General features: G+C 33.5%; 1 protein-coding gene across 1 annotated transcript; it reads right to left on the reverse strand.

Annotated features, from left to right (window-relative positions):
• Nucleotides 1–18,039: 18,039 nt before the first annotated feature.
• On the reverse strand, nucleotides 18,040–99,844 carry LOC126882826 (alpha-tocopherol transfer protein-like). The gene is made up of 6 exons (XM_050647920.1): nucleotides 99,679–99,844; nucleotides 47,130–47,277; nucleotides 44,046–44,205; nucleotides 38,177–38,432; nucleotides 33,517–33,730; nucleotides 18,040–19,352 (listed from the first exon to the last, which is right to left on the reverse strand). Exons 2-6 carry the CDS (start codon nucleotides 47,266–47,268, stop codon nucleotides 19,201–19,203), a joined length of 921 nt encoding a protein of 306 aa, XP_050503877.1. The 5' UTR covers nucleotides 47,269–47,277; nucleotides 99,679–99,844; the 3' UTR covers nucleotides 18,040–19,200.
• Nucleotides 99,845–137,843: the final 37,999 nt, after the last annotated feature.

A 137,843-nucleotide genomic window follows, 5' to 3' on the forward strand; every position in this document is an offset into this window, starting at 1 on the left:
TTCACAAAAAATAGTATACGCCTGTCAGAATCACTGGAGAGCAATGGAAACTCGCAAAGTTTATTATAACTCTAAACACCAAGAATACAAAATAATAGGCACACGAGTTGCAAGCTAGACTGGGCAGCACTGACCAACAATGGCATCTGAGTCACGCATTGCCACACATGCGTGTTGCCACTATTGACTATTGTCAGACTATTTATTGCACTTCCATAAAATGTAACAAGGGAGCCAAATGTAAACAAATCTATTAGTATATGATACAGCTCAATTATATACACTTCCTCTAAAACATTTAATTTTACTAGGTGGCTCTAATAATATGATTACCCACTGTAAATGCCCTGCCCGTTTACAGTTAAGAGTCGTAGTCGTTAAGAATCTTTCGATGATGTCTTAAACTCTTGATCTTTGCCCGATTTTTTGGTTTGCTATGTGGCTTCGAAGGCTCACGTTCGGCATTGCACGTTCCATGGCTGGTTGTGTAACTCCGAGATTATTCATGGATTTTTGCGTCAGTGTTAAAGTCTCGGCTCCATAAGTTTGTACCATGGTACAAAGACGCCAGGTACGATAGCCGGAATATCCGACATTCGGATGAGTTCGCGCATGACGTCACAATGAGAGTGATTTTAAATATTCCCCATTTAAAACATTAGCGCTCGGAGCACAATTAGTTTTAAATTGGTCATAAAGAGTCATTTTAATAGATTAATATAATTTATGTTTAACTATTTCGGATTTATTGAAATGTAGGTGTTTCATTATTTTGATTTAAAAAATTAAGTAACAATACAATGAACAAAAATAAATTTCTAAAATAAATTTGTGAGTTATATTTAAAAAATTTTTTGTGTTCGTCCCTTTTTAAATAAATTTTACGAACTTGTTTTTGATTGGCTTGTCTTATTTGGCTCCAGTGTTAAGGAGGGGATCGAGCCATGGGCGTGCATATAAAAATTTGTAGGGGGGCTAGACGTGAAGATGTTGCACATTACATTTTGTATACTTTAGATGACAATATATAGTTTAAAGCACTCAAAAGACCATGGGGGCATGCCCCCTTACCCATACGTATGGGCGCCTATGAATCGAGCCTTCAGTTAGTTGCACGTAAACAGATGAAAATAATTGATGTCTGAAACAAAATCACAAAACAAATAAAACAAGACTTTAAGTTACAATTTTCTTTAATTTTCTCTTATTTCTCATATTTTCGTTAAGTGTTAAGTCTAATTTCTTAATCCTAAAATACATGCGCGACCGAAAGAAGAGGTGTTTGGCTTTGTAATCACATTCAATCTTTTCAAACAAATCAATCAGTCTTTGCAAATATTTTTTCCCTGATTTTAACTGAAGTCCAGACCCATTGAAATTATTAAATATAGTATCCAGTTGATGCATTTTTACCACCAATTCTTCTGGAGGTTTCTTTGGGCCCCCTTCGGAGACTTGGTCAATCCACGTGTAAGTGGAAGTATCCGTACTTTCAGGCAAATCTAACTTCTTGCAGATATACCCACTGACATATTCCAATGCATCATTTTGTAATTGGTTTAATTCTTCGACATCTGCATCCACTTCTTCTTTTTCTGCATCGTCAGATAAATCTGAGAAAGTATTCTTATTAATCCTAAAAATTTTCAAGCACTTGCGAAGAAGGTCTAGAAACGTATAATATAAATACCTAAATGGCTGTAAATATATACATGTGGCAGTATCTAAATAATAGGTAATACCTTTTTTTATTGCCCAATGCCCAGCCGGGGTTGAGTCACTGTAAGATGATATTAATTTTTTTCTAATAACGTTCAGTCGGAACTATTGATAACTGATACAAATTTATGTCAGAATTTTGTTTTGCGATAGGGCAAAATTTGATGAATAATTAGGAATTACTTTGGTCTTCAATATAAAATACTATACACAGCAATTTTGAAATTTGAACTACATATTTAGCATAGGAAAAATATTGAGTAGGTATATACCGACATATATAGTGTAAATTGTAATTAAGAACATTGGATATAATTTATATAATATTTTAAACCATCAAATCACCAATGTTATACATAAGTATAATATAGTTATCCATCTTTAAATTTCAATCATTTCTGTAAAATTGAATAATTTGTTGACCAAATGAAATTTCAAAAAATTATGTTGTACATTATTTATTTATTAACGGTATCCATTTATAAAAGTTTTAAGAAAGCTATACTTTATAAACAATAAATTTTAAACTATCAAACATTTTAGAATATTAAACTACAACAAACTTATTTTAAGATACCCTTCAGTTGTTTTTTAAATAAACTAATTTTGGAGACAACATATTAAGGGCTAAATAATAATTTTTTCACACTAACAAGCCTATTGATCAACTTAAATCTCACAAAAATCTCCACAAAAGCTAAAAAATCGGTAAAACTTCCATATAAACGTATGTATTCCAGCAGCGGCTACTCTCATTGTGACGTCGACAGAACGCGGTCAGCTGATAGTCGCATGCGCAATATCGTACCTGGCGTCTTTGTACCATGAGTTTGTACAGGCAAAACACATTGGTTATAAATCTTTCGCTTAAGACACATGGGAATTGAACTTTTGAGAATATGACGTAATTTCCTAAATACTGCCCATGTAAGGCCTCTTTGCCTCTGAATTTCATGTGTTTAATTGCCTCTGCTTACTTTGATCTCGTGTTTCAGATATTTGTAAATGTGTGTTGGTTGTATGGTATTATTGTCAATAGCTATATTTCTACTCATTACCAGATTTGTCATAAGTTTAGTTTTCTCAAAGTTTATTTTTAATCCTGTTCTCGCTCAGACTGAGTTTTAAGTGAATGTATCATAGAAGCTATATCCTGTAAGTTATCTGCGATTAATACGACATCATCCGCAAACTTCAGATGATTTAATCTCTCTCCATCTATATTGATGCCCATATTTTGCTACTGTACTGATGCCCATATCTTGCCATACCCGACGAATGGTACGAAAGTCTTACAATCCTGCTATTTAAAAAAGGCGACAGAAAGGACATAAAATATTACAGACCCATCTCACTGCTGTCGCAAATGTAAGTATAAACTATTTATGAGGATTATCAACAACAGGCTAATACACAAATTGGACTCATATCAACCAGTAGAGCATTCAGGATTCCGAAAGGGATATAGCACCACTGACCATTTTCTAACAATTAGGACACTAATACAGAAAGGTAACGAATACCATATAGATCTGCACTTAGCGTTCGTTGACTACGAAAAAGCATTTGACAGCGTGGAAATTTGGGCAATAGAAAAAGCTATAAACAACTCTAGAATAGATTCCAGATACAGAATGGTAATACATAATAATATATAAGAAAGCAACAATGACAATACAATTAGAAGAAACCACAAAACCCATACCAATTAACAGAGGAGTGCGACAGGGAGTTGTTATTTCTCCTAAACTATTTACATTAGCACTGGAAGGTAACATAAATAGAAAGAAACTAAACCACCTAAGATATGCAGACGTGTAACGTTTCAAACGTCACATCGTTGTTTTTTATATACTTTTAAACACTTTCAGTTATTTTCGGCCTTTATTTACAGTTATCGTATTTAATTTTCGTTTACAATAATTTTCTTTCTTAATTTTCACGTTTATTCCTTTGTTTCTATATTTTCCTATTTCTATCTCCTATAAATGCTCTGATTAGTTTTTAAAGTCCCCTCGTATTCTACTCAGTGACTATATCTGCTTCGGCGCTGTCACATGGCGTTGAAAGCCCCACCAAAAAGAGAGGCTTTTTCTTTTCCAATTCTTTCTCCAAAGAGAAAATATCTAATATATTAAGGTAGAATTATTTCGTGGCCAGGTCCTCTTGCCAACCTGGCCATTTGGAATCACTAAGAACCGTTCTCACTTCCCTTTATGGCAACCTCCGAAACCAAGGCGTGACACCAGCCAAAGACCACCCTAGGGTGCTGCAGCAGTCAAGGAAAAGCCGGCCGAGATCAAGACCATCACCTAAGAACAGACCAGGAGAAGTCGGCCGAATAACAGTCGACTAGAGTCCACAACAACGGGAACTTCTGGGAAAGTTCAGTTAAGTCCATAGTTTCTCTCTGATTCGCTGATTGTAATTTATAAGCTGTCAATTATTAATTTGGATACATGATGAATTATATAAGCAATAAGATGTAATTAAATACATAATAGTTGAATAAAGAATATGTGTTGAAAACTTTTTGTTCCGTCAATAATTCCTAATTTCTTCATATTAATTAGTTTATGCCGAACAACACCCCTGGGGGGTTTCAGCTGAAGAAAGGTGAGCTAGCCGTTTCAGACGATGTAGTAGTAATAGCATCAAGTTTTGAAGAACTACAAACCATGCTAACCGAACTAGCAAATGAATCTGAACAAATAGGTCTAAAAATGAATTTTTCCAAAGCAAAAACAATGACAAACACACAAGATAATAGAAACGTAATACTAAACGACACCACAATAGAAGCGGTTAATGATTATATATATTTGGGGCAGATAATAAAAATAAATAAGGAAAACCAAACAGCGGACGTAAAGAGAAGGGTCAGATTAGCCTGGGCAGGATTTGGGAAAAAATGGGTCCTAAATAATAAAAAAAATACAACAATACTTAAAAGCAAGAGATTTTGACCAGTGCATACTCCCAATTCTCACATACGCATGCCAAACATGGACCTTGACCAAGGCAAGCATGGATAAAATAATGAAGACACAAAGAGCCATGGAGAGAGCAATGTTAGGAGTAAAATTAGCAGACAAAAAGCAAAACAACAAACAACTAAAACAAAAGTCAAAGACGCAGGACAACATATAGCCAGGCTAAAATGGAGCTTCGCAGGTATAACGCTAGACAAACGGACAATAGGTGGAATACCACGATACAACAATGGAGACCATGGACAGGAAAGAGAGCAAGAGGACGACCCCAGATGAGATGGGGAGACGACTTTAAAAAATAGAAGGAACGCACTGGAAACAGAAAGCACTAAACAGAAGCGAATGGAGCAAACTGGGGGAAGACTATGTTCAAAATTGGACTAATTAAAGAGCAGAAGAAGAATATTGCTACTGAGTGTTCTTAAATATTGACTCTAGAGCTGCCGTGAACAATTTAGGTGAAAAATTGTCTCCTTGCTTTACTCGTCGACCTAAGCTGAATTTGTCTGTGTCTTCGTCTAGTCGTATACTTAATATAGAATTTGCAGAGATATTTTTGTGACGTGTACCTGTAGTAGGGCCGGATTTAAGGGAGGGCAGGCTGGGCAGCTGCCCGGGGCCCCCACATTTCGGGGGCCCCCACAAAGTCCCAAACATAAGAGATTCATTTAAACAGATATTGGCAAGAGATACAGGAACAATGTATGACAAGTATAAAATGAAGGAGCGAAGGAGTGATAATATTGCATTGTTCATGGTTATGTTTTTGACCTTCCACCGGGTGGGTGTATTGCTTCGTTTGTAGATTCTTATGAAGTGATGAGAAGAGAATTTTGTGATGGGAAACATGTAGATGCAGATAGTAGGCTTATGGATAACGAAATGTCTAAAGCACACGAAAGAATGGGGCGTATTGATACTGAAGTAGCAAAACAGACCGAAGAAATAAAGAATTATTGGAAAATGGTAACTCAAAGACTAATTTTAGAGTTATAAAGTTTATTTGTGAACGAGATTTAGCATTTCGCAGCGAAAAGGAGTTGTCGAGTTCATCACAAAATGAAAATTATTTGAAAATACTCCAGTTATTAGCTGAATATGATCAATTTTTGAAGCACCATATTTTAATAAATATTCAAATCCTGGAAGCGGACATGTCAACTATCTTTCATCAAACATATGTGAGGAAATTTTACATCTGATAAGTCAAACCTATTAAATGAAGTAGTTTCGAGGATTAAGAAGTCAAAATATTATTCAGTTCATACAAATCAATTAACTGTGACATTTCGTTACATAGAAGGTTTCACTCCTGTTGAAAGGTTTACCATATTTTTGCCAAATCACCGTCATAAAGCAGAAGATATATTTAATTATCTAATGACATTTTTGCAAGAACATGATATCGATCTGAAAAACTGCAGGAGACCGTTCTACGTTAATGCGTCAGATATCAATGGAAAATACAACGGTGTTCAGGCTGAAATTATAGAACAGAAAGGTACATATCCATACGTGGGTACGCCGTGCTCGGTGCAGCTGCTTAAATGGATACGGCATGCGTTCCCCTACGTATAAACAGCAAACCGGTTAAATCACTGGTTGGCGATCACCAACGTATCTACTATGTGGAGCTGCTACACCGAGCACGGAGTGTTGGAGAAATAAATTCCCAACATTAATATTTAGTAAAACTATATTTTGTTTCAATATTTTATTTAGTGGTTTGCGCCTTGTGTACACTTCACAAAGATGTTTCTATGTTTTTATGTTCTATAATTCAAAGTGTACACAAAGGCGCAATATTCAAAAAAAAAGTTCGTTGCCAAGGTGTTGTTATATAGAATAATAAGATAATAAAAAACGGGAAAGTAGGGCGTGTGTCCGATCCCACACAAAAATTACTTTAATACCAAAAGTTTGTGTTATTGTAATAAAATATTAGTTGTGAAAAGTGTCTTTAGTTATTCCTAGCTTCAGAAGTGTAAAACCAGTGTAAAATTATTTCCTTGGTGTTGCAAAAAACCAACATCAAGTTTGATCCAGTCGAGCCGGAAATAAAAAGAAGCTAGGAATTACTCAATTTCCAGAAGGTAAGAAACACACCTAATAAAAAAAAAGAAGAAATTATTGAACAAAAAAGAAATTATTAGAAAAGAAATTACAAAAAAGAAAAATCATTAAAAAATTAATTTTGTAAAACGTCAAGCTCATACAATAGCGCCATCTATGTAAAAGAGGGCGAACGACCGACGTCGAATGGTTATCAAGCGATCGAGAGAAATAATCGATGTTTTATGAAATCGATCATATATGAAGTGACAGAAAACTGACATTGACAGTGAATACAAAATTAAATAAATTGACTGTTTGTGTTTTGGTTTGTAAATAATCGTCAACATTTTTGTTATTTTGATATTTAAAATAGTTTTTTTTACCTTTTAAGTTTTAGGTAGATTCATATAAAAAAAAAATGCCCGCTAAAAAGGATATTGAAATGCTAAAAACTAAAAAATCTCAAGAAATTCAGTCTATTAAAACTATTACAAGGTTTGTTGAAAAACATTTGGACAAAGAAATTTCTGAATTAATAATTAATCAATTACAAACTAGGAAAGACTTACTAATAGAAAATTTTAATAAACTTCAAGATCTTCATTGTGAAATTTTATGTTGTGAACAGGGGTATGCAGATTCCATTGATAATATTAGAGAGGAATACTTTGACACATTAGCTAAAATTAATAGTCAACTCTCAAAAACAGTAATACAGAGCGTAAGTACTAATCCACAAGATGTAAATAATTCTTTTTATTCTTCAAATATTCCACGAATAGAAATTCCTTGTTATGACGGCAAAGATTTAACAAGTTATAGACCTTTTATAGATTTATTTCTAGCTGTTTTTGATAGAAATAAGTCACTGCAAAATGTTGAAAAACTTTTTCATTTAAAGAATCATTTGGAAGGACAGGCAAGAAGCCTAATAAATGATCTACCTCTAACAAATGACTCTTATAATGATGCATTGAGAATGTTAGATAACCGTTATAACAATGAAACAATATTAATAAATTCTCACATTTATTCACTACTTGACATTCCCTCCATTCAAAAAGGAACTTCCACCGCCTTACGTGAGTTCATTAGTAAAGTGAGACAGCAGTTAGGTGCACTAAAAAACTTAAAGCAACCCGTAGAAAGTTGGGATATGATCCTTATTTGCATTTTAACTAAAAAACTAGATCACTATACTAATAGATCATTTCAAATTGATAGGGACAACTCAAAATTGCCAAATTTAAAAGATTTCTTATCTTATATTGAAAACAGGGCTACAGCTTTAGAAACTGTAACCACTCCAGATAAAAAATGTAGCACTAACAAAGAAAGGTATCAAAAAACTCACTTGGCTACAAGTAAAGTCAAATTAGAAACCAGGTGTAGCTTTTGTTCATCCTCAGGCCATAAAATTTATAATTGTTCCAGTTTCAAATCTGTTTCAGTAAATGATAGAGTGTCTTTTATAGACAGTCATAAGGCTTGTCGAATTTGTTTGAATAATCATCCTGGTAGGTGTAAAATGAGTTTCAGGTGTTCAGTTTGTCGAAAAGAACATAATTCTCTTCTGCATGTGGACAGACAAACTCCATTAGACAGCACTGGACAGGGTAACAGTGGTAATGCAGACGATAGGGTGACTACATTTGGTTCAATAAATGAAAACATTAATAATGTTCTGTTACCAACAGTGAAGGTAAAAATTAGAACAAAAAGGGGTGATTATATCACTGCCAGAGGTCTCCTGGATACAGGATCTCAAATATCATTAGTAACAAGTAGATTGGTAAGTAAATTAAACTTAAAAACATTTAATAATAATGTCAATATCTTAGGTATTTCTGAGAATATTACCAATGTGCAAAAGGCTGTAAATTTAAAAATTGAGTCATGTGTGTTTGATTATAGCACAAATATAAAATGTTCTGTGGTTGATAAAATTACTAGTGATATACCACAAACAAATTTCAATGTTTCAAATTTAAATATTCCTAAAAATATTAAATTGTCTGATGATGACTTCAATAAATCTGGCACAATTGATATATTGTTTGGGGCAAATATTTCATTTCATATTTTGCTCTCCGATAAAATACAAGTAGACCAGATTATATTACAAAATACTCTATTTGGGTTCATAGTTAGTGGTTCTGCTCCATCACTACAAATTTGTAATTTTTCTGCTTTTCATTTAAGCATGAAAAATAATTTAGAAAATATTGTTTCTCAATTTTGGGAAACCGAGAAGGTTCCAGAAATTTTTCCGGAATATTCGACAGAGCAGGAAGCTTGTGAGATTAATTTTGAAAATTCTTTGCAAGTAATAAATAATAAATACCAAGTTAAATTACCATTAAAACAAAATCTACCTGATTTGGATTTAGGAGATTCATTTTCTGTAGCATTAAAACGCTTTGAAAATCTAGAAAAAAGATTTAAAGTCAATCCTGAGCTGTACTCTCAATACAAAAGTTTTATTGATGAATATTTAGCTCTAAAGCATGCAAAAATAGTAAGTCTTAGTACATATGACTTAAATAGTGGTTCTTTATACTTCATGGCTCACCGTCCAGTGATACGTGAAGACAAAAAAACAACAAAATTAAGAGTAGTCTTTGATGGCAGCATGAAATCAAAAAAGAAAAAATGCATCAATGATTATCTCTATAATGGTGCTGTAGTTCAAAATGAGCTCTTCGATATTCTTGTTCTTTTTAGAAAATATAATTACGTCCTTTTGACAGATATTAAACAAATGTATAGAATGGTTTTGGTACATCCAGACCATTGCCAGTTACAAAATATTTTGTGGCGAGAGAAAAATGGCAGTTTACAATGTATTCAACTTCAAACTGTAACATATGGTTTAAGAAGTTCTTCCTTTTTAGCTACCAGATGTTTGGTAGAATTAGCCCGAACTGAAGGTAAACGCTATCCTTTGGCTTCTAAAGCTCTTCTTAATAACACCTACGTTGATGATATTTTGTGTGGGTGTGACACAATCGAAGAAACGATAAAACTAAAAAATGAACTTATCTCGCTGCTCAAATTAAGGTCCTTCGAGTTGCACAAATGGTGCTCAAATAATTTACAAATTTTAAATGATATTCCTAAAAATAAACAAAATTTTGATGAAATTAACATCAGCAAAAACGATTTAACGGTAAAGACTCTGGGATTGACTTATGATACAAAAACAGATAATTTTAAATTTAGTTGTCCAAAAGTTGATATAAATGAATGTGTAACTAAAAGACAGATTCTCAGTTTTGTTTCCAAATTTTATGATCCTTTGGGATTAGTGGGCCCAGTTTTAGTAGCTGCTAAGGTAATTATGCAAAAACTTTGGTTAAGTAAGGTCAAATGGGATGCTATAATTTCCAGTGAGTTACTTGACACTTGGAAAAATTTTGTTGAAAGCTTAATGAGCATGCCCACAGTGACTGTCCAAAGAAATTTAAACTTTACTGGTGCTCTTCATATTGAAATAGTTGGCTTTTGTGACTCCTCCTTGATTGCATATGGAGCTGTTATTTATGCGAGGACTATTTTTGAAAATAAAGTACATGTAAATTTGATTTGTTCCAAATCTAGGATTGTTCCTATAAACAAAAAACTAACTATGCCAAGACTTGAACTGAACAGTGCTTTGTTGCTTTCAAAACTATCTCACAAGGTTTTTGAACTGTTAAAAGATAAAGTCAGTAAGGTATTTTTATATTCAGATTCAAACATTGTCTTAGCTTGGATAAAATCCGAACCTTTGAAATTGAATCCCTATGTTGCCAATAGAATTATTAAAATTCAAGAAATGACATCCGAATTTAAATGGTTGTATATAAACACTAAGGAAAATCCAGCAGATTGTCTTTCTCGTGGACTTGAACCTCATGAAATTAATTCAAACAATATTTGGTTTAATGGTCCTGAAATTCTTTCAAATATTGAATTCTTGCACTTTGAAATTCCATTTTCTACTCCAGGCCATTTGCCTGAATATAAAGTTGTCACTTTAGCTAAGGTCAAACCAGAATCTTTCTTCATAAAATTCTCTAGCTTAACAAAACTTCAAAAAATAGTGTCTTATTGCCTACGATTTGTAAATAATATAAAAAATAAAAATAAAAAGATTACTGGAAGTTTAACAGTTGTAGAACTAGAAAATAGCCTTAAAACCATTATTAAGTATGAACAAAGTTTTCATTTTTCTGAGGAAATAAAATGTCTAACCAACAACACAGCAATTAAGTCTAATTTAAATTCTTTATATCCTTTCTTGGACTCTCAGGGACTGTTAAGAGTTGGTGGTAGACTGGAGAACTCAGATATTTCTTTTAATAAAAAACATCCTTTGATCGTTCCCAAAAACAATCATATCACTGATCTTTTGATTCACAGAGAGCACTTAAGACTTTTACATGCAGGTCCGAAACAAGTTTTAAGTTCATTAAATCAAAATTTTTGGATTATTAGTGCCACTAAAGAAATTAAAAGGATTTTGCACAAATGCGTAACCTGTTTTAAATGTAAGGCCAAGTGCAGTGAACAGTTAATGGGATCTCTTCCTGAACAAAGGGTACGTTCATCGAGGGTCTTTCAGAATGTTGGTATAGACTTCTGTGGTCCCTTCCAAATTAAACAGTCACGGATTAGAAAGTCTATAACGACAAAGGCATATATAGCATTGTTTGTTTGCTTTTCTGTGAAGGCAATTCATATGGAGTTACTCTCTGATCTAACAACAGATACTTTTTTAGCTTCATTAAAAAGATTCATTTCTAGAAGGGGTAAACCATCCAAGATCTTTTGTGACAATGGTGCCACATTCAAGGGAGCAAATAATCAACTTCAAAAACTTCTAAACGACAACATTAAGTTAAACAACTTTTGCCTTGATGATAAAATTGAATTTTGCTTCATCCCAAGTTATTCTCCAGTATTTGGGGGTCTATGGGAGGCCGGGGTGAAGAGTGCTAAATATCATATAAAAAGGGTGATGGGAAATAATATTTTAACATATGAGGAGTTTAATACTTTGATTACTCAAGTTGAAGGAATATTAAATTCAAGGCCTCTTATGGCAATTAATAATGATTCCTCTGACTTAGAATATTTGACCCCAGGTCATTTTCTAATAGGTGCTCCTTTGACAACTTTCCCTGAAACTAATTTAACTGAGATTCCTGAAAATAGATTAAAATTTTGGAGGTTGTGTGTTCAAATGCAGCAGCATTTTTGGCAAAGGTGGTACCAAGATTATCTAACACAACTTCAAAACAGACCTAAATGGAGAAAATCGTTGCCAAATTTACAAGAAGGCATGCTTGTGCTTGTAAAGGAGGACAATGTTTCTTCTTTTGGGTGGCCTATAGCAAGGATTAATAAAGTTATTCCTGGTAAAGACGGAAAGGTAAGAGTGGTGGAAGTAAAAACTAAAAAGGGAACATACTTACGTTCTGTCACAAAAATTGCTGTTCTTCCAATTAACGATGAACAAATTTAAATTATTTTTTTTTTTTTTTTTTTTTTTTTTCAATTTATAATAATAAATAAAATTTAACTTTATAACTATTTCTATTTAAATTTAAAACTTTGTAAAAGTTTTATACTTATATAAGCAATAAATTCTTTAAAAAATGTGTAAAAAAAAGGGGTGGAATATATTGTTTTGGTATCAAAACCAAGGCCCCCCAGCATGTTGGAGAAATAAATTCCCAACATTAATATTTAGTAAAACTATATTTTGTTTCAATATTTTATTTAGTGGTTTGCGCCTTGTGTACACTTCACAAAGATGTTTCTATGTTTTTATGTTCTATAATTCAAAGTGTACACAAAGGCGCAATATTCAAAAAAAAAGTTCGTTGCCAAGGTGTTGTTATATAGAATAATAAGATAATAAAAAACGGGAAAGTAGGGCGTGTGTCCGATCCCACACAAAAATTACTTTAATACCAAAAGTTTGTGTTATTGTAATAAAATATTAGTTGTGAAAAGTGTCTTTAGTTATTCCTAGCTTCAGAAGTGTAAAACCAGTGTAAAATTATTTCCTTGGTGTTGCAAAAATCCAACATCAAGCACCCACGTATGGATACGTACCTTAATATCTTGGAGTTGTGGATTCCTTGTGTCGCCCACTCTCTAAATTTAGTTTCAAAAGCTGCAACTGAGTTTTATCATGCATTAGCATAGCACCGCATTCTTTAATTTCTTAGAAGAACTAGCTTATATATATTTTTCACTTCCTCTACATATAGATACAACTTAACAGAATGTTTCAAAAGCTGCGTCTTAAAGCGACAGCAATACAGACCGTGCCAAAAATATTATTGTTCCTAAAAGAGCAAATACTACTAGATGATCATCGAGGTAATGCCGCAAAAGAACTAGTTAAAGGTTATATTCAGATTAAAGGAGCAATATCCAAAATTTCGGAAGACTATGAGCAACAATCTAAAACTCATTGCAAATGGTTTGTTGCACCTATAATCGAATGTGTTTACTGGAAACAGAGAGGATATCAGGGAGGACAAACAGCACAAGTCGTATTCTTCAAGATCCAAATATTGACCTTTTACTTTTATCTTACACCTTAATTCAGGAGTGGCAGCACTTAGATCACTTATACAAATTTTACAGTCAATAAGTGACAATTTCGAAAGATATTAGAACATCGGGGAAGTTTAGAACTCAAAATTTTATCGTTATTAGAGATTACGTCTAAGTCAGAGGCTTTCTGCATAGGATTCCATCCATTCCAATTTTGGATTTTTACATCATTTTGAAAAATTGGAAAATTTAACTCTGAATGAAATTGAAGCTTACTCACTAAAGCTTACCAACATTTATAGCAATGATTTAGATGAAAACTTATGTGTCCATCTGGTACAGTTTGTAAGATTCTTTAATTCATTTAAAGAGGAAATCATCTCATCAAATATAAGCAAAGAATTTCAAATGTACCAACTGCTAAAAAAAAGAATATGAATGATGCTTTTCCAAATGTTAAGGTGACACTTTGTTAATATTTAGGTCTGATGCTAACTAACTGCAGTGGTTAGAGATCATTCTTAAAATTTAAGTTAATTAAAAATCGACTTCGGTTTATGATGGGCCAAGAGTGTTAGACTCATCTCTCTGCAATGAGCATTGGCCACGATGTCTAAATGCAACTTATGTCCCACATAATCAAGAAACTTTTAATTAAAATATCTCGAAAAGTTCCCGGACTTTAACCATACATCTTACTATTATTTTTAGTATTTTACTGTAACAAGTTACAGCTCTTGTACTTTTTATTATTTAAAATTATATTTATAAAAGTAGATCAATATTTTTTTAATGATAGGAGGTAGGGCCTCCACACCAATTCTGCCCAGGGGCCCCCACAGGCTTAAATCCGGCTCTGACCTGTAGCTTATTCTACTTTGGTTTAGGGCTTCCAGTAGGTGCTGTCTCAGATTCAAAATCAAAAAGCCTTCTCGTAATCTGCAAATGCAAGAACCAGTGGTATATTGTACAGGTTATTGTGTTGTATAATATATCTAAAATTAATTCAAACTAACTATGTTCTGGAACCTACCTATGTCGCATCATTTACATTACACTTTCAAACACTTATGTGCCCCCTCTATAGCTTAGTGGTAAGAAAGCCTACCTTTGGACCCAAGCGTCGTGAGTTAGAATTTCTATTCTTTCGGGATCTGTACTCACCTAAGGGATCACACACGTTAAAATACAATAAGGGTCTGTTTGTAAAGACTTTACTAAGTAACAAGACATTTACTCAACAGACGCACACTACACTATAATCTTTGTATAATTGCGACTGGCTGAACGATTAATATCTATGCTAATTTAAATAAGACCTTTATAATGTGAGCTAAATGACAAACGTCATAACTAGTAGAACCACATTTTCTTTCAAAAATTATTCTTTATTCTTTAAAACAATCTTCTATAGCGGCAATTCACTCATTTCAACGCTTTTCTAATTTATCTTGTGCGCCCTTTTCCAAACGACTTTGTCTTCAGACTAGACGTCAGTTTTTATCTCTTACCACGGATCAATTTGTCTGACAGACAGATTTACGAATTATCATAAATCTGTATTGGAATCAAAAGGCCAATATAAAGATAGAACAACAAGAATCCGAGAATATTGATTTAAAGAGAGGGGTAAGACAGGGTTGTGTTCTGTCGCCGCTACTGTTTAACCTATATGGTGAAGCCATATTTCAGGAAGCGATAGCGGAGCTAAGTGATGGAATCTCTATAAACAGAAGAATAGTAAATAACATAAGATTCGCTGATGACACCGTTATAATGGCAGACACCCTGGAATTGCTACAAGAATTGCAAATAGAATTAACGAGTATTGCATTCGATACGGACTAAAAATAAACAAGAAAAAAATTAAATTTATGATCGTCTCAAAAACAGAACATGGAAATAAAAGGTTAATGATAGAGCAAACCCAAATAGAAAAAGTAAAGACATACAAATATCTGGGAACCTGGGTCGATGACAAAAATGACCAAAGCAGAGAAATTAAATTCCAAATTGAAACTACAAGGCAAGCATTTATAAAATTGAAGACACTGCTTACAAACAAAGACATTCAGTTGCCTCTCAGGTTGATTTGCCATCTAAGATGCTACATATTTTCTATATTGCTATACGGAATGGAAGCTTGGACATTGTAGAGAAAACACATAAGAAGAATGGAAGCGTTCGAAATGTGGGTTTACAGAAGAATATTGAAAATTTAGTGGGTTCAAAGGATTACCAATGTTGAAGTGCTACGACTTTAAATAAAGAGTTAGAAATTATGAAGAGTATAAAAACTAGAAAACTGGAATATTTGGGTCACATTACCAGAGGAGAAAAATACGAGTTGCTGAGAATTATTATGCAAGGAAGGATCCAATGAAGAAGAATCATAGGAAGAAGATGCATCTCCTGGCTGAGAAACCTTAGAGAATGGTTTAACTGTAGTTCATTACAACTGTTCAGAGCAGCAGCCAACAAAGTGACCATAGCCATTATGATATCCAACCTCCGATAGAAGAGAGAACTTTAAGAAGAAGGAGAAGAAAGAACGGATAAATTTTTTGATCTGAAAAAAGGTGTATCGCTGGGGACCAGATATGGACTACTGCAATCGCCAGTTAACTTGGCGACAGCGAATACGCACAACGTCATAGAGACTGATGATCATCCCCTAAGCCACTCTGCAATTTTGAGTTTGTGCGTCTCGCCAAGTTAACTGGCGATGACAGTTTTCGGTGAGTTTATGGACTTAAGTATACCATATGTACACTATAATATACAGTGTACTATATTGGTGAAGCACTAATATTTTCCAGGAGAAAAAATTTTTCCTGTAATTGGCTGTATACCATTTATTACATAAAACCATAAAATCCTTCATAAAAGGTATATTTGTTCCGTCTCTATGTTCCTATGACGGATTAATTGTAAAGGGTTTTTACCCAAATATTTTTTACTTTGGTTGTTAGCATGTTAGATTCACTCAAACACTGATGATCGGTTAACCGATTGAAAACTAGTTCTGTTCTGTGATGTAGCCCTGTATACGAATTTTAACAAATATACCTTTTATAAAGGATCTTATGGTTTTTTTTTTCACTAATGTTTTCTTCAACAAATCAGGCTTTTTCTTTACGATTTCGGTCTTTGGATGCTCCAATAAACGAATATAGTAGTCGCTGTTGATGATTTCTCCATGATTCACATATTAAATACACATATTTCATTGTGAATTCCAAAATACTTAGATCGTTACTTTTTGGCGGTGTTTTGCGTCTTTGGTTACTTTGGACGGTTTTCTTCTGGAGCTTCTGCTCAGATTACTGCAGATTTGATTCAGGAATGAAGTGAAGAATCCATCTTTCATCTATTGTGACCTATCGAAGCGAAAATTCCGACTTATGATAAACAAACATGTCTAATACAGTAATACAGCATCGAAACTCATCAATTCGTTGTTGTTTTTGCCCTGGTGTGAGGAAACGCGATATTTATTTGGAAAACAGCTTTCTCATATCCAAATGTTGGTGTATAATAGCCAAAATGCTACTCTTTGATACCATTAGAGTGTGATATACACATCTTGTAACTACACTTAACGAATTTTCATAATAATTTTTGAAGTTTTTCTATTCAGTTATGTGTTTGAAAATAACTGCCTCATTTGGCATTCAAGAGCACTTAGCATTATTGTTGTCAGTTCGACCGCGATTGAAATCAGTGAACCATCGTTTAATGGTTTTAATCGATGAAGCAAGTCCTGGTAACAATTTTTTATTCATTGGTCAGATTGAACAGTATTTTTCACATCAATAACATTAATAAAGCAAAACACGAAATTGATTTGATCCCAGTATTTATAAAAATCACAATAGTAGCATCACCTTAAGCACTGTAACTGGCTAAATTTTGAAAAAATGTGAAAACTTTGAATTATCTACGTCCGTCTCTCCGCATGTAAACGCAACTCCTCCGTCATCATTATACTAGGTAGAATGACAAATTAGGTGTCAAGTGAAAGCCTATAATCCAAGGATGATACTAAAGGTGAAAAATTTGACATAGGCTATCTGCCCGTCTGTTCGTCCGACCTTGAATATAACTACTTCGTTATTACACCAGGTAGAATGACAAATTATGTGTCAAATGAAAGCTTATAATCCAAGGATGGTAGTAAAGGTGAGAAATTTGACCTAGGCTGTCTGTCCGTCTGTCCGTCCGACCGCGAATATAACTCCTTCGTCACTATATCAGGTAGAACGACAAATGAGGTGTCGAATGAAAGCTTATAATCCAAGGATGGTATTAAAGATGAGAAATTCGACATCGGACTTTCGGTTTTAGTTGCAAAATGACTCAAAATTAGTAAAATCGTATATCAGTACACAAAGTAGTACGAAGAGTTCAAATATCGACTTCCAGATCTCCTTTCGGTTACTTTGGGTGAAAACCTAGGACTTACAAATTCCAATTACTTGTTTTAATGAGCTGAAGGTCAACAAACCGCTCTCCAGCAAAGTCCCAATACATACCTTATCCCAAAAGATCTATTCATAAATTAAAAAAATGAACAGAGACGAAAGAGTTCTTTGGAGACGGACAATACACGACACACGACATGACCGTCATGACCACTATACTCCCTCCGGGGGGCACGACTGAGAAAAGAGATTTCTCTCATTTCTTAATTTCTTATGAAATAGTAGAAACCAAATTCTAGATATTACTTTATTTTTATTTTATACAAAAGAACTAATCCGATGAATACAAAAATAGTGTAATACTTATAATATAATTATTCAATACACTTTTTATTTTATAACAATTTTGGTTTATATTATAAGAAGTTATCTAGGCATTTTATATTCTTTGGGTTTTATAATGAATATTTCAAATATTATGTGGATATTGTAAACTTGACCAGAAATGTTTCATCTTTGTTTAATAACATTCGTTCTTTAGGATTTCGATATTATGTATTTATCAATTAAAAAATTATTAACTAAATCAGCTAAAAAAAGTTAGGTAGAAGTAGATAAAAACAATATGTCACCATCAATTAATTAGTACTTTTAAAGTAATACTGATAGTGCTAACAAAAATATTTAAGTGCATTAGGTTTTCTTAAGCAAGAAATAAAGAAACATACTAGGTATATTATATCCATATATTTCTTTATTCTGACTTGCGCTGATAGTTATTTTATAATAAAATACACCAAGTACGCAAAGGAGTAGGGCTAGATCTACCTAGATTCATTAGCCCCAATTTTTTATTGATTATTTGATTCGCTCATCATTTTTGGAACCATCACCTTATATTTTTTACTGGGTATAAATCTGTTTTTTGAGTTTACTCCTCCTAGTTTAAAAACAGGATATAGTCAAGAATATCAAGGTGAAACACAATTTAGTGCAATGATAACAATTTTTTCTTTAGCAATGCTTTCACTTTAGTCCGATGATATAACTTGAATTTTTATATACTTCTATTACTCATATCTTTGATATTTTATACAGACAAGACACAATTATACTCTTTTTTCTTATTTTAATTATATTGGGTCATTTACTTGTAAATTATAGAAAAGAAACTACTATTTAATAAACGTTTTGATTATAAGGTCTATCATCTGACTATCATTATTGGGCTGTTATTTTAGTTACTTTAAGATTTAATATTCAACATTGCTTGTCATTATCTTTACCTACACTGTAGTCTATTAAATCTATTTGTTTTGAACTCTTTCCTACAGCTTTGAAATTTTAATATTTGGAATAAGCTTATCCAACGACCCAGATAAAAAGATAATTACAATAACCAATAACATTTCCTATACTTATTAAAACTTTGCAGCAAGTTATATTGATTGGAGTTAGTCAATAGTTAATTGCTTAAAGCTGCCATCTACTCCAAAGAGATCATCATAGTTGGTAGGTTTGCCTGGTCGCTTTGATTCGTCGGCTTTGATGTTTTCTTGTTCTTTGAACCAAGGTGTGTATTCCTTTAGTTTTTCCATCCATTGATCTAAAAATAAAATTAAATATTTAAATATACTTACTTAACTACTGTGAATGTAATTGTTACAAACAGTTAACCTATAAGTCTGGTAAAATCTATCGATATAGGAAATATTTAGTTGTCGAGACATGTTCAATTGTATTGTTAGATCCTCTTTTCATACTTTCTCTTATATTATGATTCATAATCTGTCACGCATCAGTTACAGTACCTAAATTTGGTTGAAGATATAAAAATTGTTTAACCTAAATTGAGGCAGTTGATACATTTTGCTTAAGCTACAATAGTTATCTATAATATTGTAACAAAAGAGAAATCTTGGCCGACCGCCGTATAACAGTAAACACCTCGAGAATGACGTCATCGAATGATCTAGGCCTCGGCGGAAAGGAGGAGGAACTTCTCGAACGTACGACCCGTAGGCGGAACACGCTGATAGCTAGAGATGGGCGTCGATTGTTCCAGAATAACAACTGGGTATAAATACGGGCATATTTGTAAATAAAGTTTAGTCTTAAGCTAAAGTTTGTAAAGTAAACTTGTATAAATAAATAATAAAGTCGTATATAAATACCCGAACGCTTGTTTATTACAGTTGGTGTCGGTGTTCGGTAAACTTAGTGCGATATAAATAAGTGAATTACAGAGAGACTTTAAAAGACTTTTGAATTTTATTCGTCGGGAATAACCGGAGTGCGTTAATTGTTCGATATTCGGAAAGACTTTAAAAGACTTTTGGACTTTATTCGTCGGGAATAGTTAAAGTGCGTTGATTGTTCGGTATTCGGAAAGACTGTTAAAAGACATTTTGGAAAGTACGTGTGTGTCGACCAAAGATGTTGCTACAAGAACTTACAGTAAAACAGCTCCGTGAACAGCTAGAGGAACGGGATCTGGACAGCAGTGGGCTCAAGATAGTCCTACAAGCACGACTCGAGGACGTCCTCACGAAGAACGGAGAAGACCCAAAGACGTTCCACTTCCAGTCAGCAGAACAAGCAATCTTATCGAAATTAAAAACTGTTTCTGAAACGATCGATGAAACTTCTAGAAAAAGCGACGAGAAATTCGAAAACGTTGCTAAAAGATTCGACGAGACTTCTCAAAAGATTGATGAAACTTTTAAAGAGGTCTGTAGACAAAACAACGAATATCTTGAAGAAGTTTGTAAACAGAACGAGAAATTTGAAGAAGTTTCTAGAACATTCGATAAGATACAGAAAAGTGTAGACGACAATAAAGAAATGTTAGAAGAGAAGATCAAACAACTAGAGACTATGGTAACCAATACGAAAGTTCTACCTTCAGTTAATGCAGTAGTTTTGGCCGTAGAAGAGAAGATCAAAGAACTAGAAAGCACGATAACCGATACAAAAGTGCAACCGTCAGTTAATGCAGTAGCTTTAGATCCTGTAGTGAAAGATGAACTACCGAGAGACGAAATGTCGCATAATATGAGATTCAAATTACCACCATTTGATGGAAAGTCCTCTTGGTCCATATACCTTAGACAATTCGAAGCTATTGCGACCGCCAATCATTGGACCGAACAGGAAAAGGCTGTTTCCTTGACTGCTGCTTTGCGAGGTGATGCTGCAGATATATTAAGATCAATTCCTAAGGGTCAAGAAAATTGTTACCAGACCTTGTTCACTCGTCTAGAAAAACGCTATGGAGATGCCCATCTACAACAAGTATACAAAGCACAACTGCGAAGTAGAAGTCAACGAGCAAGTGAGAATCTGCAAGAATTTGAAGCAGATGTGGCTCGTGTGGTGCGGTTGGCTTATCCAGAGGTGCCAGACAGCGTTTTAGAAGAAATTGCAGTAGATACCTTCGTCAATGGGCTGAAAGATAGTGAACTACAGAAAACTTTACGACTAGCAAGACCGAAAGTTTTAGATGAAGCACTTGCTATTGCCTTGGAACACGAAGCAGCTAGCCAAGCTTCACGAAACAATCGAGTAATAGCCGTGGAAAAAGGCGATAAGAGAAAAGATAAACGTTTGGTGGAAATGGTACGGAGGGTGATTCGTGACACGATGCCGAAGAGACGCGTGAAGAGGGCTGGAAGAGTTCGTTTAAATACAGATGCTTTCTCGATACGGCCATGCGGTGAAAGTTGTAATATCCAGCTTAAAGTAGAGGAACAGCGTTGCCCTGTGAGACGAACTACCGTAGTTAATGAACAATGGCAGCCCCAACAGCTACAACACGCCCAAGAAGATGATCCATGTATAAAAAGAGTATTGGATTGGATGCAGCAAGGTGAGAGACCTAGTTGGCAGAACATTAGTGCATGTAGTCCAGAAGTCAAGGCCTACTGGAGCCAATGGAATTGCCTGGTACTAAAAGATGATCTTCTGTACAGAACCTTTGAGAACGAGGATGGTACAGAATCTAAGCTGCAGTTGATTGTACCTAAAAGTAAAGTGTCAGAAGTATTGCGTCAGTTGCATGACGGTACATCAGGTGGACACTTTGGTATTACGAAGACTCTGCAAAAGGTTCGAGAACGGTTCTATTGGGTGAACTGTAAAGATGATGTAAGAAGATGGTGCCGGAAATGTGAACTGTGTGCATCCGGTAATGGTCCAGTTGGTAAAAAGAGAGCACCCATGAGACAGTACAATGTTGGAAGTCCTATGGAAAGAGTAGCAATCGACATTGCAGGTCCATTTCCAGAAACCGATGCTGGAAATAAATACATTCTGGTAGCCATAGACTATTTTACGAAATGGACCGAGACCTATGCATTACCGAATCAAGAAGCTGCTACCGTTGCAGAGGTACTTGTTAAAGAATTCTTCAGCCTATTTGGTGTTCCCTTGGAGATCCACTCCGACCAAGGGCGAAACTTTGAGTCAGCTCTTTTCCAGAACGTTTGTAAATTGATTGGTGCCAATAAGACCAGAACAACACCCTGCATCCTCAATCAGATGGAATGGTCGAGAGGATGAACCGAACGATGGGTAAACACTTGTCCAAAGTTGTATCTGAACATCAGCGAGATTGGGACCAACACATTCATTTATTGCTGATGGCCTACCGCTCGGCCGTGAATGAAACTACAGGTCAAACACCAACCTGCCTGATGTTGGGTCGTGAAGTTCGTTTGCCCTGTGACCTAGAGTTTGGCTGCAGACCTTCCGAGGAATATGTTGCAGGCAAAGAATACGTAGACCGCCTGAAGTTACGAATGAACAACATTAATGAACTTGCCCGACAACACATCCAGATAACCAGTGACAGAATGAAAGATCAATATGATTCTCGCTGCAAGAATGAAAGCTTCGAAGTAGGTGATCTTGTCTGGCTTTATAATCCACAACGTCGTCGAGGCCTGTGTCCTAAACTGCAAAGACAATGGGAAGGTCCGTATGAAGTTAAGAAGAAAATAAATGACGTAATATACTGTTGTGATCTTGATTATTGATATGAGATAATATTCTTATTTGTCATTTAATTTAATCAATGCATTAATAATAATTTAATTAATTAACCAGATCACATATCAATACGTTTTCAATCTCAGGGCGAATTATAAAATTAATTACTTACTTACGTGGCTTATAAGTATTTCTCAATGGTTCCTAATCGGGATAGGAAAGAAAAGAGTAAAATAATACACACATATGGGTTACAATTATAATAAAAATATTGTTTATTTTATTTAAATGGCAATCACTGCTTAATATTTGCTATATCTTATTATTCTTAAACATAACATTTACACATGGGAATCTTATTTCCTTTTGGTTTCCAATTGAAAGTTTTTATTAACATTTAACTATTAGGATTTATTAGCAACAATTCTATTTAAGTTTGATGAAGCTTTTCTGATATTATTGATTATGTTCTTCAATTTTAAATGTGGTATTTAATACGAAAAACCCATACATTCATGTCCAAACAAATGAGACTGACCTTTTTCCGGTGAACTGAGAATGTCTTCACACAAGACCCGTTTCCTGCTATCCTTGGCTGCGATCAAAACCTCGTCCTGGCTTTCAGTAATGTTTTCCTTTGAAAACTAGCTCGTATAGCTATCGTTCCTGCTTCTGTCGTGATGCTGTATTCTACCTTTTTCGAAACTGCCATCAGCTACCGGGAACTCTTGGCTCAAGGAGGTTCTTTTACTCTCAACCTGGCCTACCTCTCGTTCCACGATAGATACTCCACACTCACGGAACTACACCGGCTTTCTCACTCTCCGTACACTACCGTCTACCACTGGACTTCACTTCTCGACAGCTCAAAACATTCTGATCTCTATTTTCAGTCATTCACCTACTTTCTAAATATCCCTTCCAGATTCACAAATCAACCTTCCACCACCAACTCTCATTCGCAGTCTTCCTCAAAACCAATTTTTAATCTTTCTAAATATGCTTAATGGATTTCCAAAAAAAATAGTTAATTCCCATTCTAAAATTACTTTCTACTATTTACAAAATTTAATGACCTATTATCTACTTCAACTGAGTGTTATTTAGCATAGGCTAATGATCGAACCTTCCGCGAACAACGATAATGACCTATTATCGATTTCACTTGAGTCTTATTTAGCATAGGCTAATGATCGAACCTTCCGCGAACAACGATAATGGTACGCGCCATTCACTTTGTTTATTCTAAGCGCATTGTCCCGAGTTTCGTATGCTTCTTCTAATCACTTCTTAAAATTAAATATAACAATTTGTTGTATACAGGTTGTTCTAAATTTATATGCCCGTGGTTGAGAAAATTGAAAATATTTTATATTAAATTTAATTTTGTTTATAATTATCAAAATTTAATTTTCATATCAAATAGAAATATAACAATACAGAATTAAGAAGTTATCAAACGGTAAACCAAAAGTTATTCACATAAATCGTCTTGCACCATATGCTGGCTCAAATGAAGCAGAGGAAGCCCGAGTCCTCCAACAGGAGATGAAAGATGCACCACAGCCAAGTTTTAAGGAATTTATGTCAAATTACGCAGAAAGAAAGAGTGCTAGATTCGGCGTGACCACAGAAGTTCAGCAAGATCTGTTTGGTGTTCCAGAAAACGTCTCTCTAGCCCACTGGGTTGCCCAAGACCTCGAGATGACTAAAGGAATCTCGTCCGTATTCAATAGAAAGTTCGGCCGCCTGGACGAGTTAAGGAATCAACAACCTAAAATTGGAAGAGTATTGCGATTGGAAGATGGTCCTCGATCTTTGCTGTATATAGTGACCAGGAAGTCTTATACGGACACGCCAAGCTACGAGAACATATGGCGTGCTCTAACTAATTTGAAGAAAATCGTGTGTAATGACATCAAAGATTTGGCTATGCCAAAAATAGGCCATGTAGTAGAAAATCTGGATTGGAAGATTGTGAGAAGCATGCTTGAAGTGATCTTCAGAGAAACTGGCGTACGAATTACTGTGTGTTGTATGAACCCGAAGATGTCATACCCTTCAAAGACAGTAGACTGCTATTTCTTCTTGAAGGGTGTATGCAGAGCTGGAGAGTCGTGTAGATTCCGCCATCCTGGGCCTTCATATAGAGTTGCTGATCGGGACGCTCAGATCTTAAGAGGGGAGCAGTGTAACAAAAGAGAAATCTTGGCCGACCGCCGTATAACAGTAAACACCTCGAGAATGACGTCATCGAATGATCTAGGCCTCGGCGGAGAGGAGGAGGAACTTCTCGAACGTACGACCCGTAGGCGGAACACGCTGATAGCTAGAGATGGGCGTCGATTGTTCCAAAATAACAACTGGGTATAAATACGGGCATATTTGTAAATAAAATTTAGTCTTAAGCTAAAGTTTGTAAAGTAAACTTGTATAAATAAATAATAAAGTCGTATATAAATACCCGAACGCTTGTTTATTACAATATGATTTCAGCAAATCCGAATTTATTACTTTTTGGGCATAGCTACGTTTGGACGTACCAGAAATATATAGAATACTACTGGGCCAGAATAAAAACGAGATATTGAAGAGATTAAGGATACATAAAAAAGAAACGAAACCACTTAAATAAGGACTTTAAATATATAGAAAACCATAACACAGCGAAATAATTCAGAGCATTCTATGTATAAGAAGTTAACATCAACAGAAAAGAATTCAAGGCAACTACAAACCAATGCAAAAGTCTGAATGGTCACCTGCTTACTACAATGAAAGGTGTGTTGAATCAATGGGCGGAATACTTTGACCGGGTACTTATAGAGGAAGAAGAAAACAACCTGGAAGTCAAAAGATATGAGGTAAGCGGAACAACGAGAGGGAAGAGAAACAACCAGCGATTCTTAGAGGTAAGGACACAGTTCAAAAACTAGCCAGAAACAAATCACACGAAGTAGACAATGTCTTAGCCGAAATATATAAAGAGGGTGGCTATGATACCATAACGGCGCTACAGCAGCTAATAAAAGAATTATGGACACAGAAATCCCTCCCCAGTAATTGGAATATTGGAGCACTTTGCACGATAAACAAAAAAAAAAAGATATCTTTTAGTGCTATAACCACATAGGAATTACGCTTCTAAATGCAGGATATAAAATATTTTGCACTATAATATACCTTTTTATGGCACCATACGAAGAACGTATAATACTAGAATATCAGGCTGACTTCAGAGATAGTAAATCGGCAATTCATCAGAATGCAACCCTGAGATCAATTTTAGAAGAAAAAAAGGAATATGCCATAAGTACTTACTTACCACAGATTTATAGACTACAAGGCAGCCTACGACTCTGTGTTAATGTTCAAAACAATGAAAGAGATAAGACTACCAAATCAGTTGGTAAATCTTGAAAACCAACCCTTGAAAAAGTTGAATGTAGATTAGGAAACCAGCGGAAAGGTCTGAAGATTTTAAAACAACTAACAGGCTGCTCCAGCGAGACCCTCTCTCCGGTGTACTGTTCAATATGGCTCTGGAAAAAGTAATAGTAGGGGAGGCAAGTATGGTAAAGGACCCCGCAAAAACCTTATAGGAAATGGCCCTCTGTCAAATGCACTGAAACTTTGGGTTCTGGTAGTCCTTGATGTGTAGAACAAAAAGCTCAATGAGCTCGTAGCTCCAAAAAATCATGGTTTTAAGATATAAGCCTCTGAAATTATAGGTACAGTGAGGACGTTTGAGTTGGAATAAATTCATTTTCTCGAGAATCGGAGACTCTGGAGATAAATTACGAATCAGGTCGATTTTTATTTTTAAATTATAATTTTTTGGCATATACACTGTGTCCGTAAAGTATGGAACAAATTCTTTTTTAGCTAAACAGAGCATTTTTAGAAATAATCCTGAAACACTTCGATTTTTGATTTTAATTTACCGTATTTTAAAATAATATTCTAATATACAGGGTGAATTACTTTCGAGTAATGCCGTCACCGTCATTTTTTTAAATGGAACACCCCCATTTTGTCTCAATTTTTGGATTACTCTAGCTGAGCTGATTCCAAAAATGTATCACATGTTGATTCAAATTGGTACAGGGCGGACAAAAATACAATAGTTTTGTGTGTGCTCATAATATTAAATTTTAATTAATTTTTGATATTAAATTAAAATATTAAATTAAACAATATCAAAAATTAATTAAAATCAAAAACTAATTAAAATATCAAAAATACAGTAAGTATTTTTGTTAATATTGTTAATTTAACTAACGCGTTACTTTATGAACACACACAAAGCTATTGTATTTTTGTCCACCCTGTACCAATTTGAATCAACATGTGATACATTTTTGGAATCAGCTCAGCTAGAGTAATCCGAAAATTGAGACAAAATGGGGGTGTTCCATTTAAAAAAAATGACGGTGACGTCATTACTCGAAAGTAATTCACCCTGTATATTAGAATATTATTTTAAAATACGGTAAATTAAAATCAAAAATCGACGTGTTTCAGGATTATTTCTTAAAATGCTCTGTTTAGCTAAAAAAGAATTTGTTCCACACTTTACGGACACAGTGTATATCATAATAGTGACCTCATCCATCTGGGCGTGATGACGCAATCGATAATTTTTTTAAATAAGAGTCGGTGTCCTGTGATATCTGATTTAAAAGGTTATTCAATTCTCTATTCACTAATATAAACATTGACATAATTATTTATACAGGGTGTCCAAAATTTTTTTTTTAATTAAATTAATTGAGACAAAAGAAGAAGGTATGTAGTTTATCTAATTCTAAATGCATGTTACTGTTGTCCAAAAACAGGAAATTTTTTTATTTGTTAAATAAATGTTGTTTTTCGCTTAAATTCAATAAAAAAGCTGCCACCCACCTGCCCCTTAGCAGTTTGAACATTTAATTTAAGCGAAAAGCAATGTTTATTATTCAAACAAATATTTTTTTCTGTTTTCTGACAGCAGTAAAATGTATTTCGAAATAAATAAATTATATAAATTCTTCTTTTTTTCTCAATTAATGTAATTCAAAAAAATTTTTGGGCACCCTGTACAAATAATTATGTTGATGTTTATATGTATTAGTCAATAGAGAATTGAATAACCTTTCAAATGAACTATCAAACGACCCCTGTTCTTATTTTAAAAAAATCATCGTTTGCATCATCACGCCCAGATGGATGACGTCACTAGTATGATACATCATCATTCTCTCTTTGCCTTATCCCTATGCGGGGTCGGCTTCCCTAATTGCATTTCTCCACACAATTCTGTCTTGGGTCATATCAATGTTAATCCCCTTTACCAACATGTCCTGCCTTATCGCCTCCCCCCAGGTCTTCTTTGGTCTTCCTCTCCTACTCCTTCCAGGAATCTGCACTTCAGCTATTCTTCGTATTGGGTGATTAACGTCTCGACGTTGAACATGACCGAACCATCTTAACCTATGCTCTCTCATTTTGGCATCAATTGGTGCCACACCTAGACTTCCCCTAATATACTCATTTCTAATTTTATCCTTCTTTGTCACTCCACTCATCCATCTAAGCATTCTCATTTCCGCCACATGCATTCGTTGTTCCTCTTTCTTTTTCACTGCCCAACATTCAGTTCCGTACATCATAGCCGGTCTTATGGCTGTTTTATAGAATTTTCCCTTCAGCTTCATTGGAATTTTTCTGTCACACAACACACCACTCGCTTCTTTCCACTTCATCCACCCAGCCCTAATTCTACTGCATGCATCTCCATCTATTTCTCCATTACTCTGTAATACCGATCCTAGGTACTTAAAACTATTGCTTTTCACAATCATTTCACCATCCAAAGATACCATTTTATTTGTAGTAGCTCCATCTTTAAATGAACATTCCAAATACTCTGTTTTTGTCCTACTAAGTTTTAAACCTTTTTCCTCCAGAGCTTGTCTCCACTGTTCCAGTTTTTGTTCTAAGTCTCTTTCACTATTTCCTACTAACACGACATCATCAGCATACATTAAGCACCATGGAATGTTACCCTGTAGTTTCGCTGTTATCTGGTCCAAAACTAATGAGAATAAATACGGACTAAGCACAGAGCCTTGGTGCAATCCTACTTTCACATGAAATTTATCAGTCTCTCCCACACCTGTCCTAACACTAGTCGTTACTCCCTCATACATATCCCTCACAATCTTTACATATTCACCAGGGACTCCTTTCTTATTGAGTGCCCACCACAGAATCTCTCGAGGAACTCTATCATATGCTTTCTCAAGATCAATGAATACCATATGAGCGTTTGTTTCTTTACTCCTGTATTTTTCCATCAGCTGCCTTATAATGAAAATTGCATCTGTTGTTGATCTACCCTGCATAAAGCCAAATTGATTCTCGGATATTTCGGTCTCTTCACGTATCCGTCTGTCAATTACTCTTTCCCATATTTTCATGGTGTGGCTAAGCAGTTTTATAGCCCTGTAGTTTGTACATTGTTGTATATCTCCCTTGTTTTTGTAAACAGGTACCAGTATACTGCTTCTCCATTGGTCTGGCATTTGTCCGACTTCCATAATTCTATTAAATAGACCTGCTAGCCACCTTGTTCCTGTCTCTCCCAATGCTCTCCATACTTCCCCAGGAATATCATCTGGTCCTACCGCTTTTCCTTTCTTTATTTTTTGAAGCGCTTGAGCCACTTCTTCGTTGGTTATTTTGGTGACCATTGCTGCTACTGTCTCCGTTGACTCTACAGGCTGTCTGTCAAATTCTTCATTTAATAAGCTGTCAAAGTACTTTCTCCATCTCTTTTTGACTTCCCTTTCGTGAACTAGTATTTTATTATTTTCATCTCGGATACATCTAATCTGATTAAAATCTTTTGCTTTCCTTGCTCTCTGTTTGGCTATTTTATATATCTTCGTTTCGCCTTCCCTGGTATCAAGTTGATCATATAGGTTTGAATACGCTTCTGCTTTGGCTTTTGCTACTGCTACTTTCGCTTCCTTTTTCGCCACCATATAGTTTTGAAGATCTGTGTCGGATCTGGTTTCTTGCCACTTTTTATATAATTTTCTCTTCTCTTTTATTTTTCCTTGTACTTCGTTTGACCACCACCAAGTCTCTTTATCGTCAAACTTTTTTCCTGACGTTTTCCCAAGTATTTCAATAGCAGTCTCTCTAATGCTACTGGCCATTTTTCTCCAAATTGTATTAGGGCTTCCTTTCATGTTCCAACATATTTTTTCTACTATTCTTCTCCTGAATAGACCTTCTTTCTCATCTTTCAGCAGCCACCATTTGATTTTTTGTGGTCCTCTCCGATATTTTTGTTTAGTTTCGCTTTTTACTTCGATGTCCAGAACAAGCAGCTTATGTTGTTGGCTTACTGTCTCACTCACTATTACCTTGCAGTCCTTGCATTCACGTATGTCTTCTTTCCTTATCATGAAGTAGTCTATTTGGGATTGATGTTGTCCACTTTTGTAGGTAATAAGTTGAGTTTCTCTCTTTTTAAAGAATGTGTTAACAATCGCCATATCCAATGCTGTTGCTAATTCAAGCATGTCATCTCCAGCTTCATTTCTAGTTCCAAAGCCTAATCCCCCATGTATTGTTTCATATCCTGTCTTGGTTTGGCCCACATGTGCATTGAAATCACCTCCTATTATAACTTTCTCCTCTGCTGGAATATCACTCAGTACGTCTCCTAATTGATCATAGAAAGCTCTTCTTTCATTCTCACCCAGACCTGTTTGGGGAGCATACACACAAACAACATTCAATACCTCTTTATCAATTACAAATTTCACTGACATCATTCTATCACTCGTTCTTACAACTTCTACTACGTTACCTTTCATTTCACTATCAGCAATTATACCAACTCCATTTCTAGTGTTACTACTCCCTACATACCACAATTTGTATCCTTCACCTAGTTCTTTCGCCCTTTGTCCTTTCCACCTAGTTTCTTGAATACAAGCAATTTGAACTCTTCTTCGTTTGAGCGCATCCACTAACTCCAGACTCTTACCTGTAAGACTACCAAGATTCCAAGACCCTATCCTGATTTTTCTAACCTGCAATGGTGTTCCCCCTGAGATAGTCCTCACCCGGAGATCCGAACGGAGGCTCATTTTACTTCCGGAACATTTTACCTCAGGAGATGCCATCATTTCAGTATAAGTTTTTACTGCGTTTGGAGAAGGTATTTTCATTATTATGGCCTGAAAAGATTTTTGGATATTTGATGCCTGAATGCCTTTTCTATCAGCACCATACCCTGCCCTGCACGTTTAGCCAATACACCACCAATGCAACCAAAGTGCAGTATTACCCCACACCCGCCTGCATTTTTCTGTATAGGCCAGGATCCCTACTGTAAGGACTGCCCTATAAGCCAATGTATTGTTGCCCGTATCCCGCCGCTAGGAGGCACGTACTTTGGTTATTTCGGGATACACTAGTATGATACATATGCCAAAAAAAAAAAAAAAAAAAAAAAAAATAGTATGATACAAAAAAAACTAGTATGATACATATGCCAAAAAATTGTAATTTAAAAATAAAAATCGATCTCATTCGTAATTTATCTCCAGAGTCATCCATTCTCGAGAAAGTGAATTTATTCCAACTCAAACATCCTCACTGTACCTATAACTTCAGAGGCTTATATCTTAAAACCACGATTTTTTGGAGCTATGAGCCCATTGTCTTTTCTGCTACACATCAAGGACTACCAGAACCCAAAGTTTCAGAGCATTTGACAGAGAGCCATTTCCCATAAGGTTTCTGCGGGGTCCTTTGCAGTTACTCGAGCGTTATGGGGACCTATTGGGGTGAATATTAGGTCCTAAAACCAAAAAGAGTTAAGTCAAGTTTTTCATTTTATTAAGAACTCTCCATTTTTTAATTTAATTTTTCATTTCCAACAACCGTTTTTGCTGATTATAGCTCCATCTATCCATAAGTCTAAAAATAAGTCGAATAAAAGTTACTTATTTTTACGTAAGGAATCTAAATCTGCAATAAAAAAGGGGGCTTCTATTTAAGATTTTAAAGTAACCTTTCACCCTACCTCCGTGGGGGATCTTGGTGCCATTCGATAGATTTTTCAAAAATATCGTCAATACGTTTGTTACAAACCACAATTACCGGTTTAATATATAAAAAATCAGTGCAAATACTTGCCTATGCTGATTATATCATTATTTGTGGGAGAATGGAAAACGCTGTATGATGATAGGCATATGTATATAGGAATAAAAGAAGCGGGAACCAGAATTTGTTTAGTAATAAACACCCACAAAACAAAGTACCTGAAACTAAGTATGCAACCACAAAGCCTACGGTCACTTTTTGTAGAAGAGGACGTTATTTAAGGGGTTAACGAATTTGTTGCAAATAACACTACTGCAGAGATAAACAAAATGTTCACGGCCAACAGGTGCTGTTTTGGGCTCAACTTCCATTTTAAACCCTCAATTATATGGAAATACAAAGGTAAAACTCTATAAAATAATAATAAGTTAAACATTATATTATGGTTCAGCAACCTGGACTGTAACTAAAAGTAACACGTTAGGATGTTTCGAAAAAAAGTACTAAGGGAGAGTGACAACGTAATGTGAAGATATAATTTCAACCTTTATAGAATAGACCAAAACCAGAACCAGATATCGTCAGAAGAGAAGAGGAAGACCCAGATCAAGGTTGCTTGATAACATTGATGAAGACATGCGAAATATGGGAATACGTGGTTGGCGGAGGAAGGCGATTGATATAAACTCACTGGTGAGGAATTCTTAAGGATGCTAGGAAGCACGCAGGGTTGTAAAGCGAGATTGATATCTTTGGGTGTAGTGAAACATATCCTTCTTCGCAGATTTGATTTTGAGGTCGTGTTATACGAAATGCTATTAGGCACACGCAAAAGGGTCTTAGTTATCAAGATTACGATTTTAGACCGCAATATTTCTAATAAGTCACTACTAAACCTTGCCAAATTCTAAAAAGAATACAGAACAGCAGGGAGATACTGGATTCCATCAAAATGGTGACAGATATGAACTCCTAAAATTAATTATGCAGGGAAAGATTCAAGGAAGGCGCAGCATAGGTAGGAGAAAAATGTCCTTACCTGGCTGAGAAATTTCAGAAAATGGTTTGGATGCAGCTTAACGAAACTATTTCGGGCTGTAGTGTCCAAAGTTAGAATAGCAATGATGATTGCCAACTTTCGTCGCGGAGATGGCACGTAAAGAAGAAGAAACCCTGTCAAGGTAGGTTTTCGGAAGGTTTTGTATACTTTATGTTCTAATAAGTGTTTGTATCTTCCCCTTATATTCCAATATATTAAGAGTTGAAGTAAGGAAATTGAGAGTGTTTTGAAGCCAAAGGCAAATGGTTCTACAACAGATTATCTAATTTTTGGAGAACAGATGTTATGTGACATTACGGCAAATTCATATATTTTTATGACAAATATTTAAGTCTTCTTAGAATAATTCCGTATTAGAGATTTGAAAACAAATATTACTGCTACTTCTTTAAGGCAAATAAGCGTACGTGATAGTATTTTGAAAAATATCTATTTATATTTTAATTAGCTGTAAAATTTGTTTGGAATTATGTTCTTTTTTTATAACCTAACTGAATTTGCCGTTCAATAATTACAAATTGCTTTGCTCGATTTACAACCATGCAATTTTAAAGAAATCTAATATAATGTGACATATTCGAATTCATATACCTATTAACAAATTTCTTACCATGGAATACTTGTAGTGGACCAGCAGTTCCATCAAACTCTTCGGGAAGTACATCTTTTGGTATAAATTTATGTAGAGATTCGAAGTTGGAATGGACGTGGATTCGTTCCCGAATCTTCTCCTTTAAGAAAGGTTTTACCCAAGTTATAATTTTATCTACCAACGGTGAAACGTTAACTACATGGACTTCTTTTAGCTTCACTGGGTATGCTTCCTAAAAACAATACAAGCCAATCAATATATATCATTTTGGTGGCTCAGGCATGCTATTTTTTGGCTTTTAGAACACTGATGATGGGTTTCTTAATTCGAAAACGGTTTGACTTAATGTGACACTTATTTAGGGTATATGAAAATATACCTTTTACAACAAATCCAGTATTTTTGTGATTTATAGTATACAGCCAGCTACAGGAAGTTTATTTTCCTCGTCGATTTCAATATATAGGGTGTCCCAAAAGTAGCGGAACGGTCGAATATTTCGCGAACTAAACACCGGTCGAAAAACTGAAAAATACTTTAAAAAACTTTAAAATCTCAAATGGAAACCCCAGTTTTTCTTGAAAATTTGGATTCTTTACGTAAAAGTAGGCAACTTTTATTCAAGACATTTTTTCGAAGTGTGTATAGATGGCGCCATAATTGGGAAAAACGATTTATCCTGATACCATAGGTAAATTATAGAAACGGTCTAATATCTCACGAAATACACTTCCAAATGAGAAACCAAAATACAGATTCTAATCTTTTTCGAAAACCTATCGAATAACACCAAACATGACCCCCCAACCTACCCCCTGGAGGTGGGATGGGGGTAACTATAAAATCATAAATAGCAACCCCCACTTTTTATTTCAGATTCGGATTTGTCATAAAAAATTAAGCAACATTTATTCGATACATTTTTTAAAATTTCTGATAGATGGCGCTAATAAATCGTATTTTTCCAATTAAAGCGGCATCTATTAACAATTCTAAAAAAATGTTTCGAATAAATATTGCTTAAATTTTCATGACGGATCCGAATCTGTAATAAAAAGCGGGGGTTGATATTTAAGATTTTAAAGTCCAGGGGGTGGGTTGGAAGCTCTCGTTTGGAGTTATTCGAAAGATTTTCGAAAAAGATTAAAAATCTGTTATTTAGTTTCTCATTTGGAGGTGTATTTCGTGAGATATTAGACCGTTTTTATAATTTACCTATGGTATCAGGATAAATGGTTTTTCCCAATTATAGCGCCATCTATCCACAGTTCGAAAAAATGTCTTGAATATAAGTTGCTTACTTTTACGTAACGAATTAAAATCTGCAAGAAAAGCTGGGGTTTCCATTTGAGATTTTAAAGTTACCCCCACCCCACTTCCAGGGGGTGTAGTGGGGGTTGGTGTTTGGTGTCATTGGATAGATTTTTAAAAATGATTGAACACGTATTTTTCAGTTTTTCGATCCGATGTTTAGTTCGCGAAATATTCGGCCGTTCCACTACTTTTGGGACACCTTGTATATCAGTCTAATGGTAACATAATATCTAGAAAGATAAAAGATATTGGCATATCCGATACGGTGCCGCCAAGCTAGAAAAAGACAACGTTAATTAATTTGAGAAAACCATCACTATGCTATAGAAGCAATGCGAGCAATTTGTGATAATAGTGTTAGAAAACCCTGATGGTTTCCAGAAAAACAACTAACAATACAGCTCACAACTTGCTTTCATGAGGTAGCTGTAGCTCAGGTAGCTTTGCAAAGAAGCAACCCGCAACCTAATAAATAAAGAAATATGTGTCGCAAACTCATCAAGAAAATGTTTTATCTCCAAATCTGTAATCTCCCAATTTCATGGATGGATTTCATGATAATGATCCTAGATTTGATCTGAATAAGGAAATGATTTTGATTAACGAAGGAGCTATGGACTTCCGAAAAATAGGGGGTTGAGACGCCCGGCTTGCTACCCGGCATTCGGAAAAAATAATTAATAAAAAAAAAACAATCCAACGCAGCCTTGGAATTTGAACGGAAACAAGGATATATGGCGCAGAAATAGGATTATGAGAATGAGAACCTGGAACATACAAGGAATCGCAACTAAACAAAATTAAATACTCCTAGAAATCGAAAGATTATGCACAGATAAAATAGATAAAGACTGTATGACTTGCACACACTTCTACTGCTTCTACATATGTAAATCAAAACGGCAACAGGTGTAGGTTTTAAAAAAACTGATAGTGTGTAAAAACTTTATTAAAATGACATCATCAGAGCTTTTGTCTCATAGTTATAAATACCTCAAAAGAAGAGTAATTGTTGAACAATATATTACAATATTCAAAATTGACCCAGGGCTAAACCTCTGGTCATGGGTAAAAAACCCTTAAAATATATGAACTATCACATTAATGTGAGTACTACACAATGACTACCAGACTACCATTTTACATTATTACACAATATCAGTTTTTTGAAAACAGAAAATAAACTTAAGTGAAACAATAAAAAAGGTAAAGGAGAAAAAATTCTAGGGAAATATACACACATATGGAGTGGGGTTGGCAAAGAAGAAAGAGCAACAAAAGGAGTATCAATATTAATAAAAAATTAATGGAGAAAACACAAGATTACCAGCAAAAAAAAATGAACGAACAATCGAAATTAGGATGAACATATTTGGACAACAAACAATAATACTTGTTCAATTATATGCCACGAATAACAATGCCACTATAAGGGAAAAGGAAGATTTGTTCAACGCATTAAAAAATGTATTAAAAAAGGCGAGACACAGTAGATGAATATATAATGGGACGATTTCGTCCCAAACCAGGTCATGTCTAGACAATATATTCATCATCACACAAGTGATAGAAAAGAGCAAAGAGAAAAATATTGAAACAGATAACGGGCCATCTCGAAACGAACTCATAATGGTAAAAAGTCGCACAAAAAGAATAGAAACGTTAAAAAAGTAAAAGATACTATCACCCACTAGCAAAAAACTAAAAATTCGCCGGTTATATTATTACACAAAAATATGAAAGATGAACTAAGATTACTACAGATTGGAGACCATAAACGTATAAACGAAAACGAGGGCGACCTCAGATGAAGTGGATGGATAACCTAACACTATATACTGGTTCGAGGTGCATGCACATGTCTCGAGACGAAAACTCAAAAAAAATATGGACAAGCCACGGGAAGGGCTATCTCCTATATATAATGTCTCGAAGATAATAGATAGATAGATAGTTTCTGTATATGAAGGATGTATGTGAAATCTAACAATTCATTTACAGTATGCCCCAAAATAAAGTATACCGAAAATGACATATATAATTGAACAATTAAATAATTTATAATTTATGTCTCTAGAGTGCTAACATTACTTATAAGTAGAGATTATGTGTTAAGTATGTCCTCCTTGGATTACAATATATTTTTCATATCGCTCTTGAAGATTCTTAATCATTGCCTTACAAACATCACTTCAAATTTCATCTATAGCTCGACGAATGTTATCTTTCAATGTGTTAAGATCATGCGGGATTGGATCCCTATAAAACTTTTTTTTAAGAATCCCCCACAAATACGCATCAGGTGGTGTAAGATCGGGTGAATTAGATAGATAGGGGTAATCACTTTCTCTTGATATAAAACGCCCTGGAAAGTAGCGTCGCAGCAAAGCTAAAGTTTCTGCCGCAGTATGCGCTGTGGCCCCGTCTTGTTGAAACCATTGTGAGCGGAATGGTAAATTTCTAGAACGGCAAAACCAGCGAAGATCTTGGTAAAAGGTGTTACAATGAGTTCTCTGTATCACTGCTGATTAACAGTTAAACGTCTGCCATTTTCCTCTAAATAGTATGGATCAATTTTCCCATGACTTGATATGGCGCACCACACTGTCACCTTTTCACTATAATGAGGTTTTTTAATAAACTCTTGTGGCTTTTCAAATCCCAAAAATCGTGTTGTTTGTTTATTAATCTATCCATTCAATATTATATGGCTTTCATCTGAGAACCAAATATTCATGAGAAAGCTTTCGTTATCGTAAACCATACTCAATGTTCTCCCGCAGTATTCAACTCTTTTGCGTTTATCAGCCACCCTTAGCTTATTAACCACTTGAATGTGATCAGAAAAAGCTCCCAACTCCATTGCAGCTCGGTGGAGAGTAGACTTACTTAAACCAAGCTCTTTTGAAATTCGCCGTTGACTTTTCTCAGGAGAAGCCAAGATTTTATCAAGAATCCTTCCCATATTGTTGTTGTCCCTAGAGGTTCTCCTCCTTCCAGATCTTTCTTTTCGTTGGGTAAGTATGGAACCAGTACGTCTAAATTTCATCACAAGCAACTATTTGCTGCGCTTTGTAGGAGATCGTTTGTTGAATCGTTCTTCAAACCTCGTGGAAACAAATTTTAAAGTAGGCCGATCATTTCGCCCTACTCCGTATGAGCTAAAATAGGTCTCAAAAATAAATGATTTTCTTGAGCACTTAAAACCATCATCAATATAATTGTTACACCACTTTTGTGAGCAAATATCAAATATTGTTTTGACTTATACAAAATATTTCAATCTCTCCATGGCAACTGTGATCAATAGCTTTCAGTTCTGTAAACTTTATTTTGGGGCATATTGTATATTAAACCTACTCACTTGAACAATAACCAAAAATTTACGTATCATCGCTGGATTAATTCTGGAAAAATGAGCGGCTGTGGCTACTGTGGCGTCTAATATATAAACATCTCCAGCTACACCCACTTCTTCGGCAGCTAATCTTACGTCACCGATCATAAGAACAACCTTCATAATATCAGCTATATCGTAAGTATCGACGTCTACCTTTTTGGATCTAAGGACTACTACTCGGCGACCGTTTGCAGTCAAACCTGGTAGAGGAGGAATGTGCCTGAAACATAGAAAAAGGTTTATTAACATTGCTGCAAAATATGACACTGGCAACTATATTAAATAAAATGGTAATCAGAATTAACACAACCAAATTAATGATCCAACCTGGATAATTCAAGACATTAATACGAAGAATAAAACCAGAATAAATGTCGAGAATGAACTAATATCGGAAGTAGAAATCAACTCAGGAATATGACAAGTGAATAGCTTAAGCCCATTGTTTTTAATTTAGTAATGGACAAAATCATAGAAGACATTAAAAGTACAGACAAAGGATATAAAATGGCAGAAAAACAAATAAAAATTCTCCGATAACGAAGAAAACCTACAGCGAATGGCACAGACTTTCAATACAGTGGCGGAGAACTACATTATGAAAATATCAACAGCTAAGACCAACTACCTGGTAGTGTCAAGGGAACCCATAAGACGCAAAATAGTACAAACAGCGAACTAATTGAACTATTTGAACTCAAGATTCGAATATCTGGGAGTCAAAATATGTAGTTATGGAGATATTAAATAGAGCTTCCGAAAGCAAGCAAATAAAGCCAATTGCATGACAAGATGTCTAATGGATGTCATCTGGAGAAATAAAGATATAAGGCTAGGAGGGAAAGTACGCATATACAAATCATGTCCAAGATTGATCATAACGTACGTGATAGAAACAAGATGTGACACATCAGAAAGCAAGAGGATCCTGAGAACATCAAAAATGAGAACGTTGAGGTCACTAACGGGGAAAACACTGAAAGACAGAATACCGAATGACAGAAAAAGAGATCTCTGTAATATACAAGACATGGTACGCTGGGGAAGACAGAGAAAACGAGAGTGGAATCAGCATGTGATGAGAATGGACAGCGAGAGAATAGTCCGTATCCGTAGGGCCAGTGATTCAAAGCCAACATGCAAGAGACAAATATAAAGGCCCTTTAATAGGTGGCGAGATAACTGGCAGTGAACATCACAGCTACGAATACATGATCAAAGTCGTTTAAGAACAGGTCAAGAAGAAGAAAAAGAAAAAGCTCTGATCTCGAGAATTTGTTTTGGTATTATTTCTCTTTTTTATTAATGCACATAATATAAAATGACAAAATGTCTACAGACTGATCGGAATAAGAACTACCAGAATATTTATTGAAGTATGTCAATCCTCTCTTTTCCTGTTTTTTTTAATAACTCGACAAAAGAATGGTCTGATTTTCGAATTACTGTAAGTACTTAATAATTAATTAATAATAAAAAATATAGTGAGTGATAAGTGTGCTCACTCATTACATTAGTAATGTCAATGTTAAAATAATACAATGAAATTAAATGGCAACCAAAATTAATTATTTTTAGTTCTATTATATATTATTATTAACTAATATATTACAAGACTTTTCTGACATAATATTTGAAGTATAGAACATTTTTATTAACTGTTTAAACAATATTGGTTGGTGCCACCACGAAATTAATGCGGCGTTCAACGAAAAATTAAAAAATTTATGATAATTTATTATTAAAGATTTGAAGAGTAAACCTATTTCATTCTGAAAAGGTGTAATTACTAGTAAAATGTATATTATGAAAATAAATACAGATTTGTAGGAGAAGGGAGGTTCAAATGTTATCAGAAATCTATAATAATTTTAGTTGCTTTGTTTGTGTCAGATTTTTCATATACACGTGTAAACCATACTGGTAGGTACACGTCAACTTGTTTTACACTGGCATAAAAAACTAGGTTTCTGAAATATTCGTAGATGAACCAGGTGCGGGAGCACGCCAAATAGAATTCTATTTTAGTGACGTCACGTTGCCTAGCAACCGTCGATTCTCCCAATATGAAATTCTAGTTTGTGACGTCAGTAAAATAGAATTATATTTGGCGTGCTCTGGGTCCTGTATTACAATTAAATATTTTGTATCTATTATGATTTGATTGTTAGTTTTTGACCCTACAATCGATGTTATTAGTGTCTCTTTTTTCACATCATAACCATTCAGTCACCATCATGATTGTTGTTACAGCCCTATGATAGAGCCTGGACTTTCCAAATCCCTATCCATTGCCAACCGTTGCCAGTTTGCTACACCTATTTTTCTGGCATCCTTCCATTTAAGTGTTTGGCATATTTCTTAGTCTACTTTCCACTTGCTGTAACATAAGGATTGTCCTGGAGGGTTGTTCTGCTGCGTTATTTCTAGATGTCCTGCCTATCTTAGTTTCTTATTTTTATGAAAAATATTACGTCTTTATTGCCAGATATTTATTTGATGATATAACTTTCTTGTCTCTCCGTGACACATATGGTTTTCGAGCCGTTCTAATATGCCATTTGCCGAGTCTCGTTTCTTTTTTTTTCGGTGTATACGTTATATTAGCCTTATACCGAAAGGTTTCTAGGAGAATATCAGGCAGGATTCAGGCGTGGATGTTCAACCATTAACCAGATCTTTACACTACGACAGATCCTCGAAAAAGCGCAAGAGTTTAACATGGATATGTACCACACCTTTTTCGATTTTAAAGCGGCATATGATAGAGTCTTAAGGCCAAGTCTTTACAACGCTAAGAATGAGTTAGGAATTCCAAAAAACCTCATATATATGTTTAATAAAAGTGACAATGGCGAAGATGCTATCAGCAGTAAAAGTTCAAAACGACTCATCAACCCCATTTAAAATATATAGGGGATTAAGGCAGGGAGATGCGCTGGCGTGTCAGCTTTTTATTGTAGCCTTAGAAAAAGTTGTACAAGACGCTAATTTAGATAGCAGGGGAACAATATTTAATAGATCAGTCCAAATTCTAGCATACGCAGATGACAATCAATTAAGTCGTTTAAGTCGTTCACAATCAATTATTTAAAAAATTAGGGAAAATCTATTAAAAACAGTAACATTAATACAAAAAAACATCACTAAACATATTACCAAAAAATTAGAAGGTAATTTTTTAAATGGTGGTAAAGATAGTTGATGCAATTGAATTTGCAGCGAACGGTGAAAAAAAAAAGAAAGCATTAAAACTATATTACCGTTGTCCTTGTAAGCCTTCAGTCGATGAAGATAAAAAGTCAATCAATATAATTTTCTGATGACTAATATCATTAGGTTCTAAATAATTGAAAAGTAAATTAATTTCATTGACTATATTACGATATTTGTACCATGGTTATTGTATTATCCTTGAAAGTATTACTTTCTATGTTTTTAGCCTACGTGATTTACTTTTTATTAAAAATAATTATATAGGAAATAAACGTTTTTTAAAAATTCGTTGCACTATTGTAACCTTATTAGATGTACTCTCATTATTAATATCTCTAATTTTTACTCCGTTTTTTTTATTTTAATCAAGCATTTTTATTTTTAGAGAATAGAAACTCATAAAAACAAATAATAGTTAGTAAATATTATAGTTAATATTATATCGAGTAACAAGGAATAAAAATATTACATTCACTGCGGTTACTAACACTAGGGCATACCAGAAAGAAATAGATAAGAACCTTCAGAATAACGGGTCCCGGTGAATTCGTAACTATTTTAATCCCCCATCCTAATTACAGGCCTACTGGTAACTCTGGCGCGCAGGTAATTATTCGGTAACCCACCAAGTACCGGTGAATTTGTAACATTCTTTTCGAAGTAATTACTAACGATGTTGATAATCTAATACCGGTATTCCAGGTATGCACTTGTATAAATTACCCTCTTTGAAGGTGGTGTAAAAGTTATTCATCATGTAGGTATTTTCTCTTGGACGAGTTACATGAGAAAGTCGAAATAAATTTTGTTAAAATGGCTGAAATACCTGTAACAGATTTCGTAATAAGTGAACGTGGATGCCAAAGAATTGTTTATAACTTTGAAACAGTGCTGAGGCCGCTTAGATAATCCGATTTTAATTATGTAAAGTGTATTGGATAGGTAGAGTGCCTCTTTATATGTAAAAAAATTAGCAAACTTCTAAATGGTCTACTTTTTGTTCAGAAAGTTTTTAAAAAATTTGAACTTTTTAAAAAAATTTAGATTGCAAAATTATTATGCAAAATCTATCAGGTCGATTTTAATGAAATTTGGTGGACGATTTAAGTACATGATAAGGATTTTCTATGCGAATTACGAAGGTTCTAAGTGCAACCAAAGTTGTTGAAAAACACTGAAGAGGCTAATTTTGCCCACTTATTTTGTATTTATTGCCATTTTACAGAAAGGGTAATAATTTGTAGACAATTAAGGTAGACATGTTTAACTAGTCGTATATCATACAAAATTCAATTATCTTTATTTTATTTCCCTACAACTTTGCTCCAAAATGAATCGTTTTAAAGTTATAAGCAAAGAAAATAGAAAAAAATCAACGTTTTTCGATATTTTTTATATATTTTAATTTTTTTATTAATGTTCCGGGTATATTTGAGAAGGAGCATAAGTCAATTATTATTATTGAAGTTGCCACCTAACTTTATCTTAAAAAATCCGAATGCCACCTCACACATCAGCAAATAGACGTTTTTTTACAGATCCGCCCTGGTCTATCTATACATATCATATTGTTTCAATTATTTCATTAAGACATTTCAATTTTTGTTATTTTTTTATAGGTACATATAACACACAACATGTTTTTGAGCAAACCAAGAACCATTCGCTTACATAATATGCTATATGCCCCGTGTTGGCTTAATCCGTTACTCTTCAAATTTATTTCTTACCTTTTAACCTATCTACTTGGGGTATTAGAAGTAAACAATGGTTTCGAATTCACCTGTATAAAGTTGCGAGTTGGGAGGGTCAGGTAGTAGAAAAGTTACGAATTGGCCGGTGTACATTTTGATTTGAAAAAATTTGTCATTAAAATTTACGAGTTGGCGCGTGTCCAGAATAACATGCAAAATGAAACAATATTGAACAGCTTAACGAAAGGTTGATGGACGCTCTAAGGAAGGCACAGAAGAAGTGTCAAATCAAAAAATACGAAAAATGAAAAACTCAGAGAAGGCACAAGGAATCTAATGCAAAAAAGAAGGGCAAATGAAAGATAAGCACACAATGAACATTTCAGAGCTAAGAAACTTAAAAACAAAACCATTTCAAAAAGACATATGAAACTATTGTTAGGAAAGACATATGAAACTTTAATAATAAAAAAAAACAACGAATACCATAGAATAAAATAAAAGGCTTAAAGTTCTAAAACGAGAGTTGAAGACAGGAACCAAGAACATTTATAAGCTAAAAATTAGGTTAGGCCATGTTGTATATGAACAACAAAAAATTCTGAAAATTATCGAAGAGTACTATAAAACATTATATCGTTGACATGCACACATTCCAAAGGTAGAAATCCCACCTATACAAAATCAAGAATCAGAGGGACTTCCAGATATAATCGAAGAGGAAATTGAATCAGTGTTAAAAGGTATGAATGGCGTTGTAAGTGAAGTGATAAAACTAGTAGGTAAATGTGTCCTAATAGCTTTGAAAACTCTTTATAATGCCTGCCTCTTCAAAGAAATTACACCAGAAAAATGGAATAGTGCCATTATGATAATGATATTATTGCATAAAAAGGAGATGTTACCCCAAGTTACATACTTACCCCAATTCACGTATGAGCTTCAGTTCTGGGTTCGTTATGTCCCTGTTTGAAAATAATTCTGGGCAGGCGGTTCTCATTGTGAAATACATATCTAATTTACTTTTGCATTTTTCCAATGAAAACTTGCAACCTCTCAAAAAAGTCATTAAACGGTTCTCATCTAAAAACAAGAAAATAAATTATTACTTTGATAACATAGTAAAATATTTCTTCTAACATGCCCCCGTTCCCCACTCCCTCCCTTTGTATAAAAGTTAAAGAAAATTTCTGGTTTTGAGTTTGTTATTCCGTGGAGAGATATTATGCAGACCAAATTTTTCCATTGTTATACTGCAGTTACAAGAAATTTCAGGCTTTTGAAATGTGGCTTTATCGTCGAATCCTGAAGATATCGTATACCGACCACATTACTACTCAGGGTGTTTTGCGGAGAATGCAAAAAGAAAAAGAGCTGTTAATCACAATTACTCCATTAAAATGTTACATTTTTTAAGCCGTACCTTGCATTTGTTAAAGGAGTCAATTTTATTTCTTTGATGTGGATCAGTAGAAGCTTAAGTTCAAGTTTTTGGGGTCGCCACCCTTGTGTCCCCCGGCCGCCATCTTCGAAATGGGGTGCAAAGGGGTTTCGCGCTATATCTCGTAAACTACCAACTCTACGGAAAATCTAATTAAACATAAAATGTAGCATATTAAATTTTATACAATTTTGTTTCTATTACTTTTTATCGTCAAGTGACCAACAAAAAAAATTTATAAACAAAAATATGTAAAATTTTTTAACAAATTTCTTTTTGGAGGTTATAATTTTTTTGCAGTTCATTTTAAAATAAAATAATATTATAGCAATTTTGTAGAGGGTTTTTAAGCAAACAATTTCCACTATAAAGTTGTTTAATTCTATTTATTTACATAGGTTTTACAGCGCTCCAAACTTGACAAGATTCTCGAATGCTCATAGGGATACAATAAAAACAAAAGTTAGGCTTACTTTTCTATTTATATATATTTTTTATTCATACAATTTATTATGATTTTAACATTCCTATGCTATTATTAATCTGTTTTTGACCTTTTTCCTCACTATAAAACTTATAACCATATATATAAGCATATAGAAAACGCCCAAGAAGTTGTTTGAAGACAAATTAGCCGGTTCAGAAGAAGAATGACGCAACCACAAAATGCAAAATTCTTAAGAAAAGCAAAAAAAGATTTTTGATATCAAAATCATAAATTATGATCAAAATTAGCCATTCACCACACCGTGGTCAGGATCTCGAGATATAAGCGTTTATTGGGGTGTGCCGCTTGTCTATGAAGTAACATAACTTTGTTCCTTTTGTATATGTATATACACCGTTCTTAGGCGTCAACGCCCTTCGGTAGGGATCTATGGGGGAGTATCACCGAGCCGCAAGCCCTTATCCCTTGCCGTACTGCTCCCTCATAGGTCGATCAGATGCCCGCATATTCCAGTCTAAGCTCCAGATTCATATTTAGAATTTTATACTGACGCGTTAGCCTTTTTGTTTTTCCGATGGCATGGCTTGGGCTTGAACTCTCGTACCTCACAGCGAAGTGAAGTGCGGGTCAGCCGCTAGTCGCACTGAGCTATCCTTTTGTATATTTTGACTTAAAATTTTCCAAAAAACTTCCTCATGAATTATGTTTTATTGTTGTGTTGGTTAAAATTATAAACTAAGAAGTTTGTCACTCAACTTTTTTAAGTAAATATGAAACTAACGAAATATGATGACAAAATGTTTAAAAATTAACAACTCCTTTTTTATTGTGTTTAAGCATTTGGACAAATTTGATTGTTATCAACATACTTCAAAAATGACACAGTAAAATTTTCAAAAGGAAATATTTACAGCGACCAAAGATACAGCGAGGTAAAATTGAAAAATCATCAAAATTGATTTTTGACGTTTTTGTATAAAATTTTAATTTTGAACATGTTCGACCAACTCTAGATAAAAATAAATTTCATATTCGGATTCAGCGACCTCGAAAACATAAAAATATACTAGAATTGGTCATTCACCTTAAATTTGATTTTCGTGGTCGGCATAACGGTTGATGCCGCTCGCCTAATATTATATAGGTAGAAAAGTATTTTATTCCTATGAGAATTCGAGAATCTGGTTAAGTTTGGAGCGCTGTAAAATCTAGATAATAAATAAAATTAAACAACTGTATAGTGAAAACTGTTCATTGAAAAATCCTCTACAAAATCGCTTTGATACTATTTTATTGTGAAATGAACGGAAAAAAAGTTATAACCTCCAAAAAGAAACTTCTTACAAAATTTTCTCTTATTTTTGTTTATAACTTTTTTGTTGGTCACTTGACGATAAAAAGTAATAGATATAAAATTGTAGAAAATTTAATTTGCTACATTTTATGTGTGAACAAATTTTCTGTAGGATTGCTAGTTTAGGAGACACAGCCCGAAAGCCCTTTACACCGCTTTTTAAAATATGGCGGCCGGGGGACAAGGGTTACGACCCCAAAAACTTGAACTTAAGCTTCTACTGAACCTCCCTACACATTAAAAAAATAAAATTAACTCCTCTAAGAAATGCAACCCTAAATGTAACATTTCAATGGACTAAATAAAAACAGCAAAAATCGAATACCTCGGTCACATTACGAGAAACAGTGAAAGATATGGACTGCTGCAACTAATCTTGCAAGGAAAAGTAGAAGGAAAGCGATGACCAGGAAGGCCAAGGATTTCCTGGCTGAAAAATCTACGTATGTGGTTCAACACAACAACCACAAATCTTTTTAAAGCAGCACTGTGCAAAGTACAGATTGCCATGATGGTCGCCAACATCCGAAACAGATAGGCACTACAAGAAGAAGAAGTACTGCAATATTGGTATTTCCAGCGATAAATCCAGATGTCCAATCCATTAAGTTTCTGGGCGTAGATCCCTTCATGGATTTCTTTAATTCAGTTGATCATTTAAATTAAGCTGTTAAGTGTTTTATCTGATTTTAAAAAGACAGATACAGGATATTATTTAAATTATTAGCAATAAATATGTCTCTAAATTTACAATAAATACTTACCCCAGGTATCTGGTAAATGCGGTTGCTTCCTTAACCATTCTTTGATATGCTCTAAATCTGATTCTCGTGTGTTAACATCCTCATTGAGTTCATGTCTGATATGGATTTGAAGTTCAGGGCTTGGTTGAACAAGAGTCATTTTGCTTTACTAAAAGAAATAAAAATGTAACTTAAAACAATACATTTAAAAATGTAGATATTTTGTCTTGAATATTTTCTTAAAATATAAATTTAAGATTTGCCGTAAGACCCAATCTCTACAACGTAGGTAATTTAATCTATACAGTGAGCACGTAAAGGTTGGAATAAATTCATTTTCTTGAGAATGGAGAATTTATGAAAAAAATCCCGAAACAGGTCGGTTTTTATTTTTAAATTACCGCTTTTTGGCATATATATCATACTAGTGACGTCACCCATTTGGGCGTGATGACGTCATCGATGATTTTTTTTTAATGAGAATAGGGGTCGTGTCATAGCTTATTTGAAAGGTAATTCAATTCTCTATTCAGCAATATAAACATTAACATAATTATTTATACAAGGTGTCCAAAAAATTTTTTTTGGATTAAATTTATTGACATAAAAAGAAGAATCTGTGTAATATATTTAATTCAAAATACATTTTACTGCTATCAGAAAACAGGAAAAAATGATTATTTGACAAATAAAAAATATTATTTTTGCAAATTCAATATTAAAGCAGACACCCACCTGCCTCTTGGCAATTTGAGCATTAATTTAAGCTAAAAAAACTAATTCTTTTTCAAAAAAACATATTTTTCTGTTTTCTGAGAGCAGTAAAATGTATTTTGAATTAAATAAATTACACATATTCTTCTTTTTATGTCAATAAATTTAATTAAAAAAAAGTTTTTTTGACACCCTGGATAAATAATCATGTTAATGTTTATACTACTGAATAGAGAATTGAATTACCTTTCAAATGAGCTATCACACGACCCCTATTCTTGTTTAAAAAAATCATCGATGACGTCATCACGCCCAGATGGGTGACGCCACTAGTATGATATATATGCCAAAAAGTCGTAATTTAAAAATAAAAATTGACCTGTTTCGGGATTTTTTTCCAAAATTGTCCATTCTCGAGAAAATGAATTTATTCCAACCTTTACGTGCTCACTGTATATTAAAATTAAAGGACGTTTAGCAAACTTTTTTTATTCACCCAGAAACAATTGTACCGGTTTGGCTAATTTTTATTTTGAAATATTTCTATAAAAGTCCAAGAAAAGTTTAAGAGGTTAGAAATTCCTATCCCTAAATAAATTTAACATGTTTAAGTATATTTTCAGTTACTACTACTATCGGTTTACTGCGTTCTCCGACGCCTTCCGACTCCTAACCGCCATCGTTCTTTCTGTAACCAGAGACCTGGAAGAATTTCTCTTTCCTTTAGTTCTTTCTCAATTCCCTCCCTCCAACTTCTTCTTGGCATTCCTCTTTTCCTTGTGGTGTCCACGCCAAAATCAGTTTAGGGATGTTGTCATCTGGAATTCTCTGTATACGGCCGTATCATATTAGTTGTTTTGTTTGATGTCTTCAATTATTGTATGTGTGACTATCATTTCTCGTATTGTCTTATTTGATCCGATCTCTTCTTGATTTGCCTGCTGCTCTTCTCGAGAAGTCCATTTTTGTTACTAGTAACATTTTCTCTGTTCTTTGTTTCAATGGCCAAATTTCAATGCCATAATGTGATTACACTTTTAAGAATGATATTGTTTGGTCTAACAGAATGCCAATGGAAATGGCTTTCTTAACCTGTATGTTTCTGTCTTTTATATGGTCTAAGAGCTAGCAACATTTTCGAGAAACTATTTTAAGACAGCTGATTCTTTCATATATTGTTCCCTATGCTTCCTCGAACACCGTACCGGCCATCTGGCTGCTGAGACAGGTTGCGTTCATTACTGCGCAGCACATCTGTACAGGTAAATACAAAATCAGGGTTATTGATTAGTGTGATAAAGCTTACTAGATGCGCTATAGTAATAGATAGCAATAAAAGTTAATAACAAAACTTGTAGCCAACTTTGAGCTTCACATTACAAAATTAGTTAGAATGTTACAGGTTGTTCGATATCATAGTGGCAGACCAAACTTATGTTTTTTTTAAATGGAACACCTATATTTTATTTTATATTCGAAATCTTGTTAACTTCTCCATCATAAAAATATAAAGGTTTGTTATGTTATACATAGTATTTACAAAGTTTTAACCAATGTTCTACGAAAATCGTAATAAGTTCAGCTCCCTGTATAAATAAATGGTCCAAGAGCTGTGAGACATTTTTGAGTAGGTATTTTAGGCAACCTGAAAATTTTTCAGCTGACTATTCCATGATAGCCTAATACAAAAATGCCGATCTGGCTGGAGGGTAGCGGTTATTTTCCCCAAAAATCCCCCCCAAAATTAAACAAAAGGGTAAAAATTGTTATTACAAAAAATATCATTGACGTGACTTTAAAGTAAATTTATATATTCAAATATAAAGAAAATAAACAGGCCATGCGATTTAAGGGCGATTTTAACTCTGCAAGATACTTGCATGGGCGCCCCAGGATTATTTTCAGGGGATGCATCTGCTTCAGAAGATTTCATCTGAATCTGTACATACTATTAAGAAGTATATAATATACAACTATACATGCATAGCTATGTATGTACATTCCTTCCGGACAGGGAGGTGCAATTGTTATTTGACAGGGTATTTTTTAATAATAAAAATAAATATTCTAAAAAAGACAGGTTTTTTTTTGGTGAAATTTTCCAATTGTCAGGTGATCAAAAAAATTACGCGTGAATATAAATGAAAAGCGCTATAGGTCAGCAGCAGTGTGAGAAAGATCGTATACCGATAGCTGTTTGCGTCCTCTGTTGTAGCTGAGCGAGTCCGTTCGCAGGAGAAAAATCACATAACCTGGCCATATCCATGTTGTTGTTTCTCGAAACGTTAGAGTAATTATTATATATTATAGTTTTTTAAGTAACTTTTTCTTAATTAAAGAAAAATAATACGTATTTTACAATAGACTTTTCAAATATGATAGAAAAAGACAAATTTATTATTATAAATATATAGGTAGAAAAGTATAAAACTATAAACTAAATTATTTCTGTGGCCGAGTCTTGTACTTCTTCTTCAAACTCCTCATCTGAGCCTTAATATTCATTCTCTTCCTCTTCGTCAGACTCCCCTCGAGACTCAGATTCCTCTTCTACATGATCTGTAAATAGTTGTATCATTAATTAGTTTAGTTGCTACGTATTCTCCGTCCTTTTATACGGAGTCGAAGCCTGGACAATCACATGCTCATCTGAAGAAAGACTTACCGTTGTTGAGATGTGGAGTTATCGAATACGTAACAAACACGGAAACATTAAGAAAGATGAAAAAGGCAAAAGAAATACTCAACACTATGAAGGAAAGAAACATGAGCTACTTTGGTCATATACTAAGAAATAAAAAACGTGATGTGATTGGTTATATAAGGAAAAGTATTAAGCATTGGTTATATAAGTAAGAATACGTAGCAACTCAATCAATTAACCACTAATTAATTTTTCATTAATTCTAAATACATATTACAACTATTTACAGATCAGGTAGAAGAATCTAAGTATCGAGGGGAGTCTGATGAAGAAGAAGAGAATGTATATTTATTTTAGCTCATTTTTCTTTCCTTCATAGTGTTGAGTATTTCTTATTTTGCCTTTTTCATCTTTCTTAATGTTTCCCTGTGTGTTAAGTGTTGTGTGCATGATATTTTTTACATTATTCGATAACACCACATCTCAACAATGGCAAGTCTTTCTTCAGATGCGCCCGTGATTGTCCAGGCTTCGACTCTGTATAAAAGGACAGAGAATACGTAGCAACTTAATTAATTAATCACAGATTATTTTTAATTAATTCTAAATACATATTACAAGTATTTACAGATCATGTAGAAGAGGAATCTGAGTCTCGAGGAGAGTCTGACGAAGAAGACGAGAATGAACATTTAAGCTCCAATTAGAAATTTGAAGAAGAAGTACAAGATTCGGACACAGAATTAATTTAGTTTATAGTTTTATACTTTTCTACCTATATATTTATAATAATAAATTTGTCTTTTTCTATCATATTTGCAAAATCTATTGTATAGTACGTATTATTTTTCTTTAATTAAGAAAAAGTTACTTGAAAAACTATAATATATAATAATTACTCTAACGTTTCGAGAAACAACAACATGGATATCGCCAGGTTATGTGATTTTTCTCGAGCGAACGGACTCGCTCAGCTACAACAGAGGACGCAAACAGCTATCGGTATAAGCTCTTTCTCACACTGCTGCTTACCTATAGTGGTTTCATTTATATGCACGCGTAATTTGTTTGATCACATGGCAATTGGATAATGTCACCAAAAAAAACGTGTCTTTTTTAGAATATTTATATTTAAAATTAAAAAATACCCTGCCAAAATAACAATTGCACCTCCCTGTCCGGAAGGAATGTACATAGGTATGCATGTATAATTGTATATTTTATACTCATTAATAGTATGTACAGATTCAGATGAAATCTTCTGAAGTTCAGATGCACCCCCTGAAAATAATCCTGGGGCGCCCATGCAAGTATCTTGCAGAGTTAAAATTGCCCTCAAATCGCCTTGTCTGTTTATTTTCTTTATATTTGAATATTTAAATTTACTTTCAAGTCATATCAATGATATTTTTTTGTAAAAAAATTTTTACTCTTTTTTTAAATTTGGGGGGGATTTTTGGGGAAAAAAACCGCTACCCTCCAGCCAGACCGGCATTTTTGTATTAGGCTATCATAGAAGAGTCACCTGAAAAATTTTCAGGTTGCCTAAAATACCTACTCAAAAATGTCTCACAGCTCTTATACTAAAAAATAAGCAGAGCAGCAATGGTTTATCGGTGCTATATTTTTTTGTTGACTGTCAAAATTTATAAAAATGGTTGACATTGCAAATTTTCTTTATATCGAATACAGGATGAGTCAAAACGCAAGTACATTATTTTCTCAGTAATTTTAAATAGAACACCTTAAAATTAATAACTTGCTCTGATAAATGAAAATATCTCGAAAACTAACAAATTTATGCATAGGGAATATTATACGAAAATTAAAGTAAGGTAATGATACTTTTCGATGGTGATTTAAAATATAGGGTGTTCCACTTAAAATTTCTGAGAAAACAGTATACTTGCGTTTTGATTCACCCTGTATTCGATATAAGGAAAATTAGCAATGTCAACCATTTTTATAAGTTTTGACAATCAACAAAAAAATATAGCACCAATAAACCGTTGCTGTTGTGCTTATTTTTATTTTTAAAGGGAGCTGAACTTATTACGATTTTCATAGAATATTGGTTATAACTTTGTAAAAGCCTTATAATATCACATAACAAACCTTTATATTTTTGTGATGGGCAAGTTAAGAAAATTTCGAATAAAAAATAAAATATAGGGTGTTCCATTTAAAAGAACATAAGTTTGGTTTGCCACTATATTATCGAACACCCTGTAACATTCTAACTAATTTCGTAATGTAAAGCTAAAAGTTGGCTACAATTTTTGTTATCAACTTTTATCGTTATCTATTACTATAGCGGATCTACTGAGCTTTATCACACTCATCAATTACCCTGTATATTGAATTTAAATTATTTTAGGACGAAACATTTTTTTTTTCATTACTTTTTAAACGACAAAAATATCTGGCAATTATAGTTCATATTTCTAATGATGTTTAAAAAGTAATAACAAAATAATTTTTCATCTTACAATAATTTTAAATTCGATATGTTTACCTGTACAAATGTGCTGCGCAGTAATGAACGCAACCTGTATCAGCAGCCAGATGGCCGGTACGGTGTTCGAGGAAGCTTAGGGAATAATATATTAAAGAACCAGTTGTCTTAAAATATTTTTTTTTCCGACGTTGCTAGCTCTTGGTCCAATAGCAACATCGAGTGTTCCATCTTGAGTTATCTTCATGCTGAGGTACTTGCATTCATATACATAGTTTTTTTAATTTTTTAATTATTGTTACTATTTTCTATTTAATAAGAACAATATAATATGATAAATTAGCATACATTGCTTTTGATTCGATGCCGTCAACAATGTTATACTTTTACTTTTACCTTTACTTGAATATTAAACACTCTTTTTGTGTAACAATTAGCAAGTAGGACAGGACATTAGAAAATAATTTCAATATGACTCAACGCCAGAAAAAAACTTAACAGTCGTATGAACACAATAAGAAATCAATACGGTATTCACTGAAAAAACAAAGTGTCATATTATGTGCAAATATACCAATTAAAGTATATTTCACAGGCTGTATGCTTGTCCCCGTTAGGTAAATTATTCCGATTAGTTTTTTTGCACAGCCTATCCAAAAAGAGGTCCTTACAACAAAGAAATTCAAAAAATCATTTTTTTACTTCGAATAATTTCTTTTGAATTTTTGGGTCATTATGAGTAAAAAAGGTCTCTTGTGATTTTTCTCTAAAATTGATTGTTGTCGAGTTATAGGCGATTTAAACTATGAAAAACGCGAAAATGGCCATTTTCAAGGCTAAATAACTCGGTTAAAAATTATTATTATGAAAGTCAGAAAGCAACCATATCAAAGTTTAAAGCCTCCTCTACAAGGTCCTGAAGAAATCTTTGTCATTATTTTATTACTAAGCTGTTATTTTTAATTATTAACAATCAGCGCTAAGCGCGTAATAGGCGGCCGTTTATGGTGAGTGCGAAAGAGATGCACCATTCCGGCCGTCCAATGGTGGATCTCACTAGCACTCAACTTGACAGTTGCTTCAATACGCGCTTAGCCCTCATTGTTAATAATTAAAAATAACAGCTTAGTAATAAACAAAATGACAAAAATTTCTTCAGGATCTTTTAGGACAGGCTTAAACTTTGATTTGGTCACTTTCAGACTTTCATAATAATAATTTTTAAGCGAGTTAATAAGCCTTGAAAATGGCTATTTTCGCGTTTTTCAAATTTTAAATCGCATATAACTCGACAACAATCAATTTTAGAGAAAAATCACAAGATGCCTTTTTTGCTTAGAATGACCCAAAGAATTAAAAAAAAATGTCCGAAGTAAAAAGATTGATTGTTTGTGCAAAGAAAGCGAATCAGAATAATTTACCTAACGGAGGCGAGCATACAGCTGGACTATTTGCATTATGAACCAAATGTAGATGGTTTGGAAAACTAAGACTAAAGATTTTCCTGGGGATTGTAAGTTTGGAATTCAAGACATTATACATAAAATTCGTGATAGTAAGGGTATTTCCATGGTGGTTTAAGGTAATCTAAAGACAGTAGATTAGGCACTATAGGTGACAGCTTTCGAAATGTAAAAGGTAGCCGATAATGGGCCTGTTGCTATAATATCTAAAATATATTCTATCTCTATATATAAGCGAGGTTCCTACAGCCTCTGTCCCTTCTCGTATTGCGATCGTCCATCATTTATCTTCTTTGATGGCTTTATCTCTCATATGTGCCGAAAATTTTTTCCCAGGCAACTGAAGGCTTTTCCATTCTTCTTCTTTGTTGTTGTTTGTAATTTAAAGATTTATTTTATCATATACCTTCATTCATTCGTTTTACCTGACCATACCACACTAGTTGTCTCGTTTCAGTTCTATCTACACTAGAATATACAGTATTTGTCCAACACAGGATCCAAATCCAAATGCTTGTACAGTATTTTCTAGTATCTTCATTCCTGATCTGATCTTTTTTGGAAATACCACACGCTCTCCTTAGATAATCCATTTCTACTACTTCTATTCGTTTTCTATCTTTTTTCGGGATCTGCTAAATTTCTGCTCCATAGGTCATAATAGACTCTACCAAGGTTTGATAGATTGTCAACTTCGTTGTTTGTCTAATATCTTTAGACCATAATGGAGAGATTAGAATGTCTACCGCTTTTTTCTTTGTTGCGTTCTGTTTCCGATGTCTCCCTTGGCAGTGCCTTCCCTAGATATTATAAGTCCGAAATATTTATATTGTGTACATGTTTTTGTGGTTCTAATTTCTAACTTTGGATCATATTTATCACCCTCTATTTTAAGATATACTACTACTACTCTCGGTTTACAGCGTTCTCCGACGCCTTCCGACTCCTAATCGTCATTCTTCTCTGTTTAACCATAGACCTGGAGGGATTTATCTTTCCTCTAGTCCTTTTTCAATTCCCTCCCTCCAGCATCTTCTCGGCCTTCTTTTTTTCTTCTTTCTTGTGGTGTACATGCCAAAATCGGTTTAGAGATCCTGTCATCTGGCATTCTCTGTACATGGCCGTACCATACCAGTTGTTTTGTTTTTATGTCATCAATTATTGTATGTGTTACTCCCATCATTTCTCGTATTCTCTCGTTCGGTATCCGATCTCTTCTTGAGTTGCCTGCTGCTCTTCTCCAGAAGTCCATTTCTGTTACTAGTAACATTTTCTGCGCTCTTTGTTTCAGTGGCCAAACTTCACTGCCATATGTACTTTTAAGTATGCTATTGTATATGAGCTGTTTGTTCGCTTTAGATATTGTCTAGTCCCACAGAATGCCGTTCATCATGGATATGGCTTTTCTAACCTGCATGTTTCTGATATTCTGATATTTTAAGATATTCTGTCTTTAATATATCCATATTGATATTGATATTGAGGCCGATTTAAAATATCTAAAACTTAAATTTTACACGTTTTTTAAAGCAGGATTAGTGTTGCATTACTAGACCTTGTACAATAATTGAATCGCTTATTTATGGAAGGATATGTCACTACTTTATGTAAATTGAGATTATGACGAAAATCTGTTTTCAATACTTATATCTAACGTTTAGTCATAAAAGAATATAAGTCTTCAGTACTGTTGATAGGTAAGCAGTCAACAGAATATCCCATTTATTTATAAAACGGTAAGTCATTGACTTATATCGTTTCATAAATTTTCTGTATACGTCGGATAGGCTGTATACACCAATAAAAGTTTTTGAAGCAATCTGTAGTTCTGCAAATGGGCAGAAATTTACTATACAAATGGCCAGAGCTAATGACATATTGGAATTTAAAAATTGTTTGTCCAAATATTACAAAACAACGTGCCACTCTGTTGAAACTTCCGCTACATCTATTCAACGTTCACAAAAGGGGCCATTCGCAGTTTCCAGCTTTATGGAGCTCCAATAAAATCATATAAAAAGGATTTGTGGAAGCATTGAAGTTTATCAATGGAGCAGTAACCAGTTCCTTTGTTCTGCATAAAGTCATAAAAACGAAAATGTTCAACTTCCAAAGGAACGAGCTGATCCTATGGAAAAAATTCCAATTAACGTTAAAAAAAGCAATGATATTCAAAAGATTACTAGGTATGTATCTTCCTGAAAATTATCAAGAATTTTATGAGGAAATAACTAATTCGCCAACCACTGAAGTGGAAATTGCTGACGTATGAGTATCTTATAAAAAACTGCTTTTACTTTTTATTTTTTTAATTTAAAATATTTCATTTGTTAATAAGTGGTAATAAAGTTGGTCAATAAACGTTTTTGTCTGTTAATTTGAAAAAATACGGCCAAAAATAATAGTTTAGATATTTTTTCAATTAATTCGTGAAAAGATATGTCAGACGAATAGAATATTAAATAAAATATATAGGGTGTAACGAAAATACAGGTCATAAATTAAATCACATATTCGGAGACCAAAAATAGTTCGATTGAACCTAATTTACCTTAGTACAAATATGCACATAAAAAAAGTTACAGCCCTTTGAATTTACAAAATGAAAATCGATTTTTTCGAATATATCGAAAACTATTAGAGATTTCTTATTGAAAATGGACATGGGGCATTCTTATAACAGGAACATCTTAAAAAAGAATTATAGTGAAATTTGTGCAGCCAATAAAAATTTTATGGGGGTTTTGTTCCCTTAACCCCCCAAACTTTTGTGTACATTCCAATTAAATTATTATTGTGGTACCGTTAGTTAAATTCAATATTTCTAAAACTTTTTTGCCTCTAAGCATTTTTTCGATAAGGCAGTTTTTATCGAGTTGCGGCTTCTTTTTTAATATGTTTACTTAAAAATTTTATGGGGGTTTTGTTCCTTTAAACCCCCCAACTGTTTGTGTATGTTCCAATTAAACTTTTACTGCGGTACCATTAGTTAAACACAGTGTTTTTAAAACTTTTTTGCCTCTTTGTATTTTCTCGAGAAGGCACTTTTTATCGAGATATTACTTCTTTTTTAATATGGTTCAAAATATACCTAAAAATGTAAATTATAAATAAATTTTCATATTATTACCAAGTCTCCATAATCGTACTTAGCCATATACAAATATGTGGTGGATTTGACAAATATTCAAAATATATCGATAAAAACTGACTTTTCGAAAAAGTACTGAGAAGCAAAAAAGTTTTTAAAATATTGTGTTTAACTAATGGTACTACAATAATAATTAAATTGGAACGTACACAAAAGTTTGGGGGGGTTTAAAGGAACAAAACCCCCATAAAATATTTATGGGGTGTCCAAATTTCACTATAATTTTTTCTTAAGATACTACTACCATAAGAATCCCACATGTCTATTTTCAATAAAAGATCTCTAACAGTTTTCAATATATTGGTAAAAATTGATTTTAATTTTGTAACTTCAAAGGGCTGTAACTTTTTTTATGTGCACATTTGTACTAAGGTAAGTTAGGTTCAGTCGAACTATTTTTGGTCCTAGAATATGTGATTAAATTTATGACCTATATTTTTGTTACACCCTGTATATTAACAAAAATCAATATACATACAATATTGTGATCAAACTTGTAATAAAGTAATTTGTATTCCAGGAAAAATAACAAATTTTTTATTTGTTTCAAATACAAACACTCTTTTTTAATTTTCTCAAAATTTGATTATTGTGACTTATGTCCTTTCATAAATAGCGATTCAATTGTAGAAGATAATTTTTGATATGATTATAATCACTAGGCTATTTGCAAATCTATAATATGCTTCTTTGTTTACCTATAATATTTAAGTTTTCCTTTTTGTTTTGGTAATATTGCGTGAAACAAAGAAATAAAGTAGCACAATGTTTATCCGCAAATCTTTTAAATTTTGAAATAATAGAAAGTAAGTTAGCATTAAAATATATTTTTATTATACTTATAATTGACCTTCGAGGTTAAATAGTATATTATTTGCGATAATGTTTAACTCTTAAATTATTAAACTTTCATTTAGTTAAGTGTCTATTAATGGACAAGTAACGTTAAAAGCCATTACCGGTGTTAGAATTTATTTCTTCTATATACAATAAGTTCTTAAACCTTACTTGACTACAACGGAAATTGTTTCTGTATATTTTATTATATTTTCAAAATAAATTTACCATTGTTTTTAAACTATATAGATGCAACAAAGATATGTAAAAAAAGTACCAAAGTAAGAAACGACATTATATTATTTAAATGGAAAAGAAATTTCAAGAAATGGAGTCAGTTAGAATCTGTCATATTTTAAAAGTTGCAAAGAACAAAATTCAACCAATGCCTTTATTAATTTACAAACAATCTCGTGCTATACCTATAATACAATATTTTATTCGTATTAAATATTATTTGGTACATACGTCTGTCCTTTTTAGCCTTAAAATATAACGCTTTAATATTGTTGTTAATTAATCCTTAAACGCCCAACCTTTTTAGGTTCCATGAATGCCCAAGAGTGGGTAAAAAATGTCCACCTCGAAAATAGCTAATATATTAATTGAGAGTTGTTGGAAATGGATTAAACTTAAGAATCTTATGCTTAATAAACACAACATTTTCTAAAATATTATTATAAACAATTTACAAACCCTACAACCAAATTACAATGTACATCAATATTAATATACCAGTAAAAGCCAGTAATTCAGATTTGTCGATTTTCTCCACATTCTTCCTTTCAGCCTCCTCATTGGCGGATAATTATGTCGATTATGTAATTATACGTCGATAATTATATCGATTATGTTCCTACCAACGAGAAATAATATAGAAACCTTTAGTAACAAGTTTTACCAAGGGTGTACTTTTTGTGCCCACCCATATTTAACTCAAGATATTACTTTTATTTTCAAAAATATCAGTAGAACCAAATTAAAATTCGATAAAGGGCTGTCTTTTTAACAATAAATAATTTTTGAAAAATTTTTAAACACGTAATAAATATGTTACAAGGGAATACGCATTAGGTGGACATTTTTTACCCACCCTTGGGCGTTTAAGGGTTAATATATTTCGGCATATTGGCATCATTAATTTTTTATAAATTTTTTTAGGTTAATGCCTCGGCAACTAATGCCTCTGACAACTAGTGTCATGTGTAGTGTATGTGTTGAGTAAGTGTCTTGTTACTTTGCAAAGTCGACGTCATTGCCATTGCAAAGAGACGCTAATCATTATTAATTATTAGAATAAAGAAAAAATAAAAGCATCATTAATTATTATTAAAATAAAAAGTTATAGATATTACATATTTGAAGGGTCAGAGGAACATGATGAATGTAAATTTTTTGTCATTTTCCGATTTTTGTTCACTCTGTTAGCTTGATTACTATCAACCTGTGAATGGCCAAGGGGAAATAACGATGAGAATCATCTTAAAAACACGTCACAAGATTAGACGCAAGGGCAAAAAACCATAGATATAATAACCTGTAGATTAGCTATAGATAAAACCTATAGATAAAACCTATGGATTGCTCTGTGCATCGAGGTATAACGCCGATATCAAGAACGCCATTGGTCAATATTCATTTTGAGTGGTCTAGCCATCTTTGTCCGTCATATGAGCGGTATCGCTTTGTAAAAAGAGATAGATAGATCACCGATCTACTGCCCGCACTTTACGCTTTTTTGCTCAGTATGCCTTGTCTACGGTTAACATGACTCTGGAAAAAACAATAAATATAATATGTAACTTTGTTTCTCATTTTACCAAAAATGCTACCAGATAAACATTCATCGTTCTTTCCCCTGATTCTTCATTTGTACAGTAAACAAGATCAAAGACAAATGTCTCTGACAACTAATGATGCCTAACTTCACACTGTTCGAGGAACGTGCCCATGATGAAAAATCCTAATGTTTTGGCAACACTCTGACGTCGGAAATCTTGAATGACGTAAGCATATTTTGGAGTAAATAAGCTATACCAAATTTGCCAGTTAGCCAGAGAAGTATAGGTTTATCAAAATCCTAAGAAACTTTTGGGGGTTTGCTACTCGCCCTTAATGTAAATAAACATATCGTCTAAAGTTTTTCGAAATAACTCCAGAGAATAATAAGTTCTAGAAAATTAATCAATGTTTTATAAGAAACAAAAATTAAAAACTTTGTGTTCTCATTATTACTTTTTTTATGGCGAATCAATATTACGTATTTCAATGAATCATTTAATATATTTTCGTTAATGAACATAAAGAGCTAGTTTTCATTATAATTAACTAGTACAGCTATTACTTTTTTTGTAACTTGTTATTGAAATTATGTGTTTCTAAGTAGAAGTATATTAATTATATTACATATCACGATCAAAAAATATTGTATATGATTAGTTAGCTATAATGAAAATTTATTATCGGTACTCAAAGCAATATTCATAACATACGTTTTAGTGTGATTAAATAATGAGAATTTTTTTTATCCAAGGGAAAAGATACCTAAAAAAACACATGGCCTTCTATTTTCATAATTGAAGTGATTGACCAGAAATCTACCGCTCATAATTGTAGATTTGGTATTATTCCCCTTTTAGCTCAATACCACGATGACAAAAATATTCCAACTTCTTTGTGCCAAATTATAAAAACTCTACAGATCTCTTCAGATTTGGGAACACATCATAATCGGAGGGGGCCAAATCAGGAAAATAAACGGGATTGGAAATCAATTAGAAGCCCATCTCACGAATTTTTGCTGCTGTCATAACGCTCTTGTGAGTTGGTGTATTCTCTTGGAGAAATAACACTTATTTCTTCTTCATATGGGGACATTTCGCACTGAATTCCTGCTTCGGTTTGTACAATAAAATTGGCTATTGATAGTATTAGCTTTATGAAGATAGTCAATTGAAATTATGTATTTGCAATCCCAAAATCCCGCATAACACAAAAACTTGATTTATATCAACCGGTTGAACAGGCGGGATTTCGAAAAGGGTTTGGTACTAACGATCACTTACAAACGATCAGAACACTGGTAGAAAAAACCACAGAATATAATGTACCCTTACATATGGCATTTATTGACTTTCACAAGGCTTTCGATAGTATTGAAACCTGGTCCTTTTTGTCAGCCCTAAGGGAAGCTCGAATAGACTCACGGTACACTACACTCATTAAAAACATTTATGAACAGGCCACATTCCACATCAAAATCAATGAAGACCAAAAAACCGAAAAAATACGCCTTGGTAAAGGTATTAGACAAGGTGATACTATTTCACCAAAACTTTTTACTTTAGCATTGGAAAATGTATTCAAACAGCTCGACTGAGAGGAAAAAGGTCTAAACATTGATGGTGTACGTTTGAGTCATTTGAGGTTTGCGGACAACATAGTATTATTCAGTACAGATATCAAGGAACTGGAGCAAATGATGAAGGATCTAAACCAGCAGTCAAATAAAATAGGTCTCAAAATGAATCTTCAGAAAACAAAAATAATGAGTAATGTACAAACTAATCTTGTTATTGGCAACGTCAGTCTTGAAAATGTAGACCACTATATATATCTTAGACATACCATTAAAATCGGCAAAGAAAACCAAATAGCCGAAATAAAAAGACGTATACAATTGTCTTGGGTAGCTTTCGGCAAGTTAAGCTTTATCTTGAAGAATAGAGATATACCAATGTGTCTAAAACGTAGAGTTTATGACAAATGTATCTTGCCTGTAACTACATATGGACTGGAGACCATGGCCTTTACAAAGAAAACCTTAGAGCAGCTCAGTACAACTCAAAGAGCGATGGAGAGGGCCATGCTAGGGATTAGTTTGGGAGACAAAATTCGAAATATCGACATTCGTGAAAGAACAAAGATTACTGATGTCGGAGAACGTATAGCAAGGCTCAAGTGGCAATGGGTCGGACATGTTGCCCGAGATAATCCCGAAAAATGGACACAGAGACTAACAAACTGGAGACCAAGAGAGAACAGGCGAGGAGTAGGCAGACCGCAGAAGAGGTGGGCAGATGATATCAAACAAGTCGCGGGCAAACAGTGGATGAGAATTGCCAAGAGTAGAAATCGATGGAAGCAAATGGAAGAGGCCTATGTCCAGCAGTGGACGAACACAGGCTGAAGAAGAAGAAGAAGAAGAATCCCAAAATACGATTTTGGACGCCAAAGTCTGACGGATTCCGGTTCATAACCTCCAAACACTGCTGAGACGTAGTAACATGATCATGTTTTTGGTCAATGGCCAGCATACGCAGCACTTATCGGCAGGATAGAACCATTTTGTAGATATTATTCACATTTTCTGGTGTAACTGCACTGGTGGGCTGTCCAGTGCGTGGTTTATCCAATATAGATATAGGGCCATTATGAAATTCACGGAACCCAAATTTGACAGTGCATTCTGAAAGAGCATTAGACCCATAATATGTATCCAGTTTTTTTGTTCCCTTCGCCTTATTTCTCGCTTTATTTCACAAATAATAATGTTTACTGAAAAATAGAAAATCGGTTTTCGCCATATGCGCCATTTTTAAAAACACGTCAAGTTTATGCAGCTGTCAAGCATATACTAACTAAATATACTACTATCGGCAAACGTTACTTATTGGACCACCAGATATTTAAGAAATTTCAACCAGAATTTTATTGACCACAAGGAGAGTATTATGTTACTTAACCATCAAAGCTTAAAATTTATATTCATTTATGTTACATTTTGTTGCTTTATTTATTTTTATTTTTCTTAATTATGCAGTGGTCGATTAATGGTAGGGGAGCAAAGTATGCTAAATTTGCGTTACTCGAGTCACTCAAGCGTTATGGGGACCTATTGGGTTGTGAATATTAAGAACTAAATCCAAAAAAACGTAAGTAAAATTTTCCATTTTAGTGGGGACTTTTTACTTTTTAATTAAATTTGCCATTTCCAGCAATCGTTTTTTTTTTCGTTTATAGCGCCATCTATCCATAATTCGAAAAAATATCTCTAAAAAAGTTGCTTATTTTTACGTAAAGAATCCAAATCTGCAATAAAAATTTGGGGTCCCATTTAAGATTTTAAAGTAACCCCCTACCGTAAAAGAGTTTGAATTCAGATAGATGTGTAATTTGTAAAAACAACGGAGCCAACTATACTCAGAAAGAAATCATTTACTTAACAAAAACACACACACGTTAACTAATACGTTTATCCGGCTAAAAACTTTATAGGCCTGGATTTCGCATACCAAAAAGTTTATTAATAGCAAGCTGAAAATTTTTTATAGCTTAACGGTGTCTAGTCGGACAAACTTTGATGTACGGGAACACTGGAGCAGGAGAAGGTTTAATTGTGGAACAGGTTAAAAGTTTCGAACGTCAGACTACGACGTCCCATGTATTTTATCGGACAGAACTTCCCATTGATTTGTTACCCTGCATTAAACTATCTTGCAAAAATCAGACTCATATTTCGTCGTCTTAGAAACAAACTATTCTATGTCCACTTTTTTTCTAAGTTAAGGTTGTACTTCTAATTTAGTCTATGTCCAAAGACCTTTCGGTCAATAATATTCCAAGTGCGATTATCCCATATAATTTTGTAAATATGACGTGGCTATTTTATTCTATGTCCACTAAACCTTGGAAATATGCGGACCAAAATATACTATGTCCTCTGGTCCAATAAGAATTGAGGAATTCGTATCACGTGAGGACATAGAATAAGTTGGCTCAAATATTATTTCGGTTACATTTTTAGTATTAGTACGTCTCCGAAGTTTGTTTTGATCGCAACCGCCGGTTTGTTTAGTAGTTTATCGCGTAGAAATAGAGTAATAAACATGAGTGATTCAGAAGAGGAACCTTTTCAAGACTCTGGATCAGAATATCAGCCGTCAATATCAAGTGGAAGGCAAAGTTTGTAAGTTGCATTAAATTATTTTGAGGTTAGGTTTACTTTTACATTTTAATATTTTCTTAGATCGGATGTGGATGATGGTTTAACCTTAACCGATTTGGAATATATTCCAGTGAGTTTAAATGGATCTAATAGTCCGGCAAATTTAGATGTTCAAGCGAACAGGTATTTTTAAAACTTTACTTAGGATGACTTGAAAAATAAAACTTACTTTTTTTTCTAGCACTAGTATTGTTTCTGATAAAAAAACAAGGAAACGAAAACGGAGCTCAAAAAATGAATGGAAAAAGAATATAAGAAAAAGATTGCGACAATCAGGTCAGGAATATAAAAGCTGCAAGGGTGGTACTGTTTCCGAAAAAAGACCTAAACGAAACTGTGTTAACTGTCGTTTCAAATGCCTTGATAATTTTACTGAAAATGAAGTAGTGTTAATCCATAAAGAGTTTTGGAGCAACACTGATAGCGAAAAAGGATTTTTTATGATAAAACTACCGAAAGAATTTTAGTACAGCGGAAAAGAAATCGAAATGAGCAGCGGAAGGGAACAAAAACCTATTTCATTTAGATATTATTTTGTGAAGAACGACCAGAAAATACGAGTCTCTAAGGCCTTTTATTTAGGCGTTTTGAGTATCAGCCAGATCAGAATAGCATATTTTTATTATTAGAAACGTACGGGCATCACAACAACACCTAATCGAGATTTGAGGGGCTCACGAACAAGCATAAGAATTAAAGATGATAAGAGAAAAGTAATTAGAGATCACATAAACATGTTTCCCCGCGTTCCTTCTCATTACTACAGGAGCAGTTCCTCAAAAGGATATTTAGACAGATCACTATCTTTAAGTAAAATGTATGACCTGTACATAGAATATTGTAACGAAAAGGATTTAACTCCAGAAAAAAAATGGTTGTATTATAAAGTTTTCAATGGGGAATTTAATATAGGCTTCCATAAGCCAAAAAAAGATCTTTGTGAGATTTGTTCACAGTATGATTTAAAAAAGGAAGAAAAAAGTTTAAGTGATGAACTAGAGGAGAAATACAGAATCCACACAGAAGCCAAACTTTCAGCCCGAGAAGAGAAGTTAAAAGATGCGAATTCCACTAAAGCAGATGAATCTGCTGCCATTATTTGCTTTGATATGCAAAGCGTTTTAACCTGCCCCCAAACACAGATTTCTAAAGCGTATTACAAAAAAAAAATTGCTGTTTATAATTTGACAGGTTGTAATGTAATACAAAAGCAAGGATATTGTGTGTTATGGCATGAACTACTTGGTGGAAGAAAAGGTGTAGACATTGCAAGTGCATTGTATCTTTTACTCAAAAAACTTATAGACACAAGACCTAATGTTAGAACCTTAACTTTGTGGTCAGATTCATGTGTGCCACAAAATAAAAATTCCCACATGTCTGCAGCCTTATTACATTTTCTTAAGAATCATCCTACTGTAAAATGCATTACGCAGAAATTTCAAGTACCTGGTCACAGCTGTGTTCAGGAAGTGGATGCTATGCATAGTGTTTTGGACCGACATCTGAGTAAACTGGAATTGCATAGTCCTCTCGCTATTCTTAAAGCTATTAAGAATGCAAGAACCAAGAAGCCATATAAACTTATTCAGGTACAAAAACATAATTTTTTGGATCTTAAAACTTTATCAAATTGTTTAAGTCTCTCTAAGGTCCCATATAAACACGTTGTCCAGATTTCTTACGAAAATAACGCAAATAGCGTAAAATATAAACTAAAGTTTAATGAACCAGAAATGCACTCAGTGGCGTTTTTAAAAGGCAGTTGCAGGCTAAATTCTTCCAAGGCGTTTCTAGAAGGTGTTCCAGATCCTAAAATTCAGTCCACCCCTGCAGACCTTCCAGAAGACAAAGTTGCACATATTAGGTGCCTAGCAAATCATTTCTCAGCAATTGATTTACAATTCTGGAAATGTATTATTAAAGACTTTTAAATTGTTTAACTTTTATGTTGTCAACGTTGTTTATTTGCGAGTGTACCTAATACAATAAAAAACTATTAGTATTATTAAAAAATTTAACTACTTTTCATTAATAAATTTAAGTTTAAGTTGTTTTGGTATATTAACATAAGCATATTATACTATTAAACTTGCTTCGTTCTTTCTTTAATTATTATAGATGTTGATAAAGTAATATTCCATATTAATTACTACCTCAGTTACGGGTCCAAATTATTCTATGTAAAAAACATTGTTGTTTATAATAATTTTTTTCTCAAAAACTGTTAGTAATATCTAATGTAAACTGCAGTTGTTCTAAAGTACATATCATTATGGTTACTAAAAAAAATAAATTTATTCTCATTTAGTTTACTATTAAGATACTTAAACTTCAAAACTTTAAAAATCCTCTCCTGTAAAATGTTCAAAAGTGGACTTAGAATAGTTTGATTCTAAGGCGACGATTTATCACCAACATAATTCCTATCATTTGACATGTTCCACATGTCCTACTTATTAAAATGCCCAACATTTTTGCCGGACAAACTTTTTTTTATATATTATATAAAGTTTGCTATTGAATAAACTTAAAAACAACTTGCTAGTTTTTACAATCATAAGTGTCAGGATAACACGTTCCACAATTAAAATCACCTTCCACAATTAAAAGTTCCCTGTTCCAGGGTTCCAATAAATCAAAGTTTGTCCGACTAGACACCGTTAAGCTATTAACAAATTTTCAGCGTGCTATTAATCAACTTTTTTTTGTACGCGAGATCCAGGCCTATTAATAGTTAAAGCGGTTAATAGAAAATATAATATTTATCCATACAATGCACACTTACATAATTTAAAATAACATATGAACTCACTTCTTCTAAATTTTGTTGTTCAAACAGAACTGACGCTCTAAGTTAAACCGAACTATTGGTAGATTTAAATTATGACATAACTTACAAATAAAGGCTGATTGTTTGCACAACTAATTTTAATTCATTCCACCAAAATACGTGAGCATAGGTATATATATTTAATATTTATAATATTGTATGTTTAATAATGTAGTTCTTTCATCACCTTAATTTGGTGACATTGACATAGATTTTATAATATTTTTTTAACTACTTGGTTTTGTTTTGAGAAATTTGAACTTACTTAATTTAAGGATACACCCTACTTTTGTTCATTCTACTTTGTTATTATAATAAATGTTTATTTAATGTTTACAAGAGGTACACGCCTGCTTTATAGACTTTGAAAAGGCCTTTGACAAAGTGCGCCACAGTAAACTCAAAGAAATCCTGGAAAGTAAGAACATTGAGACCAGAGACATACAAATAATATTAAATCTCTACTGGAATCAGCGAGCTACTATAAAAATAGAAACCAAACATGTGACGAAATAGAAATACGTAGAGGGGTACGACAGGGTTGTATATTGTCACCGCTCTTGTTTAATATCTACAGCGAACAAATATGCCAAGAAGCTCTCTCATATGCAAACGAAGGGATAATAGTCAATGGAGAAGTTATCAATAACATTCGATATGCTGACGATACTGTGATATTGGCAAGAACAGCGGAAGATCTACAACATCTAGTTGAAAGTATGAATGAGATATGTAATAACTACGGCATAAGGATGAACGTCAAAATAACCAAATATATGACCTTCAGTAAGAATCCAATAAATGACACTAGTATCACAATAAACGGTACCGAACTTGAAAAAGTAAACGAATACAAATACTTGGGAACCCTTATCAATGAAACAGGGGACCAAAATCACGAGATAAAAAGAGGTATTTAAATTGCCAGGTCGACTTTTATAAAAATGAAAAAATTATTTTGTAATCGTGATATTAGTATTCATTTATGAACTAGAATGTTAAAATGCTATGTATTCAGTACTTTGCTCTACGGTGTTGAGTCATGGACTCTTAAACAGAGGAATATTAAAAATGTTGAAAGCTTTGAGATGTGGTGCTACCGCCGTATACTAAGAATAAGTTGGCTGGATAAAATTACAAATGAAGAAGTAATACGCAGAATAAATAACGAGCCAGAAGCTCTACTGAATATAAAAAAGAGAAAACTTGAATACTTGGGCCTCCTGATGAGGGAACAAAAGTACACATTCCTACAAACTATAATGCAAGGAAAAATCCAAGGACGAAGAAATCCAGGCCGTAGAAGTATGTCCTGGATGAGAAATTTGAGAGAGTCTTTTGGCTGTACCACTAACGAATTGTTCAAAACAGCAGTAAATAAAATTAAAATCGCCCTAATGATATCCAATCTCCGACAGGAGAGGCAATCAAAGAAGAAGAAGAATGTTTATAGTTTGGTTATAGACCTGCATCCCGCGTACCAAAAAAAAGTTGATTAATAGAAAGCTGAAAATTTGTTAGTAGCTTAACGGTGTCTAGTCGTACAAACTTTGATGTATGGAAGCACTGGAACAGGGGAAGTTTTAATTGTGAAACAGGTTAAAAATTTGGAAAGTCAGACTACGAAAACCAATGGCCATGTAGGCCATATAGGCGAAGAAATAAAGCACTAAAATCGGCCTTACATCCGAAAAAGAAACGACAAGACGGATCTTAATAACTCTTTTTGCATTCGATTCGTAAATGCGTCAGGAGATTTTGTGATCCCTAGCCATAGGATTCAATTTTCATACAAAATTCATTACTCGGGTGTTTTTGGGGTCTCTAATGATGAATATGACATCAGAAGTGAACTCCGGAGTACCTGGTGCCCAGGGTACCTACTCTTTACGTCGTCTTATGGAGCTTTTGGCAAAATCATTAAAACATTAGTCAAAAATCATTAGTCACGATAATAAACAGTAGGTACCCTGGGCACCAGGTACTCCGGAGATCACTTCCGATGTCATATTCGTCGTCAGCGACCCCAAAATCCTCCAAAGTAATGAATTTTGACTAAATTTTTAACGAATTTGTCAAAAACTACAGAAGACGAGGTAAACAGTAGGTACCCTGGGCACCAGGTACTCCGGAGATCACTTCCGATGTCATATTCGTCGTTAGCGACCCCAAAAACCCCCCGAGTAATGATTTTTGACTAATTTTTTAATGGATTTGCCGAAAACTTCACAAGACGAGGTAAAAAGTAGGTACTTTGGCCACCAGGTACTCCGGAGATCACCTACAACGTCATATTCGTGTTCAGCGACCCCAAAAACACCCAGTGCTTTATTGCTTCGACTAATGTTATATTCTAGCGGGTTTTCTAAAACTTATTTATTTGCGTGCATTTGGTGTATAATATAGTCGACCTTGTGACAGTGAACCCGCATTGTTAATGCCCAATAATATCCTTTGTAAAGTTTGTCTCTCAAAAGTACCTACGTTCCCGAATATTTTATATGACGATACAATCCCGTATAAATAAAATATTGAAAAATGTAGGGAATTAACCATTTTTTAATAGAGAATGACTATCCGTTTTGTATATCTAGTTCATTAGTTTTATTCATTTATTTATTTTTACAAACTAGTAATAAAAACCGTAAAAAATTTCACTTCTAAGCGTTTGTTTTTCCACGCTATTAAGAGAAAAAATATTAAACTGCGTCATAATTAGTATAATTTATTCTTTAGTCTAGTTTTTATAAAATTATCATAAAACTTCTGCGAACCAAATATTCCAACCAAAATATCATTACATCTGGGCTGCAAAGTCTAACAATAATTATTGACGTCAGAAAAATTACCTTAATATAAATAAGTAATGAGTGTGCGACCTTAAACATCTTTGCTCTATTTAGGTGTAATTACTGTTGTTTATTATTAATATAAAATCGACAGACTTGTTCGAGTTGAAAGGTGAAAATGATGATAAAAGGATGTTGGGAAGAACACGTCAAACCACTAAAAATTACTATACAACAATCTTTATACTCCAGGCGAATTAGGAAAAAATCAAGGAAAAGTGATTTAAAAAGTAATTTTATCACTGGAATCGGATCTTAAGCTTGGATATATTAGTAATATACACTGTGTCCGTAAAGTATGGAACAAATTCATTTTTAGCTAAACAGAGCATTTTAAGGAATAATCCTGAAATACGTCGATTTTTGATTTTAATTTACCGTATTTTAAAATAATATTCTAATATACAGGGTGAATTACTTTCGAGTAATGACGTCACCGTCATTTTTTTTAAATGGAACACCCCCATTTTGTCTCAATTTTCGGATTACTCTAGCTGAGTTGATTCCAAAAATGTATCGCATGTTGATTCAAATTGGTACAGGGTGGACGAAAATACAATAGTTTTGTGTGTGTTCATAAAGTAACGCGTTAGTTAAATCAACAATATTATCAAAAATACTTAAGTATTGTATTTTTGATATTTTCATTAATTTTTGATTTTAATTAATTTTTGATATTGTTTAATTTAATATTTTAATTTAGTATCAAAAATTAATTAAAATTTAATATTATGAGCACACACAAAACTACTGTATTTTTGTCCACCCTGTACCAATTTGAATCAACATGTGATACATTTTTGGAATCAGCTCCGCTAGAGTAATCCGAAAATTGAGACAAAATGGGGGTGTTCCATTAAAAAAAATGACATTCCTGATGTTGCCCAAATAATCCAATTTCAATTCTGTAAAGTAGGCTAGATAGGTATAGGAGTCCAGTCGGGTTAGACGAATAACAGGCCTAACCTTGCATTAGGAGCTGCCCCAAATTTTATTTTTTTAATCTTTAGGGAGGTCAATAGTAGTGTAAATTTAAAATCTCGACTGAATTCCGTCATTGCGTCAGCCGCCATCTTGATTTTAAACGAGAACCGTTTTTGCTCAATATCTCCGCCATTTTCAACTTTTAGACAAAAAGTATAACAACCAAAATTGTTGAAAATTTTTTGTGCCGTTGATATTTTCCGAGTTATAGCGGAAAATAGTGACAGTTATATATAAATAGAGCATAGTTATTCAATTATCTCGTTTATTGTTAGTTTTACGACAAAAATGTTCCTATACAAAAATAGAGAGAATTGAATTCTACACAATTTTAGTGTCTTTCATTTTTTTGCTAAAGTTAATATTTAAGGTAGTATGTATGCGATAATGACGCGAGCGTAAGACCTGATTGATTGTGTAGCAATTGTTTTTGTTCAATATCTACGCCATTTCAACTTAAATTGTTCCAAATATGATTTCCTACAATTTCTTTTTAACAATTTTTTTCATGTGGTTGATATTTTCCGAGTTAAGTGGGAAAATAGTAAAAAGTGGCAGGGGAGCATAACAACTGAATTGAATATTTTTCCGAGCTGCCCCAAATTTTATAATTCTATCCTTTAGGGGAGATCAATAGTAGTGTAAATTTAAAATCTCGACTGAATTCCGCGGTTGCATTAGCCGCCATATTGATTTTAAAGGAGAACCGTTGTTGGTTAACATCTCCGCCATTGTCAACTTTTCGACAAAAACGGTAGGAACTAAAATTGTTGGAAACGCAATTTGCAACAATCTATTTTCCACAATTTTTTTATGCGATCAATATTCTCCGAGTTAAGGAGGAAAATAGTGGAAGCGGAGGGGAAGCATAATTATTGAATTGTCTCATTTATTATTAACTTTACGACATAACTGTATATAAACAAAAATAAAGAGAAGTATATTTTATACAATTTTTGAAACTTCCAATGAAACACCAACCAAACTAAGTAGGTACATAAAAGACATAAATAATAACTTATATGAATTAAGTTCAGTTAATTTTATTAACTAATGGATTTTATTGGTTGAATTTGTCTGTCGATAATTAAGTTTCATGTCAGCTAACATATTTTCATATTTCAACAATTTTTTTTAATTTTGGACCCGGTTGGGGGGAATTTTCCCATTCCCCCCTCTTAGACCCGCCACTGGTTCTCTAGAAAAATTGTAGTAAATCGTAATTGCAACAATTTCAGTCCTTACACTTTTTGTCGAAAAGTTGAAAATGGGGAAGATATTGAACAAAAACCATTGCTTTAAAATCAATCGGGTCCTACGCTCGAGCCTTTTCCGCATACGTACTACCTTAAATATTGAATTTATCAAAAAAATGAAAGCGATCAAAATTGTACAAAATTTAATTCTCTTCATTTTTGTATAGGTTAAAATTTGTTGTAAAAGTAATAATAAACGAGTAATTCAATAAATCAATAATTATGCTTTAACTGTCGCTGTTTTTCCCCATAACTCGGAAAATATGGACCGCACGAAAAAAATTACAATTAACGAGATTATAGAAAATCACATTTTCAACAATTTTATTTTGTATATTTTTTGTCAAAAAGTTGAAAATGGCGGAGATATTGAGCAAAAACCATTCTCGATTATAATCAAGATGGCGGCTAACGCAACGGTCCAATTCAGTCGAGATTTTAAATTTATACTACTATTGACCCCCCTAAATATTAGAAAAATAAAATTTGGGGCAGCTCCTAATGCAAGGTCAAAGGGTATACCGACTGGGCTATAGTATTTTTTATACGAAAATCCTATTCTGGTGTATCATACTTATTCTGGTTATTATTGCGTTCGTAAATTTTTAATTATTAACAAGTTAATTGCTAAACCATTTGTTAGATTATCACCGGCTTCCGGAAATAAATTCTACTACAAAAAAGCTGTATGTCACCAAGCTACTTAATTATTGATAAATAATTGCTTTCCCAAATATTTTTGATAAAAATTAAAGATTTTGTTGGGAAGACCTGGATTTTCCGAGGAAAATCTTTATTAAAGGAAATCAGAAAAACATTATTTCTGTGAAAAAATAAATTACGGTAAGTTTTTATTTGGGTGTTTTTGGTCTAAAGTTAAAATCTTCGGAGTACAGAGCAATAATTGAAAAAAAAAAAAGAAGATTTCGGAACGCTAATGTGTTTACAGAGGAAATAGCATAATTTCTGCGGATTTTGCATACCTGTATTACTAGTATATGCAATCTTAAGATTAAATCCCAGTAATAAAATGGCTGGTAAATAACTATTCCCAAAAATGGCATTGATTTTTGGAAATCAGCCCGGACTATTAGAAAAAGTCTAATTTGGGATAAATTTTCTGAGGCGTGACTTTGGCTTGTTTTTGGAAGTAATTAATAGTATACCTGCAAGCCCAGAAAAAGTTTTTTCCAATGAAGATGTCATAGTTTAAAAAAATAGGTCAAATAGATCGATGGAACAAGAAATAATAAATTATAGTTTGAAGAAATTAATGAATACAAAATAACCATATTGAATACATATTATGTGGCAGTAAAATATCAATTCTTTATTAAAAAGTTTTAGTATTAGTCCTATGAATCAAGGTTCAGAGGATATTCCCGATATACCAACGGCTGAAATCTATCATGCTTTAAAGAAAATGAAAAATAAAAAAGCAACAGGAGAGGACGGAGTAGTGGCTGACGTGCTAAAAATCGGAGGCTCTGCTCTCATTAGGGCAATCAAACACCTCTTCAATATATGCTTAGAAAACCAAGCAATACCAGCTGAATGGAATAATTTTATAACACTCCTCATACATAAGAAAGATCAAACAAACCTCGAAAACTATAGGCCAATTAGTCTTCTAAACCACCTACATAAATTGTTTGCTCGAATAATCACTGCCAGAATTAAGAACAAACTAAACATGTTAACCAAGAGAACAGGCAGGTTTCCCTGGGTATGGTACAAATGACCATTAAACTTACCTAAAGGTCCAAATCGAAAAAACTGTGAAGTACAACCGGCCGTTAGTTCTAGTATTTGTTGACTACAAGCAAGCCTTTGACACTCTTGAGATGGTAACCATCTTAAGAGCTTTGAGACATTATAGAATCGACTACCGATATTCCAACATTATTTAACATATACATGCAAATGCCACAACAGCAATAAACCTCCACTCCACACCCAAACTCAAAAAATAAAACTAAAAAGGGGAGTTACACAATGGGACAACATTTTACCAAAACTATTCAATGCTGTAATGCAGCATAGCATGCATTCCAGATGCTATAACGGGAAAACAGAGGTTTGAGTGTCGATAGCGAAAGGATGAACCACCTATGATTTGCAGACGACATAGTTCTAATAACCGACTTAAAGGAAGCCCACGAAATACTGCAAGAACTACAACGAGTTTCTCAAAAAGTAGGGTTGGAAATAAACTTTGGTTAAACTAAAATAATGACCAATTTAGTACCTAGCGGACTATTGAAACTAGAAAACTGCTATATCGAAACAGTAAAAAAAAGACATATATATGGGCCACGAAATATAAATAAGTAGAGACAACCAAACATGCGAATTATCTAGAAGAATAGATTTAAGATGGGCAGCGTATGGCAAAATAAGAGACGTGTTCAAGGAAAACATCCCAATAAAGCTAAAAAGAAAATCATCAATAAGAAAATTACAAGTAGCACAACGAAAAATCGAAAGATCCATGCTGGGTCTGACTTTGAGAGACAGATTACGAAATGATGAGTTACGGCGAAGAACTGGAGTGGAAGACATCATAAAATGCATTACGAAGTTGAAGTGGAAATGGTCAGGACACGTCGCAAAACAGAGAGACAACAGATGGACACAGAAGATTTTGGAAAGCGGCCAAGGGCAGACAAGCGAAGTCGTGGAAGACCACCTACCACATGGAAGGACGACATCAAAATACGAACTGGATTGCAGCTGCGCAGGACAGAGAAGGGTGGAGACGTCTTGAGCAGGCATATGTCCGACAGTGGACAAATTTGACTGAGTGATGATGATAATGTTTTTATCTAGGTTTTTTGTTTTCCTCTCCTCACCTACTCATTTCAACGCATTTCAAACAGAGAAGTCTTAAACAGAGTAGGTCAAGGCGAAGGTGACTTAATGAAGATGATAAAAAAGAGAAAACTTGAATATCTGGGGCATATAATGAGAGGTAGCAGATACAGGATGCTGCAGTTAATACTTAATGGAAAGATCGACGGAAAAAGAGGAATTGGTCGAAAGAAATATTCATGGCTCCGAAACCTTCGTCAATGGACTGGCTTATCAGCAGATCAATTGTTACATGCCGCACAAGATCGAGAACGATATCGGCAAATTGTTATGGAAGCTACCCACGCCTAAAAATTTGGGCACGGTACTTAAAGAAGAAGAAGACCTACTCATTCCCATAGCTTTCCATAGCACATCAGCGTGTTTAAGAACTGGAGTGGAGAAAAGCCTGTGGCTTTTTGCCACTAGGGGGGCGGGAGGGAGCTGCTAGGAACTATAGGCTGCTCGGTTGATTTGCCCCTTATTTACTCCTTAAGTCTCCTCATCCTTATGAATTGTATGCCCGAATATCCATAAAGGATCTATATATGGATATGCAGGTTTTCTCGGGTTTTACGGATTTCTACTTCTGCTTGTTTACTTGCTTGCGGGTCAGGGCACATTTAGAAGTTTCTTAATACGTTCATTACTGGAGGAAGGTTTTAGGTTGTCTTGATACAAGAGCAATTTATTGGGTTAAATAAAAGTTCTATCAGGTGTTGACGGAGAACCTATGTCATCGGAATTTACAAAATTCTTTATTAAGGTATAAAATACCTTTATTAAGGCCGTAGGCGCAGAATCTCGTGTCAGTGTGGTTTAAATGTATTCATTTTTTTTTTCGAATCCTGAGAAGTGCAGGGTTCCTAATAATAAGACCAGTATTAAGGGGATGGGTATTTTTGAAAAATTTATACGCAGAATAAAAGATTGCATTATTACCGGGGGTAGAAAGTCCCTGAAAACTTCTATAATGAATATTTTAAGAAGTTACATGGGTGAAAAAAAAAAGAAAATTTAGTGTGATTTTTAATTTCAAATATCTCGTTCAAAAGAAACTTTTTGGTTATTCTAAGGGACTTTTAGCCCTTGGTATTAATGTAATCTTTCATTCTACGTTTAAATTTTTGAAAAATACTTATTAGTTTAATAAGAATTCGAAAAAAACACATTGGCGCGAAACTGCGGCTACACCCTTAAGGTATAAATTTTCAAAAATATCGCAAAAGAAAATAGTAGAACCTGGTATAGATTTTATTTTGTTTGAATTTAAGAAAACAATCATGCACTTTTCCAGACTAAGGTATGAGTACTAACTTTAGGCTTGAATGCTATTTAAATGGGATTCAGTTTTTTCGAATCCTGAGGAAACTAAATATTTTTGAAAAAGGTAAACGCAGAATGAAAGATTACGTTATTACCGAGGGCCGAAAGTACCTGAAAACTTCTATAATGTTTATTTTAATACGTTACAGGGGCGAACAACTGAGAGAAAATGTAGTGTGATTTTTAATTTCAAATATCTCATTCAAAAGAAACTTTTTATTTATTCAAAGGGACTTTCGGCCCTCGGCAATAAAGCAATCTTTCATTCTGCGTTTAAATTTTTCAAAAATACTTATTAGTTTTCTCAGGGTTCGAAAAAGATGATTTCACTTAAAAAACATTGAAAATTTTGACAGGCGCACAGTGGTCCAAAATCCCGAAAAGCTGGCCATAAGTCAAAAAAAAATCAACCTTCCAAAATATTATTACATTTTCTAAAAGAGAATTAAATTCCCTATTCAGTGTTGGCAACCCTAGAGTTATATCTCCTATATCTGAATTTCCAGTTCAGTACAAAGTTGACCTTCGTACGGAACAGAAGCGCTGTTAAGATGGGCAGATTGCAATTGCGCGCAGCGGTCAGGGTTCTCAACAGGGTGTCTAAGTTTTATTTACTTCTTATTCGTTTTGAACGGAAATTTTGCTAATTTAAAAAAATTAATTAATTAAAAATTTAATATATTATATATATTATACAGTACAATTTTCAAAGGAGGAAGACCTAACCCTTCGGTCCAAACCTAACTTTCGGGTATTAGAGTGTAGAGTACCCCAGGAGGTATTTGACCGCTGCGCGCAATCACAATATATACCGGTTAAGATTAACGAATATTTTATACGCACAGTCTTGTACGTGTATCTCGAAAACGAAGTGCGCAAATTGAATTCTGCAAAATGGAGGATATTCGTGGAGCCATCTTTAATAAAAGGCGATAATATTAAAATATTTGTATATGTGTTATATTCAGTAGATTTTAAGTTGAAGTTAAGTAATAAGAAAGTAAATATTTTGAAAAAATTAAATTTTCAGATAGCCAAATAGTTATGTATTCATTCTGCTCCAAGATGTTACTTCAACCATCTCTTAGCTTATATTTCTCTCTTTAAGATTAAAAAACAATTAGTTGCTACTATCTGCCCCTTTGGTTTTACGAGAATTTTTTGTACAAGCGCTCTGCGCTATAAGTTTCAATATGAATCGTTAACAACGCAGAATAAACAGATCATGCCGCAACATTCAGGTAGTTGTTAGGACTGTAGACCTTTAGTTATTTCAGTATCGTAGGGTAAAATCGTAGATAAAAGGGTCAGGTACAGCACTGTTGAAAATTAAAATAAAAATTAGTTTTGACTCTCATATGATTAATAATCGAATTTAATGTTGGAATAAAAAATTGGCGGATTGCATCCGCCATTTTGTTTTTTGAAATTTCTATTTCGGATTCGTAATCAACAACCTCAATAACCCCCTAAAATTTAAATTTCGACGGTATTACATATTATATTTAAAATATATATACCCGCCAAATTACATCCGCCATTTTGTTTTTTGCAATTTAGATTTCGGATTCATAATTAGCGACCTCAAAAATCCCTGGATGCCTAATTTCATGCCAATCAAAAAACGCTTTCATATTTTGGCCATCTTTTCGGGTTTTTGGACCACTGTGAGGCGTGAAAATTTTGCATTTTGTTCCTTTTCCCTTAAATACACTTGTTCAGATAAGTTAGCTCCATCTCTAAGAAGTACTTGTGAAAAAATACGAACAAAAACTGGTCTTACATAAAATACACTGAGAAATGCATTAACTACGCTTGGTTTAAAACTTCAAGACGATTACGTCCAGTAATTTTCTTAAATCTCGGTATTTTTTTTTGACTACTTTAAATGTTGTCATAATGTTTTACATCTTAAATCTCCATTAGGTCTTTGTAATCGTCGTAGTTCTGCAGAAATTATGAAAAAATATGACCACGGTCTACTTAGTCCGTCTCAATGTGGGTCAACGAAAGTCTTCTGTTTCTAAACTGATAATGTTATATAACGGACTAACAACATCGTGGCTATCCGGTGCTAGCACGCTCGACCAATGGTGTCGACATTACATTCGCATTAAGAAAATACTACCGAAATTTTGGTATGTGTATAATGATAATTTAACTGGTATATTAGCAAAAATATTGTTAATGATATGATTACTAATCGAAAATTTATGACATACTTTGCCAATCATTATCAAATATATATTTAAAGGTCTTAATTGTGTTTTCCTTGAACTGTTTATAGAGGAGGAATCAATATCTCATGCATCAAGGGATAACTTTTATTAATTAATTAAATCAATACAAAAAAGATACAATAAACTGCTACTTATTTAGGACACTAATTTAAACAAAAAAAATTAACATTGGCAAGTAGTTTATAGAAATTAAACTCCCACGCGGAAAATTAGAGTCAACTATACTAAATTTAAAGTCAAGGTGCAGCAGAAATAAACAAACCAAGACACGTTAAATGCTACTAGGAGCACTCCTGAATCATAATTTACAATGTATAAACTTTAAAAATCATGATTTGGGATTTACAATGTATATAAATTGTAAATTATGATTCGGCAGTGCTCCTAGTAGCATTTAACGTGTCTTGGTTTGTTTATTTTTACTGCTTCTTGATTGTAAATTTAGTATAGGAATCAAAAATAATTGTAAATTTACGATGTTTTATACAAATAGTGTCTAGTGTGGATAGTATGTTTATCTTGGTGCTATATACCAGCATATTTTTTTTTTATTAACTCCGTGAGAGATCTGCAAGCTGCCTATTAGGCAATAAGCGTTTTTTCTGACAATGAAGCTGATGACATGTAGAGTATTATTCCAATGAATAATCTCTTTTAAATATATCTAAACCTAAGTTAAACATTGTTGGTATGATTTTACAATAATTTTCCTTAAAAAAACTAAACTAAAATCTGTGTGATATAGATATATCGGATGGCAGTAGACGTTTTAGCTTACGGATTTCATTGGCATCGCGCACGTTTAGATGGTCCGCTAACCGATTCGCGTGCACTGACACTTTTTCACTATAGTTGACACTAAAACGATGTATGGCATCTTTGATGGATTCTAAAGGGATATCATGCTAAATTATTTCGTCACTGACGTAGTAGGGAGCATCAACAACAGTTTGTAGTACTTTATTTTGGAACCTCTGCAAGATGGATAGGTTGGAGTCGCTCCCCACATTTTTTTTTATTTATTTTATTTATTATTTATACATATGACCTGGCCTCTAGTGACTAATCCAGATGGGATTTTTCCTGATGGGATTACAGATATTTTTTTTTTATACTTTTACATTTTTTACTCAACTATTAAATCTATTTTTACAATTAAGAATTTGCCATAATCTATTAATTACGTTTAACAAACAAATTTAAATAAACAATTTAAAATATTTTTGGTACTATCAACTCCTTTCTAAGTTATAAAGACAGTCCCTCTATTTTCAGAAGAGAGTTGGTAGTCTTTTTTTTTAAATTTTATGAATTAAGTATTGAATTTTTATTTTTATTTATTTATTTTATATTGAATTTTTTATTATTATAATTGTAAATATCTATTTTTGAATTTATATTTTATTTTATTTATTTTAACTTTATCTTACTCAACTTCATCAGGGTTGGATTATTGGTTGTCTTCTTCTATTATTATAGATTTCTTGTTGTTTTTTAGATATTATTTGTGTGAGATTGTTTAATATTTCAAAATATTCTTCATTTTGTAATATATCTCTTATTTCAATTCATTCTAATCTTCTTCTCATTTCTCTATGTTCTTTATTTTCTATAGTATTTTCACAATGTAACACTATAATGTTCTGGTGTACCTAGTTCTCCACATTCACAATATGCATCATCTTTTAAGTTAAATCTTTCCAAATATGTAGGGTACAGTCCATGTCCTGTTAAAAAGTGTATTAAACCTTGTTTTGGATTAAAATAATTTGGAATGTTTTCTAATATTGGTATAAAATTGTATAAACGTCTAGATTTTGTTGAATTTTCCCTTTCATTTTGTCTTTTTCTATTTATTATTTCTTTTAATTCTCTTTTATTTCTTATATCTAATCCTATTATTTGTATTATATATTATATATTATATCCAGCAGTTCCCCACAGCTGGATGCCGTAGGTCCACACAGGTTTTAAGATTGTTTTGTATAATTTTATTGTCCATGGAGAGTTTTGATCTGCGACCGATGAGCCAATACATGTTTATTAATTTGAAGCCAACTTGCTTGCGCTTAGTGAATATGTGTTTTGCCAAGTCAGTCGTCGATCCAGATGCATTCCGAGGTATTTGGCGCTATCAGATTGTGAAAGTTGACAATCAATAAATTAAACAGGTGGGCACGTTTTTCTTCGGAGGGTAAACGCCACATGTGCTGATTTCAATCCATTTGCTTTAATACGCCATTCAGGTCCTTATTGATTTGATTTACAACTCTATGAACCTGTTCTATTGTCCCGTGTGTATTTCGGAATCCGAAGTGGTGATCTGGAATTATCTTCTTTTCGTCTAATATAGTTTTTAGCCTTTTAACATATAGCTTCTCAAAAACCTTGGAAAGAATTGGCAGTAGACTTATCGGTGTGTAGGAAGACAACTCTTCTGTTTTCTTCCCGGGCTTGGCTATCATAACGATCTGGGCAACTTTCCAGATGTTACGGAAATAATTTAGTCGTAGTATAGAATTAAAAATGTATGTAATTAATAAGTCTATAGCACTTTTCGGATAGTTCTTGAAGAATTTTTCCAGATACCAAATCGAAACCAGGAGTTTTTTTATGTTAATTTCTTCCATAGTTGTTTGTTTGACTTCTCTAATAGTGAACTTGTTATGAGGCAGATACATTTGAAAGGGTACATTTAGATAGTCGGTAATTTCGTGTTCTTCTTCAGTAGATAATTCTGAAGGAATCTAGTAGGAAGGCTAATCTAGTATACTCGTACAGAGTATTCTCATTGGAGCATGCAATAATTTCTTACACAGTTTTGACAGATCTGATATTACAAAAAGGATTGAAAACGTCTATCAAAGCAATGAGGTTGAAGTCAAAATAGACGGACAACTTACTTAGCCTGTAGATATCATGATAATCATCATTGCTTACTCACTCCTGGCGGAGTGTTTGCCGCCCTTTTGGGCTGTTTGGGTTGTATGACTTGGTCGTGTCTACAATTTTCCTCCATTCCTTCCGGTCCTTACACCACTCCTTTCAATTGTAGATTCTTAGCTTCTTTATGTCTCCTAAGACTTGATCATTCCATCTTGTTTTTGGTCTTTCCTTTTCTCTCTTTGTCTCCAGCCGGTCATTCGCTTTACCGTAGAACCTGGGTTAGCTCTTTTTGCTTGTCCCAGCCACCTGAGCCTTTGCGCCTTCGCGAACTTGATTATGTCTTTACTCTGGATGGCTTCGTTAATTTCTTCATTGGTTAACCTTGTAAATTCGCCTACACCACAATCGTCAGATTTTTGAAATATACACTGTTTTTCATGTACCTACTACTTAACTTACCTTATCTTAATCTGACGATTTCGAGTTTTTCTAAGGATAGATTTTTTCGGGATCCCCTTAACGTACTCCCCTGTGTTTAGAGCCAATATATGGTAGAGGTACATCTACACATCTGCAGGGTACCAGCTTTCTTTCCATATGATAATCTGACGCGCTCGAGTTACTGCAAAATTGCCCGCTTAGGCTACCCTACCATAGTCAATAAATAGATATGTAGATCTAATCCGTGCTCGTAACCATAGATATAATAACACAATAGATTAATCCAGGTCCGAAAAATAGCGTAACGCGGAGCAGTTCGGGTCGGTGGTCTATCTAGCTCTCTCTACCGGCGCTTAGCTTTCTCTCTCTAGCATATGATTGCTGCCGCGTCTGTGTCACTGTCGTTCCGTTACTCCCACCTCTTGGTAGATACGCTCACACTCACACGACAGACAAAGATAGCTAGACCACTGTACTTGATATTGGTGTTACACCCCGATGCATTGAGTGGCATATCTATTGTTGACATATCTCTGCTCGTAACTTTTTTCGACGATTTGCGTTACAATGTGATTTGAGTTACAATGGAATAAGAGAGGGGGATTTATCAAGCCATATGCGATTCAATCGATGGGCCGATGACATAAAGAAGTTTGGAGGACACAACTGGAAACAGGTGGCGCAAAATAGACAACACTGGATTGAATTGGGGGAGGCCTATGTCCAAAGTTGGATTACTGAAAGCTGAAGAAGAAGAAGAAGATGCTATTCAATCTAATCATGGCTGAAATTATATAGAGCGTTAATAAAGAAGAGGATACAGAATGGGAAACAATGAAATTAAAATTCTCTGTAACCCAGACAGTTACTAATTTTAATGGCCCAAAAGATAGCCTTTAAAAATTAGTTCGCAGATTTAAGGTGATACAGTAGCGATCAATAGGTAGCAAAAACGCGTTCCAATATTGCTACTGTAATTTTGAATATTTTTTCGATTTCGCCTAGATTTTGTGTCATTTTGGAACTACTAAATTTTTTTATTTCATTAGTAGTTCCAAAATGACACAAAATCTAGGCATCGGATAAAAAATTTATTTGAAGAAAGTGTATTTTTTTGTTCGTCTTAATCGCGGTACAGGCTCGTTTTTTTAATATTGTATTTAATTACAGAGTAACTTCCACATATTAATATATTTTTCAAATTGGGCTCTGTACCGCCATTCTTTATTATACAGGGTGTCCCGGAAAATAGTGCGTTCCTTTAAGGCATGGATAGAATACACAATTTAGAACAAAAAAGTCCTATACCATTTTTTTCTAAAGTTAACAGTTTCCAAAAAAAAGATTACATTGGTTTCCATATACCTGAATTTTAATCTTCAGAAAATTAAATAATCTGGCAACATGTTACACACTGGTGAATAAGAACTCGTTTGTGTCTTACAGTATTTAAAATTATCCAACCTAATACTTACTATTTTTGTTTACTATAATTTTTTTTAAATGTAGTTGAAATATGGCATAATTTTAAACGAATTATACTTACATATTTTAAGATGAAAACACATGTTTTAACTGAACCACCACTTTTGCGAACACATAAATTCATAGAGTAACATGCACTCATACGACGAGAAATTCCAGCAAAACATTTTGAAAGAATTTTAGTAGGTATTATGCCTCTCCATTTATTGATCTGCCATAAATAAACAACAAAATATCATAATATTACTCATGAACACACGATTCAAAAACATTTTCGGCATTGACACTAAACAGGATTCTTCCAAATTATCTGTTTACTAAACATGGGACTATTTACGTTTAGATTTTTGTACTTCACAGAGTTGCCAGATTTGAATTTGCGTTCCAAAATGTTTTATAGTTTTTTGGTCAAACGGTTGAATTTAGAAAAAAATGTTATAAGAGTTTTTTGTTCTACATGGTGCCTTCTACCTATACCTTTAAGGAACGCACTATTTTCCGGGACACCCTGTATTATGAATACGTGTGCCAAATATCTCGAAAAAAATATTCAAAATTACAGCCAGACATTTTTTATAACTAACAGATTGCTGAATAAACGTTTCAAAAAAAAATTATTTGTTGTTTCCGGTGGTGGACAATATACGACAAGATTTTAATAATATAAGTAGTACCTTTCAATTGTTTTTTGGTCATTATGACACAAAATATATTTTTTTTTTATAAACAATACTTCTTTTCATGTAAAAAATCACATGTTCAAAAAAATTGTTTATTAGTAATTTTATTTATCATAAAATCAGATTCCAGTTATAAATTTCAATTGGCTTACTGAGAAGGAACTTTTTTTTTTTCAAAAAAAAAACAAATCCGCTGTTTTAAGTATATTTTCTTGTGGCGTATAAAGTACGCCACGCGTGCAGTTATGTTATAACTTGATACGCGGGTAGCTAAAGGTTAACAGAATGCGTGACTAACACTGTATTACGACTCCATCTACAAATAAATAACTGTTAGATTAAATCAAGAATGGCCAGTATAAGACCAATAATGTCGTACCAGAAACGTACCAGGTACGTATCAGAAACAAGACTCGACGTAGAAAATAAGAAGGGATGCTTAAAACAGCATAAATGGAGAGAATAAGGACTAACGAGATGAGAACAAAATGTAGTAGATATATAAACGAGTGGACACTAAATAGAAAAAGAAAAATGGAACAATCACATGAGCAGAATCGCGGACTCCATAGTTGTTAAAATATTAAGGGACAAATCACCAGATGGTAAAAGAAGTCTCGGCCGACTGCGCAAGAGATAAACTGACAGTCTTCTTTAGAGGAAACAATCCGCCAATTACCAATAAGAATTGCTCCTATAAAAGAAGAAGAAGAAGAGGAAGATAAAATTACATAAAGTTTATACAGGTAAGGAACTGGACGTAGAATTTCCGAAAACTAGAGGCGTCACCTCCACACCATTATTATACAGTGATGAATGTAATTATTGAACAATATTTAAAGAATTATCATCAATATAATTTTCTACGCATCAAGGTCAGAAACAATAATTATCAATAAAATCTAATGATATTTGTACAATAAATGAATATTTGTTAAGTTCAGGAAATATATTGAAATCTAAGAATGAAGCGTTTAATGGTGGTATAATAATTATTATCAATATTATTTTATTACTTTTAAATTAGTTCCATAAATAGTAAATTATAAAGAACACGTGTTTTCTTTTGTTTGCTAAATGTGAGAAATTGTTTGAGCTTTGCACTCATAGGATCAAAAGCAAGGCCATACGACCCTGCAAAGAATAACGTTGTAACCAGCATTTATGATATCCTTCAGAAATGATAAAAAAGATACCAATCTCTTTAAGTAAGTAATATTGAACTCCCCTTTTACAATAAGGTCTACTTTTAGGAAAGGTTAATAGAATTTCAAATTATTGGTTCTTGTAGGTTGATTTCTGCTCATGATGTTTAAACAGCGCCGGATTAAGAATCTTAAGGCCCCTAGGCAACCAAAGCTATGAGGCCCCTTAAGAAAAAGTTACTTTTTTTATGGTATGACATTTTTGACATCTCTAATAATTTTTAAGTTATTTAAAAAAAAGCATTTTTTTAAAGTTATTTTGAAAAAGATCAAAGATTTTAATTTTTTGTGAAAAAAATACATGTTTTAAATCGGTTTTAATATTATTATTACCAAAATTGAAGCTAATAAAAAATACAATTTAAATTCCTTAATTAAAAATCTTTAATAATAATATTAATTCAAAGTGATTTATAGTTAATTGAAAGTCTATTTTTTTCTTGCAAGTACTTAAATCTATTGTCCATAAATAGGTACAAATTCAAATGGATTGTATTAAAATATTATTATGCCATATATTAGTAGTCTCATGCATTTTATTTTCAATTTATATAAAAATATGCAAAAGTTCATTAGTTGCACAAAATATGCCACATATTATGCTCTGTGAGTATTTGCATATGTCTGGTTATCACTAAATATATCTAAAAAAAATTATTGTTCGATTTCGATAATATTTCAATAAAATAATAGGTCTGGATCCCGCGTATGAAAAAAAAAATTAAATAAATAGCAAGCTTAAAATTTGTTAATACCTTAAGGGTGTCTAGTCGAACAAACTTCGATATATGGGAATACTGGAACAGGGGAAATTTTAATTGTGCAACAGGTTAAAAATTTAAAACGGTCTGACCACGAAAACGGCACATGCATTTTGTCCGACAGAACAGACTTAAACTCTCCGAACAGAGATTAAACTCTCATGCAAAAATCAGACTGCTATTTATCACCAAATGGGCGTTTTAATGAGTGGAACATGTAGAATATGTCAAATGACAGGAATTATGACAGGTGATAAATAGCAGTCTGATTTTTGCATGAGAGTTTAATCTCTGTTCGGAGAGTTTACGTCTGTTCTGTCGGACAAAATAAATGTGCCGTTTTCGTGGTATGACCGTTCCAAATTTTTAACCTGTTCCACAATTAAAACTGCCCCTGTTCCAGTGTTCCCATATATCAAAGTTTATCCGACTAGACACCCTTAAGCTATTAACAAATTTTTAGCTTGCTACTAATCAACTTTTTTTAATACGCGGGATCCAGACTTATAAGATATTAAGTTTATGAAGCAGTAGAATATTTTGACTTCTAGCAGAAAATAAAAGATTTGCATATTGAGATAACGAGAGATGAATAGAATAAGGAATAGGATAAGAATATACAGTGTGGAAGGCACTTATGGAATAAAATTATTTCTGTCCTTGTATCAAAAAATTATAAAAAATGCTGAGACCCGTCGATTTTTAAATAAAAATGTGCACTTTTTAAACATAAATTAAAATATACAGAGTGATCCTTGCAAGTCTAACAGGGTCTATATTATGATTTATTTTTAATGGAACACCCTGTATATTCTTATATTTTTAAAAGCTGCTTAAGAACTTGATTTCAATGAACTATATCATGTAGGGTGTATTATGAATAATACAGGGTGAAATTTTTAAATTAACAAGTATGGGTACCACATCTTCGGCGCATTCGACTGCGCATATGCCCCGTGAAAATTGTCCGACAAGATTACCAAATTATTGTAAAAAGGTTTTATGGTAGATTCTGTTAAAATTAGCCATGTGGTAATAAATTTATTATTTTCATAAATTTGACATATTTAGCGTGTCCGACGCGTCATATGACGCGTCCGACAAGAAAGAAAGATACTGCGGACTATCTATGGGCCTTGCAGAAAAGAGACAACAGGAGAATGGAGAAGAAGACACAATGATGAACTCCAGACAATATATGGAGATGAGAATATAGTACGCTACATTAAAGCAAACAGAATACCATGGGCGGGTCACGTGCTAAGATCAAGGGAAGAAAGACTTCTGAACGCCACATTCTGGGAAAGGCCCGATGGAAAAAGGTCAGTTGGTCGCCCAATAAAGAGATGGGAGGACGCAGTAGCCAGTGACCTACGCAAAATGGGAGTACAGCAATGGGAAATAGCTGCTCGGGACCGACAACAATGGAGGGAAATCGTAAACGCGGCCAAGACTCACATAGAGTTGTAGAGCCAAATGATGATGATGATGATGATGATGACGCGTCATATGACCCAATATTTTTGTCCGACAAAATTGTTTTCGTTGTTTACATGATAAAAAACTTTGACTAAAATAAAATGACCAATGTGGTTATAATTTTTTTCTTGCATAAAATTGACAACTTCGTAACCGCTTGACAGACAAACGTCCCACTACCATAATGCGCTAAGCACCAAATTTGTCCGACTCCACCCAAATAACAAGTACAAAAGTTTCGACGGTATGGTAATAAATATTAATTATATATGTGGGCCCAAGGACTAAAAGTCTTAGAATAAAATATCGAACAAAGTAGCAAGAAATAGAACGAAACTATTTAATAGTGAGTCGAAGGCATGTTGAAATAATAAATAAGAATAAAACTTAGAAGAATTTACGATATTTTCAACTATAACTAAAAGAGAATGAATGTTATGCACCGTACACATTCGGTACAAAATTTGATTGTTTTAGTTTAGCACTAACTTTCATTAATTATCGAATAATAAAAAATGTTAATATACATATAATATGTATCCAATGCTCTAGTTAGCAAAACTTTCAAGATTGTAGTTATGTAGAATCACTAATAAAAATCCTTCATCTTGCATAAGCTTTTGTTATTACCGAACAAATTGTATGGTTGAATAAACAAACAAAGAATCGTGCGCACTAAATTAAAAGTAATAGAACAACTGATACGTAATTTAGTAAATGATTTACTAATTAAAAAATAATGTACATATCCACAGCCACTGTCCAGGCGTGGATCTAGAAATTCATAATAGGGGGGTCAGACTTACCTTAAAATTCAAATATATTTTCCAGATTTATCCATACGACTCACACTTATTCTAAGGATAAAATACACTATATAATTCCAGATACCAACGGTATCAAAAGCATTGATAGACAATTCACGACTATTAATCTCACTGGTCGTTCTTTACCATAAAAATTAACCTTTCTACCACTAATGGGTAGGTACGCATGGATTATCTAGTAAAATAAAAAATTGCATATCTCTATTTTATCGCAAATTTGAAAGGTTGAGATATGGATGAGACAAAGTTTATACCCAGTGTAATGCATTTGCATTTTAAAATATCATTTTTGTTATTCTTTGAATTGAGAAAAATATTTTCGTTTTTTATGATTCCACTGGTAACCAAACAAATGCGCCTGCAGATTATTTTTCAGAGAAGGGTGTTTTATTAGATTTTATGGTTTCTTTCAATTCTTGGGAAGCGGTTGTCGTGTAATTTAGGGTTGTACTAATGGCTTAAAGTTTAGAGTTAAAAAGAGAAAAAAATAATAAATAATAAAAAAATACTTATAGACTAAATACAATAGAGGGGTCCATGGACCCGTTACCCCCCCCCCTGTATCCGCGCTGGTCGTATATGAAAAACCACCAGTTGAAAAAAAGTATCTGAATAAACAAGTTATATTAATCGAAATATTGTTATAATTTGGTATTCGTGAAATTTTGATAATACTTAACGATATCACAGAAGAAGCTACTGTTGAACCCGCCGTTGAAAATTGTTATTTAGAAGAGGTTGCTCCCATTGAAGGGCAAGAATCAGAAAGGCCTCAAAGAACCCATCTGTCATTTAATGCAGAGGTGCAGCAAACTGAATCGCAGAGTCAAACAAAAAGATTTTGTTAAGAAATGTGGGAAACATCCAACCACAGCTCGAAAGGACTCCTACATATTTTCGAGCTTTGGGACAAAGATATTTTATAAACAATCATGCGTTATTGTAAAGGGCGCTCTCACTTTCTGACGTGAATGGCAGATTTTAAACAGCTATTAAGTATTAAGATATATCCCATCCCAAATTCAACTAATTCAGCTAATTTTGTACAATATACCTTGAAAGCAAAATAATTCAGAAACGTTGCGTCGAAGAAGAATGTGGCGAGTGATATCCTTGTAATGTACAGACTAGCTGAAAATTAAGTCATGTGGATTAACATGATTGTCATTATCCACAGAAGATTGAAAGCGTAGCAGAAAAAAAATATGGTGAATTATAATTGTTTTAACAAATTGTGGTATACAGGTTACATCGACGGTCAGTACATTCACCTGCACGAGCAGACCAATTTTTTATTAAACACGGTAAAAAAAGAGGTAAAAGAATGGAAGTCCTTCAAAACTCTATGTTAATTTTCGGTGATATATGTCATGATTCACCACTCAACGTCAATATTTCGGGTTTTGCCTTAATCTTAATTGACTTCAAAACAAAACCAGTTTTCAGAAATATTTTTACAAAAAAAAAACTTATTAAGAGGTTATTAATATAATTTAAAATATATGAACCAAAACTGGTTTTAATTAACAAAGAGACTAAAAAAATAACTATAAACATATATCTCGTATTCATTCATCCGAGCTTTTATGATATGAAGTATGAATAAAGCGTTCTGGAACATGAAATGACTTGATATGACTTCTTTATTATTTCTGTTTATTTTTGGTGTGGGTGACCCACTCTTGAATAAATAAATTAAGAATTTTTTTTTCAATGCTAATTTTTGCGGCTCCTAATCTCTTTTGGGTGATCCAGGTGATTATTTTTTTTCCTAGATATATGAAGCTGTTTTGAATCTTGGTATGGTTAATAACTATTTTCGCGTTGTTTTTCATGTAGACCCTACGGTGAAAAACTAACGTTTTAATTTTTGAGAAGTTCATCTCTAGTCTCAGTCTGGAGCTCAATTCCGTCTGGACATTTTATAGGTACCTGTAGGTGTTTCGGTACAGCCAGTACGACAGTATCTTAACGCATCTTAACGTATCTGTACGTGCGTGCTCCGTGCTCGGTGTAGCTGCTCAAATGGATAAGGCATGTGCTCCCCTACTTACAAACCGCAAACCAGTTAAACAAAGTGGGTGAGGGCCGAGCGGCGAGCACCAATAATGTATCCACTATGTGGACCTGCTACAGCGAGCATGGAGCACCCACGTATCCATACGTACAGCTGGTTCCAAAAAAAACTGATACGACTCTTATAGCGTATTTTGTAGAAAATTGAGCAGTGTACTTTCTTCTTCTTTTTGTTTTTGTTTTTGATCTCGCTGGAAGGCAATTACCAGCACGATTTATAGGCGATATGGCAACAGGCACGATGTAGTCTGGCTCTAAGCCATATCAAAATCGCTGACTATGTTCCTGTAAAAAGCTTTTGATGAGGTGTGATATAATGAATATGAGTTTCTTCTTCTTCAGGTGCCGTCCTCGTTCCGAAGTTTGGCTATCATTAAGGCTATTGCGTATTTTTTGATACCGTAGATCTAAATAATTGGCAGCTGCTGCACTTGTACCAATCTCTTAAATTCTTCAACCATGAAAGTTTTCTTCTGCCAATGGATCTTTTACCTATTATTTTTCCCTGAATAATTAATTGTAGTAGCTGGTAGTTTTGTCCCCTCATTATATGTCCCAAGTATTGCAGTTTGCGCTTTTTAATAGTAAGCGCAAGTTCTTTTTCTTTCTGCATCCTTCGCAACACTTCCATGTTTGTCACTCTCTCTGTCCACGATATTCTCAGTATCCTGCGGTACATCCACATCTCGAATGCTTCTATTTTCCTTGTATCGATCTTTTTCAGTGTCCAAGCTTCCATTCCATAGAAAAGAACTGACAGCACGTAATATCTCATCAGGCGAATTTTAAGATTTAAACTTAGCTCTCTTCCGCATAAAACTGTTTTCATTTTGGTAAAAGTAGCTCTAGCTTTTTCTATTCTGATCTTGATTTCTTAAGAGTTGTCGTTGTTTTCATTAATCACAGTTCCCAGGTAATTATATTTTCTAACACGCTCAATTCTTTGATCATGTACCATTGTCAGAAAAATTTTGTGGAGATTTCGACACCATCATTATTTTTGTTTTTTTGATGTTAAGTGATAAACCGAACATTTCGCTGCATTCTACTATTCTGTTTATCAGTGTTTGGAGATCTTCCGGGGTTTCTGCTATTAATACTGTGTCATCAGCGTATCTCAAATTGTTTATTAAAGTGCCATTTATTTTAACTCCTATATTTTGGTCAGCAAGGGCTCTGTTTATAATATCTTCTGAATATAAGTTAAAGAAGGTTGGTGAAAGTATGCATCCCTGCCTTACGCCTTTTTTGATCTCGAGTTCCTCGGTTGTTTCCCGTTCTACTCTAATATTCGCCTTCTGGTTTGAGTAAATATTGAAAATAATTCTGAGGTCCCTTTTATCCAAGTTTTTCTCTACCAACAGTCTCATCAGGTGTTCGTGGCGAACTTTATCGAACGCCTTGTTGTAGTCAATAAAGCACATATATATATATATATCTTGGTTAACATCCAGGCATCTTTGGCACATGATATTAAGTGCAAATAGTGCTTCCCTTGTTCCAAGCCCGTTTCGAAACCCGAACTGAGTATCACTGATATCAGCGTCTAGTTTTTTGTGAATTCTTGTATGTATCACTTTAAGAAATACTTTTAATGTGTGTCGCATTAAGCTTATTGTGCGATGGTCGGTATATGAGTTTAATTATATTTAATTTATTATATTTTGAACGATAATACTTATTATTTACATACTGTCACGGCAAATCTTAAAATTTGTCAGATAATTTCAACCTCAAAAATGGCTGTTTGTTTGTTTATTTTATTATTTGTCTGTCATAATAAATATAATATAATGTCAGACCAATCATGCACTGCTCAAAATGATCAAATTTTACTAAGAGTCGTATCAGTTTTTTTAGGAACCAGCTGTACCTTTAGGTTATTGATCACAATTCCGTCGATTTTGACACCTTTTGGTTTTTTTTTAGATTTTACTAATAGTCCATTCTTTCACGGTTTTTGCTCTAAATTGACATGAAATTTGGCATACGCATAGATAACATGTCAAAGAAAAAAAGTGATATTGTGCCGATGTGTGCTTTTGCCCTGGGGGTGACTTTCACCCCCTCTTGGGGGTGAAAAAATATATGTCCAAAATAAGTCCGGAAATGGGTAAACTGACTAATTTTAAGTAACTTTTGTTCTATAGAGCTTTTTCGCCAAGTCAACACTTTTCGAGTTATTTGCGAGTGAATATGTTCATTTTCAACAAAATAACCACATTTTTAGACGGTTTTCCGCCAATAACTCAAAAAGTAAGTATTTTGTTGAAAAAACGTTCGTAGCAAAAATAAAGCCTATAGAAAAATAAAAAAAAAATGGTGTACGCGATAGGTCTCTGGATCTCGTAGAACCAGAGTTATAGCCAATGAGAAATAGATTCATATTCACCAAATTTCAAATAGAATATTTCGACGTGAAATATCCAAAAAATGAAGCACTTTTTGGGAAAAACCCATTATAACTTTTTTAAAGTGTTTAAAAAAAGCTTTATTTCTGTTTTTACAAAAAGTTTCTAGCATCAAATTTAAGCAAGTTACGCTCAAAATAAAGTTGGTCCCTTTTGTTTTTGCAAAAAAAAATCGGGAAAACCACCCCCTAATTAGAAACTTAAATGAAATTAATCGTTGTCGCTCCACAAGTTATTTTGCTTATGTTGTGTTTATATGAACTGTAAGTTTCATCAATTCAAAGTGCTTATTTTTGAAAAAATTTGGTTTCAAAGTAAAATTTTTAAAAATCTAAATTTTGAAAAATATGCTTTTTTTCAAAATAACTTAAAAATTGTTAGAGATACCAAAAATCTCGAAAAACAAAAAGTCAGATTTGCTTTTCTGAATATCATGTATTTTTTTGTTTTTCTGTTAGACAAAAATTGATCAAGATTTGGTATTTCTAAATTTGCATACATTCGTGATCAGTGACTCGTTCAACCCCTTTTAACTACAGCCCTTTCAATAATAAGGACTTTGAACCGATGAAACTTACAGATCGTATAAACAATATATACACGAGTCAAGAAACTTGTGAAGTCGTAACGATTAAGTTCATTTAAGATACTAATTAGGGGGTGATTTACTCGATGTTGTTACCAAAACCAAAAGGGACTAACTTTATTTTGAGCGTAACTTGTTTAATTTTGATGCTAGAAATTTTTTTTATAAAACAAAAATGAAGCTTTTTTTAAACACTTTAAATAAGTTGTAATGAGTTTTCCCCGGAAATGTGCTTCATTTTTGGTTATTTCACGTTAAAATATTCCATTTGGAATTTGACGAATATGAACCTATTTTTCATTAGCTATAACTCTGCTTCTACTAGGTGTGGAGACGTGATATATACACTTTATTTTTAAATTTTTTATAGGCTATATTTTTGCTCAAAATGTTTTTCGACAAAATACTTAATATTTGAGTTATTTGCGAAAAACCGTCTAAAAGCGTGGTTATTTTGTTGAAAAAATTAACATATTCAACGCCAAATAACTCGAAAAGTATTGACTTAGTGAAAAAACTCTATAAAACAAAAGTTACTTAAAATTAGCCAGTTTATCCATTTCCTGACTTTCTTTGGACGAATATTTTTTCACCCCCAAAAGGGGGTGAAAACCACCCCCAGGGCAAAAGCACATATCGGCACAATATCACTTTTTTTCTTTGACTTAGCTATGTGTATGCCAAATTTCATGTCAATCCAAGCGGTTCTTTAAAATTTAGAGGTTTTGCAATATTTTACCGTTAAAGAACGGACTATTAATAGTATATTCCACATAAACTATAAGAAGAAGCGGAGAGAAAGCTTGAACCCTGACATGCTCCTTCTTTTAACATAGTTGGTGTTGCCATTTGCAGTACGAACATACATATTATACTTCCGGTATACATATATTGTGGATAATAATTATGTTCCATTTATCGAGCCTGCAAAATACTAAGGAAGATATTTGAACCAATACATTGCAGCGATGGTTCGTGGAGAACTAAAATGAACCAAGAGCCGGATGAACTAATGCAGAGCGCATATATTGTTAGATTTATAAAGTCACAAACACTAAGTTGGCTTGGTCACTTATAAAGAATGCCAGATAATCGAGCTGTGAAAGTAATTCAGATATGGAAGCCCCAAGGAAATAGAACAAGAGGAAGGCTCCGTAAAAGATGGATAGACGACGTAGAGGGGGACATTAAATCCATGAAAATCAGGCAGTAGCGAAGGAAAGTATCCGAGAGGGCAGAATGGAAAAACATTGTTAAGCAGGCCAAGACTCACAAAGGGTTGTAGCGCCATGAGAAGAAGGAGAAGAAGAATTCATCGAGCCTGATCATTTGTAAAATTTGGATCATTTTGTCGTGCTTTAGCCGGTCGAATTCTTTCCAAAAATTTTCTTTGTATTTGCAAATATTTTTCCACCAACAACGTCAACTCCACAATTGCCTTCCTATTGCCTGCTCCGTTTTGAAATCTTCGCTGAGGTTTTTGAAGGAACCTGCCACTACAGAGTCTTCTCCAGAAATTTTGTTGCACTTGATTTCTTTTATAGAGCACAAAACTTCTGTTCTTCATAGGAGGAGATTGCTTCGTTTTTGCATTGTTTGCCTCTTATGTCGTCAGTTAGTAGTCTGCAAATTATTTTAAGGGTTTTCCTGCATCAAACTTGTTTTTGCGTCTCTACGATTGATCTTTTCTTCCTTCATTATATGAAGAGACATTTTTAGCAATCCAGAAACCTGTAACTTTTTTATATTTTTACGTGGTTCTCGGTTTTTGTGCTATTGCTGAGGTTGCTCTACCACTTTGTACCTTTCGTTCAACCATTGTTTCTTTGCTACCTACCAGTGATTCTTAATTCTTTGCATGTTCTAAGACTCTGAAATTATTTTTGCATATTGAGTAGAAATTTACTTTTTGGACTACATTTTAGTCTCCAAATAAATTCTTTAGTCTCTTGGCACCCATAACTAAGTTGTAAGGCAAAGATGTGAGGGACCCGTCGTCAGATGCAGAGCATACCTTAGAGTGTCCATTCATTTATGTTCGGTATTTTTTGCCTCCATTTATGACCAGTTATTCTTTTGATATCATCAATCCATCTGGTTGGAGGTCTGCCTCTACTTTTCTTATTTGCTCTTGGTCTCCATTAAACTTATACAAATATTATGATTACATTTTTAACCCAAAAAATATTCTTAACGACTGAAATCTTACAACCTAAATAGTTTTCTGAGTTCATTAAGAAGGAATTTAGTCCGAATTAAATCAAACTTTACGCTTTATTTCAAAATTCAAAACTTTATTTCCAATAATTCATTGAATTAGGAAATCCGTGAAAAGTTTGCTTTGCACGATCTATACATTAGTATGGATATGAAACTTGAAAATAAAAAAGCAATAAACTAATTTAAAATCGAAATTTATATACTAATCGTTAAAGACGGGTATTAGCAACGATTAGATATGGTAAAAGATATTTTGCAGGATAGAACATTAGACAAAGCCATAAGAGAGATAAATAGAGTCAGATAGAAAAGCCATCACAATGTTAAACAACATTTTATGGGACCAATTCATCAGCCAAGATATCAAAATACAAAGAGGAGTCCGTCAGGGTTGCGTGCTGTCTCCACTACTTTTCAATGTCAACAGTGAAGCGGTATTTCTAGAAGCTCTCTCAGATTCAATAGAAGGTATACCTATCAATGGAAAAGTTTTGAACAACTTACGTTTTGCAGACGATACACTAATAATAACGGATAACAACAATGATTTACAGAACGTACTACAACGCCTTAATGAACGCTGTCGTGAGAACGGACTGAAGATAAATTTAAAGAAAACTAAATGCATGATCATAGCTAAATCAGCCCACGTAAACATCCAAATAACTATTGAAGTTGCTGTAATTGAGAATGTGGATAACTATAAATACTTGGGAACATGGATAATATCAAATGTAGACCAAACCAAACAAATTAAGACACTTATTAAAATAGCACGTGCATCATTCATTAAACTTAAAAAGTTTCTTTGTTGTCGGGATATAAGGTTAGAGAACTACGCCTAAGGATGTTTCGATGTTACCTGTTCTCTACACTTCTTGATGACTTGGAAGCGTGGACATTAAAACAAGTCCATTTGAATAAGTTGGCCGCCTTTGAATTTTGGTGTTATAGAAGAATCCCACGAATATCATGGATTCAAAGAATGTCGAACGTGGAAGTAACTAGAAGGATAGGAAATCAACCCGAAATAATAAACTATCAAAAGACGAAAATTTGAGTACTTGGGACATGTGATGAAAGGGGAAAAATACTCATTATTACAACTTATTATGCAAGGCAAAATCCGAGGAAAGCGAAATGTGGGAAGACGAAGAACATCCTGGCTTAAGAACTTACGGAAATGGTTCGAATGCAGTAGTGCAGAGCTATTTAGAGCGGCAGCCAACAGGGTCCGCATTGCCATGATGATTTCCAACCTTCGATAGAAGATGGAACTTAAATAAGAAGAAGAATCCATCAGCAAAGAAAATAAAAAGAGGATATATGAGACTATAGTGAAAAGTATCATTCTATAGTTGTGAGGTATGGTCACTGAAAGAAAGAACACTGAAGGAACAGCAGGAATAAGCAGCGATCAGGATAGCCTTGATGATTTCCAATCTCCGATAGAAGTGGCACAAGAAGAAGAAGAAGCAGGAAGATCTAGAAGAGAAAGGATTGCCAACGATCGCATTAGATAAATAATGGGAATCAAGCGAACAATCACGGATGACTTATCAACAAAACAACTTATCTGGTTCGGACTTCAACAAAGAATGCGTCGGTTTACTGCCAAAACCAGATAAGTGCATTCTTTTACCATGTTTGAGTTAAGTGCATTTTGGTAATCAAAATCCGTATATAAATGTACTGCATAAAACATATAAGTGTCGGACAATGGAAAAGAGGTGAATTATATAGGCTTGTTTTGGCAATTATTCATTTTGGTCAAAACTGTACAAATGAAACAAGTTAAGTGCACATTTAACGAAAAGTACAAATTTCATATGCAAAAAGAAAATTATTTCTTCTAGAAAAACCGGTTATTTGCCATTTAACTTATTTTTGCTGTTGAAGTGTAGTAGATTTTTATAGAATGACTATGCGTATAAAACAGATAAGTGCAATTATCTTGTTTTTGTAGATTGGGTTATCGTTACTTTAGCATGCCCAAGCGTGCAAAACCAGATAAGTGTCATTTAACTTTTTTTACGTGAATTATCTGACGACAGCTTGCACCGCCAAACTAAATTAAAACGACACTTATCTTGTTTTTGCTGCAATGTTATTTCATCGCAGAGGGCTCTGTAAACATTGTAAACATAACATTAAATATTAGTGTACTTTGTATGCATATCGGTGCCTGAAAAGAATTCTGTTATACTTGAAGAAAGCTATGAAAGGGTCCAATTTTGTATGTGCTGCATTTGACTTGCAATGTGTGCTTCAAATACCGAGTAGCGACGTGAGTCCAATGTACTACAGTCGAAAAATTTGCACTTATAATTTGACAGTGTATGAGCTAGCACCGCCAAATAATGCGTTTTGTTATAGCTGGACAGAGCTTCATGGGAAAAAGGGTAGCTTAGAAATTGGCACCTGCCTCTTTACTTATATTATCAGTGTTTTCCGATATTTGCAGTGGACAAAACAGGAACCAAAATGTTAGCGCTTTGTTACTCTATTTGGTTAAAAAAAAATCCCAACTTGATGATTATAGAGCAAAAGTTTCTGGAATGTGGACACAGCTACATGGAAGTGGACAGTATGCACAGTGCACAGTGCCATTGAACGAGCCCAGAAGTATGTTCTGTGTATACAATGCATGATTGGCTAACAATATTTCGCATGGCCAAAACAATATCATCAAAAAAAGAAATCGTTTGTTTTGCAGGAACTCAAATGTAAAGATTTTCTTGACTTAGAAGGCCTTTCTAAGCTTATTAAAAATACAACGAGAGACATGAAAAACGAAAAGGTAAACTGGTTAAAAATTAAGTGTTTTCGATACCAAAAGGCTAAACCGGGAATCCTTGAGTATAGGTATGATCATACCTCAGAATACAAAGGGAAAACCTTTTTGGGAGAAGTTCAAAAATAACTAATTTGAAAGAAATAACGCTAAAGGACGAAGTATACGAAGATGCGACCTATAAGTTCCAAAAAAAAAACAAGATTTATTGAAGTTGTGCAAATCGGGTGTGATTCCAGATGAATTTCACTCATATTATTATAATTTACCATCCTCCGACGATGTTCAAGACAATATTCCTGAACCAGCACTTGAAGATAGTGATCCTGAAGTTGACATTTAAGTTAAAGTTACTTTAAGACAAGTTTCAAATTACGCCAATCAGTTCAGGCAAAATAGGTTAAGTACAGATTTTTTTTGCATTTTTTTAAATTCTTTAACATTTCCTAATTTTTTTTCTGATTTTTGGCGTTAATTATCTTCACAATACCACAATATAATATGTTATTTTATCGGTTATTAAATGTCTCCTTTCATGTAGTTGTTTTACTGTAGGCCTAAACTTTTAAACTTGATTTTCACAAAACTAACAAAATATAACTTATCTGGTTTTGGTAGTAAACCGACGATATGAATGAACAACGAATATCAAAAGAAATACTAAAACGGGGACCGGAAGGAAACCGAAAACGAGGTAGACCGGGAAAAAAGGGCTAAGAGAAAGAGACATGGAAGAGGACCTATGGAACAACCGAACCAAGTGGCGATTGGAAGTCGGAAAATGGCGAAGAACGTCGTTATAAACCAACATGTAGTGGTAGTAGATATGATAAAAGAACAACTACGATAACCTCAGAAAAAAAGGACTGGGATAGCAAAGCAAACGGATACCTAATCTTCATGTAAGTAACTGTTAAATATTTCACCTGAAGTAATACAATAAAAGTATTTGTAATCGTCATATAATTAGATAATAAATTTGAAAATTTTTATCAATGTCAGAATATACAAATGAGGAATATATTTCCCCAAAATTATTAAAATATTATTTATATTATTTGAAACAAAGTACCATCTATTAAATTTCAATAAACATATTTTTAGACTTACCAATTATCGGTAATTGAAGAAAAGTTATAATAAATCCAAGCACGTAATGCACTAAACCACTTTCGACTTCTTAGTTCACTCTGTGCGAGGACTATTTCACCACAACGTGCAGTGAAAGCCGCGGTGGTACTCTTATACGGAATCCACGTTCTGCACTACGAGTTCTTTCGAACCAATCAGAAAATTTACAAGTTTAACTTGGCCAATAATATCGCCTGATTTGCTTTCCCCGTGTTTGAGTCATTAGCAAGCGGTGTCTACTAATAAGTGAAGCTTATTATACGTGTATATGAAATATTTCTACTGTTTCATTGAAACAATAAACATTATTAAATTAAAATAGTACATGAGTGTGTAGATAGGTATTATAAATTAATTACATTCAACACAAATTCAATCTTATTTAAATCATTGCTGAAATACTTATAATAGGCTAACAACCATGCAAAATTTAAACCTATTCAGTCTAAGTGAATCAACTTAGTATTATCAAAAAAAAACGGAAGTTTAATATAACAAATTGAAGCAAAAATCTTGGTATTATGCAGAGGCGGCTCTAGCCCATGTAGCGCCTGTGTGCAGCCGATGCCCTGGCGCCCTTTGGTGGACGCGCAGTGAAAATGGAATAGTCGAATAGGTATGTACCTACCTAGTACTAGTACATGGATTATTAGAGGGTATTAGGTACGCTTATAATGTAAACCAAAATCCAGATGCAAATATTGCAATATTAAATGATGCCGGGAGCCAATAGGTATTCACGGCGTCAGAATAACGTAGCCAAATCTGTTAAAAAGATTTCATTAAAAATTAACTTTTTTATCTATTAGGTAAGGTTAAAAATTGGTTGAGGAAATTTGACAGGTTTGATTATTTAAAAAAATAATAATTTATTAACGAATTATTACACGACGCACATATTATTACAACATATAATTATAAAAAAGTTACTTTTCGTGCTTTTGCATTAGCAAAATCTTGAATAATATCACTTACTTCAATTTTCAACAAAATTTCAATTCAATTCACATCAAAAGTAATAACAAACAAATTGAATGAAATTATAACATTAGCAGAAAACAACAAGGTTTTAGGTCGGGAAGGTCATGCACTGACGCTATATTTATAATGAGGCAAGTTCAAGAGAAATCGTTGGAATACAACAAACCGGCATATTTATGTTTCGTGGACCTTAAGAAAGCATTTGACAGGGTCACATTAAAGGACGTTATCCACTTGTTATACTCGAGAGAAATACCTCTGGGAATAATTAAAACGATAGAAAACATCTACCAGAACAACACAATAAAAGTAAAAGTGAAAGATGAACTAACTGACCAAATTGAAGCCGGCAATGGGATAAGACAGGGGGATTCCTTGAGTCCTTTATTGTTCAACCTGATCATGGACGAAATAATAAAAAAAGTAAGAACTAAAAAGGATACCAAATGGGAGAAAAACAACTTAAAATAATCTGCTATGCGGACGATGCAATACTAATCTCTCAAAGTGAAGATGATTTACAACGTATGCTGCACCAATTCAACATAATCGCCAGAAAATTTAACATGTTAATTTCCTCAAAAAAGACAAAATGCATGGTTATAACAGTAGATCCAATAAGATGTAAATTGGAGCTGGAAGGTCAGATAATAGAGCAAATGATGGAGTTTAAATACCTAGGCATCACACTATCTAGCTACGGAAGGCTCGAAACAGAAGTGGAAGTTCAAGTGAATAGAGCAAACAGAGCCGCAGGTTGCCTGAATGACACAATATGGAGAAATAAAAATATCGGAAAAGAAATGAAAGGCAGAATTTACAAAACAGTCATCAGACCAATAATGACATACGCGGCAGAAACACGACCCGACACAGAGAGGACAAAAAGATTGCTCGAAACAGCGGAGATGAGAGGCACATTGAAAAAACAGACAGAGTTATGTCTATACAAAAGTAAGAAGAAGAAGAAGACTTCAATTTTTATTTTATGTCCAATACTTACTATGATTGATAAATTTGTCAATCGACTTTGCGACAGTGTTGACCTTAGATCATTTATTTTTAATTATTTTTAATTTAGAAAATGATCTTTCACTGTGCGCTACTGGCAGTGTGGGGTAAATTCTAAGAGCAGTGAACAAATTTGGGAACACTGAAAGTAATTTGTTTGTATACAATTAATTTAAAACATCCAAAGGTGTAGTAGCATCCAGCGTAATTTTTCATTAATCGTTTTAAAGCATATTTTATGTTGAAAACCAAAGTAAAGGGCCCGCTCTTTGGCGCTCGGCGCCCCCAACATCCCGGCGCCCGTGTGCACCGCACACCCTGCACAATAGGTAAAGCCGCCCCTGGTATTATGCTAGATCCCAGAACAGCTTTCCCCGAACTCAACTTCGTAACACTTTCTAACTTATCCCACTGGTGATGAATATGAGCTGGGAGAAATAATAAAAAAAATGATACCCAAATGATACCAGCGTTGCATCAAAAAAATGATACAACGCTGCGAAGAAGAGAAAATAAAATTTTAGTCTAAAGCATGGGTCGGCAACCTTTTTCAGATGGCGGGCCATGTTCAAAATAAAAATTTTTATGCGGGCCGCATATTCAAATGTAGCTTAAATAGTCTTCTTCTTCAGTCTGTTTGCATCCATCCCTGGACCACGGTCTCCCCTGTTAGCGAAACAAAGCTCGAGAAAAACTTTTGAAGGCCCAGAACTTTTCTGTGGCATCACTAAAGATGCTATGAAAAACGAGGTTCAGAAATGGCTGATAAAGAATCATCAAAATAAATGGAGAACCACTCAAGGGCAAATCCAGACTAAAAAAATAATCAAGAATATTGATAAAAAACTCTCGAACAGTTTGATGAACCTCAATAAAAGAGAGATGAAAACGGTCACTGAAATGGTGACTGGACATTGTCGTTTAAGAAATCACCTATACAAACTAGGTAAGGTGAATGAACCATGGTGCAGAAAGTGCGAAATGGAAGAAGAAACTGCCATACACATACTATGCTATTGCAGTGTGCTAGGTGATGTAACGCAGAACTTCACTGGTCAAATGAGGTTTGAACCAGAAGAGATCTTAAAACTACCAATAAGAAAACTGTTGGCCTTCGTTGAGGCCACAGGACTTATTAAAGTTTAAGGAGTAGAACAGGGTTTGGTACAAAGGTCTTATGACCAAGTGCCAGAGATTAACGAGTCTCGCCTGAGTTAAGAAGAAGAAGAACGGTCTCCCCATGAGTTCTTCACTTCTCTCTGTTTTGTGCTATTTAGTGCCAGTATCTACCCATTTTTGCTTTTACGTCGTCTAGCCATCGTTTTTGTGTTTTTTTTTAGTATGACCGTGCTCCTATGGTCTCCAATGTATATGGTTTCGCGTCCACATTTCATTGATTTGTCATGGCCAGTTCCATTTTATTTGCGCAATTTTTCCAATTACATCTTCCACCTTCGTCCTACGTCACACGTCCTTATTTTCTTTATGTCCTTTCAGCTTAGTCCTAACATAGCTTGTTCGATGGACCTCTGTGTTGATCTTAATCTATATTCATCTTTCATCTACTTTAAGGCATTTATAACGTCCTCGTTTAAGTTTTGGTAGTTCAGATTTTACATTTAATATTTCCATACCGCGGTTTTCTGGTTTTTCTATGTTGAACGATTATAATTCTGTATAAATAGTAATATTCACTAGTAATACCACTAGAGGTCAAATTATTTTCGGAAATTTTCTAAAAATATTCATGATCAAAAAAAAATTTCCGGATATTAATTTGACTTCGCGTGGTATTCGGTAAGAAAATTCCACACCAAATTTGCATTTGAAAATCCAAAGCTGCATGAACAGATTAATAGCGCGCCATAGCTTTGTCAGCAATTATTTAGGCTTTCAAATTCGTAATTTCTACTCATTGTAGTTGCATGGGAATACCATTTTAAGATAGAAAATAGTATATTCTTCAATTTTACATAAGTTTTGAGTAACTACAAGTGATAGAAAATGAATCAAAACTAAATTATGTAAACAAATAAAAACCAGTCTGTCAAAAATGTTCTGTTATTTTAAACGTCAAAAAATTTCCACTATAATTCGCTGTTGGGTACCCCACGAGCAAAAAATTTCCGATAAAATACCTCCGTTGCCATGGTGATCTGTCAAAATAACGTATTTTGATTGGTTCAAAATTACAGGTGTGGAATTTTCATTAGTAATACCACTAGAGGTCAAATTATTTCCGGAAATTTTTTTGAGATCATGAATATTTTGAAAATTTCCCGAGTCGCAGACGAGGGAAATTTTCTAAAAATATTCATGATCAAAAAAAAATTTCCGGATATTAATTTGACTTCGCGTGGTATTCGGTAAGAAAATTCCACACCAAATTTGCATTTGAAAATCCAAAGCTGCATGAACAGATTAATAGCGCGCCATAGCTTTGTCAGCATATATTTAGGCTTTCAAATTCGTAATTTCTACTCATTGTAGTTGCATGGGAATACCATTTCAAGATAGAAAATAGTATATTCTTCAATTTTACATAAGTTTTGAGTAACTACAAGTGATAGAAAATGAATCAAAACTAAATTATGTAAACAAATAAAAACCAGTCTGTCAAAAATGTTCTGTTATTGTAAACGTCAAAAAATTTCCACTATAATTCGCTGTTGGGTACCCCACGAGCAAAAAATTTCCGATAAAATACCTCCGTTGCCATGGTGATCTGTCAAAATAACGTATTTTGATTGGTTCAAAATTACAGGTGTGGAATTTTCAATAATATTTATTAAATTATTTTAGTCATTTATAGTGATTCAATTTATATCTGTTATAAGGTGTATTTGTTGTCGGTCTTTCCTATTTAGAGTTTTTAACACTTTCATACTCTTGATTTTTCCTGTAATATTTTCGCTTTCTTCGGTATTTTAGTCCCTGATGTCTTGTCTTATCCTTTTCTATTGCCTTATTAAGTTCCTTATATTTTAGTGAATTTCGGTCCCTGCAACTGTTGTCCTTAAGTGTATGTTGTCTTTCTGTCTTTAATTTATTATTTTTCATAATTTTGTTGATTTTTCCTAAAATTACATTAGTGCATTGACGGGCCGCGCAAAAAGTTTCAAAGGGCCGCATGTTGCCTACCCCCTGGTCTAAAGCATGGTACAAAATTCCTCTAACACGAATATACATAGATATTTCACACAAGATCGCCCAATTAGAAATCCTATTAACTATAATCCTCGTAACAAAAATGTACAGAAACAGTATTCGCAGTGTACATATTTACCCTGGCTCAGACATGGAGTCAGATCATAAACCCGTAGTGGCATAAACACAAGTCCGTCTAAAAAAATCCTAAGAAAATCGATCACGAAAATGATAAACGACGAGACGCAGAAAAAAATAATTAGTGACAGTGTGAATAAACAACTAATTAAGGCACAACAAAATACAGAGACTTAACCTATATTAATTTCAGAAAACGTACACTTAAAGTCTGTTTAAAAATAACGAATGCACAAAAAGGAACTAACTACATACATAATATCAAAAAAATTTGTTCGACATATTCAAATAATCCTTTATGACTTTATAAACTCAGCAGATGAGCAACATTGTTTCCGTACAGAAAGTTTGCATACAGATGCAATTTTCTTCGAAAACAGATTACAGAAAATTATTAAAATACAATAGACTCGCATTCATATCTTTGATCGCCTTGAAAAAGGCATTTGACAAAGTAAGAGTTAAAGATGTGATACGCCTTTTGTACAATAAAGAATATTATAAAGTCACCTCTTCGTCTTATTTCGCTGAGGCCGAGGATGTTCTATTTTATTGTTTTTAGCATTTCCTCCAGTTACATGATCTTCTGTCTCGATATAAGAGTTCCCACGTTGTCTGAAGTAATATGCGTTTATTGCTATTTATGTAAGCCTGATCTTTTCCTCGCACTATTTACTTTAACGTAAACTTTGTTTCAACCGACATGCGACACCTGGGCTGGGGCTATTGGAGCTGCCGGATATTGAGAGCCAACCAGTAGTTTCATCATTCATGAAAAACAATAGGATATCTACCAGAACAACACAATAAAAGTAAAGGTAGAAGAAGAGCTAACTGACCCAATTGAAGCTGCCAATGGGATAAGAGCCAGATAGATAGATAGATAGATAAGATATATTTCCTAAGTCCTTTATTCTTCAACCTGATCATGGATGAAATAATAAAAAACGTAAGAGCTGAAAAAGGATATAAAATAAGAGAAAAACAACTTGAACTATTCATCTGCTATGCAGACGACGTAATACTAATCCTTCACTTCTTCTTCTTTAAGTACCGTGCCCAAATTTTTAGGCGTGGGTAGCTTCCATAACAATTTGCCGATATCGTTCTCGATCTTGTGCGGCATGTAACAATTGATCTGCTGATAAGCCAGTCCATTGACGAAGGTTTCGGAGCCATGAATATTTCTGTTGACCAATTCCCCTTTTTCCGTCGATCTTTCCATTGAGTATTAACTGCAGCATCCTGTATCTGCTACCTCTCATTAGATGCCCCAGATATTCAAGTTTTCTCTTTTTTATCATTTTCATTAAGTCATCTTCGCCTTGACGTACTCTGTTTAAGACTTCTCTGTTTGAAATGCGTTGAACCCAAGATATTCTGAGCATTCTACGATACGACCACATCTCAAAGGCTTCTAATTTGTTCATCATGTTAACCTTCATGATCCAGGTTTCACATCCATATAGTAATACAGGATACACATAACATTTTAGGAACTTGATTCTTAGTTGTAAGTTCAGCTGAGAGTTGCTCAGAATAGATCTAAGTTTCATAAATGCTCCTCTTGCAATTTCTATACGAGTTTTAATTTCTTCATCCGGATTTAGTGTCTCGTTTATCCAACACCCTAGGTATTTAAAATGGTTAATTTTTGTTATTGATTCATCATTGACAATTAGATGCATAGGGCCGACGCCTTGTTTACTAACCACAAGTAACTTTGTCTTTGTTGCATTTATGTTAAGTCCGTTATTGGAGCATTCTCTAATCCCTCACAGTGAAAATGATTTACAACTTACCTATGCTGTACCAAATTCAATATAACCGCTAGAAAATTTAACATGTTATATTCCCCAAAAAATATCAAATGCGTGGTTATAACGATAGGAGTAGTTCACCTCACGATATTACTAACTGCGACGGACCCTAATAACACGCTGTGAGGTTATAAAAGCAATACAATCATCAAAATATGACAGAGTGACTGGTCCTGATGAAATTCCAACTTAAATATATAAGCTTATAGAATGATAGCAATGTTTTAGAGACTATAACTTAGTTTTATAATACCATTTATACCAGCGGACAACTACCTAATGGTTGGTCTAATTCACTGTTTATAGATCTACCTAAGAAGACAACAGCAAAAAACCTGTGCTGATTATAGATCCATCAGTTTGTTAAACCACTTATTGAAAATTTTTCTGAAGGTAATACATGGTTGTATCTACACTAAATGCGAAGAATACCTGGATGACACACAGTTTGGTTTCCGTAACGGGTTTGGAACGAGAGAGGCACTGTTTGGAATGAACGTACTTGCTCAAAGATGTCGAGATATATCTGTAGACATATATTGTTGTTTTATTGACTTCCAAAAGGCAATTGATTGTGTTAAGCACTCTATATTGATCGAAGCTCTAAAAGACATTGGCTTGGATGGCAGGGATGTTCCAATAATTGCAAATTTATATTGGAACCAAACAACATCAATTTTAATATATGGTGTGGAATCACAGGCTCTTAATATTAAAAAAGGAGTCCGCAAGGGACGCCTCTTGTTACCCCTGCTTTTCAACGTTTACTCCGAAAGAATTTTCAGAAAAGCACTTTGTGAAAAACAAGAAGGAATACTTGTGAACGGTGAAGTCATCAATAATTTGCGATATGCGGACGATACAGTACTCCTAGCTTCTAGTCAAGAAGATCTGCAAACACTACTTGATAGTGTCGTTGAGAGTTGTAGGGAGGCAGGTCTGGATCTGAACATACGATAAACCAAAATACTCGTAATAAGTAAATAACAGCATATAAAACCGTCTATATAATATGTAAATCATACCAAACTTGAGCAAGTTGATAAAATTGTTTTCCACCTACCTCTACCGAAATTATACTTTTCCGGGCATAATTGTAGGGACCAAAGTTGTACTTTTCCTCCCTAGGGAGGAAAAGTAAAAGTGACTTCAATGCATTTCATTCATGAAATATAACTTATTGACGCCCTGTACAATATCTATTTTCTATTACGTAAGTATCTATACATTTTAACGTTTATTTATAAAACACCCTGAATTTTGCAGAATGGTCAAAAACAGTAAATTGTTATTTTGATTTAACAATGTTTGCATTATTATTTTGACTTATATTTGACAGTTGACAGTTAAATTTTACCTACTTGTTAGTTTCAAGTTTAATAAATTTTGTTGATTATTTACATAAATAAAGTAAAAATGAAAAAATGACTTGTTTTTAATTTGAGGAAGGTGGAAAAACCATATGTATAACATGGGAGTAAAGTGCCTTTTCCTCCCTTGAATGATTACAGCCCTGCGCTACGCGTCTGGCAGTAAACTTCATTCGCGGGAGGAAAAGTAGCACTTTCCTCCCTTGTTATACAAATAGCTATTACCTTGGACAGCAATTAAATTGTAACGCAGAAAGTCACGGCGAAATCAGATCTAGAATAGAGCAGGCTAGAGCCGCTTTTAGAAGGATGTCCAAGGTGTTATGTAACATAGACCTAAAATTGGCATTAAGTATCCTCCTACTTCGCTGCTACGTGTTCTCGGTCTTACTTTATGGTGTCGAGTCCTGGACTGTAAATAAAATCGATCTAAATCGCCTTGAGGATTTCGAAATATGGTGCTATAGAAGAATTTTAAAAGTTTCCTGGGTGGAGAAGACTCGAAACTCCACAATACTAGAACGTCTCAGCAAGATTACTGAGACCATAAAAAGCATCAAGCAGAGAAAGCTGGAGTATTTCGAACATGTAATGAGAGGTCCCAAATATAGGTTGCTACAAAATATCATGCAAGGAAAAATAGCAGGCAAACGCAGTCCAGGGCGAAGAAGAACCTCATGGTTGAAGAACTTGCGAGATTGGTATGGTGTTGATACAAGCATGATATTTAGGGTGGCAGTGAATAGAATTAAGATAGCTATGATGGTAACCAACGTTCTGAAAGGATATGGTACATGAAGAAGAAGATGGTTATAACAGCGAATCTACTAAGATATAAATTAGAGCTGGAGGGTAAGATAATAGAACAAATCATGAAGTTTTAATATCTAGGCATCACACTATCTAGCTATGGAAAGCTCGAAACAGAAGTGGAAGATCAAGTGAATAAAGCCAACAAAGCCGCAGGTTGCTTGAATGAAATAATATGGAGAAATACAAATATCGGGAAAAGGATGAAAGGCAAAATTTACAAAACAGTCATCAGACCAAAAATGACATACGCGGCAGAAACACGACCTGATACCGAATGGACAAAAAGGTTGAAAGACAAAAAAGAAACAGCAGAGATTAAAAACCCTTCCGAAAAATCGATAGTAAATGATAAGACACTAAGGAAAAGGCTAGAAGTGCAGATATAAGACAAAGGTGCAAGGTGGACAATATTAATAAATGTGTAAAAAACAGAATAGTAGAATGGAATGACTATATAAGCCAAATGACAACAAATAGAGTAGTAAGGACGGCGACAGAGGGTTCTTTGATAGGAAGACGATCAATGGGAAGACTACGAAAACGATAGAGTGACAACTTACTGGAGGCACATTAAAAAAACAGACAGAGCCATGTCTACACGCTTGACTGGAGTATGTTGGCGAGTTGGTTTGGATATGGATACCTATAGATCAATTAAAATATCAAAAGACCAATCAGCTACAAGAAATATTAAGCTCAAGTTTTATTGGAAATGCCCTTATTTTTCCTATTGCTCCATAAGCATCTAAAACATCGACTCTCAAGAAAATCAATAGAAGTACATAAAGTACATAAGATAAATGTGGGTCCACAGAACAATTATACGCATGTCCTGGACAGAACACAAAACCAATCTGTCAATCAACCACTAAGTAAATATTCGTAGTAGAAATATGGGTAGAAGGGTCGGCCAAAGACTGGGAGAAAGAGCTTCAAAACGATGGACAGACCAAACGAAGACTCTGATGGTAAAATCCTTAATAATCCTATCGATTATTAAGAAGATAAAGATGTACGAGTCATAGAAACATTATACTGGCGTCAAACAGCGACAGCTTGCATAAATGGAAAATCAACAGAAATATGCAAAATACAAAGAGGTGTCAGACAGGGTTGTATACTGTCCCCAATGTTATTCAACTTATATTCAGATAGAATATATAGGGAGCGCTGCATAATTTGGAATGGGGTGTGAAAGTTAATGGAATTCTGATAAATACAATCAGATATGCAGACGATACAGTTATTTTAAGTGATGATATAAATGGATTACAACACCTTTTAAATGTCATTGACACAGTGGGAAGAGAGTTTGGCCTAAACATATACTGTTCAAAAACAAAATACATGGTATTTAGCCGTTTGGCCCATCAAGATTCACGGTTATAATATATAATATGTTATAATATGTTGATGGTCATATAATTCAAAGAGTACCCAGTTTTAAATAACTTGGTTGCCATATTACTGAACAACTAGATCCAGATAAAGAGATAAAATGTAGAACCGAGATATGCCCGCACGACATTTTTAGAAATGAGATCATTCTTCTGTAATGATAACTTGCAACTTCAACTTCGAAAGCGCATAATTAAATGTTACATTTGGTCAGTCCTCTTGTATCGTGTCGAGTTATGGACATTAAAAATATCCACCATTAATCGTTTGGAGGCCTTTGAAATGTGGCTGCATAGACGTACACTGAAAATACCATGGACGGGTATGATGACAAATGTGGCAGTTCTTAAGAGAGCAAATACTGCTCGCGAGCTGCTTGATAACATCAAATATAGAAAGATGGCCTATTTTGGACACGTAGTAAGGAGACACCGGTATAATATTCTTCAACTTATTATGATGGGTAAAATCGAAGGACGCAGAGGAATTGGTAAAAAGCAGGCCTCTTGTTGAAGAATATCCGAGAGTGGACAGGAATAAAGAAAGCAGAACAACTATTTAGAATAACTCGAGACAGAGATAGTTTCGCCATGTTAATCGGCAGCGTCAAGGGGACTTGATAGGGCACGTTAAGAAGAAGAATCGTATCGAATGGAGACAGCAAGCCAACAATATCCACCAAGGAGGAGTCTTTTGACCTGCGTACTAAACTATTATTCATTAAATATAATAACCTTATTTAGTCAATTAACTTTTATTTGTTGAAAAGCCATATTTTTGATATGTAATTGTCATTGCCTCAATCAAATAGTCTCGAAACTTACAAAACCTACCAGAGGACTAGTAGCCACACCTTACGATGGTCTGTTGCTTTTCTTTCTGTGAATGTACATGTACATATACCATCCTGGTATATTTTTCGATAATCGCAGATTACTTCATATAACTTTACGTTTTGCGAAAGTAGGTGTATTTTTTATTTGAAACGATACATCATATATGTTATTGTTATTCTGTTGAAACGGTGAACATTAATTGGTTCAAGTCTGTAATCAGCGGATCAACAGGAAATATGTGTATATTTTTTATGCGAGTATTAGCTGTGCCAACCCATTTTGACGTAATATATGTTATTAATTACACTTTTGACAACTACTAATAGTCAACTGATCACTTAGGGAGCTACTAAATAGATAATTGAAATCAGGTCATTTTATGCACTTTTACATGTCATTACATCTCTCAAAGTTCAAACTGTTTTCTTAACAAAACAAATGTCAAAAAATGTTCAAAAAATCGAAAATTTCTATTTTTTTTTATTTCTGATTATAACGTAAGTTGCGTATTTAACCTTTCGGTGCTCGCGTCTAGACATACCTGATTGGTCGCGTGCGGACTGAGGGGCACGTACAAAACGTCTGTTTTTTTTTGTCCCATATTTCCTCACACTTTAATCGGCTAGATTTGAGAGCTCCTGCTAGATATAATAACCCAATCAACAGGGCCGCGTTAAGGCTTTCAAGCGCCCCGGGCAAGAAATTTTAGGCGCCCCTTTCCTCCTCCATTTGTAAGTAGTTTTTTGCAACTTAGTGAATCAGTATACCGTATTCGCTCCGTGCTTGACTATGGTGGGGGCACCTTCAAACAATGCCAACGTGAGTACTGGCGAAATATGACAATATTGAAGCTATCTTTGTAATGTCATTGTCATTGTTTGTACAAAAATTGTTGTCAAAAATAGTACATAGCTGTTATCTCTTTATTATATGCTTAACGTCAAATTGTGAGATCCAAAAATGCCAGATGAAGGCGCCAGGTGATGTCGCGTCAGTCATACACAAAGCGAAAACCTACAAACTATTTGTTTCATCATCATTCTCTTTGCCTTTATCTCTATGCAGTGTCAGCTTCACTATTTGCATTTCTCCATAAGTTTCTGTCTTGGATTATATCGATATTAATCCCCTTTACCGACATGTCCTGCCTAAGCCTCTCAGCCCAGGTCTTCTTTTGTGTTCCTCTCTTACTCCTTCCAGGTACCTGCAGTTCAAGAATTCTTCGTATTGGGTGACTGACGTCGCGACGTTGAACATCACCAAATCATCTTAACCTATGCTCTCTCATTTTTGGCATCTATTGGTGTCAACCCTAGACTTCCCCTAATATACTCATTCCCAATATCATCCTTCTTTGTCACTCCAGTCATCCATCTAAGCATTATCATTTATGTCACATGCATTGGTTATTCTTCTTTCTTTTTAACTGTCCAACATTCACTTCCGTAGATTATAGCTGGCTTTACAGGTGTTTTATTGAATTTTTTCCTTCAGGTTCACTGGAATTTTTCTGTCACGCAACAAACCACTCGTTTCATTCCACTTCATCCATCATCCATTCAACTCTAATTCCACTACATGCATCTCCATATATTTCTTCATTACTGTGTAAAGCCGATCGTAGGTAGTTAAAGCTTTAAAACAATTACTTTTGAAAAAGTTTTAAACGCTTTTCCTCAAGAGCTTGTCTCCACTGTTCCAGTTTTTGTCCTAGGTCTCTTTCACTATTTCCTATTAACACTACATCATCATCATACATTAGGCACCATGGAATGCTACCCTGTAGTTTCGCCGTTATCTGGTCCAAAACTAATAAGAATAAATAACGACTAAGCACTGAGTCTTGGTACACGTGCAATTCTACTTTCACATGAAATTTATCAGTCTCTTCCACACCTGCCCTAACACTAGTTGTTGCTCCCTCATACATATGCATTACAATATTTACATATTCATCCGGAACTCCTTTGTTATTGAGTGCCCACCACAGAATCTTTCGAGGAATTCTATCATCATATGCTTTCTGAAGATTTACCATCATATTATATGTAAGTTTCTTTATTCCTGTATTTATCAATCAGCTGTCTTATAATGAAAATTACATCTGTTGTTGATCTGCCCTGCATAAACTCAAATTGATTATCGCATATTTCGGTTTCTGCACGTATCCGTCTATCAATTACTTTCCCCCATATTTTCATGGTGTGACCAGGGGCGTGCGGTGAAATTTGAAACAGGGGAAGCAATTTATAAAAAAATTGTAAAAACACCTATTTATAATGTAATTCAATTCTTCTACAATTTTTCGAAAACTTGCCTATAACTTCCTTGTACAAACGTGGATATTGTGACATTTCTTTAACCAGATTATATTTAATTGAAAAATAAAACAAGTAAAATCCTTTATAAAAGGTATACATACTACTAGGTATACTCCCTAGGTAGTAAAACTACTTTGCCACCCTAGGAACGAAAAGTAGGTACGACTTTCCTCCCTACAATCAGGTCAGGAAATGTATACTTTCGGTAGAGGTAGGTGGAAAAAAATATTAGTAACTCACTAGCAATATTTTTTGTGTCAATACTCAATATCCTCAGTCTCATATAAAGCTGTTAGTTCTGAACGTAATGAAATCAAGTCAAAATATTGTCCATAAAGACGCATCAAAGATTTTGTTTGATTTTCAGGAAAATGTGTTTTTTTTAATGTATTAAAATTGCACAGCTGAAGAAAGTCTTGGTTATCAAAATTCTTAAAACCTATTTTCCATTCGTTGACATATTTGATCTAAAATCTGGTAAATAGTATAGTCAGCGGTAGCACGATTCGATATCTCCAACATTATCAGTGCGTATCTATTCGTTTCCTTTTGGGCTCAAAACTTCTTGCCATCATATTATTCGAGCATTTTTCAAAGTCATCTCTCTCTTTGTTAAAAATATCTTTAAATACGCTAATTTTTTTACACAGAAACCAATCTAGTTTATCTTGCATTGCAATACATTAAATAAATTATCTGAGAATGGAAATATTTCTGAAAAAAGCTAAGTTAAAAAGTAAAATCAAATAATCTTTTAAACTGTCCAAAAATCCTCTCGAGCTATTTATGGTTTCTGTATCCCACTTTTCACATTTTCACCATTTTCCAAAACACTAATACATATTTTTTAATATATTTATATAAATAATATTTAGTATTTATAATATAAATAATTCTATGTGTATTTATTTATATAAATAATTCAATAAAATCCATCTTCATACTTTCAAAAAATCAGTCAACGAAGCCAGTCATCGTCAAACGCTGGTAAATCCCATTTAAATTCACCAAAAACATCTTCGTATGCAATTGACAAAACTGCTTATAAGCTAAAGATATGCCCGAAATTTGAACTCACAGCTCACCGTGTAACCCCGATGATTTTTACATAGGCTGGAGTCGCTGGAGAGAAGCAACTTGAAAATCAGATTATTATGCCGACATAACTCCGAATACCACCGTAGAAATACGATCATGGTCCAAGTACGGAAGGATGCAGCATGCAGCGCTGCTTATACGAGTATGAGAGTATGAGTACCTGATGAGTACCTATTTCATTGCTTTGTTATTTACTCTATGACAAAAATAGAGTAAAATACGTTTGTCTTTTCTTATTAGGTAGGTACTTGCTGCTTGTACTACATAATTAAATATTCTCGTATGCAACTTAAAATCATGCTTATTATGTGTTTGTTAATTTTTTTTTTAATTATCTCAGTTACTCAGTTGGTACGGCATTACTACGGAAACCAAGGGAAGCAATGCTTCCCTTGCTTCCATGGACTGCACGCCCCTGGGTGTGACTAAGTAGTTTTATGGCTCTGTAGCTTGTACATTGTTGTATCTCCCATGTTTTTGTAAACAGGTACTAATATACTGCTTCTCCATTCGTCTGGCATTTGTCCAAAGTCCATAATTATATTAAATAAACCTGTCAGCCACCTTGTTCTTGTCCCTGGTAACGCTCTGCACACTTCCCTAGAAATATCATCTTTTCCAACTGCTTTTCCTTTCATTATTCTTGAAGTGCTTGACTTCACTTCTTCGTTATTTACAAAAAACAAGGATTACACTGTCACGGAACAAACAATATAGTTCAGATATATAGTTCAGGCAGTATAATAGTTCATATATAGTAAACATATAGTTCAGTTGCGTTGAGATAAATAAGGTTTCGTTCACTTACGGGATCAAAGTAATACTAGCTGCTATTTTTATTTACCTAATACGATTGGTAAGTTTACAATTTTATAATAAAATATTGCTAATATTTCTGGTTTGATTTTACCAGTGGGTAATATCCTTCTTGTCCTTAGTCAATGTACTTGCTTTTATTAATTGTTTCTAATAATTTTGGTATGGTCAAAAAGAAAATTTCGGCACCTGCCGGCGCCTTTTTAATACGGCGCCTGGGGCACCGCCCCTCTTCGCCCTTATGGACGGCGCTGCCCTGCCAATCAATGCCTTGATTTCTATTAAATCTATGTTTTTGGAATCTCTTTCTCGTTGATAATGTTCCTGGTTTACTTGAATGTGTTTATTTGTGCACTCGACAATTCTATTCAACATGGTATCAGAAAAAAAGTAGTAACAAATTTCTAACTCCGTTTGCAAATCCCTTAATAACATTTTTACACCAGGCAGATGTTTTATTACTTTATTAAGTTCTTTGTCCTAGTTCTATCCACCGTGCCTGGGTTAGAATATTTGGCCCGTAGTGTGTTGTCTTTGCCAATAAATATGGGAGTAGAAATTTCAGGTATATTATTATCTTCTAATTCAGAAATTTCATGCTGCGCAGCATCAAAAATTGTCGACTTCAACTCCAAAAACTTCATTCAAGTCTTCTTCTTCATCATCGAAATCAATCGGTTCCCGAATATCATCTTCAGCCAAGACTTCCAACATAACGTCGCCGCGTCGACTTAATCTATAAACTGCGTAACTCCAAATTTTACACGAGACAAAAAACTATCTCTCTAAATATGACTAATGCGAGTACTACGTATCTCCAATTTTAAAAGATGGTAAAGGATGGTAAAAGGGAATATTTTATAGATACACAATTCGCAACATTTTTGTATATTGTTTAATAAGTATTTAATATTAAAAATCCACGAAGAAAAAGCTTTCCTGTAGTTGTAGGCTATTGATTATATTCAAAATAATATAGCTAAAAGGAACTACAACGTTAACGGGGTTTTATTATTTCATATGGTCAATGGATATCTACATATGAAAAAGCCGCTGAGTGCTACCATTTAAATGGGTGCGTTTTTGAGAAATGGGTGAATTAGTCCCTGGGCGCAGGTTACATTAGGGTGAGTTCTATGCACTTTTGGTACAAACATATCTACATAAAAATTGTTCCTGGTTAAATTTCCTATCTAAATATCACTTTTTAAACTCAATGATACTTTTTTTTACAAAAATATATTCAAAAGAAAAAGCACAAAGAAACCCAAAAGAAATAAATTTTGTTTTTTGCCCCATAACTTTTGTCCACGAGGATATAGGTATAGACATTGGTTTACAGAAAAAAAACCTACATATTTCTTCTTTAAAATTTTGTTTAATAGAGGTAATTAGCATTTACAGTTTTCGAAATATGATTTTTCAAAGTTCGCCATTCACAGCAATTTTGGGCAATTTTCCTTGTTATTTTGCAAATATTGTTCTGTAACTTTTTTCTACGTAACTTTAGGAACAATGGTACACGTAATAGGAATAGAAATCAATTACCTTTAAAATGGTCTACTGTATAACGTTGTACGACATTTTTTAAAGAGATTATAGGTTTTATACTTTTAACGATTTTTTATAATATTAAAATTAAATAATATTATTATATAATATATTATATATTATATATTATATAGTATATATTATATATTATATATTATATATTATATATTATATATTATATATTATATATTATATATTATATATTATATATTATATATTATATATTATATATTATATATTATATATTATATAATACCTAATATAAAAAAATATTTTTTTTTACATTTTTACGATTATTTTTTAAATTCTCATTATAACTTTTTTTTCTTGTACATGAATACACTAAATATTGCTCAATAAAGAGGGCTTACTGACTGTTCTTTAAAATGGTGTATCATCTATATCTAAATACATAATGGAAACCTAGTGATTCTTTGATATTTTTTTACCTGTATTATTTAATATTATTTCTTTTACAAAAATTACATTAACATTTGTCTTATAAAACATCACTTTAGTTAAAATTATTTAAACGTTGACATTTAAAAAATTTTCAAAACCAAAGTCCATCTCTTTTTAGCTTCAATATCTTCCTCTGACACCTCAGTTATCTTAGAGTTCCCACAATTAATACCCATGCACATTTGCACATGCACCCTTTGCAGAATATTGAACAACTAATTCCCATCTTCCTACAACCGCAGTGTTTTGTACATCCTTTGGTACATTTACATGCTATTTTTTCAAGCAAAGTTTGTGGTGCAGGAGCTTTGACAGTAAATATTGGAATTAATCCATATTCTGAAGATTGCCCGGCCGAGTCAAGTGGATCCAAAGTATTACCTAAAAAAAAAATAAGATTCACTCATAACACACAATCACATAAAAAAGTTATAATGAGGAATTTAAAAAATAATCCTAAAATCAAAAATCGTTGCAAGTACTTATTACATTTTGAAAAAGCATATCTTATTCAAAAATAGTCCTAGAATTGTTTATAATACACCATTTTAAAGTAAACAGAATAAGCTTTTTTTTATTATATAATATACACCTAAATATAGAAAAAAAAGGTTATAATGGGAAATTTAAAAAATAATCGTACAAAATATAAAAACTCGTTAAAAGTATAAAGTCTTGAAAAAGATAATCTCTTTAAAAGAATTCGTACAACATTATGCAGTAGAACATTTTAAAGGTAATTAATTTCTATTCCTCTTACATGTACCATTGCATATGCCTACAGTTCCGTAGAAAAAAGTTACAGAACAATATTTGCGAAATAACAAGGAAAATTGCCCAAAATTTCTGTGAGTGGCGAACTTTGAAAAATCATATTTCGAAAACTGTATATCCTAATGACCTCTACCAAACATCATTTTAAAGAGAAAATATGTAAGTTTTTTTTCTGTGAAGCAATATCTATACCTATATGCCCGTGGACAAAAGTTATGGGACAAAAAACAAAATTTCTTTCTTTTGGGTTTCTTTGTGCTTTTTCTTTTGAATATATTTTTGTAAAAAAAGTATCTTTGACTTTAGAAAGTTATATTTAGATAGGAAATTTAACCAGGAACAAATTTTATGTAGACTTGTTTGTACCAAAAGTGCATAGAACTCACTCTAATGTAACCTGTGCCCAGGGACTAATTCACCCATTTCTCAAAAACGCACCCCTTTAAATGGTAGCACTCCGCAGTTTTTTCATATATAGAGATTAATTGACCATATGAAATAATAAAACCCCGTTAACGTTGTAGTTCCTTTCTATAGTACCTACATAATCAATAGCCTATTGGCTCTATACCATTTATTACAAAAACGAATATTTAATAAACGTTATATTTATTATTACTTACCACCAACTTTTTCTTAAATAACAGTGATAGTTCAGTCGTGTAGTATGGCAAACTAGAGAGTTACGTATTTTTCGTACTATGTTTGGCGGAAAGGCAGATACGATGTTTAAGTTGAGGACGCTATTTACTCATCTGGTAAAAATCTAAAGGTTCGTTATTTTCTAAACGATAAGTAGGGACTTTTTCAAATAGATAGCGGTAATAACTCATTTTCAGGGAATTATGGAGTTAAACAGTTTACAGATTAGGACGACGATAATCTTTTCTAAATAAACTTGTTCTCAAAATTCCAAATTCCTTGCAAATCCTACTAGTGGAGTCACTGAAGGTGGATATGAGCTATTACCTCCGATTTCGTTGAACCTCCATCGATTTGCATGAAAATTGGTGAGTGGTTAGAGGATATCTTAAGGAACAAAGGTGACATGGTGCCAACTTGCGCTTTTACCCTGGGGGTGGATGCCACCCCTTCTCAGGGGTGAAAATTATTTTATTAAAAATAACCCCATAATTCGATAGAGGAATAAATTTCAAGCAAAATTTGTTATATAAAGTTATTAAAATAAATCAAAACTTTGTGAGTTATTAAAGATCAAAAATTTTAATTTTTCTTGAGAAAAATGCATGTTTTTAACAAATTCCTCATCAATAACTCAAAAAGTGTAAGTTTTTACAAAAAAGTTATTATTATCAAAATTGAAGCTAATAAAAAATGAAATAAACCCCTTATTAGAAAAATCTTTTAATGTTAAGTAAAAGTGAGTTATAGGTAATTGAATGTATATTTTTTTCGGCGAGTAAAAAACTCTAAGTATTCAAGCTGAAATAACGGGAAATTGATGCATTTTATAACATAAACTTATTAAACTTTTGTCAAAGTACTTAAAAATATCTATCAAATGAGCCCCCGAACATGTAGATAGCGTTAAAATTTATGCTCCAATTTTTTTTCGAAATTTATCTTTTAAAAATTTTTCCAAAAAATGTTATTGTTTTTTTTTTAATAACTCCGTTCGTGTTTACGATATCAGGTTCAGCTAAAATCTGTTTGAAAGTTAGTTCTAAGTTCTATTTAAGCACGTTGAACCTAATCTTTTAAAACCCCGTACTTTTTTAAAAATAAAAGGTTAAATGACCCCGGTTGCATGGTTCCCACAGCAAAAATTAAGATTTAAACGTTTCTATCTCGGTTATTTTTTACCACATAGAAATAGTAAAACAGGTAAAATATTTGGCACAAAAAAAACTAAAATTTGGTTATATATAATTTTTTACGTATATTGAGTATTTTTGGAGTTATTATCAAAAGAATATGAGAATTGCAAGAATTTTAAAAAGTATGATTTTTTAAATTATATCTTTTTTTCAAAAGTATGCATTCTAAACCGGTAAAAATTATTGAAAACATTACTTATGCTAATATAAAGAAGTTTTTGTAAGGATTACTACAAATTTTTATTTTTGTGGAAATGGCGTATGTTTTATTTTTCACTTTTTACTAAAAAATTCGAAACGGTTCTTTTATTTTCATTATAACTTGCTTAATTTTGACGCTATTACCTTGTTCTTAAGCTCATTTGATAGGTATTCCAAAGTACTTTGACAAATATTTAGCAAGGATATTTTATAGATTGTATCGTTTTCCCGTTATTTAAGCTTGGATACTTACATTTGAGTACTCGTCGAAAAAAATACACATTCAATTGCCAATAACTCACTTTGAACTAACATTAATTCAGTTCTTTATGTGAGAAATGTATTCAATTTTTTATTATCTTCAATTTCAGCAATAATAACTTTTTTATAAAAGCTTATAGTTTTTGATTTATACGTGAAAAACCGATTTAAAACATGCATTTTTTTACGAAAAAATAAAATTTTTGGTTTTTAATAACCCAAAAAGCGTTGATTTATTTTAATAACTTTATATAAAAAATTTTGCTTATAATTTGTCTCTCTATCGACTTATGGTATTATTTTTAATAAAATAATTTTCACCCCCGAGAAGGGGTGGCATCCACCCCTAGGGTAAAAGCGCAAGTTGGCATCATGTCACCTTTGTTCCTTGAGGTAACCACTCACCAATTTTCATGTAAATCGATGGAGGTTCAACGAAATCGGAGGTGAAAACCTTCAGTGACTGCAATATACACAAGATTTCTGTCTAGTGGTAGGTATATCCTATTTAGTGAAATAAATTTATGTAACATTTGACTATTTTTAACTTTTAACAAAATAAAACATAATTTTACTTTTAGCGACATTAGACGCAGACGTATTTAAAAGTAGTACAGTATAGCTGAAGACTATAATCATTGTTTTAAACAAAGTGTGTCACACAGTATTAAGTAGCTGGAACTATTATTATCAAAAATGTATTCTTAAAAGTAAGGCCTTCAAATTGGTGATGTGTAACCGAAAAATTTTAGTAGAAGTTTAGACAGTCTTTTTCGCATACATTATTTCAAACATTTATTGTATGCGAAAGGATGCACTCTAAAAGTAAATATAAAGGCGGAAATACATATCCGCGCCGCGAACTCCGCGCCGTGTGTGCGCCGCGCGTTCGTGGCGCGGTTATTGTTCGTTAAAATTTTTCATTTTGACGATCCAGAGGAAACTTACGAACGTTTAGTAATTGTAGATAATCATGTCTCTGTCCTGTACTTCTACTACATCTTATTTTGGTATTGTTCTGAAACTATTTTCTTGTGTCATCTTATGCAATTTACTATTTTATGTGGAATAAGCCACAGTTTGGGAACATTTCGGGAACTACCTTTTTCGCTTCCTGGCAACACAAATATAATGGTAGGGGAGCCCAAGCGGGGATTTTTGCAGTTACTCGAGCGCGTCAGATTATCATATGGGGAGAAACGTGGTACCCTGCAGATGTACCTCCACCATATATTGGCTGTTAACACAGGGGAGTTCGTTCAGGGGGGCCCGAAAAAAAATATATCCTTAAAATATTCGAAATTGTCAGATTAAGATAAGGTAAGTTAAGTACATGCAAAAGAGTCTATATTTCAAAAATATGACGATTTGAGCGGGGCGTACGGAAATGGGAGAGTCAAAAAGTTTCACAAAAAAAAAAGCGAATATTTCGCGAAATGAACGTCAGATTGAAAAACTAAAAACTACGTGTTCAATATTTTTCAAAAATCTATCGAAAAATACCAAACTTGACCCCCACGGAGAGGGGTGGGGGGTAAATTTAAAATTTTAAATACAAATCCCGCGATCTTTCGCAAAATAAACATCATATCGAAAAACTGCAAAATACACTTTATCAATGTTTTTGAAAAATCTATCGAACGGTTCCAAACACGACCCCCCACGGAGGTGAGGTGGGGGGTTACTTTAAAATCTTAAATGGTAGACCCCGTTTCTTATTGCAGATTTGGATTGTTTGTATAAAAATAAACAACTTTTATTCGAAACATTTTTTTGAATTATGGATAGATGGCGCTATAATCGGAAAAAAGATTGTTGGAAATGGAAAATAAATTAAAAAATGGGAAGTCCCCACTAAAATGGAAAATTTTACTTAACTTTTTTGGTTTTAGGACCTAATAATCACAACCCAATAGGTCGCCAAAGCGCTCGAGCACATTTAGCATACTTTGCTTCCCTACCATAATATATCTGCTTGTTCCTACAACCAGAAACAAAATTAGAGAACTATAGGTACTTCCAAGTAATGCGATAACTTTTTCGTTTTCCGGTGACACAATTGTAATGTATCTGCTTGTTTCAACTGCGTAGCTTCACTAGAAACGAAATTAGAGAACTATAAGTTCTTCCAAGCCCTGTGTTAACTTTTTCGCTTTCCGATGACACAATTGTAACATATCTACTTGTTCCAACTCCGTTGCTTCACCAGAAGCGAAGTTAGGAAACTATAGGCTCTTCCAAGTTGTGCGTTACCTTTTTCGTTTTCCGGTGACCCAATTATAATATATATGCTTGTTCCAACTACGTTGCTTCACCAGAAGCGAAGTTAGAAAACTATTGGGTCTTCCAAGTTGTGCGTTACTTTTTTGGCTTTCCGGTGACCCAATTATAATATATCTGCTTGTTCCAACTCTGTTGCTTTACCAGAAGCGAAGTTAGAAAACTATTGGGTCTTCCAAGTTGTGCCTTACCTTTTTCGCTTTCCGGTGACACAATTATAATATATCCGCTTGTTTCAACTGCGTTGCTTCTTCAGACACGAAGTTAGAAAACTATAGGTTCTCCAAGTCGTGCGTTACCTATTTCGCTTTCCGGTGACACATAATATATATCTGCTTATGAATGTTTTTTTGATATTGATAACTATTTCCGAAGTGAAAGTCGAAAGGTCAAGTAAACTTGATTTCAAACTCGAATTGTGGCTTATGCCCAAATAAAATAATAAATCTTATTTTTAATACATGTTATTTTTAGTACAACAATGAACTAACATTTTTTAAAAAGGTCCGCATTTACATTTTTTTATTTCAGCTTCTATTTCCGTTCAGATCGGATTTAAATCAGTTGTTTCTTTAAATTAAATGGTTCTTTATTGAGGATCCCACAATAATGATTTTCCACGGTAAACATCAATTTCCTTCCGACAGTTCCGACCATTCCATTACTAACAAATATTCAACTCATGCGCGCCAAAACCAACAAACCACTCGCAAACGCGTCCAAATACGTATTGCGAACCATCAAAGCGTTTGTTGAAAAACCGACAGAATTTAGATCGTGGTGCGCCGTGTGCGTGCCGTTTGTGCGTCACTTGAAAACACGTACTAATCTGACGAATACGCTGCGCGCGAGCGGCTCGCACACCGAGCAGAGCGCATATGTATCTCCGCCTTAAGATAGATTTATTTGAGAGTGGTTTAGTACAAACTTTCCAATACGTAGAAAAGATTTACAAAAAATTACAGTACCTAAGTGACATAGACATACAGTATATTTATATGTCATATATACAGTGCAATATATACAGTACATAGTATAGAATAGAATAGAATTTATTTCATCAAATATACAAAATTTCTTTTGTTTTTGACAAGTCAAAAGAGTACGTACCTACATTATAAAATTTTGACAAAATTTAAAAGATAAATATTATAAATTATAATGAACAGATATACAAACAGGTACTAACAAAAAATTTAACACACTATGTAAAAACGTAAAGACATGAAATAAACTTAAAAACATGAAATATCGTCATAATCGGCAAAAAAACCCTGACCAAACTAGTGTACTTATTATAATGTATTATAAGCGGTACCTAAGTACTCTGTCTTTGTGTAAAAACAATGTTTTAAAAAGTGTGATTTTATTTTATTTTTAAACGACTGTAAATGAAGACTTTTTACTTCATCTGGCAAAAAATTGTACAAACTAGCATCAGTTGAGTTTTTTATACTTTTCGTCAACCTAAAACGTTGTGCTCTAATAGCATTACTCGATCTTGTATGGTGATCATGGAAGTTGGAGTTTATGTTAAACTTACTTTTGTTGGAATGAATTTCAATCAGCGTCTCATATATATAGAGTGAAGGTAGTGACATAATACCTAACTTCTGAAATAAAAGTTTACAGTGTTCCCTATACTCTGCTCCAGCAAGTATCCTCACTACTTTCTTTTGTAACTTAAAAATTCTGTCTGCGTGACAAGAGCCACCCCAAACAGTTATTCCGTACTTTAAATGGCTATGGAACAGTGCAAAGTAGATCATTTTAAGGGTACTTTTAGGGATCATAAAAACTAAGTTGCGTATCAAAAATATAGTTGAAGCAAGTTTAGAACTTAAGTAGTCTGTATGAGCACTCCAGTCCAAATTATCATCTAGGAAAATTCCTAAGAGTTTAACACTATTTTCTAAGACATACTTCCGGTCAGAACTAAACATGAAATTCTGATTTTTGTCTTCATTTAGCTTCAGACCATTATGCAAAAACCAGTTTTTTGCTTTCTGAGTATCACTATCTATTTTAATTTTCAAATTATGATGATTAATGTCAGTATTTATGAGAGTGATATCATCTGCAAAGCACACACATTTTATGGGAAAAGTGTAGTGAAATAGATCGTTCAGATAAATAAGAAACAAAGTGGGTCCTAGTATTGAACCTTGAGGAACCCCGTATTCGACCGTGTTCAAATCAGAATAGCTATTATTAAGAAAAACTGCCTGTTTTCTATTTGTTAAATAAGATCTAAATAGATTGAGAGTGGTTCCCCTTATACCATATTTATGCATTTTTTCCAACATTAATTTATGCGAAACACAGTCAAAAGCTTTGGATAAATCACACAATGTCAAAGACACGAAATGACCTTCCTCCATGCCGTCGACTATATCTCTCACAATTTTCTGTATAGCTTGTGTAGTGCTGCACTTTTTTCTAAAGCCATATTGGTTACAGTGAAGTATTTTGTGTTTATCTAGATATTCTATCAAACGAGTATTAAGAATGCTTTCAAAAATTTTACCGAAAATGGGAATGATAGAGATGGGACGGTAATTTCCAATTTCATCTAAAGACCCTTTTTTGAATAGTGGCAACACTTTTGTTACTTTTAGTACATCAGGGAAAATCCCCTCAGTAAGGCAATTATTATAAAGTAAAACTAATTTGTCAATAACAATATCAATAGTTTCGACAATTATTTTTTTGTTTAAAAAATAAAAATCTGTACAATGTGAATTTTTCAAGCCACGCAAAACATTTCTGATTTCAATATCAGTAACAGGTAGTAAAAATAAAGAGTGGCAAGGAGAGTGTACATCTTTCAAAATATCTATAGCTACATTTTCATTTGTAGAACTGAAAGAACCTCTAATATTTTTAGCTACTGAAGTAAAGTAATTATTGAAATCGTTTGATGAGATTGTACTAGGACTAACTTTTTTATTTTGACCTTTATTTCTGTGATAGTTTATAACTTTCCAACTGTCACGAGATATATTTTCAGAATTTGAAAAGAAATACCCATAAGCTAGTTTTTTCTTTAATGATATTGTTGATCTATAATGCTTCTTAAACTTATTATATTCACTATAATTTTTTGTAACGTCAGCAATTACCTTGACTGGAAAGATTTTCTCGCATAAGTTTTAATTCATCATCAAACCAAGAAATTGGAGCTTTATTCTGACTTCGCAATTTTTTTAATGGAAAATTGATTTCAGTTAACTTTTGATACATTTCAGTAATAAATTGAGCTAATTCTGTTGCTGTTTTGAGAGAAATAGCTAAAGACCAATCAACGTTATTTAACGAATGTTTCAACTTCAGTATGCCATTACTCGTTATACGTCTTGTGTATGTAATTGCACTATGATTTTTTTCAGATTTTATTTTTAAGTTAATAAATTGAGCAAGATGATCAGAGATACATGGGTCCACAATTCCACAACCAACTATCCCACTGTTTATGTTTGTTAAGATGTTATCTAAACAAGTTGCTGATCTAGTTGTTATTCTAGTATATTCATTAATATTTATTGTTAAGCCAAAAGTAGAAATTAGATCACGGAAAATTCTGAGTTCATTAGAAGATTTTTTAAAATCAATGTTGAAATCCCCAATTATTATTATTTCCAAAAAATTAGCAGAGCAAAACACCAATAACTTTTCAAAAAGGTCTAGAAATATTTTAAAATTCCCATTTCCTGTTCTATACACTGTTACTAGAATAGTTTTAATATCTGTAATTTCTAATGCACAAAATTCACCCTCATATTCACATGATATATGATTCAAACAAACTGGTCGTGTAGAAAATTTATTATCGCTAAAAATTGCAACACCTCCATGTTCTCTTACCTTCCAACAGAAAAAAGTTGACAAAAAGTACCCATCAAACTTTAATGTTGTTAATTCGTTTTCTCTGAGCCAATGTTCAGAGAAACATAATATATTGTATCTTTTATTTTTCAAAAAAACATTAAGCTGATCTATTTTGTTTATTAAACTTTGGGTGTTTACATGAAAAATACTAACTAGACTAACTTGGTCAGAGTTTGCTAACGAATTTTGTTTATTATAAAATGGTACAGAGTTTTTTAAAATAACACTTTCACTGTTTTCTTTTCCTGTTAAAGTTTCTACCTTGGTTAGGAGGTTTATTGACGGAATATTTTCTGCGAAAAAAATATTCACTCACCTCTATTCCCTTTGGCCATGTCTGTGGTTGAAAAAGAATATCCTTCAATTCTGCATCTGCCGTAATCCTGAAAGAATTGGATCCATTTACCTTATTCTCGTATAAAGTGCACGAGAACTCATGCCCGGGAAACTTTGTTTGTAGGTATGTTTCCAATTTTTGTGTACTATAAGATTGTTTATACTTTGCTGCATAAATCCACACCTTGTCTTTTGTTGCAAGCTCCTCACTCTCGCTGTTATTGCCCACAACTTTTGCATCGGACCGAGTTTTGTTTTGGTTTTGGCCAAGACTGTGGATATCATTCATTTTCAAACTTTGTTGAGCCTGCGTTAGGGCGCTTGAGAATTGCTGGTTTGTAATTGTTATATTCTCACGTGTCTCGTGTATGCCCCTGGTTTTCTTTCCTTCAGCTTTAGCGACGGAATTTGGAGGATGACCGGCAACACCGCTTTGTTTGTTTGTATTTGGCACATGGTTAACCTGCAAATTTGCTGGGTTTTGTAGCAAATTTATAATATAATCTTGATTACTAATCGTTCGTTCAAGTTCTTTGATAATACGTGTTGAAGCTTCAAGTTGGATGTTTGCGACTTTGAGGTCATATTTTAATGTTAAGTGACTTACCGCATGGGCGTGGTCAGTTGAACTATTATCAGATATTTCAGTAGTTACATCAGGAAACTTGGTATTTTCATCACTTTCCACATACTTAACCACTTTATCACTTGATTTTATGTCCAAAGGCACTTTCTTTTCAATTATTATCCTTATTAGATCACTTTTATTCAATTTGTTCAATTCTTTCTTAACTTCCTCGATCTCCGCCATGTTGCCAATAGTATAATATATATAGTACATAGTACACCCATTATAAATTATTTTATTTTGAAGTGGAGAATCGAAGTTAGGTACGTTATTTTTTGTACAGAACATATATATTTATTATTATTACATATTGTGTGTGTCTTGTGTTATTGGCACTGGTTTTCACAACCAACTGGCCAGTCAATTTCATAATGATTTTTTAGACTATAACTTATCACTATCTCAGGGGAGTAATGTGTAGTGTGTATGTTGAGTAAGTGTCTTGTTACTTTGCAAAGTCGACGTCATTGTCTTTGCAAAGAGACGCTAATTGTATCCGAACATCTCCGGTCCCTCCGGTGAGTACCGATCCCACAAAGACAGAAACTATTTTCATTTATTAATTTATAATAAACGAAAAATTTCTGACCCTGGTGAGATTACTCACGACCATTCTGACCTTTCGATCCAAAGGTACGCGCTCTTACCACTGAGCCACAGATGGGGTATTATTACATATTATATTATACATAAAACATTACCTAACAAAATTACGTGTAATAATTATTTTAACAGTATTTTTATTTTGAATTTCAAAAATCCTAATTAACTAGGAACTTAGCAATATATCATTACTTTAATAAATATTTAAAAGTGTTTAATACATTACCGTTATTGGGTAAAATTTTATAAATTAATTTTGTATACATAATATATCAATTTATTTACTAATTATGAAATTCCGTAATAATTACAAAACCAAAATCAAATTCAAGTAAAATCAAATGAAGTTCAAAAAAGTTCATGGTGAGTTGTGAATCTTATGTGATTACTATCATCCTTCTTTTTTTTTTGTTTGTCCTGTTCCTGGACAATAAAATTTAAATCCGTTGTACCAGCACGTTGCATGAGAACATTGGTCCATGCATGTTTAATATTCAAAATTAGTTTTTAATTAAAAGTCAATGTTAAGTTTTCTTCTTCTTCTTCCTTCTTGTATGTAGGCTTTAAAGCCTGTTTCTTCTTCAATATTATCCTCCTAAATTGTTTAGGTTATCGCACCACCTTTTTCTTGGTCTGCCAATACTTCTTCGTCCATTCGGTGACTTATCTCGTGCTATTCGTACTATCCTATCCTCTGCCATTCTAGTAATGTGTTCGTTCCACTCCTATTTCCGTTTTGTCACCCATCCATTTATGTCTTCTATATTGCATGATCTTCTTATGTTTTCGCTCCTCTCCCTATCCAAGAGACTTTTTCCTGATATTCGTCGGAGTATTTTCATCTCTGTTGTTTCTAGTAGTCGTCTCGTTTTAGATGTGTCAGGCCTTGTCTCCGCCGTGTATGTTAATATAGGTCTAATTGCTGCTTTATAGATTCTTACTTTTGTGTCTTGTCTTAAGTGTTTGTTCTTCCAGATTCTGTCATAAGAGATCCCGCCGCTTTACTTGCTTTTAAGCTTTGTTGTCGTACTTCCTCTTCAACATCTCCGTAACTGGTTATATCTATTCCCAGATATCTAAACCTTGCTTCCTGCTTTATTATTTTCCCATCAATTTCGATTTTACATCGTAGTGGGTATTTAGATGTTGTCCTACATTTGGTTTTTTCTGCTGATATTATCATATTGTATTTCTTGGCTGTTGTATTAAAGATGTGTGTTAATCTTTGGAGATCGTCTTCTGTCTCGGCGATTAATGCGGCGTCGTCTGCATAACACAATACTTTGATTTCTTTATTCCCCATTCTGTTACCATGACCTTTACGTACTGCTTCTATTATTTCGTCCATTATTATATTAAAGAGCAGTGGGCTTAATGAGTCACCTTGTCTGACTCCACTTTGTACTGGTATACACTGCGTTAGTTTTCCATTTATCTTTGCATGTATTCGATTATGAAAGTAGATGTTTTCGATGGTTTGTATAATATTGATTGGTATGTTTCTTCTATACAGTAAATGTAAGACGTCTTCGACTTGGATGCGATCGAAAGCCTTTTAGGCTTGTTAAGTGTCAATGTTAAGTGATTTTCCAAAATCGCTCTATGGCGAGTGGGAAAAACTTTGGTCAACAAATAATCTTAAAGATAAGACAGCCCTAAAGATAATCCGTACAAGCTGTATTTAAGTCACATTTCCCCAACCAGTTCGGGTTCATAAATGCTTTTGGTACGAGAGAGGGTTTATTTATTTATTTTCAGAGATACAGAAACGTAAGTTGTGATGTATACGCATGCCTGGTTGATTATTAGAAAGCGTTTGATCGAGTTCAGCACGTCAAGATGATACAAATAATAAAAGCAGTAGGAGTTAACAACCAAAATCGGAAAATAATTAGAAACTCAGAGTTGAAAGTGAATATCCTGGTTAAAGAACCTCAGAACCTGGTTCAATACAATATATGTGAATATCCTGGTTAAAGAACCTCAGAACCTGGTTCAATACAATATATGTGCCGCTTTCCTGCTGCAGATAGGATAAAGACTGCCATGATGATCGCCAACATTTGTCACTGATAGGCACATCAAGAAGATTTTATTCCAATGTTTAGGTTTAAAACTTTTCGAAATGTACAATTAATTTTTTAACAGAATCTTTTTAACAATATCTGATATTCTGTTTTGGCCTTTTGTAATATAAATGGACGTATTGGATTACGTTTAACATTTTCAGGTAAAATTTTATTTTCTAATTTGTTAAATGGGTCATTCTTAATAAATTGGCAGATTTTACTACTAAGTTTTAAAATAATTAAGGTTCATTAAATATGTTTTTCTACGAGCGTGCAAAAAAGTCTACTACTCACAGATTCACAGATACAAAATTTCACGGTTTTACAGTTTTTTTCCGCTGATGAGTGGTCTAACTTGGTTTTCTGTAAAATTTGCTGTTGTGTTGAGTTTATGAAATACGAATAAAATCCTAATCGCCTATTTTAATATACCAAAACGAGGTATTGGCCGATATTAAATCGAAATTAAAAACTACAATTGGTTATTTCCTTTGATTGTAATAACCGCTTGCAACAAACCTCTTGCTAATCAACTACTCGTAGACCAATAAATATAAAATCCCCTACAAATTGATACTCAAATGTAATTATGTCATGTAATCAACTTGATCAGATTATGGTGCAATCAAGCAGTTATGAGTAGTATTAAATTTGAAAGGTATATATTTACTATTATCAACTTTTAGTAAAGACTTTATTATAAATTTTGATTAACATTTTTATGAAAAAAACTTAATTTTGGCATAAAAGGCCAGTTTATATTACAAGTAATATCTAGTGACAATTTATAATAATAATAATAATAATAAATACTCATAGAAATTACTCATTAGGTTAGGTAAATAAATATCATTTAGGGTGATTTAAAAACTCGTTTAAGACGTATTTAATAAAATATAAACAGTACCTATTTAAGCAAAAAAATCAATTATTCTCCTAGTAATTTGTGTTTTGCATGATAAAATCGCTTAAAGTGAATTGCTATTCTAATCGGTTAGAACTGAAAACATTCATTTGCAACAAATGCACAAGTTCAAGTAACAAAGCTATGTAGCAAATCGATATCTAAAATACGTAGTTTCATAACTTTTCAAAATTATATCGAATCAAGAATCAATCCAATTATTCAGAACACAAATGGAGCTATGCCTCAATAGTTCTGACAATCTCTTGTATTTTCTTTCTTGTGCACTAGTACAATTATTGTATTTGACCATACCCTAGGCCAGCGTTTCCCAAATGGTGGGTCGCGACCCGGTACCGGTCCACGAAAGGAAAATGCCGGGTCGTATCGTCTCGCCGTCTCACATCTTACATCGGCCGCGCTCTGTCTGACGCCACCGCTATCTTTTTGATATTTTTGACTTCTTGAACAATGTAAATATGACATTACAAGGTAGCAATGTAAATGTATTTGGAGTACAAGAGAAGGTGGAAGATGCAACAACAAAACTTAATTTTAGGACACGGCGCGCGCAAGCAGGAAATTACAAAGCTTTTAAAAAGCTAACAGAACTACAAAAAGAGTATAACGTGAATTTATTGTAGGATGAGATTTCAGTAGCTTTCAAGGAACACCTGTTCTGGAGGCAAATTTGAAGGAATATTCCCCCATTCACAGCAACAAAGTATGGATAAGGACTCCATGTACAATGGACAGAGAATCCGAGACAGTACTTCCTGATTTAGATGATTACCACTGATAGATTATTGACTGCCTTGCCGCCAGGAGTACCCAGTTTTAGCAGGAAAAGCGATAAAATTTCTAATTTTATTTGTTACGACCCATAGGTGTGATGAGGAGTTATCAATACTGGTTTTCCTCAAAAATAAATACATATAGAAATCGTTTGGAAGGACCTGAGGATAATATTAATATTTCTTCCTCCAAACGTGAATTTTTGAGTTAACCAGAAACAACTGCATACTTCTCATTAATAAATTATTTGATTTTTATTTTGTTTTATTATATTTTTGTTTGAGCTAATGATTCTTTATTAAAATATATAAAACTATAATAAATATTTAAATATATGTTTTCTTGTACACACATACCAGGGTATACAAAAAAAATTTGTGGGTCACGAAGGATCAGCACAAAAATAACCGGGCCACAGAAAAATAAGTTTGGGAAACGCTGCCTTAGGCAATATTTTTTGTTTTTTCCATATTACATAGATTCAGGATGCTTATAATCTTTTCTTTGCTTTTTCTCCTAGATAATGTCATTGTTTCTGGACTAACTTCATCGCTCCCATGAGCGTTCTCAGTCTTTATTTTTCCTATTTCTTCCTGTAGATCTTCTTCCTGTAGCTTCTGTTTCCTTAGTGTTTCCCTCTGATCCGTCAATTACGTTGTTTTCATCTTCCTTTGCTTGCCCTCCTATGTTTAACACAGTTGTTTGGAAAATTCTTAGCTTAATTTCTTTGTAGGTTTTTCAGTATTCTATAAATCAATTTTACTGCTTTTTCTTTACTACTTTCTGTAATTTTAACTATTTACAATGGGAAATAAGCCACAATATTATTAAAAAATGATTTTCATTAACGTTTCGACGCACAAATTGGGTGCCGTTGTCAAAATACAAAATACTACTAACATAAACAAAAATGTTGTTGCTTAGTAAAAAAATTCTTCTAATAATTTATTCAATTTGACTCATTTATATCGGCAATTCAGATACATATGGTACATTTTAAAGTAGAAGACTTTAAAATGATATTGCCAATATTTATGAGTTGCGTTCCTGGGACGACTTTACTGAAAGGTAGTTCATTCGATTACATGAAATCAACCCCAACTCAAGAATATCCGTCACAAAAAAATCATAGCATGTGATGTGTCTTTAAAAAGACAACCATATGCAACGGTGACATTAAAATTCTCGCGTTAGAGATCTCATAGTAAATCACGAGGGAAAACCAGGAAAAATCTCGTGATACTATCCCGACATCGTAAGTATTTGGTCTTACATTTAATTTACTGTTAAAATTAAATAAAAAAAATCTCAAAAGTAAAAATACCACAAGAAAATAGCTTCAGAACAACATTCTGTAATTTTGTTCCGAACATATCCCAGCTTTTCTATTTTCCATTTTTGACTATTTATTTAACTCTTATTCTCTGTATTTTGTATCCTTCATGTTTTGGTTGCGTTTTGTCTTGTAAATGTTTACGTATTTACTTCGTAGCGTTATAACCCTTCGTGTGTTTTAACCGACTGTTAGCTTGAAACGAAAATGACAATAGACTACCCCACCTAATTAAAATACCATTCAACAATAATATCTCAACCAACTAAGATAGCTATCGTTCACCCCAGCCTAGCTCAGCCTCTTAACCTTCGGATGACCATGGGGGGGGGGTAAATTTGGACCCCAATGCATGTTTTTATTTAATAAATTCACAAATATTTTCAATTTTAAACTCATTATTTTTTATTTGACTTTAATATCATTCTAGATACCCTCATATTTTGTAATAAACAAAATTCTCTATATTTTACGAAAAAAAAAAATTTTCTGAATTTGGGCCTTCCCTTGGCCTTCCATATTCCAATTTTATATTAAGTAAATACCGTCTATTATGTGGAATTGTATGTAAGAAACATTTCAATATTAAAAAAACTTGTTTGCTAAACCTGTGGCGACGTGATTATTGTATATTTCAAAATTTCTTTAGTTCTAAGTTCAGAATAATGATTCCTGTTTTTGTTCAGTTGTAATTAAAAATATGTTTTTCTAATGTTTATTTATAATTTAATGATACAATAGTAACATTACAATTACATATACATTATTACATTTCTTAAAACAACTTCATTTTTTTGTCAACTGTCATTTTTGACTTGGGGTCATTTTTTACCCCCGTTGGTCATCCGTGTAACAATAAAAGGTTGGTCATCGGAAGGTTAAGGTGTGTGTTCGTCTTGTCCTAGTCTTAGAAATGAACTCTGAAAATTTAAAATGGAAGCAAACAAAACAGTATTTTTAACTGTCGTTGCAGTCTAGATTTTATGTTCCTCGTTCTTGTGTCGCCGGCAATTGAGGATTCTTGAAGCTCCCAGAGGGAAGACGGTGATATTTATCCCAAAAACTAGAAGAATAATGCGTATAAGTGACAATCAAGAAGTTAAAAAACCAAATTGTACTTTGCCAAATAGTACTCAAAAACTAGTAGATGGCAAGGGTAAATTAAATGGAATTAAGATTGATACTAGTCAAAATTTGATTTACACATACATATACATAAATTAGAAAGAAATAGGTATTTAAAACTGCCCATGTGCTCGTAGGCATGGAAGGTTTGGTATAAAAAATATTAGAAAGACTGTTAGATGTAGAAATGTAATTAAAATATGATAATATTCTTACCCCAAGAAAGGTGATTGTTGAGACAGAAATGTAAAGACTGAAATAGTTTCGTACACACTTATGACAACAGGTAAAAGGGGGAGAAGTGTACTTTTGAAGTGTGTAAAATTAATAATTCTTAGCTGAGCGCTTTCGGCTTATAAAGCCATCTTCGGAGCTATGGTCAAAAAGGTCAAAATACCACTATGAAGAGAGATGGGTTCCATTTATGATATGAAATACTTCTGTTTCTTATGTAGTTTTTTATTGGTTGGAAAAAACCTTGTCTGTCTGTTTAAAAAATTGTTCAATTTGCTGTTGGTTATTTTTGTATCCAGAAAAGTTAAACATCAAGAACGAGCACAAAGGACTTTGACACGAAAATTACATTATATATAAAACGAATATTTGATCATGGTAAGGTCAAAAAGACCTTACCATTTGAATACTGCGGTGTCAGATAGCAGAATAATTCCGAAAGCGCTCAGCTAAGAATTATTAATTTTACACACTTCAAAAGTACACTTCTCCCCCTTTTACCTGTTGAAACAGAAATGTTTTAATTTTGAAGCTTCTTTGGCTTTTATTCGCGGTGTGCAAGTACTTGGAGGGGATACGAGAAACGATCGTGCGCGAGTAGAGGAGAAATATTGCAACTTTCTTAAATAATTCATATTGTCAATTGAAATTGTCAAATTGACGTATATTTCATACCTACTGTCATTGAAGAAGAAAAATTATATATTGCTCCACAATTTTGATATGATATGCAATTATTACATAAAATTAAATTTAATCATTTGTATTTTGCTTGCAGTACTGCATTTTAATAACTAATTTTATTTACTACATACAATTGTTTACGTTTTAATAACATAACCTGAATCTTATTTTTTTCCTTATTATTTTTTTGGAATATGACTTTGACAATTATCCAGTAACCAGGACTAATATAATTGACCAATATAATTAACAGTGCGAAAAATGTTGCTGAGCGTAGAAACCAGGTGTCGCTTTGCCGAACTTGCACAGTCCCAATACCGAAATTAATTGTCCACCACCATATTGAGAATTGAGAGATGAAGTATCACTGCCATGACAGTGGGACGTAGGAAGTGGCAGGCATGTTCCGTTTAAAAGACAGATATCTAGAGTGTAAGAATATACAGGGTACGTTCAGTATATTCAGTTGATGATTTAAATGAAAAGAGATATAGTAAATAGAAGATAATAAGAGAGGCGCCAACGAGTTTTTAACGAAGAAAACTGGTAAAACAAATAGAAGAAAATAATTACTAATTAAATATTAAAGAAAATTCCGTATGTTATCACAAAAATGACCTTTGGGATAAACAACTTAAATTGCTTTTAAGTTAATTAGGTAATCCATGAAGCATTACTTATATTAAACACCAGAAAATATTACATGTAGTAACTCTGGTATTTAATTCAATATTGTATATATAGTTAGGACGTTTGAGTTGGAATAAATTCATTATCTCGAAAATGGCTGAATTTGGAAAAAAATCCTAAGGTCGATTTCTATTTTTATATTAGGACTTTTTGGCATATACATCATGCAAGCGACGTCATGCATCTGGGCGTGATGAGGTAATCGATGATTTTTTTTTAATGAGAGTAGGGGTTGTTTGATAGCTCATTTGTAAGGCTGTTCAATTCCCTATTCACTATTCACTATTTTTTTAATAAATTATTTGACACATAAAAAGAATGAAAGGAATTTATTTAATTCAAAATACATTTTACAGCTGTAAGAAAATAGGTAAAAATATTTATTTCACAAATAAACATTTATTTTCACTTAAATTCAATGTTAAAACTGATAAGAGACAGGTGGGTGGCAGCTTTAACATTGAATTTAAGCGAAAAGCAATGTTTATTTGTGAAATCAACATTTCTTTCTGTTTTCTGACAGTATTAAAATGTATTTTAAATTAAATGAATTACATACCTTCTTCTTTTTGTCTCAATTAATTCAATTAAAAATTAATTTTTCTTGACACCCTGTAAAAAGAATTATGTTAACGTTTGTATTACTGAATAGAGAATTAAATAACCTTTAAAATGAGCTATCACATAACCCCTACTCTCATTAAAAAAATCATTGATTACGTCATCACGCCCAGATAGATCACGTCATTATTATGAGATATATGCCAAAAAGTCATAATTTAAAAATAAAAATCGACCTGTCTCAGGATTTCTCTCTAGATTCGCCCTTTCTCGAGATAATGAATTTATTCCAACTCAAACGTCCTCACTGTATATTACATCGGTTTTATAGCGTTCTACGCCTTTCCGTTCCTAATCGCCAATCCTTTCTATTGTGGCAGTCTTCCTCTCTTAGATTTCTTTCAGACATCGCCTTGGAGATGCCCTTTATCCATGTAGTTGCTGGTCTTCCTCGTTTCCGTTTTTCTGTGGGGGTCCATTCTAACACTTTTTTGGGGATTCTCCTTTCGTCCATTCGTCTTACGTGTCCGTACCAAACTAGCTGTTGTCTTTCGATGTCATCTATGATTGTTCTTTCTATTTCCATTTTTGTTGTCTAGTTTCGTCGTTTCTTATGTGTTCAAGTCTAGATCTTCTTGCTGACCTCCAAAATCCATCTCAGTGGCTAGTAATTTTTATCTTTGTACTTGTTGGTTAATTACCAGACTTCAGCTGCATAGCTTAACACTGGTTTTTGAAGTTATACTTCTGTAGGTGCGACTGAGAGTAAAATTTCATAATACTTCGCGCATGCGCACACAGACAGTATGGCGTTTATTTGCTATCTTTCAAGTTATGTATAAATATATCAGTGCAAGAAAAGGTGTGAAAAGAATATATTAGTGATTTTAGTAAATATATTTATTATAATTTTTGTGTCTTTGGATTTGTCTTCCTCAGGAGTAAGATGAGTATTATTAAAACATTTTATTGTATATTTATCATACTTCACCTTGCCTGTTTGTTACCGTGAATTGTCATTAGGTACGTCCGAACCGATATAGACACAGTCCTCGTAGCGTATTTGGTATAGCATTCAGCCAGAGATCGAGAGGTCTTGAGTTCGAATCCGGAGCAACCCTATACTTTTTTTTTATTTTTTTGAAAGCGGTAAATACAAAATTAGTTTGGTGTTTAAA

This window comes from Diabrotica virgifera, chromosome 3 (assembly GCF_917563875.1).
Source record: "Diabrotica virgifera virgifera chromosome 3, PGI_DIABVI_V3a".
NCBI classification, from domain to species: domain Eukaryota; kingdom Metazoa; phylum Arthropoda; class Insecta; order Coleoptera; family Chrysomelidae; genus Diabrotica; species Diabrotica virgifera.

Coding starts and splice junctions, on each gene's coding strand:
- LOC126882826 (XM_050647920.1), bottom strand. CDS start 47,268: ATGACTCTTGTTCAACCAAGCCCTGAACTTCAAATCCATATCAGACAT. Junction 38,433..44,045: donor AAGCTCATACGTGAATTGGG/GTAAGTATGTAA, acceptor TCTATGTTTCAG/GCACATTCCTCCTCTACCAG. Junction 19,353..33,516: donor TCCACTACAAGTATTCCATG/GTAAGAAATTTG, acceptor TTTTATTTTTAG/ATCAATGGATGGAAAAACTA.